Raw genomic sequence first — 102730 nt, 5'->3', positions numbered from 1 at the left:
GTTTAACCCTCTATACAGTGGTCTGAACTTTGTCTAATATGGGGAAATAGCTATTGTATACTACACGTTATGACATTTTTAAGGGTAGAACAAAACTATGGTGCAGGCTGAGGACAAATAATGTTATGATAGTCTGTACTGAAATATTAGTGGCCCAAAATGATTAACCCTTCCTACAGTGCTATGAACATTTATCCCTTGGGCACTGTAAAACATATTATGACACTTTTAAGGTGCCCATTTTACAAAATCCTTATTTATTTATTTATTTATTTTACAGTGTGGTGGGTTTTTGGTGGCCCAAGAGGTTTTAACGTTTGTTCATACTGGAAAATTAGGCATTTTATTTAGCATTTTAGTATTTTTGTATTTAACCCTTTAAACAGTGATCAGAACCCTGATGCTATAGGAAAATAAAGGCATTTTATACAGCATAAAAAAATAAAAAGAGTGAAAATAGTTCAGACAGGAAATGTTTCCCACAATTTGTACTAACAACAAAAACAGCTTAAAATAAGTATCTTGTCCAATACTGCATATGGATTAATAATTAAAAAAAATAAATTAATTAATTTAAAAAAAATACTCATGACTGCCCTCTATAGGAGGAATGGCATCTGTGCAATCATTTAAGGTGGAACGGTGAGTAAGACTGCAAAACAAACAAACAAAAAAAAACCCTATTTTATAGTGAGTTATTAAATATGTACAAGAATAAACAGATTGATGTGTACCTTAGTTTTTAAAATTATTTTCATGCCAAAAGAGAGAAAGACTAGATACAAACCCGCATACTACCATACTAAACAGTATTTCAACACGGTAATTAGGGAAACCTGTGGTCTACCTTAAAGCAATAAGCCACTCGAGGGCGTGTGTTACAGTGATTTTATCACTTACCGCTTTTATAAAACTCGACAAAAACAATATGATAAAATCCTGCGTTTCAGTAAATAAATAAATTCATTTATTATTAATAATATTCGCAAAACACAATTCTTCCAGCACGTAATGTAGTTCGTTAACTAAAGTAAGCTTCAGTTGCTAAGAAACACGACCAGCACGCGCGAACACAACAAACTCTTAACTGTGACGCCTTCATTGGTTTAAAAACCTGGCGCATTAATACAGAATGTGATTACTGTGATGCGGTTACAGGTGCGCTCGAGCGCGGCTCAGCCAATCAGATTTCAGAACGGAAACTTTTTTTTTTTTTTTTTTTTTAAATAAATGGTATTTTTACATTTTAAGCACGTGTCTTATTATTATTATTATTATTATTATTATTATTATTATTATTATTATCTGTTTTAGATATGGAAACCCCGCCCCCGCTTTAAGCCCCGCCCTCTCCGCTGTCAACGTGTGGGTGCGCGGGGCGTTTGCGCCATGTTAGCGCCGCTGCAGCGCAGCTGCTAAAATACAGCTATGTGTAGATACGCTGGCTAGAGGGGTATGGGTGAAAAAGATTCAGATTAGCATAATGTGGCCAGGACTGACGGCGTGATCATGTCGGCGTGAATTTCTGAAAAAGAGAGACTAGACGCAGGAGGGATTATTTCTGTCTTTTCGCGGTGGAGCGCGCGCGTGCGCGAGCGCGTGCGTGCGTGCGCGCGTGTGAGTGAGTGAAGCCTGCTGGCCCTCTTTTAGGAGAGCAAATGAGGCTTTTTCGGCTTTGCAGCGGATGAACGGCGCTTCGTCCTTCTCTCTGCCTCCGGCTTTCCTTATTCCTTTCATCACAGCTACATCATCATCCTCCTCATCCTCCTCATCCTCCTCATTTTTCATCATCTGGACTCTCTCGGACCTGTATATGACGGTGAGCATTGCTTTCACTGTTTTTTTTTTTTGCATGAATCAGATTCTCTGATCGTTTTTTGCATGAATCAGTATATCTGATTGTTTTTGCACGAATCAGTATATCTGATCATTTTTGCATGAATCAGGATCTCTGATCATTTTTGCATGAACCAGGTTCTCTGATCCTTTTTTTTTTTTTTTTTTGCATGAACCAGGTTCTCTGATCCTTTTGAATGAACGGTTTTTTTCCAATCATGGTGCATGAATCAGGTTCTCGGATTGCACTGCACAGCCTCCAGTTTGGCCGGTGCAGCTTCATTTCTTCCAAAATTGCTCGGTTGCAAGGTGCACCTGCAGCCTCTCTCTCTCTCTCTCTCTCTCTCTCTCTCTCTCAGCCTGCTTTCTTGTCTTTCTGCATGCATGCACGTATGCCACATTACATCATCTGAAATGATTCTTACCCCAGTCCTCTGGCCAACAGCATATTTACCCAGTCTGTACATTATGTAACACTGTGCTTTCTTGCATGCCAACACATACAACACAACATATGTAAAGATTCCCAAGGTGGAAATATCCTTATATGGATATCTTACTGAGTTAATTAGTGTCGAGTTAGACTTATATATATATATTTTTATATATACAGCCACTGTAGGTGTATAATTACAGCACTGGATTATTGGACATGCACGCCTCTTTCAGCTGAATGGATGACATCACCTCGCTCAGCTCCTCTGTCTAGGTGCGCACTCTTCTGCAGCACCTGCCCTGTTCATCTCATCATTTGGGAAGACTAGAGTCCAAAGCGGAGGTGTAAATATATTAACATATTTGCCTGCATTTGATCAAACTGATGATTCGGCCAAGAGATTGTTCCGTTATTCGGTCCTCCGTTGCTGTAGGGCAGGCAGGAAGTAACCAATGTTGCTGTGAGCTACCTATTGTTAAGAAGGTAGGTGTGTGTGCACAGAGACCTGCTTCGATGGAAAAGTCCACTATGATATATTGCGTATAAAGGGATAGTCGATGACAGAGATGGTCCAGATGTAATGAGTGTGTCCATCCTAATATCGGTTTTTATTTTTTTTAGATTTTGGGTGTGCCCTTTCTCTGTTTCATTCAGAGAAAGGCTAGTAAAGGGAGTAAGGAGGGGTTAGAGGACACATGGTACAGTCATTTGGAGTGTGTACCCATCCTGGGTCCCTGAGGATTGCAAGATCTGTGTGTGGCTTCTTATGGCACCTGGGGGATTTTTATGCACACACACACACGCACACTCACACACACAGTGAGATTATAATCTAACAGTGGCGTGATTACTACCTGTCACAAATTAGCATTAGACACACAGGGTCATATTAGGACAGATTAAAATAATCATCAGTTATTGCTGTGCTACTGTTACATCATGTTATTTATTAATCATATTAGTATGCTGGCTCAGGAGAGGCATGTTTCCCTTTTTAAAATGTCACACTCTCCAATTCTTTCATGCAACTTGATTTGGAATCTTACACTTGAAATCGGAAGAAAGTTCACTGCTGGTCTGAATTTGTGAGTGCAGCTTACGTAATAAGTATTTGAAATCCATTTTATATTCCAACACTTATGAGTTGAGAGAAAACGACATCTTGTCCATGTTGCAAAGGTCCAATATGGCAGAAATCCAAGATGGCAGCATGTCAGAAGTGAGAGATTTGACAGCATTAGCGTTTAAATTGTTTCGTTTTTTTAAAGCAAATTAAAAGCAGAAAGCCTCACACAAAAAATATATATGTTAGTGTACTCATAAGAGTTTATAGACACTACGTTATTGTAACTGGAAAATACAATATGTCTGTCCATTGAGATACCAGTCCGTGGAAAAGCTTATGAGTAGCACTGCTTGATTGGCAGGAATTTGGATAGGAGGCCACTGCATGGCTCCTAAAAGGTCAACCAGTGTGACCCCCTGTTGTTTGGACAGCTATCCACTGAGCGTTCAAATGCTCGCCCTGTACACAATAGCTGCCTCTGAAAAGAAAGGATGGATGGTAAACTAAAGGAACAGAATGTGGTATTAACAAGCTTTCATTAGGCACGCCACAGTATTTGCAATAATTGCCTAACCTTTTTAATCACGGTTTGCAGCATTTCAGTACAGAAACCACACTTTTATTTGTATCTGTCATTGCAGTCATTCCATTTGGGATTGGCTTTGGGATGATACATTATTCCTGCTAATGCTCTGTTCACACGATGTGCTTAGCTAACTTCTCAACCTTTTTTAAATTAGCTTGTATCTTGGATGGAAGAGCAAGCTAGCTATTATGACTAGCTAGCTTTTTATCCAATGTTAGATGATGTTTATTTTATATAATGAAGTATCCATCCAAAGTAGCAACTATACAGCTTTTTGTGCCTCTGGAAATTAGAAAGATGTTAAACTTATCACACTAGGTTCGTACTAGCAAGCAACAAATCCCTTTTGTAGTTAGTCTCTTGTGGGAGTTTAGCGAACGCTGCTGTTGTCGTAGTTTATGTCACAGTAGTAGACTAAATGTTTGGCCTACATGTTAAACTTGTTAAACACAAATAAAAATAATGCACGAACTAGCATGAAAATTTGTTGTTTGCTTTACATGTTACAGGCTAGACTTGATACTAGCTTCACTGACAGATTCTCAAAGCTAGCAAACTGTACTAGCGACGTACACTCACCAGAGGCACCAACCGTCTCTGCTACTTCTTTCCAAGCTTCATATTTCTTCGTAATACCTCTATACACCTTTAATGACTGGTTATATATGACAGGATAAGAGGAAACCACAGCTAGCTATACGTTTTCCTTCCATTTTAGTGTATCAACCAGTAACAGGAATCTAATTGCGGTTAGGAACTGAAGTTGTCAGTGGGGGATTACGGAAACAACGGACCACGCGAACCATAGGAGTGGTCCAAGGAATCATTCAAGCCAATTGTTTGAATTTATCGCTTTTCTCGGAATTTAATTTGCATAGAACTGAAGAAAATGTCAGTTCAAATGTCGTGCTGTTCCTTTGTCTCTTGCTGCTGTCATGGAAAACACATCTCCGTGATGCTCACATATATAGATCCAAAAAAAAACAATTCCGTGCAACTCTTTAATGTCATTTATTAAATTAGTTAAGTTAGTTAGTTAATAGCTAAATTCAACCATAAGAATAAAATCTGTCAATACACAAGCCCAGTATAACCGTTAATAAAACTAATAAAAATATGTGAGGGTACTCTCCATCGGGTCTAATACCTAATTATGGTATAGCCTTTTCAGCTGTCCTTAAGCTATTTTACAAATCAGAGACCTTTATCTTGGAAGTGTGCAAATCCAACTCAGATCTGCATCAGCTTCCCAAAAGTAATTACGGGATAGTGTGGGTAATGCGGGGGTAATGAGGGTATTGCAGGAGTAGTGTGGGTATTGCAGGCGGTAGTGAGGGTACTGTAGCAGTAGGGAAGATATTGAAGAGGTAGTGAGGGTACTGCAGGTGTAGTGGCAGTATTGCAGGGGTAGGAATGATATTGCAGGCATAGGAAGGGTACTACGGGGTAGTGAGTGTATTGCAGGTGTAGAGAGGTTTTGCAGGGGTAGGGAGGATATTGCAGGTATAGGGAGGGTGTTGCAGGGTTAGTGAGGGTGTTATGGGGTAGGGAGAGTAATGCAGGGGTAGTAAGGCTATTGCAGGGATGGTGTGGGTATTGCAGGGGTAGAGAGGGTAGTGCAGGGGTAGGGAGAGTTTTGCAGGGGTAGTGGAGGTATTGCAGGGATAGTGAGGGTATTGCAAGTGTTCTGAGGATATTGCAGGTGTAGTGGGGGTATTGCATGGGTAGAGAGGGTAGTGCAGGGGTAGAGAGGGTAGTGCAGGGGTAGGGAGAGTTTTGCAGGGGTAAGGGGTATTGCAGGGGTAGTGAGGCTATTGCAGGGGTAGAGAGGGTATTGTGTGGGTAGAGAGGGTAGTGCAGGGGTAGGGAGAGTTTTGCAGGGGTAGTGGAGGTATTGCAGGGGTAGGGGGTATTGCAGGGGTAGAGAGGCTATTGCAGGGGTATTAAATTGAAGTGTCGACGGTAACAATATTGTGGATGATTTCTTTGGTACATGCCTAGTTCTGATTTTAACCATTGCTTGTATGGCATAGTGTGGGAAATGGGACAACCTCCAGTGTCACTCCAATATTTAAAAACATTGCCGTTTCAGTGCTGGGATTTATGATGTTAATCAAAATGTCATACCAATTAGCTTTGCATATATCTTTTTTTCTAATTGCAAGGGTGCAATAGCATGAGATAAACTTGTCTTGCTAGAGCCATTTATAGCATACGTGACCCTAGATACCTGACCTTTCTCCTGTCCTGAAAACATGCTCAGAGTACATTAAAGAAAAACTAATGCTGGCTTGTTGGCACTGTGCTCACAGCTTTGAAAGAGCCTCTGGTAAGTTATTTGTGAACAGGTTAAGAACACGCTGCTGACCCTGGCTGACCTTTGCTCACTGTATGCGTGCTGAGAATGTATCAAGTCCACATTCTCAGAAGGAGACTCAAGCACAGAAGTGGCTGGCAGAACTAACTTCTTTCTTTTTCTTGATGATTCTTGGAAAGAGGGGTTTTTTTTTTTAGTGTTTTTAATGCACAGTTGATGGTTTTCTCTTCTTTAAAGGATTATACTTGGAATCCTCTTTAAACTTGAAACTCTGAGGTTCTGTAGAAAACCTGTAACCTTTAAACTTTTTTCCCAAAAGAACAAGCAGAAGGATCCATTTAGGGTTCTAGATTCAAGCATAACATAAGTTATCCTCACCACATAACCTTCACCAGGCTATAAAGAATTGTTTCCTCACTTGTCATGTTACTAAGAAATTCCAAAAATGTCATGTTCCTAAGAAATTGCAAAATGCAAAGTCCTGAAGAAGTTCCCGTTGAGGAAAATGTACGTGATTTTCCCAGTGTTCTTGGGATGTTCTTACCCAATGTTTTCTCTAGTTTCTCTCATCTTTGGTAATGAAATGGACACTGACTGTTGAATGTCTGCCATCAAACTGACTGATGTAGAGCTTCTTTTCTGGGTTAGAACTTGGTCCTGAGAATTGATGTGCATACAAATGAGGGCTTCTGAGATTGTAGAACGCTTAGGGATGGAGTAACTGCGCTCCAGTGTCTCAATTAATCTTTTAAGCGCCTCACGTTTCATTACGATAATGTGCATCACTATGGGTTGTGTAATTTTATCTGTAATGTCTTGCTTTCTTTTGTCTGTGATTGGCTTTGTTATACGCTGTACGTTGTACTCTGTTTCTGAGGCTGTACCCATAATATAATGATTATTAAGCTGTTAAACCTAAATGGCTTTTTGTTTTGATGCAAAAATGCTGATAGCTTTTGTAAGCTCTTCACTTGCCCTAGATGAGATGATTGTTTAAAGTGATCATGCCTCCATTGGAGACCAGCTCAACATATTTTTCAGCTAACTTTATTTTCATCGTATAAAACACTTCCACACTGCTGGTTAACACTGAGTTCTGTAAGCTAGTTAGGTAAAAGTTAGGTACAAAATCTACGATGAGAAATGCCTCAGAATGCGGACACCTTACTTAGCCGTTTTATGATTAGTAATATGTTCACCACCAAGGCAAAAAAGTAACATTTCTTATACAAACTAGAACTGAATCCACCGTTAAGAGAGTCATGCAAGGACGGAGCTCTTTACTCTAAGACCGGCATAAAAAAAGCTAAAAAAGTTTTGCAGGTGATCACCTCTAGAGTTGTCTGGTCAGATAAAAAACAGAATTGAACTGTTTGGCCATAATGGTCAGTGCTGTGTATGGAGGGAAAAGGGTGAAGCTTTAATCCAAAGAACACCATCCCACCTGTGAAACATGGGGGTGGCAGCATCATGTTCTGGGGTCGTTTTGCTGGAAAAGGGCCTGGTGCTCTTCAGAAAATAGATAGCATTATGAAGAGGGAGGATTAGCTGGAAATACTGAAGCAACACCTCAAGACATCAGCCGAAAATTTAAAACTTAGAAAATTTAAAACTCAAGTTAGTGCCACCGAATAGTAGCAAAGTGTATGGAAACTTTTGACCTCCTGAAAATCTGATATAGTGAATAAAAGCTAAAATAAAGCCGTCTCTCTAAAATATAAGAGATACTCTAATTAACATAACACAGGAACTATACGGCAATAGCTGTGGAAAACCCGAAAACTGAGTTTGAATGTATAGGTTATGTAAATTTTGGCCTCCACTGTAGGTGGCTAAATAGCGATACTCTAATACTCTAGTCTACCCGCCTAGCTGATTACGAATTGCGAATGTCAGCTATGAATGTCAGCTAACACACACTGAGTCATCACATATACTGTAACATAACAACATGGGTATTAATGTGAAAAGGTGATTCAAGCAATTATCATGTAATTATATATGGTCAGGGCCACAGATGTATCTTATCTGATTCCTAGTGATACACACAATGAAAATGAGGTGCTAGATTTTTTTTTTTGACATTATTATCATTAATTAGTTATCATTAATTCCTTTTTGTTCTGTTGTACAGATTGTATAATTTATAAATATATGGTTCTTCATTACTTAGGGAATTTCTTTAAGCTAATCGAGTTGGCAGTCAATAAAACGGTTTTCTTTGTGTTGTGTGCTCTGCTTTTATAATTAGATTATAATTAGATTCCATTAAATCCAGTTGATCATTTTACTTTCATGCTATGACAGGGAAATATCAATATCATGATAAACTGGGTCACAATACTCTGTTCTGAGACATTGTAGGTATTTATTTCTGGCATTTTTTTTTTTTTTAATTACAAACTCTGATTGGAAGAAGCTGATTCGATATTAAACATTTTGTATTGAACCTTTAAAATTGGAAAATGGAAAATTTTAGCTGGTCATAAATCTATTATAATTATTATAATTAATAAAAGTCAAAAAATAATACACCTTCTTCGAATTGGCTCTAGATCCCCAGCGACCCTGGTCAGGATAAAGAGATTACTACATATATGAATGAATGAAACGAATACATTACGTTTGGAACGGGTGCCTGGTTGCAAAATGGTGCCCTAAATATTTTAATAAGCTGTACAGATAATAATACCTTTCTGATACCTTTCTACATCGGTAATGTCAATATTAAACAAATAGTCCAGTAGATAGCCTTACCACTGCACGAATGGCTCACCGTTTTAGGGAAATGTGCATACCCACATATGATTCCGTGTTGAAAATACAAAAAAAGAGAACGTTTTCAGAGAAATCGAGCATTCCAGTGCACTGTGAGAATGTGTAGGATTGCACTCTAACGTGATGTCACGGCAAAAGCTCATCTCGGTTTCGCCCCACAGTGATAGTTTCAGCTTTGTCATAACGAATAGCAGAAATACAGTATGTAGCCTGTATACATGTCTAACCCTGAATTACACTCGAATGAGAACGACGGAACGCTGTATGCTATAAAGAGGCAACGTAGTGCGCTCACCTAAAGTGAGGACGTGTGTAATATTACAGCATAGTGAGGCTACTGTTATTTTTTAACATGCTGTTACAGTCAAATACTCAACAACGAGGTTGTATGATGTGGCCAGACACAGAGCAGAGTTACTGTTAGCACCCTGACATTGATTATTTTCCAATAACACCAAGTCCCCAAGTGTTTTATACTGTGTCTTTTACTGATACGTATTTTTTTAACCATTTATAGGTACATGTAATGTTACGGAACATCCATTAAACGAGTCAGTTCATGTCGTCACTTACACTATAGTGGCTATAAACAGTCATTCCCTTCTTAGCCTCTCTTTTTGTTCTCTTGACGTTAAACCTGAAAGCACTATATCCTCTGTCTTAAAGATTTTCCTGTGGTGGAAAACTGACTGTTACAAAGGGCCGAGACTGGAGACTCCTTACACAAATGTTAAATAAATGTCTTCTCGCTAAATACCTCACCATATCAATGATTAGACAGTTTTCTTTGTTGTTTTTTTTTTTTTAATTTGTTCCTTATTAAGCTTAGGTTACGTAAACATCTGCCTGTGAATGAGCTGTTACTATGGAAACAATAACGTATTAAAACGAACACATTAATGTAAACCTGAGATATGTGGCTGCACTATTGTCGGAGTTGCTGTTCTAGTGAATCAGCACCTTCTGACCAATCAGATTTGAGAATTCAACATCACTGTGGTATATACACTGTTATTAACTATTTTCCTTCTTCCGTGTGTATTCAGGATGTATGTTGTCTCGTATGCACTCATGAAGGTTTATGTCTTTCGCAGACGGTGTGGGGACAGTAATGACAGCACGCTTCCGGTTGCCTGCTGGCCGAAGCTCCGATGTGGGAGAGTCCGAAGTGGCACGAGACAGATCGAGCTCACAGGTGGTGTGTAACGTTTTGCTGCTGGACAACACGGTGCAAGAATTCAGAGCTAATGTAAGTACACACACACACACAAAATGAGATTTTCTAATATGCAGTCCCCTCGGAAAGTATTGGAACGGCAGGGCCAGTTCTTTTGTTTTTGCTATACATTGAAGACATTTGGGTTTGAGCTCAAAAGATGACTGAGACGATAGATCAGAATTTCAGCTTTCATTTCCTGATTTGCATCTAGATGTGTTAAACAGCTTAGAACATGCCACCTTTGGTGACAGACCACCCAATTCTTAGGTGAGCGAAAGTATTGGAACAAACAGTTTTAACATAAATAACACTTAATATTTGGTCGCGCATCCCTTGCTTGCAATAACTGCATCAAGCTAGCGACCCACTGACTGTTGCACTCTTCTTTTGTGATGATTTTCCAGCCTTTCAGGCCACAGGTGCTTCCATTTGTTGTTTGTTTTGGGGGGTTTCTACCTTCAGTCTCCTCTTCAGGAGGTGAAATGCATACTCAATTGGGTTAAGTTCTGGTGATTGACTTGGTCTTAGTCTAAAACCTTCCACTTTTTTCCCCCCTGATGAAGTCCTTTGTTGTGTTGGCAGTGTGTTTTGGGTCATTGTCTTGCCACATGATGAAGTTCCTCCCAATTAGATTGGACACATTTCTCTGTAAATTGGCAGGCAGAATGTTTGTGTAGACTTCTGAATTCATTCTGCTTCTACCATCATGAGTAACATCATCAATAAAGATTAGTGAGCCCATTCCAGAAGCAGCCATGCAAGCCCAAGCCATAACACTACCTCCACCGTGCTTGAACGATGAGCTTGTGTGTTTTGGATCATGAGTGGATCCTTTCTTTCTCCGTAGTTTGGCCTTTCCATCACTTTGGTAGAGGTTAATCTTGGTTCAAGACCTTTTGTGGCTCATTTCTGTATTTCTTTGCGAATTCCAATCTGGCTCTTCCAATTCTTACTGCTGATTAGTGGTTTGTATCTTGTGGTTTGGCCTCTATATTTCTGTACTCAAAGTCTTCTTCGATTGGTTGCTTGTGATACCTTCACCCTGCCCTGTGGAGGTTGTTGGTGATGTCACTGACTGTTGTTTTTGGGTTTTTCTTCACAGCTTTCACAATGTTTCTGCTGTTGTTTTCCTTGGCTAACCTGTTCCCTATGTGGTTGTTAGTACACAAGTTGTTTCTTTCTTCTTCAGGACATTCCAAATTGTTGTAATGGCTATGCCCAATGCTTGTGCATTGGCTCTGATCGACTTTCCTTCTTTTCTCGGCTTCACAGTCGCTTGCTTTTCTCCCATAGTCAGCTCTCTGGACTACACGTTGGTCTATTCTTTTTAACAACAAATGCAGTCTTCACAGGTGAAATCCAGGGTTCATGTACATTCAGAGCTAGTTAATTGTTTAAACAGTCAATCTAACAGGGCACACCTGGGCAAACATCTGTCAGGTACATGTTCGAATATATTTGATCACCTGAAAAATGGGTGAGTTCAAACAAAAAGTGCTATTTTCCAAGTTGTTTTTCATCTTTTCATCATTTTATATTCATCTTTTGATCTCAAACCCAAATGTCTTTAGTATACAGCAAAAACAAAAGAACTGGCCTTGCTTGCTGTTCCAATATTTTTGAATATAAGGGGACTGTACAGGGGCACACAAATACAACTTCACTAGCCAGCCTACAGTCCAAGTGGAGCTCAAACGTGCTGCCCAGTCTCATGTTTTGGTTGCCTGGAAATTGAATAGGCTGAAAGAAGTAGCAGCTAACATAAACGTAATAACGTATGGTGAGAGAGTTAGCTAGATAAGTGCGTTATTACAGACTAAAGGTAAAAAACGAGTGTGTATGTGATCATTATCTTCCTCTAACAAACTTTCTAATGTATCACATTGTGCGATATACAACTTTTAGTTGTTTATTTTTTCCCCCCAAAAACCACACACCAGACTTGTATACTACTCAGCATAGTGCTGGCACTGGAGACTCCTTCCAACCATGTTAAATAATTGGCTCTTACAGAAAACATGACAGTTTACTGAGAAACATAGTTTTGACAGAGAGTAATTATTAAAATATGATGGGGCACGGATGTGATTGTATTGAGTAAATAACTTTGAATGAATGGCATGCTTACTAATTACAGATTAGGGCTGGCCTGGCTTAACGATAAAACACTGATCGTGATGCATTTGGTCACAAACTTTTATGAGATTTATCTGATATTTTTTTTTTTATTTGTTTTAATTAGCAATTACAAGCTCTGATTGATGTCAAAATTCCATCCTGAATTTTTTTAAAATTTATTATTAGAATAATTGAGATTAGGATTTTACGTGTTGTATTTCTGTAGATATTAACATTATCATCAAACCCATTGTTTTTCATATTTGCAGTTTGTTAGCAAACCTGGACATTGCAATACATGTCCTGTGTCGTCGAAATGTTTTCGAGTCTTGTGATATGATATATTTTTGCCATCCTGCCCACTTCTGCTACAAATGGAATTATATAGAAACGTGTGGTCATACCAGATAATCCTGATCAGGTCAGATAAATGAAGTGAGACGATTACATAGTGATTATGAGAGGCATTTCAGTGAACTCACCACTGATACCTCACATGCTAAAGTAGAAATGATTCCTTTTGAGTCGTGTTATTCAATATGACTCATTCTATCACCATTACGGCCACACACACTGAGCAAATTTTTTTGCACCCTGATCATTGTGTCCTAGTAGCAAATGGAGAAGGATCCCTAACCCCCAACGCCCCCATCCCCCAAATGTGGTCAACAAGCCAAAGTGCACACATTAACATACATTTGCATAAATTAGTGTAGATTAGTATGCATTGTAGTGTTTTGTGTCTCACCACTCGGATCTCGGAGTTTTGCGTCATTACAGCTTAAATTCTCAGCAGCTACAAGTGACTAATAATGACCCTTTTTCTCGCCGTAGAAGCAGGATCAGGGTCAGGTCTTACTGGATGCAGTCTTTAAACATCTGGAACTGACCGAGCAAGACTATTTTGGACTTCAGATCACTGATGACTCCGCGGACAGCCAGGCAAGCTGTATAACACACACACACACACACACACACACACACACACACACACAGGCATGGTGTTCTCAGTGAAGCTTGCCCTGGTAGTACAAAGGTTGTTCTCTGTAAATAAACACACATGGATAGATTAATGAATTGGTGAAAGGACAAACAGATGGATATACATGTATATGTATAAAGACACACATGAATCACGTGGATGGATGTTCAGATACACACACACACCCACACACACACACACATATACCGGACAATTGCTCTGGTGGACACATTGCCCTAAATTGAAAGAGAAAAATCTATGTAACATAAATAACAAATCTATATAGTAGTTATTTAGTGTGTCCTGTTTGATTGTGGTGTTGCGCCATTCCCGAGTGCCATTTTTGTAAAAATATACATATTAACCAAAAGCTAACATAGTGAAGTAACACTTGGACCCTGTCCCACATGGCACACATGCAGTCTCATAGTCCTGGTTTATGCGTGCCATAGTTTCGAGCTTTGAGTGAGTGGGTTCATCTTCTCATGATAAATTAAAAGCTGTGTTCTCACTCGCTACGCACACATTGACGGGTGGATTAATGGCACAAGAATGGACGGACGAATGAATAGGAAGGATAGATTGGTTGATGGTTGGAGTGATACACTAGCCCAAAGAGTTCATTTGTTATCAGGAATTCCTTCCCAGCATAAAATGCACAACACACACCATATTTTGAAAATAGTTAAGCAGTTTCATATTTACTCATTCAAAGGCAAAAATTCACACTTGGGACGCCCGTGTGGTGCAACAAAAAAGCGCAGTTTTCCAGCGGTTATGAGTTTGATCAGCAATGATGGAACAGACATCCATGGACGGGAGTCCAAGAGAGCAAAATGGGCCGTGCTTTGCAGGTGGGAGGGATGGTGTACTCTCTCTCCCCTGTCAATCACAGCAACACTAGCCAATCGCGGGCATTTGTGAACTCATGTATGCGGAAGAGGGTCAATATCACTTTCCTCAGAGCTACACTGCCATGTGATGTAGCATGAGAAGCGGTTTGAAAAGATCTGGAGGTTGGCTGTCTCCGAGGAAGCACATGTTAGCCTTCACTCTTCCCAATTGGTAGCTGTTATATGAAAGGGGAGTGATGGCTGATGGGTGGGAATTGGCAGAAAATTTTGGAAAAAAAAATACACAAAATCCACATAAAACACAATATATTTTTTAATTTGACAGTTTCTTAATATTTATGTATTCAAGCATGACAAAATTCATATTTAAATGTGTCCTCACTACTGGTTCCTACATTTAGTCACCTAAAATTCCATCTATTGAAACACATTTTCTTTGGCCAAGTGCCCCTTGAGGCTGAGGCTACGTTTACACGACAATGATGTAGTCAAAAACGGAAAAGTTTTTCTCTTGCGTTTTCAGAAAGTTTCACGTGTACACGACAAACGTTTTCAAAACGATTCGCGTTTACACATATCCGCGATAACGGCCAAAACCGCTGTATTACGTGTGCCAGGCCAGTAGTTGGCGCTGTCACCTTGTTAGTTGGTTGTAATATTGGTGAAGTAAATCCACACTTTGCTGAAGAAGCGTTAGCAAACTCTTGAGCTGCAACAACACTACCACGTACTCCGCCATTGTTGTGTATGTTTGTTCGCGCTTGCCTTTACAATAGACACGTACCGCGCATGTCTGCGCATACCTAACACGTACTACGCACGTGCATGACATCACCGTTTTGGGTGTTTACATGGAGATGATATGAGACAATGGCGTTTTCAAAAACTTGCACTTTGAAACCCGTTTTCAAAAATATACGTTTTCAGTCCCCAAAACGCCGTTGTCGTGTAAACAAACAGGCAAAACGCATAAAAAGTTTCCCGTTTTTGGCTGAAAATGTTGTCGTGTAAGCGGCCCCCGAGTGTAGGACAAAATGGCCTCTGAATAAACGTTTGCCAATAATGGTATTTTTAAAAATCTATCACTAATGAAATATGAAATATAAAAAGAATTTATGTGACCTACAAGTGATACTAATAAATTTCAACAGGCCCACATTATGATAAATTAGGTAAATTTATTAGATAAGATATTAGATAAGATATGCTTATGATAAAATTATAATTTTATGCTATGAAGATATTTATGTGTTTAGTTATTTTTAGTCAAAAAATCCTAGATCTAAATCCTTCAATTAATCAAAGTTTATTGTGATTTTTTTAAGTAACTATATAATCCCAAATAGGACACACATGTAAATGCAGACATGTTCTTATACATCTTCTAATGCATCATCTTATGGTAAAATAAGTGTTAGAGACAAGGATGGAAGAAAGGACGGATATAACTATAGCTACAGACAGACACACACACACACACACACACACACACACACACACACACACACACACCTGACAAGTCGGAGTTGAGTCTCAGGTCATGTCATACTCCAGTGGTTTGTAACTGATACAACAGCGTTAACAGCGCAGCAGAAGCGAAAAAACACCTGATGCATAATTCATAGATTCTGATGAATGTTATTTCGAAGTGATAAATGTTTTACTTTGTATTTCACACACTGCTTGACCGAAGAAAACATTCATTTAAGCGGCTGTTATGTGATCCCAAAATAAAAGTGTGCTCTGAAATCGACAACACAATCTTTCCTTTGTTGTGTTATTTATAGAGGTGGCTGGATCCAAGCAAACCAATAAGGAAACAGTTGAAAAGTAGGTGAAAGAACAAGCTATTTTCATTCTTAAAATCCTTTGTCGTGGATATAAAAAGGTCACACACACACACCCATGTTAAAACTGCAGGTTTTTGTGATGTAAAAAAAGATGAAAACAAGATAAATCACGTCAGATCTTCTGCCACCTTTAATGTGATCTAGCAACCAACAGCATTTCCGTGAAAAACAAAAAAACATTTTAGGGGAAAAAAAAAAACAAAAAAAAAAAAACACCCTTTTATAATGGAGAATTAGACTGTGCTCAGAATTAACCCATCACATTCAAACTCATTCCAAAGTATCCTTCATATGTCTGGGCTATAGGGTAGGGTGGCTAGACAGGACGCCCTTTCGCAAAAAAAATACTCATGGTGAAGCACGGTGGTGGCAGCATCGTGCTTTGTGGCTGCTTCTCTTCAGCTGGAACTGGGGCTCTAGTCAAGATAGAGGGATATCTCTGAATACAGAATAATTCATTTTGGCATAGATAGTCCAGGCCCTCTGTTAGACAGCTGATGAAGACGAACAGTTTCACCTTCTAGCATGATGATAACCCAAAGCACAAGTTCAAGTCCACAGAGGAATTGCTTCAGAAAAAGACGATCAACATTCTGGAATGGCTCAGTCCGAGACCGGATCTAAATCCCATCGAAAACCTGTGGAATGACAAAAAGTTTGATAGATTTGGAGCATTTTTACAGGGAAGAGTGGAATAAAATTGCCAAATCAATTGGAAGAGTCGGTAGACCCTTACCCAATAAGACTATGTGCTGTATTACAAGCAAAAACTGCTTTATCAAAGTAGTAGTTATTCAACCAGGTTATTGTAAGTTATTTCTTTTTATTATTTTTCCCACTAAAACATTTCTATTTGTTTTACACTTGAATTTCGTTGGTTGCTATAATCACATTAAAGGTGGAAAAAGATCTGACATGACTGATCACAAAAACCTGCAGTTTTAACAGCAACATATAAACTTTTATATCCACTGTACGTTTTTAAATTGTATGTACTCTATGTTTGCCTAGAGTAAATGACTGATCACTGTTTTTTTTTTTTTTCTTCCTCCAGGAGTCACTCCAAATAATCTGAGTTTTAGGGTGAAGTTTTTTGTAAGTGATCCAAGCAAACTTCAAGAGGAGTACACAAGGTGCCACCTTTATATAATGATTAAATGAAAAACCTGTCAAGTAAAAGCGAAGTGTTAAACAGCGCACTTATGTTTTAAAATGTACATGTCTTACTCACTTATTTTCAGGTACCTGTACTTTTTGCAGTTGAAGCAGGACATCCAGAGTGGAAAGTGAGTAGAATTGTGCACTCCAGTTAATGGCATACAGACGCAGACAGACGGACAGACCAACGCAAGTATAGAATAGTATAATATCATAGTTTTAGATTTTTATACAGCCACTCCCTGTCCACTGTAGTAGGAACGTGTGTACACCTGCACATTCATGCAGTTATCCAATCAGCCAGTTATGTGGCAGCAGTGCAGTGCATGAAATCATGCAGATACAGATCAAGAGCTTCGGATAAGGTTCACATCAGAATGCGATCTCATCTCAGTGACATTGACTATGGCATGGTTGTTGGTGCCAGACAAGCTGGTTGGAGTATTTCAGAAACTTCTGATATACTGGGATTTTCACGCACATCAGTCTCTGATGCATAAAACAAAAAACAACATCCAGTGAACCACTCTTTACAACCGTGGTGAACAGAAAAGCATCTCGGAATGCCATTTGGTTTTTGTACACTTCTTCTTTCAGTGATTCGTTGATTCATTTATTCCTTTTGCTACAACCTGGAATAAAAGTTTGCACACTTACATCTCTATTCACTGAGTTTCATAAGAATGAAGGCTGAGACCTTATTTGATCAGAAACCAATAAAATCCCCAAATCATTTTTGACCTAAAACATCTCATATAATGACTTTAGTATAGCAGTGATTTAGTACAGAATATAGAAACCCATGAATAATCTCATATAGCACTGACTGACTGACAAAGGAAAAACCCTTAACAGACAACTCTACTTTGTATTTGTTGTAAATTGTGAATATGATATGACATGTGTCCTCTTGGTCTGTTAGGTTACCGTGTCCCCAGAATGCAGCAGCAGTTTTGGCCTCTTATGCTGTTCAGGGTGAGTATTTCTTTTATCACAGGAGTCTTAACACTGTTATTTAGAAGGAATTAATTAATTAAAATGCCCAAAATTCATCAGTACCCCCTTTTTTTTTTTTTTTTTTTGCCTCAGCCGTAAACTGTACTGCAAGAAAACTATCAAAACTCTACCCTTAGGAAAAGGTGTAATATGTATATTTGCCCTTCTGTTTATGAACTCAGGGGCACTATGGATGTGTTTTTAAGCCTTTAATGGTTTAAACAAGTGAAATAATGAATGAATGATTAGGATTGTTGAGAATAAATGTAAATTTGCTAAATAGATTTTAGGTTTTGTGAAGTATGCAAATTTATGCACAGTTCATAAGATGAAAGTTTATTTGCATAAATGCATGCAATTAAACTCTTCAACAATAAGAATATCCGTAATCAACTGCCAAAGATTAATGGTGATGATGATGGTAATGGTTACCTTCATGTTTTATGGGTGGCAGCTCAGATGTTGGTTGGAGCTATGAGTCTTAACATCTGGCTTTGGCTTTTGGCCCAGCATTACACTTTTACATGACCACGAGCAAATTGGAAGACTTGCTGTTTGAGACTTTAAGTGGGCAAAGGAGCCATTGTGCACTCCGGCTTTTTCTCACACGCACACACTCGGTCACAATGTGCGCTCTGTGTTGCAGCCGAGTTGGGGGACTACAGCCAGTCAGAGCAGTCACCAGACTACCTTTCCGAGTACAGCTTCATCCCAAATCCGCCGGAGGATTTTGAGAAGGAGGTCGCCAAACTGCACCAGCAGCACACGTAAGCTGGGAGAAACAGTCTGTAAGGACTACAGCTAACTGGAAATCCTCTATATAAAATTATGTAAAAGACAACGTGATTGGACTAAGTGGGGGGAAAGAAAGGAAGCAGCTGAGTACACACACACACACACACACACACACACACACACACACACACACACACACTCAGGCTAGAACAAGGCAGCTCATTGTTCCAAACTCTGAGATCGAGTCTCCTTACAGACTGCACAAATGACGTCTCTCTCTCTCTCTCTTTTTTTTTTTTTTTTTTCTCTCTCCAGTGGACTCACTCCTGCTCAGTCAGAGTTTAACTACTTGAATTCTGCCAGTTCTTTAGAGCTGTATGGAGTGGAACTGCACTATGCTCGAGTGAGTAACTCTCCCTTCCTGCCTGCTTTCCCCGCTACGTTTTATTTTCACCCTTTGACTGAGGTCTGTTTGTGTTCTTGGACTGTCTGTCTGTTTTCACATCTCATCCAAAAAATGAAGAAAGTCATCAGCACTGTACAGTACAGTATATAAATAAGGTGCAAAATTCCAAGAAGTGCACTGGTTTAAAATTGACACCATATACAGCAGTTTGTGTATTCTCATAAAGCTTTTATTATTATTGCTTGTAACTTCTTACGAGTCACACTTAATATGAACTCAATCACTTAATAATCTTCAATTTGTTATTATCTAAGGAAGAATGAGACAAAATGTAGCATACTAGTGATTTAGATCTAATGAAATCAACACAGTCCTTAATAGTGTCACTGGTCCTCTTAAAAATGGTGGTCTGGGGTTCACAATACAGCGAACAGCTGAATCTAGTGCTTACCACTTTGCGAACCTGTGTGCACACAAGTGACATATTGCATTGTGCAACCAATCCACGGTTAGGAAGGGAATTCTTCTGTGTGAATGCAAACCTGCGATTATGAGCCCCGCCCCCAAACACACCCAGAACTGGTCCTGAGCGTGGACTCGGACCAACGTGTGTACATCGCAAAAAATAGCGGGCTGATTGAATGAAGTGTACTGGGATGAATCCCAAGTGGCTTCTTATTCCCTATATTTGCTCACTACATAGGGTATAACAGAAAATAAACTGTAGAGTATCATCGAAATCAAATCAGTTTGCCAATTTTGAGTAGTATTTTCTTGGGAACTTGAGCAAACTTCCCGAATTAAACAAATGCATTTTTTTGTGAAATATTTACTAATATTACAAATAGCTACGATACAACCAGGCTCTTTCCCTTGATCCTAACCAAACTGTACATGACAGGACCAGAGCAACACTGAGGTCTACATTGGAGTGATGGCTGCTGGGATCTGCGTTTATAAAAACAGGGTACGGGTCAACCACTTCCCATGGTGAGTACCTCTACAGTTTAACACAACAGTGGCAAATAATGCATATCCCTCATACATTATAAATCTAGGCATGTGCACATGCACATATACTGACTAATGGTTGACGGTGCTAATGTATATTTAATTATATTGTTTTACTCCTCCATACCGTAATGTCTACTGATAGTGAAGTGTGTGTAAGATTAAAACTGAGTGTAGATTCAAATCAGTCATTATACATAACAATTTCTATATATCTTGTGACGTGTGTGGCAGCTTCAGAAAACCCTTCATTGTGCAATTGTGAAATTTCCTACTATATATAGTTCTGAAATATAAACTGACTTTAAAAACAGACTGAAATACATCTCTCTTTTGCATGTATCTAAACCACAAATTGTTGCTTTAAAGGTTTTCACTGCAATTCCACTGAAAGATGCTGACACTAATTGTCTAAACTGCTATTTATTGATTTCATTTGCATTTAGTTTAATATAAAATGTAATCAAATATAAAAATAATAAATGTGTCTATCTTTTAGAGTCTGTGGTCTGTAGCATAGAGGTAAATATTTTTGTTCTCTTTCCCATGTCCTCTGACATTTTCATTTCTCAGGGTGAAAATTGTCAAAATATCTTTCAAATCAAGACAGTTTTTTATCCAACTCCGAAAAGAATCGGTAAGCAGTTTTCCCACATGGAATGGAATTTGTCGCATGTTTTCTGAAATATTGTTTGCTGTGAAAATTTTATACGGGTTGCACACATCCTACTTAATAATGCCAGACCTTTACATTTATGACACGATCATTTATAATTCATAGTGACCTTTGCATATATGAATATTTGTTTCTTCCTCAAGCATCTTTAATTTCTCTGTTTAATTTGTAGACATTTAATATCCCAAAGGGAAGGGGTTCTACCTGTACATCTTTTGTACCTTTACTCTATATCTTTTCTCTGGGAAGGTGCATGTAGTGCACCTTTTATTAAGCCTTATTCCGAAAGCTAACTAAATGGTGCAATACTGGTCCTCATCAATTTGGGGACGCACCTTCCCATAGCCCAAGTGGAAGCCCAGATACCGTACTTCCACCCATCGAAGTGCACACTTCTTTGGTATTGTTGTGAGTCCTGCCTGTCTCAACAATGTCAGGACAGCCCTTAGATTCTGCCAATCGTTGCTATAAATAATGTCATCTAGATAGGCAGCGGCGTAGGCAGTGTGTGGATGGACGATTCTGTCCATGTAACGTCGCTGGGGCTCTGAACAACCCAAAAGGAAGGGTCACGAATTGGTGTAAACCACATGGAGTGGAAAAGGCTGTTTTCTCATGAGATACGGGAGTCAGAGGGATCTGCTAATATCCCTTTGTCAAATCCAGTGTCAAATGAAAGTGAGCCACACCTAACCGATCGAGGAGTACATCAATGTGCAGCATTGGGTATGCATCAAATTTAGACACCGCTTTGATTTTTCTAAGGTCCACACAAAACCAGACCGAACCATCTGCCTTGGGAACCAGGACCACTGGGCTGGACCAGTTACTCCTCAATTACCCCGGTCCTAGCTCCTCCCTCTCCAGAACAACCGTTGCCAAAGCCACGGGGACAACTTCTCTCCATGGTTTAAGGAGATTGAGGTGGTCTATCTGCCGCACCCCACCCCCTTTGCTTCACCTCGTACTCAATGTCCCCGACTCAACGTATGACCTTGAAGGGCCCTTGCCACATGCAATGTGGAGCTCAATGTGGGTAATAATACGAGCACTTCATCTCCCTGTGAAAACTCAAGTCTCCGAGCGCCCCTATTATACTGCTTGGATTGACGTTCTTGTGCCTGTAGCAAATTCTCCTGTCTTGATTGCCCTAATGTGTGGATTTGCACATAACACTGCCTACTGAGATGTTGTGAAGATGCACAGATTCAGGGTATCGTGTTGTGTAATCCACCAGGACCAACACAAAGCAATGCCCTCGTGCAGTCTGTTCTAATGGCCCAATGACCAATTCTTTTGAAGGGGACCTCAATTAATGGAAGGGGTTGCAATGGCGCTTTTGCAGTGGCTGGTGGATTCACATTTGCGATGTGCCGCACACGACCTGCGAACATCACTGCCTGGACAATAGAAGCAGGCCATGAGATGGTTTAGTGTTTTGCCCTGACCTAAATGCCCCACCATCGGATTATGATGAGCCGCCTGGAATAACATTTCCCGACGGCTCTTTGGGACCAATAACTGGGTCGTTTCTTCTTTTGTTTGAGTGTTCTGCAGAACTTGGTATAACCTTCCGTGTCTTCTTGACGCGATGCTGACGTCGATGGCCCGGGCAAAGCCTCCCCAGCCAGCGCTGCGCACATCCCACAGCATGCTATACTGTTGCAGGGCCCATCCACACACATTTGCCTCAACACCACCTTAAATGTCAGCCAATTTGTCCCAAAAAAATCAATGGATGGGCGAGGTGGGAACTAACCTCCGCCTCTATTATATGCTTTTGTCACCCGGAATTGGATCGTGACAGCCAATAAGGGATATTTGTGCACAGCCCCATGCACATACCTCACCTTCAGCTGATGTGCTGTACCCACTGCTTGACCTTGAACCAGACCTTGGTGACTTGAGGTCTGGTTACAGCCTGAATCCACCAATGTGTTGTATGTATGCCTTCAATACTCACTCACCGGTATATGGTGCATCCCAGCTCGATCAGGGGTGGCCTGCAGTGCATCAATGCCTGGGTTTCCTGCAATGCCAGCACACTGGCCCAGGCCTTACTCTGACAGCTGTGGCCCAACCTGAGGGGGAGAAGAGACACAGGGGGAGAGGGAGGGAAGGGAAAGCCCAGGTTCGGGGTTGGGGGGGTGTTAGAGGCAGCAAGTGGGCTGCCCACTGTGAGTCCAGCCAACCCCATGCTTCCACAGCACTCTTAATGGTCGTCTTGCGATCCCATCTTGGAGAGCGGCCACTGGGGCTGCTGTTGGAGTACCCACCGGCTGGACCACGCTCCGTATCACCTGCCGGTCCTCTGCCTGGGCTTGGAGAATGGCCTGGATGCGCTGCTCATGCTCTGTGGGTAGCTTAAGGAGGGCCTGATGTTGCGTCTGGTGGATACCGGTGAGGGTCTTAACGATATCCACAAGTGGCCGGGAATGCGGATCTTCCTCAATTTCCTGGGTTTCGGCACCAGTGTGACACTTTCTGGGGTGGACTGGAAATGAGGAGATGGGAGGCAGGCTTGGGACAGCTCAGAAAGGGGCTCTTTATTTTTCTTCATTAATCCTTTCGCATTTTAATTTCCATACGTACATATATGCACACGCGCGGCTCTGTGCTGCTCAGCGCGCTCTCTTGCTCTCTCTCTCCCATGGCTCTCATCTCTCCACTTTTTATCCTTGCCGCCACTCGATGAAACACAGAACACTCATTAGAAAAATCCGGCACTTGTAGATCCTTACCACTCACTCGGCTCTGCCCTCCATTCACAAACTGGTGCACAACCACGCCTCCGCCTCCACAAAGGTACTCTATATTCAAGTAGAAGATAGAAACTAAATATGCAAAAGATGTACCATTGAAGGTAATACCCCACTTACTTTTCATTTCTGAGAGTGTTCACAAGGCTTGTGTGCTGCTTAATGTTTGTTAATTAAGTGTGAACCATAGCTGTATAGGACAGTAGGTTAAATTGTAGCTATTAGTGCTTTATGTGATATAAGGTTTTTTGGTTATGCTACCAGCACATCATAGGAGAAGTCATGTAAGGTCATGACAATTTGACAATTCATGTTTTATTTATATTGAATATGTCTCAGGCGGCATTTTTACAGCGATGATCAATGTCTTATTAATGAGAAGTTCAACATAGAAGTAGTGGAGATGTTGGTACAAGCACTGGATTCGCTGCTATACAATGCAGTTGTGCTGAGTCCTGAGAGCGACTCAGCTTGGCAATCTATAAGATGACGAGCGATAAAGGCATTATTAACGTGGGTGTTAAAGTTTTGTAAGTTGATTGTTTTGAGCAGGGTGTACAGATTGAGGAGGTGAGAAAGTTGGACAGACTAAAGGACTAAAGTGCCGCTGCATTGCACTCTTTAGGTAGAGATGAAGAATGGGTTAAATCCAACTGGCTAAACCCTGCTGTCTACATATAGTCAAATGGAATTGCAAATAGAACCACATGTCAATGAAAAAGTATATAAAAAAAAAAATCAGCTCTGAATTTAAAAACAAAATAAATATTTTGCATTGTTGATTTTCACATATCAATTAAAAAAATTGATATGCAAGTCGTTCAGGGTGTATTTTTTCCTTTTTGGCTCCTCAGCGTCAGTGCACCCAAGATTATCAATTTATCCATGTTTGATTATTAATCCAACTCAGTTTGGACTCTATTAATCCCTGCTTTTCTTTATTTTTCACTCCGTCAGAGTAAGAGCAGGGAGTCACTGTTGGCCTTTAGCATGGCCAACTACAGAGCGTGCAAGAACGTGTGGAAGGCCTGCGTGGAGCACCACACGTTTTTCCGACTGGAGCGGCCCTTACCTCCCCAAAAGAACTTCTTCACACACTACTTCACTCTGGGCTCTAAGTTCCGTTACTGGTGAGATATAACATTTTCTAATTTCCTGATCACAGTATTCAGAAGATTAGCGAATACACAAAGACAAAATGAGACAAAATCAGGTCAACCTTCATAAATACAACCATATCTGAAAATGCCCCGGTCACCATTGTTTAAAACAACCAGGGCTTTAATAAACCTGTCTTTAAGAGGACACAAGAGAATTTTGCCCCATGCACAGATGGTTAGAAAGGCAAAAAGTTCTCCAAGATCTCCACAGTTGGAGATTTTCAGAAGATGGTTGAATTTTGGGATCAACAAATCACTGAATCTATAATTAGACGCCATTTTGCTGTCGACAAAGTATTTGGAGGGCATGCCAGAAGAAATTCTTTTCTTTCATCTAACCACAAACATGGATAGATGGAAGGATGGATGAATGGATGGAAACTGCAGAATAAGCACATGGTGTTTGCAAGACACTACTTGAATTTTGGCTCTCTGGATAGATCTATCTATCTGACATAGATAGATCTAACCTTGCAAGGATACACAGCATCATGAACTCCATGAAGTACCAGGAAAATGCAAAATAACATCTGTCTGCCTCTGCAACTCCAGGAAGTTACAACTGAGTCATGATTGGATCTTCCAGCAGGATAATGAGCCACGTAAAATGGTTTATTGACAACAGAATCAAGCTTCTGACATGTCCATCTCCGTTCCCTGACCTCAAACCCCATTGATAACCACAAGAAAGAGAGTCCACAAGCATAGGACCCGGAAGATATCCTGTATTGAGATTCATCACTCTTTATTCTCAAATGTCAAGCATTATAGGATAAGACTCAGTGCTGTATTTTAGCAAAAAGGAGGTTATATGAAGTACTAAATAAGGCTTTTTATATCCTCTATAATGGTTAGATTAAGCTAATTACCCACACAAACATTTTCTAATAACCTCTTTTACCCACCAAGGGTGCCAGTAATTCTGGAGCTGACTGTCATTTGTTCCTATAGCCTTGGAAAAATCCTGAGTTCTTTGAGTCAGTGGTGAATCAGCACGCTTAAGATTGTAGTGAAGTTTATTGCATACTAGTAATGTTCTGTAATATTTCCCCAGTGCCTGGTACATATTGTCTCACGCGACATCAGATTATCTAATTTTACTGAAAGCTCAAGGTGAACACCGAAAAGGAATTTTTTTTACAGCGGCAAAAGACAGACATATGGGGGGAAATGGTGTATTACCGGTTCATTCCAAACAGTCAGACCTGTAGAGTACATGGACTATCTGCATAGTTTGGGGGTTTCCCTCGTCTATCACACCTGATTCAGCCTTTTAAAAAAAAAATGCCTTTCATTAGTTAAACCAGGTGTACTACACTTTTACCACAAACGGTGACTTCATCAGACATTCCAAACTTCACTACAAATTCATTTCGATTATAACTAAAGCTCCTGTATTTTTAGCAGTGTTACTGCTTTTTATGGCATACAACAAAAGTTGTTAATACAACAAATGATAATGGAAAGGCATAAATAATGGTTATGATGTAACCTTGCCTATAACCATTACCCACACACATCTCCTGATTGGCTATCGGTTATTGCTCTCTGTATAACAACCACTTTATTAATTATAATCAGTCTCTATAATCACCCAGTGTTTAATCACCCACTATATAATCACCCAGTCACTTGTATGCTAATAAAATGGGCTTTTTTTTTTTTTTTTTTTTTTTTTGGGCGCTGCTTGGAATTCCTTTGGTTGCCCCATGAATCAGATCCAAAACATACATCCAGAACCACACAAATATTTCAACAGCAACAGAATCAAGCTATTGACATGTCCATCCCAGTCCTCTGACCTAACCCCCGAGTGTTCACATATTGTGCGAATTGTGCGAATGTGACCCTGCAATAGGACAATCAAGCTTCTAATGGATTTCAGCAATGTTTTTTTTTTTTTTTTTTCCATCAGCGGAAGAACGGAAGCTCAGTCTGTCCAATACGGAAAAGAGCAAGGAGTCAAGGACAGAGTGTTTGCCAGGTAATACACTAAATATGGGTTAGACAGATGCAAATAAGAGGTTATGCAATATTTTGTAATTCAATAGACATGACATGACTTCTGACATGATGTTGCACTATTTTTTTTTAAAAACTGTGATTGGCTGGGACTATTATTGAGTAGTATAGTATACATAGTATATAGTACAGTGTCGAAGTTGACATACATGACAGAAGTAAGCTTATAAATTGAGGTTTATCCTAAATCCTAAATCCTAAATCAGAATGTGTTCCTCACCAGATATAATGCACTTTGGAAATTTAACAATAGCACAGTAACTGTAGTCTGAGTTATTACAGATGTGGCAGGAAGTAGGGGGAGGGTGAAATATTAAGTAAAAGGGTCCAAAAGCTGCTTATGTGATACAAATGGTATTAGCGAATATTCATATGTACATCAATAATAAATGCTTGTTTCACACCTGTATGAAGTGTTCACGGATGAAAAGTCTGACTTGGAATTCTTTAATAAATGAAAAATTGTGATCATTGGCAAGTTGCTGTGGTGTAAGAGGAATAAAACACTATTGTTATACGAAAGTGATCATTTTTGGTATGCTAATAGTAATTTCACTTCACACACACTTTCCGCATCACATTACCCATTACCCTGTGATTGATTATTTTTCTATAACAGCATGTCTCAAAGTGTCTTAATCCTTACCTGTATTACATAGCACTTTAAATTGTACCACTGAGTGCTTCACGTAAAGAAAAAAAAATACTTGTTTTGCCACGCCTGAGTTTGTCCTTGTCTGAAAATCTCAAAATTTATCTCAAAATTTCAACTCTATTAATAGCAATAACTAATCAAGCATCTTACTGGAGTTTTATAAGGCCGTATTATAGCATTGTTTCCAAATTAGTAAGACTTAGGTGACTTTATGATTATGTTTGTTGCTACAGACATGAATGTTATTATCTAATCTTGTCTGACTATAAATGAAACTACATTGTCTAGCATCTTTATAAATGCTGATTCAACACTGAAACATACTGAAACATAAATGAGAAGCAGTTGTGCTTTTCTGAATCCCGAATAAGTATAGCACTTTTACAGTGAGTGCGAGTGGGATTTGGAAAGTGTATGTATTTTACAGTCAATCAGTTACTCAACAGGCACAAAAAAAATGGATAAAATGTCCTTGCAAGTGGGTGAGACGTGTCTTCAGTCCTCTACTTGTTTTCCGTGTGAGCGTGTGTGGTTAAATATTCTGAGAAAGATACATCTAAGTAACACAGGAAGCTTCCACAGGGTGGGTGCATATGTGTATGTGTGTGTGTGTGTGTGTGTGTGTGTGTGTGTGCGTGCATGCGTTTGTGTGTTTAGCAAGAAGACACTCCCTCTTGGTTTTAAAGTTACAGTTATTGTTTAGTGCATCATAGTAAATGATGTGGGGACTCAAGATGAGGCTAAGGCTTTCACACTGTGCTTCTAGCAGGTACATTTTCAGTTGGTTTGTTGATTAAGACTTTATATATTCATTCATGTCTTCTAGTTATTACTCTTGTCTGGTTTCCTTTTAACGCTTTGGAGTTGTATTATTACGCAGCCTAGTGAACGTTTCATCAGGCTTTTATTTATGTCTCGGAGAGGTTTCAGAGCATCTTCTGAAAAATTAAAAGTGAAACCAGGCCGCTTGAACAACAATGAAATATTAAATACAGTAACGTTGTCTGAGAGAAACGTCTGGTGCTAATGATGTCAAAACCATCAACGTAAGTTGAGTGCAAAAGTTTGCATCCCTCGTGGTCTCTGGATTCAGAGACGTTCATGTGGCTGTTTATCGTACAGTTCCAAGGCAAAATCGAAAAATTAACTACCATAACACAAGAAGTCAGTTTCCAGCTCTGAATTGAAGAAAGTATATATATTACAGCCGATTATGGCAAAATATGACAAATCCATATGGGAAAACCACAGGTTATAGACGATTGTATACTCAGTGGTAGGTTTACATGATATTAGAGAATATTTCTCACATTCAGTAGGGGAGATGCAAACTTTTGACCTGACATCATTTTAATGTTTTAACTGTTAATATCTTAACACGCACTATATAACTATATACGTGATCGTATTAAGAAACTTTTATGGTAGCACTTTCCGCAAAGCCCATATCTATAAATTAACCCAATGTAGCTCAATAATGTTATAATCTATAATTAATTCCTTAATAAGTGATACTATTCAGTATAATGTCATCTGCTGGTCTGTGCAACCTTTATAACTAATAATGACCTGTGTATAATTATAAAGCAACTATAATACATTATAAACATTTAAAATGTCATTAAGTAAAGTGAAAGATAGGTGAAATTGGTACACATTATAATAGTAAGACTGTTAGAAGTTTTGAAAAATTTAATATGAAAATAATAATAATAGAAAAAAAAAAATTTCTAAAATATCCAAAAAATGACAATGACACACACATATAATCATCTTGTCATTTTTGGAAGCACTCAGTGATGACAATTCAATTCAGTTTATAATTGTTAATAAATATTACAGTTTTTAATTATTTTCAATTATTTCCAGGCCATTATTAGTTATAAAGGTTGTGCAGTACAGCACATGGCATATTAAGCACTAGGGACACTTGTGTTACATGTGTTATAAGTGATCAAGGAATTATTTATAACATGTTATTAGAGCTTTATGAGGTATTATTAGAGTGTGTAAAAATGCTTACAAAGAATCATGTATGAAGAATTATAAGCATGATTTACGAATATGAGCTTTTTTTTTTTGTATTGTATGAACGTATAATTAACATGGCAAACAGCCTAGATTATTATGTCTAAAAATCGGAATGTTTATCTGAGGAGTAATTTAAACATGTTGGACAAGACATAAGTACGCGTAACTCTAGATTTTGTTTCAGATCATTTCGGCCTTGCAGTACTCTAACTTAGCAGTCCGCCTCCTGCCTGATATTATGAATATTGGGGTATCCATGATGACATAGTTAAGCAATATCGCATGAGAGAGTGCGGTTAGACTGAATACCGACACGGTCATGATTCAGCCATGGGTAATCACAGCCGTGCCGATATTCAGTATAACCTCTTGACTCCGAGTGCGATATTGCTTTTATACAACGGTTCTATAAGCAAGAAATTATCGAATAACTGACATGGCCAAATGTTCTGTTTATTTTTGAATCCGCTAGAGGAAATAGATCCCCGCAGAACCCACACTCACTTCATAGCACATCAGCTAGCTAGCTCAGGTTGATTTGTACATTCCCGTTAAAGGTGCTTCCAGTAAAATCGGTGTCCCCTATTCCTTTCATTTTCATCTGACCAGCTTTCATATTTTAAGCCAAGAGTCGTATTCCTGAAAAGTATCGTTTGCCACGTCTGCCGATGATGTCGCTAACTTAACATTCGTCTGTGGTGACCGTTTTGAACTAGGTAGTGGAATTTTACGTCGCGAGCAGAGCGATACACACAGTAAAACGTCCCAGTGTGGGTATAGGAAATATAAACACTCTTGGAACGCCGAACATATTTTTATCCACTTATATGTTTAATGTTGTGGAACTGTAAACGTACTGTTAACAAAGCGCTCTCACTGGAGACTCCTTCTAAAAAGATAAATAAATGTCTTCAAATAGAAAACTTCACCATGTAAATGATTACACATTGTTGGTTGTATATTGTATGGAGCGTCCACCGTACAAGTCTATGTATGTTTTCTTTTCTATTAACTAACACCAATAAGAATTGAGCATTCAGTAGCACTGTATGTAGCACTGTATTATAATTCAAATTAAAAATGCAGCTATAGACCCTGGATCTTAACCTCCGAGCTGGCCCTGACCTCCAAACAACTAAACTCAGGTCACCAGAGTTCCAGAGTTGTTGACTGTGTTCTTTTGGCAACCTTTGACCCCCAGGTCACCCAGCAAGCCAATGGTCAGGAGGCTGGTGAGTGGGACAGACTGGGAGACGGTGAGCAGGAACTCTCTCTCAGACGAACGGCTGGAGACACAGAGCCTGCCCAACCGCTCACGCCCGGGTTCGCCCAATCAGTGAGTTCGCGTATACGTACATATTTTATACACACCTTATTTATTTAGCTCAGTGATTGAAGTAAAACCTGCTTGCTTATATACAAAAAAAAAAAAAACAGACCACTGGTTAGAAATGGAACAGTTTTCTAGCCTGCATCTGAGTTCGAATGCGTCTTACACACTCAATCAAATGAATAAACTCTTGGTGCGAATAAGCTCAAGTGCAAATAGTAATAATAATAGAGTAATAATAATAATAATAATAATAATAATAATTTACCGTTTATCTTCGGTAACCCCTTTGTTCTGGTCAGGAGCCTGTCCTGGGAGCGCTAGGTGCAAGCCGGGAGAAATGTTCAATCTCAGAGCACCATGCACACACAGTTCACACCAAGGGGCAATTTGCAGTAGCAATGACAAGGACAGTGACACTCACTGTACCACCAACCTGCCAAATAATAAAAATAATAATAATAATAATAATATGTATGTATGTAAAATGTTTCTCAAAAAATCTGTTTTACATAAAAAAAAAAAAATAAAATTACACAAACAATAAAGCAATCCACAATCATAAACAGAAGAACTTACAAATAACAGAGGAAAAAAAAGCAAAACAGTTAAGTGATAAATGGTTAATAATTAATATATAACAACATTAATAAAACATAAAATCTCCAGGTGTTAACTAAAAACTCAACAGGTTTTTCACAGTAACAAGTTTAATGACAGGAACTGTAAATAATCCAGCCTGAAAGAATTAATAGTAAACCTGCCTCAGCTGAACGAAGTGCTTGAGATGGGTTATACTGTTTCAGAAGATCAGTAATATATGCCTGAGCGAAACCATTTATAACTTTATATATCATTAGCAAAACTTTGGAGTCAATACGACATGGCTGCATGTACAGGCATTCAGCCATTGCTGGGCTTTTCATCTGTTCTTATGCAAATGAGAAATTTGCATATAAGAAAACATCAAGGGAAATCCAAGGATTTGCATTTCCTTTTCCAAGAATTTTAGAAATAAATAACCTGCCCACACACACACACACACACATACCTGAGCACTGTGATTGTCGCCTGTCACCTGCAGTTCCATATTCGCTGCGGATGGCACCCGGGTACGGCCCTCCTCCATCGGGCATCTGGTGGACCATGTGATCGACGACTCGGTGTGCCAAGCTTTCACCAATCATAAGTCAGCATCGTCAACACAGGCGAATAGCATCAGCCTGGACTCGACCCCGTAAGTGCGTTTGTTGATTTATGACGTGCTCCTGATTTTACGCATAGCTCCTTCTCAGTTATTAGCAATATAACGAACATTTACGAAAACAGACCATCTATACAATACAGTAGTATATGCTGTATTGAAACAGACGGCTTCTCATTCTTGAGGATTCTTTTTATTAAGTTTTTCTTTCATATTAAATTACAAACAAAACCTTTGTTTCTCCTTGTTACCACAAAGACAGATCCTACCATTATATCTTACAGTAATCTTTGTCATACAATTTTACAGTGCTTCTGTGATTGTTTTTTTTTTTCCTCATCCTTCTGCAAAGGTTTTACGTGTAATCTTATCACCTCCTATTTTTTTTGTTTTGTTGTTTGTGGGGCTTCCAATGTAGAAAAAGTTGTGAAAAAGAGTGATATCAGTGTCGGTGAAAAAATATGAACGAATGACATACAAAATTTGAGTGTATTTCAGTGCCAATATTCAAGCTTTAAAATGTAACTAAAAATAACAACTTGTCTATTTTTTTGGACTTTGACCAGTTTGAAAAACAACCTCCTCATCACCAACGTTAACAGTTAGTTAGCCGATACTAGGTAGAAGTGGTAAGACCTTTGTTTTCCGCATCAGCAAAAATGTTAGCACTTGTTCTGAAGAAAAAAAAAAAGATGCAGTCGTTTGTTGATATAAACTGTCAATACATACATGTGTGTCATGAATTATGATCCATCATCTCATATTCATCTTGTAATCTCAAACTCAAATGTCTTCAGTGTATGGCAAAAATAGGATTAGCCTTGCTGTTTCAGTACTTTCCGAGGGACTGTGTGTATACATATATATATATATATATATACACACACATACACACACATATACACTGGGTCAGTGTTTAGGTAGGTGGTACGTGTCAAAGTAACATCGACTTGAATGCTAGGACCCAAAGTTTCCTAGCAGAACATTGCCCAAAGCATTACACTGCCTCCACCGGCTTGCCTTGTCCCCATAGTGCATCCTGGTGCCATTTCTTCCCCAGGTAAGCGATGCCCACGCACCCGGCTGTCCACATGATGTAAAACAAAACGTGATTCATCAGACCAGGCCACTTCTTCCATTGCCCCGTGGTCCAGTTCTGATGCTCACATGCCCATCGTAGAGGCTGGTGGACAGGGGTTAGCTGCGATGCACTGTGTGTTCTGACACCTTTCTATCATAGCCAACAGTTTGTGCTACAGAAATTGCTGTGGGATCGGTCCAGACGGACTAACCTGACCCAGTCGTCTAGCCATCACAATTTGGCCCTCGTCAGAGTTGCTCAGATCCTTACGCTTGCCCATTTTTCCTGCTTCCAACACATCAACGTCGAACACTGACTGTTCATTTGCTGCCTAATATAGCCCACCTCTTGACACGTGCCACTGTAACGAGATAATCAATGTTATTCACATAACATAGTAATCTTAGATATGAACATTAAACTAATCTGAGAAGTAATTGCGACAGCAATGCAAACAAAACTGAGAAATAAATGTAACAGTAGTGCAAATAAAAGTAATATAAAAAGTTTGTCTGGACAGGCATATAAACTATATGGCCAAAAGTATGTCTACACCTGACCATCACACCTATATGAACTTGTTGAACATCCCATTCCAAAACCATGAGGAAGTTGTCCTCATTCAGACAAAAGACCATTAGTGAGGTCAGGCACTGATTATGGATGAGAAGGCCTGGCTCGCAATCGACGTTCCAGTTCATCCCAAAGGTTTTCATTGGGGTTTAAGTCAGGGCTCTGTTCAGGGCACTGGAGTTCCTCCATGCCAAACTCATCAAAGCATGTCTTTGTAGACCTCGCTTTGTATACAAGGGTATTGTCGTGCTGGAACAGGAAAGGGCCTCAAACTGTTGTCGCAAAGTCAGAAATATACAACTGCCTAAAATATCTATGCTGTAGCATTAACATTACCCTTCACTGGAACTAAGGTGCCTAGTCCAAACACTGAAAAACAGCCCCAGACCATTATCCCTTCTCTACCAAACTTTACTGTTGGCACTATGCATTCCGGTAGGTAGTGTTCTCCTGGCAGCCGCCAAACCCAAACTCGTCCATCAGACTGCTAGTGAAGCGCTATTCATCACTCCAGAGACCATTTCCACTGCTCAAGAGTCCAGTGGTGGTGTGCTTTACACCACCCGAGGCGTGCTGATGTTGCTTCAAGAGGCAGTTTGGAACTCTGTAGTGTGTGGTGCAACAGAGGAACGGTGATTTTTACACGCCATGTGCTTCAGCACTCGGCACCCCTGCTGTAAGTTCGCATGGTCTACCGCATTGTGGCTGAACTGTTGTTGCTCCTAGATGCTTCCATTTCACAATACTAGCACATACATTTGACTGGGGCAGATTTAGCAGGGCAGAAATTTCACAGATGGTCTTGTGGCAAAGGTGGCATCCTATGACAGTGCCACATTTCAAGTCACTGAGCTCTTCACCTCTTTACAACCCATTCTGCTCCCAGTGTTTGTCTATGGAGATTCCATGGCTGTGTGCTTGATTTTATGCACCTGTTAGCAATGGGTGCAGCTGAAACATCTGAACTTAATAATTGGGAGGGGTGTTTACATTTTTCTGGCAATATAGTATATTAAATAAATGTTTATTCAAGCATATATATATATACACACACACCCCGATCAGCCATAATATGCGTAATAATATGCCTAATATTGTGTAGGTCCCCCTTGTGCCATCAAAACAGCTCTGACCCATCGAGGCATGGACTCCACAAGACTTATGAAGGGTGTGCTGTGGTATCTGGCACCAAGACGTTAGCAGCAGACGCTTTAAGTCCTGTAAGCTACGATGTGGGGCCTCCGTGGATCAGCCTTGTCTGGAGGCCAAGTCAACACCTTGAACTCTTTGTCATGTTCCTCAAACCATTCCTGCTTATCCTGCTGAAAGAGGCCACTGCCATTAGGGAATTCTATTGCCATGAAGTATGTACTTGGTCTGCAACAATGTTTAAGTAGGTGGTACGTGTCAAAGTAACATCCACATGAAGCCGTCGCTCCCCACACGCATCAGTGAGCCTTGGGCGCCCATGACCCTGTGGCCGGTTCACCAGTTGTCCTTCCTTGGACCACTTTTGGTAGGTACCAACCACTGCATATCAAGAACACTCCACAAGACCTGCTGTTTTGGAGATGCTCTGATCCAGTCCTCTAGCCATCACAATTTGGCCCTTGTCAAAGTCGCTCAGATCCTTACACTTGCCCATTTTTCCTGTTTCCAACACATCAACTTTGAACACTGACTTTTCACTTGCTGCCTAATATATCTCACCTCTTGACATGTGCCATTGTAACGAGATAATCAATGTTATTCACTTCACCTCTCAGTGGTTTTAATGTTATGGCTGTTGTATATATGTGTGTGTGTGTGTGTGTGTGTGTATACATATATAGATATAGATCTATATATATATATTTTTTTCTTCACTGTGTGTATGTGTGTAGAGAGAGAGAGATGGGTGACAAATCAAAGGAAAAACCACCATAATGTGTCATAGTAAGGTGTTGGGTCACCATGAGTCTAGAAGAGCTTTACTACACAGGTCTCTAGAGCTGTACTGGAGGGATGAGTACCATGTTCCTTTGGTCTGTGTTTTGATGAAGGTGGTGGAGAGTGCTGTTTAACACGTCACTCCAAAATCCCCCATCAGTGTTAAACTGGGTTGAGATCTGGTGACTGAAGGCCACGGCATAAGATTTACATCATTTTCATCCTCATATCGCACCATTCTGTGACTGCTTTCGTCTTGCAGATGGTGGCGGGGGTCATCCTTGCAGAAACCGCGTTAGAATCGTTTCATCGTAGGATGAAGTTATCAGTCAGAAGAACGTAATATTTATTTGCAGTTACGCTTCCCTCTAAGATTGCAAAATGCCACCCACGTCATAAGAGACACCCGAGTTTTCTTTGATTTAATCGTTGTTAATGTATTAAAAGTATGATAGGAGCTAGGTGATGACCACATGCTGAAATATATTAGTGACTAGAACTGTGTGTGTATGTTTGTGTGAGCGCGTGTGTAGGGTAGAGAAACGCTAATCAAGTTCATATCTGAGTCATCACAGTTTCCACAGTGCTCAGAGATGCAGTTGGCATTTGGTTCATGTGCTTATTTTAGCATTACACACTGGGTGGAAACTTTCTCTGGTTGGAGCTGTGGTTTGCTTTTGCTCTGCTAGATGTCGCACAGGTGGTTAGGTCAGGACTTTCGAACTTTTTTTTTTTATATATACATACTGACTGTAATACAACATGCATTTTATTTATATGTATATAACTATATAATATTACTAGTTTAAAGTATATTGAAGAAATATAGAAAGAATTGAAAAAAAAATATTTTATGTTTGTGGGCAGAAATACTCACAGACAAACACTGGGTTTTTACTTTGTGTTCTTAGATTAAAAGGCCTGATTTAGTCAGATTTATCAGGTGTATTGGTTGTATAATCAGTACAGTATGATGCTGGCTGGAATGCAGAATCAGAACAAAAAAATTGAATGTCTAGTAAATAATTCTAAAGTTACGACAGTGACACTATTACGGCTGAGACTTCTGTGGTAGTAGGGCTTCATCGTAAATATGAGAGTGATGTGGGCAGTCTGTCACACACACACACACACGCACACGCACACACACTCGCTGAAAGACTGATAAGCATCTGCATTTGTGCTTCCTAACGTTTTAAAGTGTTTTAAGTCAGTAATGCCCTACTAATGGCATGTCTGCTCTAGAAAAGCAAGCACAGTAAACAGAGTAGTTATTTTAGCCTACATTTGCTGTTAAGCAGGCTTTTCATTTAAAACAAAGAACCACAGAATGTATGGTTGGTTTTGTGGTTTGTACTTTATTTGAACAATGTCTGCTTAGTCTATTTGCTTAATATTTCTTCTCGAAAGGCATTCTGAAAATGCCTTAAATGGAGATCAAACCTAGGATATTTTACACAGTGTGTAATAACTTAACATGAGTGGCTATAACAGTTATGATAGTTGAAGATTCTTCTGTTGTTGATGTTGTAGCCCATCTACAGCAAGGTTTGAACTATTGTGTATTCTGAGATGCTTTTCTGCTCAGCATGGCTGTAAAGAGTGGTTATTTGAGTTACGGTAGCCTTTTCCCTTCAGCTTAAATCATTTTGGCCATTCTCCTCTGACCTCTATCAACAACAAGGTCCACAGATCTGCTGGTCACTGGATGGATTTTTGTTGTTGTTGTTGTTGTTGTTGATGATATAAATGTCCCAAAGGCTGAAATGCTTAGCAGTGTCAGTAACTACTGAGCGGGACTGCTTTCGTGCTTGTGATCAGAGCATTCATAGTCAGGTTGTGTGTGTGTCAGAAGACCAAGGCCAGGCCTGGTTACATTTCTTGCTACAGGCATGGGAGCTAATTCTCCATTCTTGTTATGCTAATATTCCGATTCACCCTTTCCTTCCACTGAAGCGTTGTTGGAACAACCTGATTATGAGAGAGCAGACTTCTTTTCTGATGCTTTGTGGAGATTAAAGTGAATGCAGCAGAGAGCAGATGTCATGCTGTGGGCTCTGTGCTGTGTATGCTGTGTATTATAGAATTGAATATAGAATATATCCCCAATTTTGTCTCTAGCTGAAGGATGGGCTATATCAGCAACCTTCTGAGGCGATCATAAATAAATAAAAAACTGATAGCCTTGCACATATAAACTGGTTGTTGTGTGATTGTTGGAAAATTGTGAGTGGCGATTGTGATTATTGCTTCCAGTAGATTGTTGTGCTCTCTTTACATTACCAGCTGCATTCATTTCCATTGTGTTACCTTGCAGATCTCCAGACAGTGCGATAGACAGCCAACCTCCTGCTCTTCCACCAAAGCAGTCCAGGAAGAACCTGATTAGTCATATCAGCCAATCCCGATCTGAGCTGGAGCTTGATGACCCCGCCTCTGAAATCTACGACGTTCCTGTAGCTTCAGATAAGAGCATGGTGGGTTTTTTTTGCTTGTAGTGTAGCAGTTAAAAAATTCTTTACATAGAAAAGCTGATATTAATACAGGATAACAAAGACTAAAGCTAGTAGCCATTGTTCCCCATTGTTGTTAGTGACAAGAGCATTTTTGGTGCCATATTGTAGATGTACTTGATTGTGTATGTCTGGGGTTTTATTCTCCTACCTGTACAGAATGGTGCAGTTCCACATGACAACCTTGTGCTGATCAAAATGAAACCAGATGAAAATGGACGTTTCGGATTCAATGTCAAGGTACATTTGCATTTAAAAAAAAAAAAATGGTTGATTTGGGAAAATACTACCTTAAAGGATCAGTTATCGTCAGAATATCATGATTCCTGTCCTCCATCCGCAGGGTGGCGCTGATCAGAGAATGCCAATCATCGTGTCTCGTGTCGCTCCTGGAACTGCGGTAGGCTCAAATTGTCGCCCAAAGTTTATACGTAGCCTTTCATTTCAATTCTAATTACGGTATCATGAGATCCCGTGTGCTGCATTTCACTTGTGTCATGTGACTTCTACCTCACGTCAGGCTGACCTGTGTGTGCCGCGTCTTAACGAGGGCGACCAGGTGGTGCTGATAAATGGGCGGGACATCTCGGACTACACGCACGACGACGTGGTCATGCTAATCAAGGCCAGCTGTGAAAACCAATCAGGAGAGCTTATTCTGCTAGTAAGACCCAATGGTGAGGAACTAATAGTCATTGCTTCAAGCCTTTTATACTGTGGATTGTACACTGTTCAACTATACAACAGCGCTGTTGAATTCTCGATTCTGATTGGTCAGAAGGTGTTGATTAGTTTTATATAACAGGAGTGTTGACAGTAGTTCCAGCTGCAAGGCAGAGAGAGAGAAAAAAAGAGAGACTGGTGAGGGAACAAGTGTTTATAGCTGCTATAATGTAAGTGATGACATGAACTAACTTGTTCATTAAATGTGACTATAAATGAAAAAAATATGACATTGTATGACCTGTTGTTCTTTATTTAATAAGAAAATATATTCATTGCCAAACTTCTGTGGTATAAGAGGAAGTAAACACTTTTTAATGCATGCTGTTATAGGAAAATACTTGTATGGAGTAGAAGTGTATATACATTTTACTTTTACATTGTTGGTCTTCTGGAAGTTCTGGTTATTCCTGACGTTTACTAAAAAAAAGTTTGCTAAAATCTTAAACTCGTGTCTCTGGCCTTATTGCACACTTGCAGCAATCTACGATGTGGATGAGGAGGAGGAGAAGCTCGATTTGGAGCCGGAGTTCCAGTACATTCCAGAAAGCTGCGGGTTGGATCGGTCGCACTCGGAACCAGACGGATGGAAATCGTCCTTCCAGATGCTGAGGGAAGGACTGAGCACCGGCTCTGTTCTCGCTCAGTTTGATGTGAGTCACCCAATACATAAACCGCACTCATTTAGTTTTCAGTTTCTAACTAGTTTATCGTTGTAAGTTTTCTATCACTGATGCCATTTCACTAATAGTAAAGCAATGCATTCATATTATGTATAAATAACAGTGTATAACACTTGCAAATATGAAATGTCACTGAAATTTTCAACATCCTTTATGTTAGCATTTTTGTTTAAATTAACACACTATAAAATATTTCGTATCATATATCACTATAAATTCAAGTTTTATACATTTAGTCATGGCATTGCTTTTGCTATCTTTACCTACTTTTTGACCTCTGCCTTACAGTAATATGCTTCTAAATAACACTTCCTGTTATCGTCATTCACACTGTGCTATTTCCTCTCTCATGACTATGCTGTTTCTCTAGTAGAGCTTTCTCACACGCCAGACTCTGACATCCAAAACTGATAACAAAAGTTCGAGTATCAGATTAAGAGCTTGGTAAATGTGTGTTGGGAAAACCCAAATCTGTCCTTACTTGTATACCTAGGCTGGGTTGCATTAGTATGACATGACAGTGACATTAGTATGACATGACACTTTGTTTTTCGCAATAAACAGCTTAATTTAGCTCAGATATAGTTTGTAAGATAGACTTATGAGGGCACAAGCTTCTAAAGGAATGGTCTGTCATGATCATGAAATTTTGGTTGTTGATTATTTATCCTATTATAATTACAATAATTCCTTTTTTTTTTTTCATACTTTAGTTAAATTTAAATTTGTTCTTTTCTGTTTGGGTGAAGAGTTTGAAGCACTTTTGCCACCTCAGATGTGGAAAAAAAAAAAAACCCTATATCTTTAAACTTAAAAGCCTCACGTATCTTATTTTGATTATCTCCTGTCTCATTTCCTGTCTGATCATTTCGAATACGTCCTATCTCCTCCAGCAACTGTATCGAAAACGACCTGGAATGTCCATGTCCTGTGCCAGGTTACCACAGAACCTCTCGAAAAATCGCTATCGGGACATTTCACCATGTAAGTAATTACAACAGCGTACGTATTCCGTTTCCTGTACTTCTCCAGTTTAAATTACCCGAGCCATTCTGACGCGTGAGCACTGTGTTTCAATGCAGATGACGCAACTCGAGTCGTCCTGAAGGGACCTGAGGACTACATCAATGCAAACTACATTAATGTGAGAACCTACAAATACAAATGAACGTGCTTTTATGTGCATTAAAGACCTGCATTAAAAAAAAAAATAAAAAATTGCCTACAAAATAGACTAGGATTTTATTTCCTGGATAAATATGTTTAAGTGTCTGATATTTGTAAATTTGACACCAAAATTTTAACGCTGCTACATTCGTTACTTTTCTTATTTGCATTTTCACACACACACACACACACACACACACACACACACACACACACACACACACACACACACACACACCTGTCATCAGGATCTCCGAGCTTTAGAAGTTTTGTGTTTCTTCTCATATATATTATTTACATTATATATATATATATATATATATATATATATATATATATATATATATATATATATATATATATACACATTATGTACAGTTTACAATGTTTGTGTATAGTATATGATGTATCGTTTACAATGTTTGTGTGTTTTTTTTTTGTGTCCTAAGATGGAGATACCAGGGGGAGGTGGCGTAAGGCGATACATTGCATGCCAGGGCCCACTTCCTGGCACTTGCTGCGATTTCTGGCAGATGGTGTGGGAGCAGAGCGCCACCCTGGTGGTCATGCTCACCACGCAGGTGGAACGGGGCAGGGTATGAATAACGCTTACTTTACACACTCAGACGTGCACGCACACAAAACATGTGCGAGTAACTGATCAAACGATACATCACAATATAACCCAGGCTATATAATTTCTAAGATTCCTAATTATGCCAAATAAAGGAGCTTTTACATCTGTTAGTCCATTTGCAAATTCGGAATCGAAACGAGAAAAGACGGTGGAAAGCATCAGCATAAAACATTTATTCAGTGGTCAGAAATATGATGATGGAAAACCAAACAAATCTTTACAAGTTCAATTCAGTTGAATTTCATTTGTACAGCACTTTTAACAATAGACACTTTCACAAGGCAGCTTTACAGAAATCTGTATGTAGATATAAATATATTTAGAAATACAGATTTCTTAAAGAGCAAGCCAGAGGTGAAAGTGGCAAGGAAAAACTCCCTGAAACAACATGGCGAAAAAAAAAAACCTTGAGATGTAAGGTTGATTAATCTTAAATAAATGTTTAGATAATTATATAAAATATTTTGTGCATCACATCCTGAGTTTCTTTTCTATTTTTTAAGAGAGTCAGTTTAGCAACTCGCTTCTTTTAAAAAAGGCAACCCACGTCCTGTAAATATGTTTAGTTCACATCCTGCTGTCTTTATGTAATTTCGACCCGGATCACTTTCTCACTGCAGTCGAACAGCACTAGAGTTCACGTGGGAGCGGACTGAACGAATCGCTCGCACACTCCAGTCGTTTTGTTCAGCAGTCGAGTGCGATTGCTGTGACTAAACAATAGTAGATAATTAATAAAACTATATAACGGAAGTTAACCACCTAGAGTGGTTTGTGTATGTCCTCACCAACCCTCAAACTTTTCCACGTTCGGTAGGAACTGAAATGGACTTTACTGGGAAAAATCTACACAAAATAGCCCATAATATTCCAGTAGGATTGAACTTATTACAGTTTGCAAAATTATTACTTAGAATCATAAGTATTCACCCCCGTTGCTTTGAAACCCCTAAATTACAACCAGTTGCCATCAGAAATTACATTATTATTTGAATGGAGTCGACCTGTGTGCAATGAAAGTGTCATATGATCTCAATTGCACAACACCACAGTATTAAGGTTTTAAAAAAAAAAAAAAAAAAAAAAAAAAAAAACTTATTGCTTGTTTAGCGATTTGAATATTGCTTTTATATCAACACATTTATATAAAAGCAACTCCAAAATGCTAGATTTTATTGATTCATGAGGCGTCTTTTGCAGGTGAAGTGTCACCAGTACTGGCCTAATGTCTCTGCCATGGGCACTTACGGCAACTTCCAGGTGTCCTGCGTGTCTGAGGATGGGAAATCGGCATATCTGCTCCGGGCGCTGACGCTCACACACCTGGAGGTAAGGCACACAGCATGACAGCATGACAGTATGACAATAAATGGACATTTGAAATAGTTATATTGTTTGTTAATACATTGCAATAGTTAGTATTTCACACTTAATGATTTAAAACAAAAAAATGTTTTAGGGGTGTATGGTTGTCATACTATACATTGTTTCATGCCAGTCCACCCGTAATTCACACACATCAAACTCTAAACCCATTTTTCCATACATGGATTTAGATAGTGTTATGACATGTGACTAATTCTGTATATGACTATTGTGTGTGTGTGTGTTTGTAGACTAAAGAAGAGAGGCACATTTGTCAGATGCAGTACATGGCTTGGCCCGATCACGGCGTTCCAGATGACTCTACCGATTTCCTGAACTTTGTTAACTTGGTGCGCAGTAAGCGAGGAGACTCACAGGACCCTGTGGTTGTGCACTGCAGGTCAGGCCTACAAAACACCCATCATTTACACACCATGTTTATCTGACATGTGTTACAATGAGTTTGGTTCTTATATTACACCCGCACCCTGATATTGCAACATTAGCAAACAATAGTCATGTTGAATATCTGGACTTACCACTAGACTGTGCTAGTGTTCCAGCATTGTTCATAGACCGTCTATATGGTCTGTGGCTTCAGAGAGATAGTTTATTCTTTCATTACCTCTCGCACCGTATTGTAAATTTTCGTCGTGCTAAATGACAGCAAATCGTGTAAAACGCTTTCTAGAAAACAAAGGAAGATGGAAGTTAATAAGAGAGTATAAAGAGGCGGGAAGTAATATTTTTTTTTCCTGTCAACAAGCAGAAAAAGTTCCAGTTTATGTAAATTCACTATGGACAGTTTTCTAAATTATCTGGATATCTGGGTTTGAGTTTATGTATATCCAGAATAGTATCCAGAACAACTGGATATCTGGGTCTGAGTGTAACCCAGATAGACTGACATTCAGATTCAGGATACTAAACTATATCTATAGTGTGTATATACACAATGTAATAAGGCCTAGTGAGAGAAGAGAGAAATAATTGAGCTATAACTGCAATAATTAAAGTCATAAAGGCTATAAACTTTGTGCATATAATCAAGCACATGACCTTATTTCAGTAAACTGATTTAAAGTTTGTGTTACTTTGAAATCCCGGGTTGCAGTTTTTTTTAATCATTGCGCTTTAATGGCTTTTTTTTAAGAAGAAGAAGAAGAAATCTAGTTCTATGATGTTAGTACATGGTAGTCAGTACTCATCGTGAGCTCAGCCTATCCTTCACTGATCCACTGCTTCCCCCCCCCGGCAGCGCTGGGATTGGTCGCACAGGGGTTCTGATCACCATGGAGACAGCGATGTGTCTGATCGAGCGGAGTCAAGACGTATATCCGTTAGACATTGTCCGAACCATGAGAGACCAGCGAGCCATGATGATTCAGACTGCAGTGAGTAGTGAAGCTTTTTTTTTTTCTTTTTTTTTTCCAAATCTGTTCAAGGAGATCCAGGAGGCGGAGTTCAGTTTTTCAAACCAGCAGGCACTATGGGTCTATGTTCACAACCATTTTTCTTCTCATTAAGCTCACGTGACCTAATTAATGTATATATTAGTTTATGCCACAGCGCTGTTCTCGATTCTCGACTCTGATTGTCAGAAGGTGTTGATTTATTTTCTATAACAGCAGCTCTGACAGCAATTCCAGCTGCAGGACAAATCACAGGTTTATATTAATAAGCTCATTCTAATCTCAGTTGTTTCTGTAGTGACCGCTGATTCACAGAGAGGTGTATGATGGCGGTGTTATTTAACAAAGAAAACATGCTAATAATTGTTGATATGGTGAAGCTTTAGCAGGTGCTTTGGTAAAGAGGATCTTGGTAATATAACAAGCTACATTTTTTTAATCACCATCAAGAAAAAAGAGAGGCTGGTGAGAGAACGTCTGTTTATAGCTACACTTACGTAACATTTTTTAATATACATTCCACAACATGAACTGCAAATGTGACCAGATAAAAAGTATAACACGTCGTACCTTAATAAATTAAACATTGTAATCATCGGCAGATTGTCGCGGTATAAGAGAAATAAACCACTTCGGGACTGCTTTTATAGGAAATAAGTGGTGGTAACAGTAACTCCAGTAACTTCACGTCAGGCCACATCACGCCACCCCATTGCTGATTATTTTTCTATATTCCTTATTAATATAGTATATTATTTTTTTCCACTATATACAAGTTCCACTTGTAACATAATACTAGTACATTCATATTAAGAACTACTACAGTCTCAAAGATCTAGTAGTGAAAAGCAAAGAACAAACAATCATTTTAATAATTTTCAATAAAGCAATAAAATTAGGCGAAAATATACATCAAATTGAATACAATCAAATAATAATTCAAATGGCCACACAATCAGCGTGTCTGAGATTTGGCCTATAATTTTTTCCTTCCATCTCCTGAATCTCCCCCCATTTTTACTACCTTTACAGAGTCAGTATCGGTTTGTATGCGAAGCCATTCTGAGAGTGTATAACGAGGAGATAGTGAAGCCGCTGGACGTACCGGAGCCAACTGCGTGTGCAACAGAAGAATAAAGAGCTGCCCTGTCCTGGATTCCTTTGTGACTGCAACTGTCCCTCTGTCGCCTCCTGGTGGATGGCTGCATACACGACCCCTGCAAATTGGAACACAGGCGACAAAGCACTATTTGCACTTTAGAACAAATGACCACTTGAGGGGATTTACTAGAAAGACAAATGCATCAGGGTGTTGTGTAATCATTAACTTTTTAACAGTGATAAACATTCAGGGTGGAGGCAAAACTGAATGGAACTAAAGACAATAGAAAGTGACTTTTTGTAGTGCCATACACTGAAATGAGCCAATGTCCAACCTGGAACAAACTCTTGGATCACTTTCCTCTGTTAAATGCTATTTATTTTTATTTTAATGGGTTAAAGAGGCCCATGTCCTCCCCACAGTTCACCATTTCATTTCACGGTACAAAACATTTATGTCTTTCTAAATCCCTGGTATTCTGCGCTGTGAAATTCGAGTTTTCTGCTTCTGTTCATTGCTCTGATGCTTTGAAAATAACACTCGGACATGCACTCTTTCCATTTAGGTCTTGAGTTAAATTCATATAAAGGTTTAGGCCAGCAGCTAAGGGTTTAACTACTGTACACAGTGTGCGAAACAATGTGGAAAAACAATGTGAAAATGTTCCTTGCTAGCAAAACATTGCTGTAACATTTACCTATATGACACACCAGATCAGGATGACTGCTTTGGCATGAAATTTTAATTTTCAAAGGATATGGGTCAAACAATGATGTCATTTAAATCTATAATATATTTTACCCCATGTGAATTTTGTTACCTACTGCATGTCAACAGAAATCTTTTGAGGCTCTTGTGTGCTTATACCACATTTAAACATGCGATTTGTTTTTTTTAGCAGACTACTGATGTCTCACCTTAAAATGTCTCACTGGAGAACTAAGGTAAATGCTGTAGGCCCTGTGCCTGCACCTGGCTAACTGACGTAAAGGTGCTATAGGACCAGCCTCTGTACCTTGTTAGAGTGAGGTAAAGATGCTGTGGGCCCCAACCCTCTATCTAGCAAACTAAAGGTTCTATAGCAGCCCCATATCAGCATCAGGTAACTAGCACAGTCTGAGCCTCTATACCAGACTAACCAAGGTACTAAAGGCCCACAGCCTGTACATGGCTAAGGAAACAATACTATAAACCCTGCCCCTGTACTGGAGTACCTAAGGTAAAGGTGCTATAGACCAGACCCCTGCAACTGGTTAAGGGAATGATGCTATAGGCCCTGTCCCTGTCCCAAACTACCTAAGGTAAAGGTGCTATAGGCCAGCCTCTGCAACTGGATAAAGAAATGATGCTATAGACCCTGTCCTTGTACTGGGGTACACAATACCTGACTAACAAAGCTAAAGATCCTACAGGTCTGACCTCTGCTCCGTCCTGAGATAAAGGTGATATAGGCTCCATCTCTGTAGCTGGCTATTGTTGAGAAGAATCATCATGAAAGTCATTATTTGTCACATACACAATTAAATTCTTCTCTTCGCATATCCCAACTTGTTAGGAAGCTGGGGTCAGCCATGATATGGAACCCCTGGAGCAGATAGTGCTAAGGGCCGTCCTCAAGAGTCCGGTAGTGGCAGCTTGGTTCTCCTGAGGCTTGAGCCCCTGACTTTCAACAGCATCTTCACCTCTATTGGCAAGGGACAGTACTAATAGTACCTTTAACTGAAGCACATACGGGGCTTACAGTACCTTTCCCTTTCTTAACCTTGTGCAAAGAAGGAAGCTTTAATATCATTGCCTTTGTAGTTATTACCTTCATGAAAGTAAAGGTCCTAAAGGGTTATATCCCTTTGCTTTGCAATTGACGCAAAGGTCTCAACCCTGTATCTGACAGACTAAAGGTTTTGTAGGTACTCTTCCAGGGCTAGCATCAGTTAAAGCTGTAATAACTATTAAGGTAATGATATTAAATGACTCGCAACTGGTTAAGAAAGCTAAAGGTACTGTAAGCCCAGTACCTGACTCAGTTGAAGGTACTATTGGCACTGGCCCTTTCAAATGAAGATGAAGATGCTGTTGATCTCTGACTGCACTTGTATAATTAAGCTAAAGAAGCTACAAGCCTTGCCCCTTTAACTGGAAAATTTGACGTAAAATTGCTATAGACCTGATTCCGTAGGTGAGGGTGGCCAAATCCCTGCCGCTTCACATGGCCACGGTAAAAGCTATACAGGCACAGCCCCTGTTGACATGAGTAACTAAAGTAAATGTCATATATTTACCATTGCCCCTCCTTCACTGATCATGACTCACTCCATTGTGAATATACTCAAATCTGCTAAACCCCAAATTGTGGAATACACACTGAATTCCCTTTTGTTGTTGATCTCCCTTGCCCCTAAAGAAACTGGAAAAATGATGTGACCAACTACTGTTTTTATGTCTTGCTCTTACTCCATCCGTCCTGTTTTAACAATCGCATTCCACAATGTATAAGGGATTTGGCTTCCAGGACCAACAAATTTTCGTCCTAATGAATGTCCATCATGCAGACATGCGAGCTTCCGTGCGTGTTGTGATGAATCTTAAGCTATAGATTTGCTATTAATATTGTGTTGGGACAATGGTATTTTTGTATTTTAAAGTTGAGAAAAAACAGAGACAACACTTTGCAGCTGACTTTGTAGCCTGTCGAGCTACTTTATTCTTACTGTAGTTATGGGCAAGGGGAGTTATGTTGAAATTATATTTATGTCAAAAATTTGTTAAATAGAGACACCTGTAGGAACATCTCTTAACTACATAGTGTCAAATGTTAAATATTTGTAAATATGTTGTTATATATTAAAAGTGTTCTGAAAAGATTTTTTTTGTTTTTTGGTCTTTTTTTAGATTCTGACCTGCCAAAAAATAACAGGTGGTCAGAAGATACCACCTCTTATATAATGATCAACAACAATATTATAATCATTGTAGCAGGTAGAGACATATTTAATTGCAGGTTTGCACCATGAGCCAGGATTTCGGGCCCTGAGCCTCATTTACCCAAAATTTATTTACATTCCTTCCCTTTGCAGTGAGGTGCAATGCCGAAAGTTAATGTTCTTCAAAGTTGTCATCAGAAAAGTGTTGTTCTCGAGGCAGACGCTACCAATGTCACACTTGTGCAAAAATATGGGAATTTGCTCAAATATACACAGTAGACATGGAACAGTCACTCTTCAGTCTGAAAACAAGAGTAGATGTTTGGCAAAGCAACACTTGAAGGTATGCCTTCAACCAAACAAGTCAAAAAGCTAGAGTCAGTATGTCCTGTCGAGTGTGTCACACTTTTTAAGCTTTTTTTTAAGCTACATTATACAGAATGACTTGGAGACACTAAAACTGGAGAAACTGTTACCATCAACTGGGGCAAATAAAACACTACAACCCGTTAACTGTTGATATTTGTCAGTGATGTGCATCATTCCGTGACTGTTACACTGGAAAATCCATTAGCCATCCCAAAGGAGATGTTGTGGCTGCTCCCTCTTATCAATATCCAATTTGAAAGAATTGGCTTGGCTGTTGTGGAGCCACTAGCCTGTTCAGCACCAGGGTACCATATCCTATTGTGGCTAGTGGATTATGCGATGCAGTATCCATAAGTGGGATCTATGTGGACAGTCTCTGCAAAGAGCCAGTTGAAGCACTGGTCCTTATAGCCTCTTAAGCTTGGATCCCAACAGACAACGTAATGTCAAGCTGGTAGAACATTTTAACAAAATGTTTAAAACATGGTTTGTTTGATAATGTGTAACGGATGGCAATAAATAGTTGGAGTCAGTATCATTGTAGATCAGGAAGTATCCCAGGCAGAAGCCACAGGGTGTGTTGGACATGAGTAAGGAACACCTGGAAACAGTCAAACCCCCAGTAAAAACAAAATTCAGTACATCCTACACCTGAGAGCCCAACACTAGGTATTTTTCTGCAGGTTCAGGGACGGCAAACAACTGCTCAACAACTATTGAGACAATTTTTACAAGGAGATAAGGTCCTTGTATTGCTCTTGACCTACAGCTCAATTTACTTGCCAAGTGGCAAGGGCCCTTCAAGCTTGGACACATGGAAAACACACCAAATAACCTGTTACACTATCACGGCACTTCAATAAAGCAAATAATATCCGCGATGCAAGAGACGGGTAATCTCCCAAAGGAGAACCAATCAGTTTGCAGCAGTACAGATGGTGGTACATCATGCAGTAATTCATTTTGGTTCTTGGGCATCCTCAAATTTTTTTTTAAAGATAGCAGCAATTGCTTCACTCACCTAATTTGTCTTTCCCCTTGTATTGCAGACCTAGGTGTTGGACAGAGGGTTCAGGGCTGTTTTGTCCTAGGTGATGGAAGGTAAAGACTGTACATTAGCAGGAAACTCCCTGCTCATAAGTCACTGACAAAAGAATGTTTTCTGATCAAGTTGGTTGTCCTCGCTTTCCAGTATTACCTGATAGGATGCCTTTACTCTCTCTGTTTGGACCATGTCCCCATGCAGCTGCTCTACTGATAGAAGGATGCCATTGCGCAGATCACTTGTTATGGTCTGTTTATTTTATATTTACAGCGGTCGATAGGCCTAGGGCATATCTCAGATATACAGTTCTCTCTGAAAGTATTGGAACAGCAAGGCCAATTCTTTTGTTTTTGCTATACACTGAAGACATTTGGGTTTGAGATCAAAAGATGAATATGAGGTGATAGCTGAGAATTTCATTCCCTAATATTTACATCTAGATGCGTTAAACGACTTAGAACATGGCACCTTTGGTGGCAGACCAACCAGTTTTTTGTGAGCAAAAGTATAGGAACAAGAGAGTTAATAGTTGATTTTTTTGGGGCGTTTCTCCCTTCAGTCTATAAGGTAAGGTGAAATGCATGCTTAATTTAGTTAATTTCTGGTGATTGACATGGCCAGTCATGGTATGGCCTCTGTATTTCTGTTCTCGAAGTCTTCTTTGAACGGTGGATCGTAATACCTTCATCCCTGCGCTGTGGAGGTTGTTAATGTCACTGAAACCTTTTTGTTTGTTTTTCTCATTTTTCTTCACAGCTCTCACAATGCTTCTGTCATCAACTGCTGTTGTTTTCGTTGGCCGACCTGTTCGATGTCTGGTTGTTAATACCCCAGTGGTTTCTTTCCTTTTCAGGACATTCCAACTTCTTGTATTGGCTATGCCCAATACTTGCGCAATGGCTCTGATTGATTTTTCCTTCTTTTCTCAGATTCAAACTGGCTTGCTTATCTCCCATAGACAACTCTCTGGGGTTTCATGTTGGTTTATCCTTTTTAACAACAAATGCAGCCTTCACGGGCAAAATCCAGGGCTCAAACCAAGAGTAGACATTCAGAGCTTTTAATCGTTTAAACAGTTAATCTAACAGGACACACCTGGGCAACAAGAAACACCTGTCACCCACATGTTCCAGCATTTTTCACTTGAAAAATGGATGGGTTCAAACAAAAGGTGCCATGTTTTAAGCTGTTCACCACATCTAGATGTAAATATCAGGAACAGCTGAAATTCTGATCTATTGTCTCATTCATCTTTTGATCTCAAACCCAAATGTCTTCAGTGTGTACCCTCAGAACATTCCCCCGAGTCTGCTGTGTGCTTGGGTGTCACACTGCAAACCTGTCACAATCATATACAAACTTGTATCTACACTCAAATATTATGCATACCTTCATACTATGCAGCTAAATGCCCCACATCCACAAATATCCTCCCGCAAGCTACATACTGCCATTGTTGAATTCCCCCATAACTACAAATACCCCCCATATCTAAATGCCCTCACAACCAAATAACCCCCACAGCCTAGTGGCTCAGAGCCACAAATACCCCTCACAGCTGAAATCCCTCACAACTACAAATACTCACCCGTACTTATAAATTACTGACTGCTAAAAATGCACAACAACCTGAAATAGATGCAAATACAAATACTTTACAGGAATTCATTTCCTGACAATTTGTAAAAAAAAAAATTAGAGGACACGATGGAGTTGGCTTTAGTAGAATAAAATATTTAACTTTCTATTTTTAACTTTATATACAAAAATCAGAGATCGAAAAAATCAAACTTTAAATACAAACTTTAAATCTTAGCCTTATATGACAAGGTGGATGAGTAGGTAAAGAGTGGAACAGTACGTTATGCTAAGAGACTATCCTTGGTGAATTTTAAACTGGCTGGCACGTCTTCCTGCTGTAAGGAGAGATACGGTAATTTTCGGGACAAGCGCATTTGTAGCCGCCTCTGTAGTTCATGCATACGTGAGAACAGCCCCCATTCCTCAGTGCACATTCATTGATATCTGAAAAAAAAGGTGAAGGACATACAGAATAATCAGATATTCATTCAGCTTCTTTGGCCATTCTGGAAATTCAGCTATTTGTTCGTGTATTTAACTCCATTCAGTTATATGAACTAACCCTTGCATTGGTATCCATTTGGATGCCGTGTATATCCACGTGGACAGATGCAGCGGTGTGTGCCTGGCAAGTTAACACACTTCCATTCACACTTGTGCGCCAGGTGATGTTGCATTTGCTCCATCTCCTCACACTCATTAATATCTGAAATGGATGTACACAATTCATTATTAGAACACACTATACCACAGTCCAGTCTAATATGCATTTAAAAACTGTATACATACATACATTTATAACACTTTCGATGAATTTTTGAACAGCCCAATTGCTACAATGATATTTGTGCCACTGGAATTTGAATTTTGTAAATTCAAATTCACATTTTTACCCTACGTTTCTCCTCAATTTGGTCACCTGCCAATGCTCGCCCACCAGACAGCTCTCCCCTTCATCATACGACAGCTACAAACTGGGAAGGGTGAAGGCTAACGTCCTTCTGCCAAGTCCTCAACCACATAGTTTCGAACTGTTACTGATGCTGTGTCACAGGGTAGCATAACACACTCGAAAGAAAGCCCTTTTTTTGACAAGGGAGAAATAGTATGTCATCCCTCCCACCCATAAAGCATGCCCACTTTTGCTCTCTTAGCTCCTGGCCATGGATGGCTTTGGCATCTTTGGGATTCAAGATCCCAAAGATCCCTTGTGATCTCTCCACAATGGAACAATGGAACAAATACTTTTTGTTGCGATAGAACAAATCTCGTTTGTTTTAAACAGAGTTCAGCCCTCAGTGAGTACTGAAGCTGTAAATTCATATTATCAATGGCGCGTGAGACCATTTCCTGCTGATTGTGTAAAATTGTGACTGATTTTAAATCCAGTCCACTCCCACAGAAAGTTTGACCAACCCCACTGACCCATAGTTGTTATTTTTGTTTGCACCTGCCTGATGGTTCTGTTTCCCAAACTGTAAGCAAATTAGTAATTTAAAAACACTGTGACCCTGAACATCATGAAGCAGTTACTGAAGATGAAAGAACCCAGTGACTAGGCCATACTACGCAAGCACTCAGCATGCTAATGTTAATGAACGTGGCCTTTATTTGGGTCATGAGCTTCACATTTGACCTCCTGTCCCACGTGCGTTAAAGAAAAACTGCCCACTCCTGAGAGATCCCAGTCCCTATGCACACCTTTAATGGCACTGAATCTGTGCTCCATTGTTATAGAATTTTGAAACTCAATTTCATGATAAGAATTTAAAATTGAATTTCAGTTTTGTACATCTTATTACTTTAAAATTGAATTCATTCTTTATTTCAGTTTAATTAACTTAATCTAACTACAAAACTCGTTATAAAATTTCAAAATAAACACATAGGATTTAAATTCAAATTGCACAAATATTGTGCAATAACAGTTTTATCTACCTACATTTGCTACATTAATTACTTTAGGACTAGCATTTGTTACAGTTGCTCTACATATCAATTCATTGATCTATAAAACTTGTTCTGGTATATTCTGACCCAGATGAATAGAATTGAAGAGAGTTTTATTGTTGTATTGCTTTTTACAATACAATTTGCTTTAAAGCAGCTTTCATAGACATTATTGCAATAAATCCTTTCTCCTGTAAACTACTTACCGACACAAGTGAGTGCAGTTGAATTTCCCACTAGCGGATCAGAACGTTTTCTGCGGTATCCTGGAGGACACTCTGAGATGCAGGTCGTCCCGTCCCCGGCTAGCCGATATCCATTTGAACAGACACAGTGGAAAGAACCCGGAGTATTCACACATGCGTACACACATGGTCCAAGACCCGTATTCTCGATACATTCATCTATATCTGCGCAATCAGGGCACAAACATGCATCGCTCAGGAAAATATTGAAACTCAACCTGTTATATTGCATATCTAAATTAGAGAAATAATTCAATTATAAAGATGTGATGGGGGAAAAAAAAAACCAAGGTTTTTCCACACTTGCAAAACAATTTCAAAAACACTAATCACCACTGACCTTCACAATGTCCATCTGTGGTGTTCATGCTATACCCCGCAGGACAGAGACAATGAAAGCTACCTGGTGTGTTGACGCAGCCAAACACACAGCGTGCCATGCCAGCAGGCAGCACACACTCATTCACATCTGGAATAGAGAGATGTGTCACGGGATCCACCTGATGAAAGCATAGCTTGTCTGTTTAGCCACACTACTAAACTATCACACTGTGTAATGTGCATTATACACCCATTGTCTACTTTATTAGGAACATCTAATCAGCCAATCAGGTGGCAGCACAAAAAAAAAAATCCTGCAGATAGAGGTCAAGAGCTTCAGGTTATGTTCACATCAAACATCAGAATGAAGAAAAAGTTTGATGGGCTGGTTTGAGTATTTCAGAAACTGCTGATCTCCTGGGATTTTCACACACAACAGTCTCTAGAGTTTACACAGAATAGTGCGAAAAGCAAAAACACTGACTGAGTGACAGTTCTGCGGGTGGAAACGCCTTGTTGATAAGAGAGGTCAGAGGAAAATAGCCAGATTGGTACAAGCTGCCAGGAAGGATATAGTAACTCGTATAATCATTTTTTACAACCATGGTGAGCAGAAAAGCATCTGAAGCTATCATGGGCACAGAAAACAAAAATCACCTGGTCTTTTTCCAGTCTTCAACTGTCCAGTTTGGGTGAGTCTGTGCCCATGATAGCCTCAGATTCTTGTTCTTGGCTGACAGGAGTGGAACCTGATGTGGTCTTCTGCTCTTGTAGCCCATCCACCTCAAGATTTGATGTGTTGTGCATTCTGAGATGCTTTTCTGCTCACCACGGTTGTAAAGAGTGCTTATTTTGAGTTGCTATAGACTTCCTGTCAGCTTAGACCAGTCTGGTCATTCTCCTCTGATCTCTCTCATCAACAAGGTGCTTCAGCCTGCAGACCTTCTGCACACAGTGTGTAAACTCTAGAGACTGTTGTGTGTGAAAAATCCTGGGTGTGAAAGTCCTAGGAGATCAGCAGTTTATGAAATACTCAAACAGCCCATCTGGTACTAACAACCATGCCACGGTTAAAGTGTCTGATGTTTGATGTGAACATTAACTGAAGCCCTTGACCTGTATCTTCATGATTTTATGCATTGTGCTACTGCCACATGATTGGCTAATTGGATAACTGCATAGAGGTGCAGGCGTACAGGTGTTCCTATTAAATTGACTGGTGAGTGTAATGGTGAATGCATTTCTTAGAATTATGTACATAATTTCCATTAAAAACATCAATCACGTGAATATGAGAGCTGATATCCTCGGGTCTTTGAGCCACTACGTTTTCCAGGAAGGAAACCATTGTTCAAGAATCTCTTGTGTTTTGTCAAATATGTTCAATACTTGTACTGGTTAGACTGTTGCAACACCTAAAACAGTAAACCATCTTGAAATGTTATGCTAGCTAACCAGCTTAGCACTGTTAATTATAGTCAACTAGACAGTGATCAAAACCAGCCTATTCTGGTTTCCATTTAAATGCAAACTGAAGATAGAATTCAACCTGTTCTCCAGATGAGGAAAATTACTTTCATACATCAGAATCTGACTCTCGACAATAAATTCTTCAGAGCTGTGATGAAGTTGCTGTTCTCTTAAAAGGCAGACAGAGGAGGCTACTGAGCACGTGCAGTGTCAGTGTCAGTGTCACTACTGTAGCACGTTGCTGATTGGAGCATTTGATAAGGTTACAACTGACCCCATTCTCCCCTACAGTTGCTCCTTTGCTGAATGTAAGCAGAGTGGTCTACATATACCAATATAATGCTACACTTTGCTACACTTCTTGTTTGACAATTAAGATTAATTCTGTATTATTTGATTTTGTCTCACCCTAAACATAAACAGTGTTTATGTACATGGCACACATAAATGTTTAGTTCCAGTAATTTAAGAAAATGCCACTAGGAGGGAGCATCTTGAAATCTTTCTAAATCTTTAAATATCCATAAACATCTTGTCTGGATTGTGTGTGGGGGAAAAAATACACACTCCAGACAGGATGAAGAGTTTAGTCCTGGAATGAAGAACGCACCGGTGCAGGACATCCTGTCGGATGAAAGTTGGAAACCAGGGCTGCAGCTGCACCTGTATGAGCCAAAGGTGTTTTCACAGACCTGCTGGCACTCATGCGGTCCCTCCACACACTCGTCCAGATCTACAAAGCACACACACACACACATATGTATGAAGTTCTATAAATGAAAAAACACAGACATGCACGGTATATCTGGAGCAGAATAAAGAGGGGATGGTGACATGGCCAAACACAGTATAAAAAAAAATTATATCATATGGCAGACATTCCATTGGTGGAAGAACAATAACCGGTTAAAATCAAAATGTGCTCGTCCTCACTTTCTCACTGCACATTAAACATTCGTGCTTAAAGGATTTTAGAAAGGTAATAAACAATAAATAATTCAGTCCTCGAAATAACCAATGTCTCTGAGTAAGATTAAGCAAAAAAATAAATAAATAAATTTAAAAAAAACTGTACTATGGTACTATTAATTAATTAATTATGTCATATTTATGTATTTACTATTGGCCACAAATGGCATTCTATAGTTTTTTTTAGTGTATTTGCAGCCTAAAACCACAAATTTCAGTGTGACAGCAAACTGTCAGTGACACTGAACTTAATACTGCAAGTTCAATACTGCAAGACTTGTGTAAGCTCTGAATATTGATGTGCACAATTTCACAATTAAATATTAATAATGCATGCATAATAACTGAACACTGCCCTAAATGAATAAATATTTTTCATCGTGATGGTATTTCAAATATTCATTTGGCGAATCTGCACTAACCGCACATCCTCTTCTCACCCAAACTCTTGGGTGTTGTTCGTGTCACACGTTTCCTTCCAGTCTTACTCGATCATTTACAAGCATACTGTATGTAAACATGAGCCTCTTAGTAAGTGAAAAACAAGCTGCTGTAATGTACTGCTCTGCACTGTTACATGCCAGACCAAATGGAGAACCAGAGAGGATGGTTTCTGCATCAAACCCAGGAAACGTTATATTCGTCTTCTTTGTTCCTCCCTAATGACAGAGTTGGGTTCTGGTATGGATGTACTGCTTGCTATAAATGACCAATATTACCGTATATATGTGTACTTTAGTAGAAGGATAACAGAATAACAGAAAATCATTGTCATTAGATTCTTAGAAATTATCAGTAAAGATTTCAGATCTGTGCCATCCTAGACAGGAAGTTGGTACGGATTTGGCCGGTTTAAGAGCAATGGCTGATTAACACAGTTTTTAACTCTCATGTTCTCTTTAGTAATCCAGCAAAGGATTACTAAATTGTATGATTTTATGGTAATACAATTGTACATCCTTGAGAGGAACAAGACACAGGACCTTTCCTCTTCTGACTGACACCTGATTATAAATCATGACAATATACAGGTGAGGAAGAGTAAAGGCAAACATCTGCATGCATGTGCGTAGTATAAGTATTAATAAGAGACCAAGGTAACATGACAGGGACCAAGATCACCTTTTTTTTATTTCATATTTATGAAGATTTACTATTTAACCATTTTTTCAACCTATTGCTTTTAAATTATAACAAACGGAACATATTATATATAATATTAAGGTGTTTTTTTTTTTAAAAAAGAATTATTGTATTGTTTCATAAGTGACATATGAAACTGAGATCCAATGAAAAAAGTTAAACATGAGGGTTAAGTGTATAGTAAAAAACAGCTAAGAAAACGACTGCACTAAAAGAATGTCCCATACCTGCTGTGGCTCGCCCTCATTACAATACCACACTTCTGTGGGACAAGAATTCACAGCCTTGGGGAAACTCTCACAGGCGACAGAACATGAATTTAAAAGGCATTTAGCACTAAATCCAGATGTCCCAACTGGTTTGCTAACAGATACATATACATAAAGGTATACTACAGACAAATGTTAAGTTAGTGCCAGAACCCTGGCGCCTGAGAAACTAAAACAGATGAAGACTGCAAATAAAAATGAAGCAAAGCCTTTAGGAGTTTACCTTTAGCTGTTGCGGATGGTCCCGCATATATAACCTAAAAATCTGCAATTCCCAAAAACAGTTCTTGCTCAAGTCTCGCTCTTGCTTCAGTAGATAATCTCAGATACTGTAGATTTGTAGAATTTTTGTTGTAATCATAAAGACTGTCCTATGCTCATCCAAGGACTCTTATTCAAAATATACTCATATTGAACATCCTTTGTTGTTTTGTATAAATCATGAATTTCTAGGGTTTTTTTCCCATAATCATATCATAGTCCTGGACTTTCCCACCACCTATCTGGTAAGTTATTATTTTGCATCTATAGGATAAAGTGTGCTCTGGAATAAAATGTTTTCAAGCATGTATCCCTCACCACGACATGTCCTTTGGTCCCCCAGCAGCAGGAAGCCGGGCTCGCAGTGACACTCGGCGTGATTGTGCGCATTCACCTGGCACGCTTGAGAGCATCCACCGTTGTTCAGAGAGCACGGAGTTAACCCTGTAGGCAAGGATATACATGGTTAATCCCGGTAACATCTAGAATACACCTGCTCCAAATTATAGGCTTTTGGATTATGTTTCATTTTTATCTAAACACTCATCAGTCATCTCTGTGTCCTCATATTTAAGCTCAAATGGAAAGACAGAGAGGATGTCCTCTGCTTCTTGAAATGATTTATTTCCACAAAATAGGCAGATCCGGTCATGCTTTGCTCAATGTCCAGGCTAATTTATGTACCCTATGAGGGTATAGGCACTCCAAAAACAGAACCAGTTCATGTTCCCCTTGCTACAAATTCTCTAACATCATACTGAGAGCCAACTGTGGAAGGGCTATGTATATATGTATACATAGCTGTAGCTCAGACATCACATTTGATAGTCTATAGTCCTCTTAGATCAAATAGCACAAAGCAATAAGCAGATGTACACAAGACAAGAAAAGATAATGAGCTAAACAGAGCACTAATAGCCCAGGGTATTCACAGCCTAATCCCAGGTTGGTCTGATGTACAGTCTGGAAGTCACAGTGAATTTAGCAGGTTGGAGAGATTCTGAATAGCTTTCGCACATGTTCACTGGAACCATCAGCACAGCGGTGCAACTGAATAAAACCAAGGTTAAAGAGAGAGGCAGGAATTTATGTATCTGTGTGCATTAAGGGTTGCACAGTCTAGCAATTTATAGTAATAGAATACAACACGGCACATTGCGTAAGACTGTGCTATTTTCTTTTGCTCACTTTGATATCATTTTGTAGTGATAGAGGTGTGCGTGGCGGTGTGTGCAGGACCTTTTTTTTTTTAAAAAGTCCTGCTCCTGAATGAATTCCTCCTGCAGTTTTTTTGTCCTTTGATGAATAAAATTTATATAAAAGCCATTCGCTATGGCATAGTAAATTCCGTCTGTGCAAAAGAGTGTGTTCAGTGCCGCAGGTTGCACACTCACTTAGCTTAGAGCAGTGTGTGCCAGCTGACAGAGACCAATCCAGACTTGGATTCGGATGCTACTTAGGCTGGAGTTAAACGTGGCGTGGTCATTATTATCCTGGAAAAACCTTCCAGACGCTGCTGTAGATACAGCATTCTCCATCCAAGGAAGACCACTTTCTGAGCTACAAGGAGGATTTTTTTTGATGGACTGAGCCATGAGTGCATTTTAAGGACTGGTAAATTCTTAAATTATGTAATATTATACACTGATTGATTATTCTGCACATTTATTGCACTGATTTTTTATTTTTTTTGACTAGTAAAAATTAAGTCATACAAGTCATGTGCATGAGAAAAGTGAGTGTGAAGAGAGAGAAAATGACAGTTACTGAGTTTGCTATAAAACTTTAGAAAAAGTCGTTATTTTATAAGCTACACCAAGATATATTGGGGCACTCTGTAGCCCTCTATTGATTTATCAATAAGAAAGAAGTCATGACTGGTTTGAGAACAGCCTGACACTGGAAAAATAAATAAATAAACCCAGTTGGCAACTTTGCTGTGGTCAGAAACTCGAGATTAATTCCAATTGTGCATGGAAAAAGCTAAAACATTGTATTGTAAACTGACAAGGTAGGTGTCCAGTGGCTAATAAGTGAACACTCTTCATAAACCCCATCAATGCTGCTATGGTGGTCCCTTTTTATAAAGGGGAGCTGACATACTGTAACAGTAACAGAAAGCCTACAGTAAGTATCTGTATACCTACAATGTGACTTGTATGTTGGTGTAACTAATAAACCTTGCAGAAAGATTTTGACTGTAATGATGCTTAAAGAATGTTAAATAGCATATGCATCACTCAAACTTACTGTGGCTCAAGGGTGACTCAAAGACCTTAACAAGGTTGAAAAAAATGTAAGTAATGTAATACACAACTGTAACAAGGATATGCTTTCTCGTCAAGTCTGTCAGAGACTTTTTAGATTGTGTCTTTACCAAAATAAGTTCTGTAAAAGCAGCGGCTTACCGATACACATGGGTGTGACCCCACTCCACTGCCCATCCTGTAGACAGTAGCTGTACACATCCCCATTGGCCAGCGTGTAACCAGCATAGCAGGCGTATTGTATGTAATGCTTATACTGGAATGGAGCAGGGTTGGGTATTGTATGGAAATAGAAAGTACCATGAGCAGGTAAAGGAGGGTAAGGACACACAGGCCTTCGTTTAATGGAGTGGAATACTGGGAAACCTGAAATTGCTGAAGTGGTGACAGTGATATTGTGTTTTGCTGTAGAGTCCATGGTTTGGTTCACCACACTCTGCTTAGGTGTTGCATTTTCCTGATCATGATTACTGATCATTGGTGTTCTGTTTTCAAGAGTGAAAAGACTAGAGCTGGCAGGCTCATTTTTGCCTGATCTTGAAGTAGCCTGTAAATCTCCATCTATCTGACCAATCGAGAGTCTACTAGGCTCAAGACTTTCCTTATCTACCACGTTGCTACCCTTTGCCAGACGCTTTGTTAGAAGATCACCGGTAGTAACAACTGGAGTCGAGTGTATGGCAGGGACATGTGCTGTTGATACTTCCGTCCTGGGCGGAAAATCTTCCTCAGCCCCGGCTGCTGAAGTACTCCAGACGAAAAATTCTCCATCATGAATCCCAGAAGGACTTATTGGTGGGGAACTAGCCATAAAAGATGTTGGGAAAGATTTTGAGGTAAGTGGCGCAATTTTAGATACTGTGAGGTCAAGAGAGCTGGTTGTAGAGACAGCAGTACTCACTTCCTCTGTTACCTGTAAAGACTGTGAAAGATCATCAGTAGAAGCTTTGATTAGGATCCTAATGTCACTAGATAATTCACTATTCTTAAGGATTTCTGGAGACACTGTAGGTGCATCTCGAGAGGGACCATTCTGAAGAGTGTTTGTGTGTGGTTTGGCTGCACTTGAATCAACTGTTGCTGGAATCATGTCCAAATTAGTTCCCCTTGATACATCAAGGACTTGCAAAGTTGTGACTGGAATTTCATGATGCATCTGTGCTGTTGCAGTCAGGTAGTCTTCTTTCTTGTCTTCTCCTTTGGGTGTAGAAGAAAGCATCTGATCTAGGAATTTGGATGACACTTCTTGTTGTTCTTGCTGATCATTTATAGTTGAAGTGACCAAGATAGTTGACTGTGTGGGTTTTGATAAAGTAGCAGGAAGCTGAGTGGTGGTTGAGACTTTTGGAGAGTTCACTAATGTACTAGCTGGCACTAGTGGTTGGTTGAGTGGATCTGAAAATGTAGTTGGTTCCCCCATGTTATGCAGTTTAATAATTGTGTCTTCGAGTCCCACAGTCTCTTCTCTAGCTTGTGTAGTGATCTGATCATACCACAGTCTTGTTGGAGGGTTTAGATGTTTCTGTGATTCTTCAGACAAATCTCCCATCAACTGGGATTTGGGCTGAGGAGCCCCAAGCAGAGAGGATTTAAGAAAGGTCTCTTTGGCAGCTGTGATAGCAATAGCACTGAAATGGTTTTTCAGATTGGTCATGTCTTGGTTTAACTCCATACCAGGTTTGTACAATGATGTTTGCTTCTGCTGGAAAAGGTTCATGATGTCTAACTCTGAAAAGAGAAATGATGGTGTTAATTGAAAAAAATGACTTGAAACTTGTTGTGACTCTTTATGGGGAGATATACTGTGTTTTGGCTTGTTGTATTTCCTAGAAGTACTATTAACATCAAGAATAATGACCCAGAGTAAATGCAGCCATCTAACAATGCTTGGGAAGAATCTATTAGACAATGGATCGTTCAGTGGGTAGGTGGTGTATTAGAAATACGGACAGGTAATAGACATGTCATGTACCTCATTTAATTGCTTGCTGTAGTCTCATCAAGTATCATCACTCACCTTTACACACAGGAGTGCTGCCATTCCAGCTCTTGCCTTTGCAGTAGAGCAATGGCGAGCCAAAGAGCCTGAACCCAGTGTTGCAGGTGAACTGGACCAGCGAACCATCAGGAGACATCAATGTGGTGCCATGCAGGAGCTTGCCAGGACTAGGACATCCCGGAGCTAGGGTGTGCAGGCACCAGACAAAACACATGCACATCAACGGCATGGATAGAGCATCAAGCAGTGAAGCCAACAACAAAACACACCACATCACAACAGCCATCCCGTAGAGAACTCCTCAGACAAAACATAAGCCATCCCGTAGAGAACCCCTCAGACAAAACATACTATATCCCTGACAAACTAACACCTTAGCAATAAATACTTTATACCACTTTACAAACAAACTTACACAAAAACCCTTATGTATAGCTGGGGCAGAGGTGGCTGGTATAAGTGGGCTAGCATTTCAGAGATAAATATAAAATCATCAATATAAAATTCATTTATGTCATTTATATTAGGTTGTTAAGACATAGACTTGAAACAATTATTAATTAAGTATTACTTATTATTAAATATATAATTACTTATTAACAATAAATTATTATATCGACCTTGTGTGTGTAATGTGCCCCACATCATTATTATGCCATGAGTGAAAACCTGTGATATAATGCTTTGCTCAGCCGTAATATTTTCACTGTCAAGCTATTGATGGAGATTAGATTTTAGCCTCTCATTTAATATCATGACCAGCCATCACTGGGCTGAGTCATCCTTGAACTGGACAAAAAGATAAAGTGCAGTAGATACACACTCTACAGTTACAGTTCTGTACACACAACACTGCGCCCAAAGTTCATACCTTACTACATTTTCCACTGGAACTCGTACAGTATGTTCACATTTGCGTATGCTTAAAACATTTTCTGCATAAATAATCCCGTTTATATTCATTCACGGGCTGGAATGACTGACCGATGCACAATGGTGGATGTCTAGCCCACTGGCCAGACACACAGCTGCTGGTGCGGTGGCCATACATCCTGAAGCCTGGGTTACAGCTGAAAGTGACGTACAGTCCACCATAACGGAAAAATGTCCGGCCATTCTCAAGATGCCTGAAGCTACTGCAATCGCTGGCAGCAACACCTGAATAGATCCAAATCAGTGACCAAGTAATTAGAAAAGAAACCCATTTCCAAAGCATTTTCAATGCATTTGATTTCAAAATGGAGTGACCATGCAAACCAAGAAAGGTGCCTATGAGTGGTATTCAACCCTCCAAGCCATGTAAAAGATGTCCAATCTCACTGATTTACTACATGTTCAAATAATACCATGCATAGTTTATTCTAATACAACAAACCAGGCAGATAATATCTGACTATAGTGTCTTTTGGCCCATATCCCATCAAACCCCTCATACCTTGAACCAAGGCCCAATACAGAGTAAGCAGTGCAGGCAACAGTGTAGCTCCAAGAGCCTCCATAGATATCCAGTGTGGCTTTCCGACAAACAGGAGGAATGTTGTGTAGCTAGCAGGGATGAAATGGCAGCATAGGGGAGGGCACAAGACAGATTAACACAACAGCTTCAGACTTCATAGACACACCTCTTGCTACAGAAAGAAAACAGAGCAGGATGTATGTTCATAGAATTACTGTCCTTCAAAAATAGTACAATGGTCACAGGTTGTTTTTTTGCAAAAAGAAAAAAAAAATTGCACCACTATTCACTTTGGTGTTCTTAGCGTTACTCTTGCTTTGAACTTTTCTTTTAACATCTTATTTAATATTTAAATGCACCTAATATCTCACAGCCAAATTGCTTTCCATTGACTAAACAATACATAAAGGTTAAATGTTGCTACAGAAGACTAAAAAAACTTGTACCAGGTGAACCTGGCCTCTAGTTATGATCTAGGGTTTTATTTTAGTAATGGAGGGGTTTGATGGAAAACAGCATGGATTCTCAAAGGACATTTGATGGTCAAACCAGAACATGCTGGGGAAAAAAAAACAAAAAACTATAAATCCCTTTACTACTCACAAAAGTTTGTAAGTAGGTGTAAGCGGGAGCTATTAGCACTGTGTTACGCAGGGATAAACATGACTTAGGGGGAAGAAACAGCCTTTGACACTTCTTAAATGGTGTCCATTTTCTGTGTTGTGGAATGTAAATTGCTCTTCATTCAAAAGCTGTCTCCTGGACGCACAAGCAGTTAAACAGGTCAAAATGTGGCTCCACACGCTTCACACCTCATGACACCTTCATGAAAAAAAGTGCAGAAAAACCTTGTCATACATGTAATACTTAGTTAATCAATGCAATTTATAACCCACTAAGTAAGTGCAGTGCACGTCAGTAATACTTTAGGATGTCAAAGCAATTTACTTGCACAGCTGATGAAAAACTTTTGTCCAAATACCTTGTTTTTCTGGAAACTTTGCATACTACTCTATACTTTATACTACTACTATATACACTACCAGTTACAATTTTGCACACACTAGATCAAATAAATATTTTTTCATTTTCTTAGAGAAATTTTGTTAAAAGCTTATGGTTAAAGTTTGTTTCTAAGACAAAGCTAATTAGTGAAGTTAATAACCATGTATACATTTATATATATTTTTAATTTACTTAAAACTATTTTACTTTAAACTAAATCAACTTCCCAAGTAGGAGCAGTCAACAAGTGCCGGCCTATTTGGGAACTTTAAGAAGCTTCCTGTGTGAATTCCTGTTCATCAGGACTACTGTTAACTTGAAACCTAAATTTTAGAATTTGTATCAGCACCACCATCACATCGTAATAATTTTTCATGTCAACCACTGCGCACCCTTTTATAAAGGGGAATGTGACTGTGCTCAGAATTAACCAATCACGTTCAAACTCATGTTCAAGGGTAATTACCACAGACCTGTCATCACTGAAATGATTCTGATTACCACCAAATAAAGATCAGCTGTTTCTGTAGGATTTTCTTGACATCATCTTGGTTTCATCCGACTGCTAAAGTGTTGGTCCACAAAGAGCTGTCAAAGCATGTACAGGATCTCATCGTTGAAAGGTCAAGAGGACAAGAAGAAAATTTATCAGGGAGGCTGCCAAGACACCTCCGGCAACATTAAAGGAGCTTCTGGAATATCCGGCAAGTCCTAGTCACTCCCTGCATGTGATAATCTCTCGTATTCTTCAAATGTCGGGGCTATGGGGTAGAGTGGCTAGACAGAATCCCTTCCTCAGTGATGACGCCAAGGTAGAGCATTTTGAGCATAATCCTAAAAGATATGTTTGGTGCAGAAACAAGACAGCATATTACCCAAAGTACACCAGACCATGGTGGCAGCCTCATGCTGCATGATAATGACCCAAAGAAAAAAAAGTCAGCAAAAGAATGGCTTCAGAAGATGATGTTCAATATTTTGGAATGAGCCAGTCAGAGACCAGATGTAAATTGTATCAAAAACATGTGGAATGATGAAGAGGGCTGTGCATAGGAGATTCCCCTCACAATTTTATAGATCTAGGAAGGAAGAGTGAAATAAAATTGCCAAATCAAGATGTGCATATCAAATCAAAAAAGACTGTATTACAAGCAAAAAGGGCTTTAACAAAGTATCAGTTACGGGGTGTGCACACTTGAGCAAACAGGTTATTTGTTTTCACTTGAGTTCTGTTGGTTGCTATATCACATTTAAGGTGGAAAAAGATCCGACATGATTTATATTGGTTTCATTTTTTTACCCAACAAAACCCGCAATTTTAACAGGGATTGTGTAGACTTTTTAAATCATTAAAAAGTCTTATGGTTGAAATATGCCAAAAGTCACACCACTAGTGGGCTCTTCGTACTACTTTTGCTTTTCTGAACAATTCATTTGACAAAATGCACTTAATATAGTGCTATTCTCTCACAGCCAAGTTGCTTCTGAATGAGTACAACAGTGCAGGTTAAAAACCCTAATGACTATTTTAAAAATTGAATAAAAACGTTTTTATTAAGTAGTTTTTACCTATACACCAAAATGTCATGACCTCTAAAAGGACATCCGGGTACAGCCAGTGCCAGCACACTCTGAAAGGAAACTATCCAGTCTGTAGGCTGTTCTTTCATCGATACTGACCACAAGTCCAGCAAAGTGTAACTGAACACTACTCATCGAACAACAACACTGAATCACATCATATCAAATGAAAACAGCTCTTGTATAATTGTACCGATTTATCGGCTGCATTAAATCTTGCATACATCAAATTATTGTTCAGGTATCGAGAATGAATTGTCTCGGAAGGAAAAATATGCAGCCGTAATGCAGCCATGCACGAGTCTGTTTCATGCCTTGTTTACGTTTTATATGTACCGTGTTTAGCGTTAGTTTAAAATCAAGTTTGAATGCAATGAACAGTTTACATCAGACACAATGACCCTAATGTGTTGTTGGCAGTTAACAGTCTGTTTTTTCCATAGTACAACATATTATATAAGTATAATTCCATCAATATCCACTAATTATCCATCAATTCATCACTGTATCAAATACAGTAGCAGCACAGTGTGTGCTACAGACAAGTTTCACATATGTATTCTCAACTAGATTATACTGTAAATATAAAGAGAATAAACTCAAACCTAAATAAGCAGGCTTAAATCTAATAAGCATATTAATGCTGACCAACTATATATGACCATTTTTTCAGCATTTGTTTTGAATTTTAAATGAAGTGCAATTATGATCCACTGCCATTAAATTAAAATGAATTGGAATGCAGATGTACAGATACATTCATTTCATATCAATCAATATCTGCGCTATTGATCAACAGTGCGTTATATTGTCTTGTCATATGTGATCGTGTGTGTCAGCCTTGCTGTTGGTCCTTCACATCCAGCTTATGTACGACCCGGAAGGCCTCCAGGAACTCATTGAAGTCGATGCTGCCATCCTTGTTGAAATCGATGCTGCGTGCCATGTCATCAATGGCTCGGTCATCCACATCCACACCCAAGTGAGAACTGAACAGGTTCCATGTCTGGCGGAACTCCTCGATGGAAATCTGACCTGCAAAAGGTGAGGTTCAAAACCTATGAAAAATTCCACCCCTAAATGTGATCAATAATATATACAGTCATATCATGTACAAGGATTGTGGGACGGTGAGGGGAGTGAGCCAGACCAAAAAAAAAGTTGAGTTCAAATTAATGGAAATGATGACACCCAACAAAAAATAAAAGGAAATGTGTAAATCTGAGTTGTAGGTTGTGGATGAAGTACAACGGCAGGCCACATAAGATAAACAGATGGCAGTCAGGAACAAAGGCAACAAACATGACCTGTTAGGAAATCAACGCTACCAATAGACCAGTATTCAATACTGAGACCTTTGAACTTTTTGAAAAATTCATTATTGTGCTTTTATCAATTTCCCAGTTCATCATCATCATTATAAAGGTAACACTTGCCTGAATGGTCCTTGTCGATGATGTTGAAGATGATCTCAAGGTCAGTTCGGTACCTGTACAGTGTTTCTGCTAAGTTTGGTGCCACCTGTAAGTTGGAAAAAAAAAAAAAACCCAATAAAGATAAGTTCTGTTCATGACTCAACAATGAAAGTTCAACTAGGCCACACATAAGAAGCTTATTCACAATCTAAAGTCTGACATGTTGCATGAGTTCATTACTTGCAACAGGTGGTCACCATTACAGAGAGAAAGCATCTGTGCTCAGGTATCAACGTAAAGACTATTGAAACAGGAAAAGTTCTCGCCCTTTTATTTAGTGAGGCCTTTCTGGTAGCGTTAAGCTCCTGGTGATATCGCCCTGAGGTTCACCAGAGTACACAGGCTCCTTTACCGCAACAAGATCTCAAGGTGAGGTAAGACAAGTCATACTAGTGACTGAAGTGGTTTGGGCACCAAGGATGCCCCCTGGTTGGCTCCCGGTAGATTCTCACCAGACATATCCCACTGGATGAAGACCCAATCTAATATAGTCTAAACCAGTTCAGAATATGTCTGCCTAAACTGAAAAAATATCATGATCAACACTGGGATTGGGGCTAATGTCATAAATTACCTAGTGCTTGCATTAACATAAAACAGTAGGTAATTTACGACTTTAGCCAACGCTGATTCTGTATCATGATGCTTCCAGAAACAAGTCTGAAGAACATCCGGCTTATTGTTACACCAAGAATAATTTTTAAAACACTTTTAAACATTGTTCTTATTTGTCTTACCTGACCATAACATATATTATATTCATATCATTTGAAAATATATTTATGAAGCAACTAATTTTTTGGTTTGAACAAAAATAGATATGACAGGATGTGAAACCTGTGGCATAGGTTGCCCTGGACCAATGTTTTCAAAGCATGACTCGTATTCTACATTTCCATCAGAGGCCAGGCGCACAAGACGTGGTCTCAAAGTACGCCATGGAAGATCCAACCTCAGCACTGATTCCACTACTTGAGCCCATTCATTGGTGGAGATCTTGCCTGTGAAAGAGCAAGAAAGAAATGAAGACGATAGAGATAGAAAGTGCAGTCGTATTTAAAAGTAGCATTAATCTGAGTTACCTTACCTGTGTTGTAGATATCATATTGCTGAAAGGCAGCCATGAGATCAGAGCGATGGGCAAACAGCTTTTCCTGCAGAGCCTTTAGAGCTGAGCTTTCAGCCACACTGACTCTAAAATGAACACACATTCAAATTAGAAATATCCACAGTTGGAACTGGCACTGTTGGGTGTACACCAAACACGAAACGGTAAAGTACACTAGTGTAAAAAAACCTTTTTTGAGCCATTCAGAATGCATTCAGACCCCTTCACTTTAACATTTTGCTACTCTAAAATGAATCCAATTATTATCCAAAATAATTAAAAAGCATGAATGAGTTTTTACAAAGTTTTGTAAATTTATTAAAAACCAAAAGTTGAAATATGTTAGTTACAAGTGTTCAGACCATTTTCTATGACCAAGGCCATTTTTGGCTATAATCAATATAAGAAGTTGTTTAGGGCCTCCCCCCAACCCACCAGAATCTTAAAAACTGCAGACTCTTTTTAAAAAAAAAATAAAAAAAATTGGTGAGTAGGTAGGTGGGGGCAATTAGGATGTCACTTTGGGCCCCTAAAGTTTCAGGGACCTCCCCAGCTGTGACAATAGATGTTATGTTCGGGTGCATACAGTTTCCATGGCTACCTGTGTTAAAAAACTGAAATATCACATTTAAACAAGTATTCAGACCTTTTACCCAGTGTGCTGCTTGAAGCACCTTGGTGGAAATTATTGCCTTAATTCATCACGTGTATGATGCTAAGAACTTGGATCTTATCCCATTCTTCTCTGCAAAATCTCTCCAGCTCTATCAGGTTAGATGGGGAGCATCACTGTAAACAGGTCTTTCCAGAGATTTATAACCAACTTCAACTAGATGCTGTGGCTGAGTGACTCCCGAATTTCAAGCCCTCCTGAGTGGGTTTTCCTGAAATTCCCCAAATTCCCCTTAGTGATCAATAAAGTCCATCCATCCATCTGTACTTTGAGCCATTCACCTTTCCTTAGATCCTGACAAGACTCCAGTTTCTGCTGCTGAAGACCATCACCACAGTGCGATGCTGCCACCATCGTGCTTCACTGTAGGAATAAAATTGACTAGATGACTTGACATTCAGTCTAAAGAGTTGGTCTATCAGACCATAGAATCTTGTTTGTCTGGCCTCCAGCTTGAGCTGAATGATGGCAGCTACTGTATTCTTCAGGACTTTCCCCAGGTCTGGACCAGAGGTTTATGGACAATTCTTGTAATTAGGCTTGTTTCTTTCTCTGTATGGCTTTATACAGTCTATGTGTGCCTTTCCAAATCATATACATTTTGTAGGACATTATTTAAAATTATTGTTCCATCATTTTTTTCTATTAATGTATAATCTAACAATAATCGTCTGTAAGATATGACTGAGATGCTGTGAATGCTTTTTCAACAGGAAACGACACAAATATTCACATAAAACATTCTCGGAGGTAAGACACCTGTCCTTTTCCCTGCGATGGAACACTTCGAAGCCCTCAGGCCAAATCAAAGCAATAAGTGAAACAGTAAATTCAAGAAAAGATTGCAAACAAGGTTTGGGTGGATGTTATGCTGCGTGCATGAGAAATCTTATGTGATGTTTGCTGAAGGATGATTCCAGGATGATTCCCAATCTTGCCATAGCATATAAAAATCCCACTGAAGTGACCAGCAATGTTGTTATGGGATCTTCATGTTGGGGTCTAGAGCTGAATTAGCAAAGGCTGAGACAGAACTTCTTCAGAAGTTCAAAGAAAACTCTGCGTCTTGTAAAGGAGATCAGAAAAGCCTATCGGAAAATTAAGACCACAAAACAAGAAATGTCAGAGTGTACTAGTGGTCCTATTGTATATTCAGTGATGTAGAGAGATGAGAGAGCTCTCTATACAGAAACAAGGAGAAAAAAAGACTAGGGTTAAATGGCTTACAGCTCAGCTGGAAAAGAAAAAGCCGAAAAAAGTCAAGAAGATGCCTCAGCATAATGCATATGCAAAAGAGAACTTTGCATTGGTGAGCACACCAAGTAGGCACCTCTCATCAGAAAGCAGATTTCAGAGCTGAACAATACTGCCTTCCAAAGCCTCATGCAAACTGCAAAAACGGAACAACGTGGCCACCTGCTGTCTGGAATGGAACTTTACACTGGGTCAGAGCTGGATCAGAGAGAAAGTCACAGTTCCAGTGATTCTGATGATGAAATTCAAGCCAAACCTCTCAAAATTAGACACAGAAGAGGAACACTGATTGATCAATGAAATGCCTTCTGCAGCTGACACTGACATCCTACAGAAGATGGTATGAAGACATGATATGATCTTCTTTGGCTCAAATCTATTTACAACCTACATTCATATGAATGGTGCGATGATTCTAAGTCCTTTCATGACACCAGAAATAAAAACTGAACTCACTAGATGCCTGGATGTAGCCATCAGTGAAGATAAGCAAAACCTTGCACCAGCATGGACTGTTGTTGGGAACTGGCTTCGGAACCAGTCGAATGAAGCTCAATTCAGAATAAAGCTCAGTTCAGAGAAACTCACTCATCCCAACTGGGTTATAGTAGGCAGTTACAGTGATATGGTCAATGGACTAATATGCATTGAGCGAGATATGGTGTCATTAAAGAGCAAGGTGAGGGAAGTAGAAGCAACCGGTCACCAAAAATGGGCTCTCCAGACCATGATGCAGTCCCTGGGGGAACAGACTCCCCGTCCCTCAGGTGCCGGTTGGTGCTAATTCAACATTGAGCAGATGGTCTATCTGCGCTGATGTAAATGGACTAAACAAAATTGACTTTGTATTGGACTCTGGAGTAGAACTTAAATCCATTATAAAGGTCAAAGCACACACAAAAAGCATGGAAGAAGCAAGAATAAATGTGCTAGCAGATGAGGCTGCTAAGACAGCTGTGAGAGAAGGGGCTAACAAAGTGGCTAACAAACAAGTGACCAAGATAAAGCTAAATCTGAAAGTTCTATATGTACGAGATGCTAATCTGAAGAAATCTGAGATGGTAACTGTAAGAGAAATTAAACATCTGTTAGGGGTTAACATATATATGCACAACATAGTGAGACTTCTAATCTTACAATCGTTCATATACTGTACTGCAGCAGAGTCAACTCTGAGGGATATCAATGTTCAATTGATCAATGTTAGATTGGTGGACTTATGCCCGGGAGTGCAGAAGTCTATCCACGAACCCACACAGTGGTTCATAGGCCCTTGTTTGCACCAGCTTTATAAAGGATCTTTGCCAGTTAAAATCACTAAGGCCACTCATACCCTTTGTCCACATCTTTCTGGCAAACATGCATATCATCTGCCAGTGGTCTGCCACTGGCTTATTAGTCTGGCTCATGTTATTTAGCATATGACCTGCCTGCTCATAGGCACTTTTGAGATCCTAAAAATTCTTGAGCGAAGGATGATTTGTTCCATAGCAATGAATTGGTAGCCAGTTAACTAAAATATTTTTTCGCAGCTTTAGTACAACAGTATGGCATGACTGTAGCCTTGGATGAAATTTGAAAGGTTATTCACACTATGGAGCAAATTGGCATCGTTCGACAGAAGACTCTGCAAAAACAGATGGCTTTACATCTACTATTAGCAGAGAAGGGGAGAATGTGCACTGCGATTGGTAAGGAGTTTTGTACTTTCATTCCAGACACGTCTGAAAATGCCTCTTGCTGACTTACATTAGTCCCTTTTAGTATCTCCTTTCCTTGAAGGAAGGGAACTAAAGTTTGGCTCATGGCTAATGTCTCAGGAAGGTTCACAGTTTCCCATGGTTCAAATGACCATGCCCATCATTCTTCTCTTTTTTGTATTTGTGGGTACAAACAAAGTACTTATGGGGTGTCTTTCAGTGACCTGGATTTGAGCTGTTCACAAAAGACCTCAAGTCAACATTCATGAATGTAATGTTATATGTATGTTAAACATACAAGTGGTTAGAGGTCTAGAGTTTAGATTGGCTTAGTTTCAGTTCAACAGCCACGCTCAACAATCAGCAATAAACATTTATTATTTTTCATTATTATTTCTATCCTTAATCACTACTTAATCATCTCCTACTGTAAACATCCCTTCATATTAATGCTGTAACAATGCAACTGCATCCTAATATTTAGGACAAGCAAGCTTAGCCATACAATATTTACAGTTTTTTCGTATATTGTGATATTCTGTTTGCTTTTCTTATATTTGTTTAAATTATTAATCATTTAATTAATCAAAAATGTCATCATTGTGAAGCTTTTTTATGTCCTTATGTATCTCTGGGTGTTAAAACATGATACTTTGAGAAGGTCTCAGTATTCTCATATATTCTGTCTACAAGAGAGGTAACGGAACGTGGTTGCTATGGGCTGCTAGACAGTTTTATGTACAAGGTCTGTTATATACTCTATGCCTGCATTTTTTTCCCAAGAAAATAATAAGATAAAGGGGAGAAATCAAACACATTTATAGCACTTGGTAGATGCCATGTCACTACTTTGTAGCCTCCATCAAAAAACATTTCCCCCAGTACAAACAGGCCAGAGTCTAAGATTCTGTTAAGCTAAAGCCCAGTTATAGAAGAGTTGGCAATTTTTAAATTCATTGTAGGTTTAATTTTGCATAACATTGGAGCAGTTTTCCACATTTACATTACATTGCAGTGCTGAGCCATGTTACTTTGCTTATTCACTTCTGTTCATGTGTATAGATTATAAGGTTGGCACAATGGTGCAGTAGGTAGTGTTACTGCCTCACAGCTCTAGGGTACTGATTCAATCCTGAGCTTGGCTTCCAAGTTCTTTGGTTTCCTCCCACTGCCCAAAGACATGCTGGTAGGTGGACTGACTATTTAAAATTAGCCCTAGGTGTGAATGAAAGTGTGAAGGGACTGGCGACCCACATCATACCGACTGTTCCTGGGGTCTACTGGGACCCTGACCAGGTTGTTCCTAAAGTGGTTCCTGAAGATAAACGAATGATACGTATGCAGTGTACCTCAGTGATTAGTTGTACACACCCATCCAGACTAGGGACTATACCTCTGTTGCAAAGTAAGCTTCCTGGTGCTGCGGCTCACTTGGTACTGGAAGAAACGTGGGATCAGATCTGGACCCAGCTTGATGTACGCACCACGATTACTGCCCTCCTCGTAGTAGTTAGATGCCGAGAAAATAGTGATTACCTTTCAAAAGAAAAGCATTCTAGTAAACAGACAGTCCTGCAAATGTCAATGACTATTTGTTCATTTCAGTACCAACCAATGAAAACAAACCCGAGAGGTCTACTTAAAATATATTTTGTTTCATATTTCAGCATGAATTTTAGACACATAGGATCATGCATGCTATTAATATGGTGTTTCCAACATGGCTGCCACAGGTCGTACTAGATACATGCCACAATACACCCAAAACCAGTTTGTACTCTGCATTTGTCGTATCGTTCCACCCCCTTAAGTGTCTGACCTGTCCATCATGGCAGAGCTCATAGCCCTCCTGCTTGCACTCATGTGATCGAATAAGTAGGCGCATGCCGTGCTTTTCCAGAAGCCGACGTGTAACATCGGGCCCGAAGTAGCATCCTCCGCCACGGAACGTGTTCGGACTGCATCCGTTCTGGCTCTTTGGGTCGCTCCACAACACATCCACAATCTACAGCACACAGACATAAGTGCCAGATAATAGTGATTAATAAAAACAAATCAAGTATTTTCTGTCTTGTACTTTTAAATTGCGTTCATCTATCAACACAAATGTAAAATTACAAATACAGGAAGTCTTGATCACTATGGGCATACTGTACAGGAACAGTCGATGGCACTGTAAATGACATGCCTGTGAAATCCATATGAAATGTCCCTCATTAAACAAATGGCAGACCTACACAACTGCTTCAGTAGCAGTACAAGGTGAAACCAGTTAATATTCAAATTTCAATTGCATAATGTTTATTTCAAGCGGCTCCAAGTTTCAAGCATGTAGACAAGTCTTTTTCTCTTTAGGTTTTCTTACTTCCTTGCTAATATTGCAAAGCTAACAGTGATGTCATCAGTCTCACTTTTTAGATTGTTGGCTATGTGCTCATGACACACAAGCAGACAGACAAATAGTCACATGCAGAAATTATTGCTGTTGTAGAGCAATTTCTTTTCTTAAAAGCTAACCAAAAGTGATAAGTATTTATAGTTTTTACTCTCTGACAACATCTAGTGTTCTCTTACCTGCTTCCACTCCAGCTCTTCTCTGGGTGCCTCAGGCATAGCAAGTGACACTATGGAGTCGAGGAAGGGAACTTGCAGTATGTCAGCAGGGCTAGGGAGTCTGGGGGATGGGGGAGCACACCGTGATCCCTGGGGTGAGCACAACGAGGAGGAGGAGGAGGAAGAGGAGCTGCTGCTCTGCCAGGTGAGGCGACTCTTATCCTTCCGCTTCGACTTGCCATTGCTGTCATTGCAGACACGCATGTGATCCAGACTGCACTTGGGTAGCCTCAAAGCTGACTTTACCTTGAGCATTGGGAGAGAACAGCGTGTAGTCTATGGGTCTAAAAAAAAATGTTTAACCAAAGTAAAACAATACTCAATATAAAGATGAAATATTATGTTTGGATCAAATTTCACTTAAATCTGAGGTTTTTTTTTATTATTTCTTAATAATATTTCTTAAATACAAGATTAAAAGGCTAAAATAAAATAAAAAGTGGAGTCTCAGTCATCGTTTTTTTTGTGTGTCCATTTCGATAATGTTCTATTTCACCGCTCCTAACCACCAGGGGGCAGTGTTTAACACCTGGCTATCATTTAGTGTGTACGAATGCACCATAAAATGTCATGAAGACACAGTACTTACTGTAAGTACACAACGTACTGTCACTTCGGTTCATTTTACTCTATCTGCCCTGTACCGTGCTGGACCTTCTGTGTATCTTGGAGCTATCTGCAGAACAGCTTGTGAATTCCGTCATAGCTACAGGTACAACCGGTCCTCCAAAGCTGGCAATAGACTATCATCTCCTAGTCTGCAATCATGTCTTCAGGCTTTTTGGAGTGGCTAGTACCTTAGTTGGCTTCCACTGTTACCTTGCTTGCCGCACTATGAGTTGGCTACAAACTTTTCTGTTGCTCAGTGTAACACAGTCATTCGCAGGTTTTTGCACATCGCCCTCAACAAACCCTCTCTTACAAACCACAGACCTGTCCAAACAAGTCACTAACGTGGTCGAGTGGTTTACCCTCACCATACCGTGCTCTACACCACTGAGATTGCAAAGTCATCTGGATTCTGCCAACACGCTTACGTGGGCCAGTGTGGGTCTTCCTTGATTCCCCATATCTGCATCATGTGGGCCTCCCATGGCCCTTCAGATCAGTTCCATGGTCCCCCCAGTCTCCTGACTGGCAGATTGTGAATATAATATGGCCTCTACTACATGGAACCTGCTGAAGTCAGCTGGATTTTGCAAATATGCACACATGGACTGGAGTGGATTTCCATTGCTCATATCGGTGCCAGGAGGGTCTCCGCAGCACTCTGGCTCAGTTCTGGAGCCCTGCAGTCCCCTGACTAGTGGGTCTGTGGCTAAGCTGCTTCTTTTTTGGTTGTGGCGTCCATTACCACAACCAACTGGTACAGAGTGTGGACCAGGATGCTTCCTAAAAACAACAAACTGGGACTAAAGCAGGGCCTTTTCTCCTCTACCCCCTTGTTCATGCCAGATTGCTAAAGCAAACTGGAATTTGAAGTACTCTAAGCTAATCCCTCATTTCATCAACGAGCCATTTTTTTACTTTCTCGGCAATTCATCCATTTATCACCTGCTGTCTGATGACTAGCGGGGATGACACTCCTTCTACCGATGCAGAGGTTTTTTTTTCACAGCATTATGCATTCTCTTCGTGGTTAACAACTGAGTTAGCTGGTTTCCACAATATGCACAGCCTCAGTTTTGATGGGTTATGGGCCATAGGAATCGTGTTGCACAAGGTCTAAACTCTATGCAAACTGTGAACAAACAGCAACTCTGGCTTCAGCAGGGTCCGGAAGCGTATCTGAAGTAAAATTAGTTTTTACCAACTTGCATGCACTGATGGTGTTACAGGAGGCTTTTAAACTATTTACTGCACTGCCCCTGAGCTCTGTGGCACACGCTTTAGCTAACATGCATGCCTCCCGTTGACACTTGGAGCATGTCACTAGTGGTTCACTGGACAAAGCATTATATTCAGACGCACGATTCCCAAGCACTGAATGCAAATGCACAGGTGACATCTGTTGCTGTCAAACCTTCTGTGTCAGAATTGTAACTAGATCAGCCGAATGGATCGGCCAGGTGGCATCCTCCAATTGCCACAACCTGGCCTGTCGTCTAGGAGGTGCCTTCATAAATTCCGTTGGCCTCTGACGAGTCCTAAATGGACGGCGTCACAGAACTGACGACCAAAAGAAACTCCCCACCACTAGAGAGCCCTGTTTCCATGAAGAACAGGGATAAATAAAGTCCGCCATCGACCCAGGACAATTTCAAATCCCATCAAGTGGCTGCTCTGTTCCAAGTTCATTTTCTCTTGGATAGAAGTACAATCTATTCATTTTCTCTTGGACAGAGGCAGACCACATGGTCAGAACAAGGGGTTCTTCTACACATAAGTCTATCAAGTGTTATTTACTGTATGTTGTGCAGCCACAAACTGGGATACACTGGTGAATCTGTGCAATGTACTTTTGATGTCAAAATGTACCCATCAGACTGGAACACAGGTATTTTTTTATTTATTTATTTATTTTTTTGAGCGTTTGCTTTTCAAGGACAGGCATTCCAGATCAAATATCCTACCCTCCAGCCTCTCTCTAGAGCTGAGGGATGCATGCAGGCAGCCCTGAGACTTAAAGATATTGCCTTGAAATATCACACTTAAAGGCAGTAAGCTGCATTAGTGATTTATAATTTTTTTAATGCTTCAAGACCGCAAGACTCTACTGGCTTCATGCCACCATTTCTCCTAGTACCAGATAAATAGAAAAACTGCAATCCTTTAATTCCAACGAACAAAGCACTAAATTCACAGTTCTCTCCTCTGTTCTTTTGTGTACTTGGTGTTTTGATCGGACAGTGTGTGCTCAGACTACCGACTCTTAGTTTCTCCTCCATTTTTGAGAAAAAAAAAAAAAGAATGATACGGCAAATAATCCACTTTGTTCATGCTTATTAAACCTGTGACCGAGTTTGTAACATGACTGCTGATGATCTATTATGGACTCATCACTAAAACTGGCTGAAAAATACCTATAATACCTACTTACCTGAACACATTCACACCTATTAAATATTTAGATTTTTCATAAGCCATTTGTTCAACATGCCATATCATATCAGCTGAATTTCCTGAAGATCATGGGAAGAAGAAATTTAAGTTCTGTCATTCTTTTTTCTCTATTTTAAATGATATTGTGCCAATATTGAGCCAAATGCAGGCTATCAGCAAAGATGAGATTGATGCTTATAGATTCAGTGCTCAAAAATAATAATACTAATAAGCAAAGAAAGGCTAAATGGCACTGCAATCACGAAATAAAAAAAGATTTTTTAAATCAATAATTTACTTTCAATCTATAATTTGCGGAACGGTGTTGAGCTTTCAATCTACACTCACCATCCACTTTATTCGGAACACCTATACACATGCACATTCATGCAGTTGTCTAATCGGCCAATCACGTGGCAACAGTGAAGTGCAAAAAAATCAGGCAGATACAGGTCAAGAGCTTCAGTTAATTTTCACATCAAACATCAGAATGAAGAAAAAGCGTGATCTCTGTGACTTTGACCATAGCAGGGATGTTAGTACCAGAAGGTTTGGTTTGAGTATTTCAGAAATTGTTGATCTCCTGGGAATTTCACACACAACAGTTTCTAGGATGATGACTTGGCTGATTAGATAACTGCATGAATGTGCAGGTGTACACGTATTTCTATTAAAGTGGACAGTGAGTGTACATCACAATATCATTGAAAATAAAGAAAAAACAAGAACTTTTTTTTTTTTTTTTTTATCCCCATGCTTGTTTTCTTAAACACACCTGACTTGTCTCACTAAGGTCTTGATAGCTGAGGAGGTGAATCTGGCGTTACAGGAGGATAAAACACTCACATAGGAGGATTTAAACTCACCTTGTGTCTTTCAACAGAGCTTAGAAAGTCCAAGTCAGTTTCATCCGAGATGCCGCCATGAACAATGAGGACTTTGTTATCGATAATGGTAGCAATTGGGAGCAGGCTGAACACGTCCTGAAGGAGCTGGAGGATTTCTCTCCCGTGGGTCTGCAGAAAATCAAAATAAAAAAAAACACCACTGGATGAAACTCAAATAACAACCACCGAGTAGCAAAATTCTATATACGTGAAAAGATAATACCTTGTACTTCTGCATCACTTCTTTTGTAAAGCCATATCTGAAAGAGGACCAATAGTAATTCCTTTAGGTGGTTTTTTTTTTTTAGGTATTCCTTGGGAATCATTCCACGAAATTTTTAAACAGCACGTAATTGTGAATATGAATATGAACTAGGCAGTGAGATCGTTATGCTACCTCAGGTTCATGATGTGATCCTCATGGTTGCCTCGATTGAGGTGCATGTGATCTGGGTAGAGGAGCAGAAAGGCAAATAGGATGATGATAATTTCCATGGACTTCTTACCACGATCCACAAAGTCCCCGTTGAATATGTAGGGGTTCTCAGCAGATGGCAGACCGTTCTAGAAAAAAGCAGAACATTATAATGTTTTGAGGAACAATACAGGCATACAGTCCAATGCCAAGAGTGTTCCAATTTTAATATAAAAACACTCTACTGAAAAAAAAAAGTGTATTGAAATTTAAAACAGCCATCAATAATCTTCTTTATCTCTTCGAATGGCCTCTCGATTCTTATCTTTTATGAAAACTAGGTATCATGTCAGCCTGGTTGTTCAGTTTCACTACCCCACACATTTCTCTCCGCACAATTACAATCATTTATTCCTCACCGACCTCTAGTCCAGTCCAAAGCTACATTTTTTTGTACAGCTTGGAATGAGTCCTTAAGCTTTGTCAGTAAATGATCATGATCAAACAAAATACTTGTTGGATATTCTTGAAATGGTGGATTATAGAGATTGATACTGGGAGCTATGGCAGGAAGTGAACAAAGACCATTCTAGGAATCTAGCAACCCTGAAATAACCAAATCAACGTTATCGTCAAAAGCCTTCTACATCCCTTATTTCACATAGCTGCTTCAAAAAATGGATTGCCACATGCTTCTCTATTTACACTCATTTTCACTTGAATATTTTTCATCACTAGTGGAAAACAACATTGCTAAACTAGTACATTAAATCTCTAGCCTTAAAGAGCTTCTCAAACTCTGCTAGCTTTCAGGTAGCATGTGATGCTAGCTATAAAATATATCTGTCATGAGCTGGTGTATACTATAACGCTCCTATGTAATAAATAACCTTGTGTGACGTTGTGCATTTGTATTAGAGGCTATTTTATTTTGTGTGCCATTCATTTTTATTTGTACCACAGCGCCGTCGAATTGATTCTCATTCTCGTGATCGGTCAGAAGGTGTTAATAAAAGAGAACCTGGTGAAAAAAAAAAAGAGCTACATAAGTGATAACAGGAACTAACTTGCTTTATCAACATTTCACAACCTTAAACATAACTACAGTCAGGTCCATAGATATTTGGACAGTGACACAATTTTGGTAATTTTGCCTCTCTACACCACCACAATGGATTTGAAATGAAGCAATCAAGATGTGATTGAAGTGTAGACTTTTCAGCTTTAACTCAAGGGGTTTAACAAAAACATTGCACCATTTAGTAATTACAGCCATTTTTACAGAGTCACTCCATTTCACAGGCTCAAACCTAATTGGACAATTGACTGATGAGCAGTTTCATGGCCAGGTGATGTTTTTTTTTTTTCCTGAACTACACAGGATTTATATGCATGCTGATATTTATATGCAGATCAGTAGAGGGTGCTAATAGTAATTGCAGGTGTCATTATGGTGAGTGGAACCCACTGATTGTCATAAGTAGTAGGGTATATGAATGTATATGATGACACATATACACATATATACACATATATACATATATATATATATATATACACATACATACACACCTTTCTTTTGTTGAATTTAAACAAGCTTGAAATTATAACCAACTAAAAACTATAGCATTTATGATGAGAGCTTGACTTATTACCTTATAGAATATAAGGAGCAAATCATCTAGTCTTCCATGTAGGTCACCTGCAGTGAAAATAAAGATGATGTTGCATGCTTCTGGAGAGAGGTAAAATATTAAGGGCTGACTGGTTTGCCAAAAATATTAAGATTCCCCAATCAGGGGAGTCATGGAGTTCAAGCACAATGTGATTCTTTAATTTTAAACAAAGGTAAAATCAGGCAAATGTAAAAATGAATTAACACGGAAAAAAAACAAAAAAAAACAACCCACTTTCATCGTTCAACTGTTTGATTTAACATATCGCTCTTCATTTCACCGTTTCAGATGTTATCAGTGTTCTTGACAAATTTTTCAGATTTGATTAGGCCATAAACACTATTTATGAATACTATAGCAAGTGTGTGAAACTAAAGCAGCAGAGCCATTACTGCTCATAATAAAACACTTATTAGCATCTGAATACAATTCATTCATATCTGAAGAGCCATTTCGTTCTGGGCTTTAATGTGAATGGGGGAGAAAAAAAAAAAAAAAAAAAAAAAGGTTCATGTTTATAGAAATCAGATGCAACATTTTCATGTTGGAATGCTGCCATTAGCTGCGCCTCGTGTCTTCATTTGATCTGAAGCGCCATTCAGGCGTCTGCTCCTATCAGAAGAAGGCCATTGAGGTGCAAAGAAGTGCTTCGTAAAGTGCTGCATAAATACACACTTCATTTGGGAGACACTTTGCTCGTGCATGCATTCGAAATGGGAAACACGACTCAGAGAATGGCGGGAGCTCTGCTTGAAATCATTAGTGCTAAATAGAAAGCACAGGGAACACAATCGAATGTGTGCAAGGTTTAAATCTTACCGCAGATTGTGATTTCCTTGGCATAGGACGATGACAGGTAGATGACATTTGGCATCTGTTTTAGAAACTTCTGCGTCTCATGAAGTAGCTGCAGCACGTATTTGGCATGGAGAATCTAGGGAGAAGAAATACAACTAGTTAAGACATTCAGTGGAAAAAAATGGTTAGGAGTTTAAAATCGCAGAACTGTACCACTGTTGAATTGGTGATTTTGCCTGCCAAATAAATAAGTGTAATACGTACAGCTTCACTTTTTTGGGTATGCTTCTTAAAAATCTACACGTCAGGCAATCACTGGTTACATTTGAAATTTGTGTCATTATCGGCAGATATCGGTCATGATCAGTGTCAATTCATTATCGGTCATAACAGTAGTGCGGTCCATCGCATGCCATCACAATGATAAGCAGCAACATGTTTATAAGACAGTGAAGAATTAACCAGAATACTTTGTTTGAGTGTCCACCATACAAGTCCCTGTGCAAATTATTACACTGAAATACACTATGAGCACATTAATAAACCTGTGCTTTGTCTACTACTACCATAGCTGCTGTTATAGAACATCAAGAATTCATCAATAAACATGACTCTATAGGAAGCCTTACTGAAAATTCTGTTTTTCTCTCTTTTTGTGGAATTGGCTCAATAAATATACATATAAAATACCACAAAGGACTACACTATGCATCAGACTGTTTGCTCTAGCTAACATGACACCCAAAATGTGTTTGGCTATCTCACTCTAAACTCAGGACAGCATCGTTCACAGGTGGTCACTTGGTTAAAGTTGCAGTGTGTTGTACCTGCTGCTCCTTGAAGGCGCTGAGCAGGGTGTTGGTATCAGTGACGCTCAGGGGGAAGGAGAGGCGAGGGCCGATGTATGACTCGGGAACTGTGATCTGCTCGTACTTGTACTGTCTGAGTTCCTCTGTTACAGGGTCTACGGCCGGGTCCAGCAGGTGAGAGATCAGATCTGGACAATATAAAAAAAAATAAAAAATAAAAATAAAAATAAAAAGCAAAAGCAGGGAAAAAAAAACCCATAAAGCAAAAGAAAAAAAAAAGGGACATGGTTAATTCATTTGACTTAAAAGCAATACTCTACCTATTGCTATGTTTTAAGCTGCCTATGGATAAGATATATATCTTTATTAATGAATTTATCAACTCACATGCCTACATAAAGAGCTAAAACTGGAATATATTTTCTGTACTGCTCACTGTTATGAGCTACATCTCAAACCATGATAACTGACAAGCACATGGTGTAGAAGTAGCAGTCACTTGGTTTGAGTATTTCAGTAACTGGGATTTTCATGGACAACAACCCCACAGAATTTACACAGATTGGTGAGAAAAACAAAAAACATCCAGTTAGCAGCAGGTCTGTGGGCAGAAATGCTTTTTTGATGAGAGAGGTCAGAGGAGAAGGGCCAGGCTAGTTCAATCCGACAAGAAGGCTGTGGTAACTCAAATAATCACTCTTTACAAACATGGTGAGCAGAAAAGCATCTCGGAATGCACATGGTGTTGAACTGTGAGGCGGATTGGCTACAACAGCAGAAAACCACATCAGTTTTCACTCCTGTCAGCCAAGAACAGGAATCTGAGGCTACAGTGGGCACAGGTTCACCGAAACTCGACAAATAAAGACTAGAAAAAACATCACCTGGTCATCACCTTCAATGTCCAGTTTTAGTGAGAAAATAGACGTTACACAACAGAGCAGTCTTCTGATCTGAGGTGTTGGCCCAGGTAGGAGAGTAAATTAGAGATGGAGGTCTTTTACAAAAGCATTTCAAGTCCATTTTACCTCACATGACCTAACCACTGTAATACTCAGTGATGGCTGGTCACGATACTGAATGGGAGGGCTGAAAAATTCTACTATCTATGAATAACTCAGTGTTACAATTATGAAACCATTAACATTGAGTCTTATAGCATGGGGTATCATTATACGCAAAAAATTATTACACATACACACAGGAACAGATAGGCAGTTAGGAAGCTAGGCAGCACCATTTGTGAAGTCAAGTGATTCTATGTATATAACAGTGTGTAAAAATTAAGTGTAGTATACAAAGTTTCCAGAGAAACGGGGTGTTATGGACAAAAGACCTTCGTCAGCTGTATATGCAAAGTGCTTCTAAATTTAAAAAGTAATCACGCTGTGTAGAAAGCAGAAAAGCCGGCCTTGCTGTTAGCTAGCTCCTTCACTCAAACCACACAAATCTGACATTTTGGATGATTTGTACTTTGAATGGAAAATTTGTGCGTAGTATATTTACTTCTAGTTTCTCCTGCAAAGGCATTTTGAAAAATCAACGACCAAGAGAGTAATTTATGTGTTTTTTATCACTTGAGGTGACTGTCAACATTAGTCTGTGTGAATCTATAGTCTGGGTTAGAATGAAATCAGCTCCAGCCTCTGCTTTATTCCATTTTATATATTTTCTATGTGTTGGTGTTCTTGATTAATAAGACGATACGGCTGGCTTAATTTTTATGTATTTTTTTCTTTGAAAGAGAAGGAGGCCTGCTAGTCCCTGCTAGTCCATTTATACCAGTCAGCCCTGCTAATATAAATAACAATGCTATCTATTGTTGTGTTTGAATGATCTAAAATCCTGGATATTGTTTTCCCAAAGCAACAGCCAGTATGGACTGGGATGCAACGTGGCCATCACACACACACACTTCAGTCTGAATGGCTGCTAATTATGTACTGAGATTTGTAGACATTGTCTCTATTGTGCCTTTTGTGAACATGTAAATGTTTGATTGTTTGCCGTGAATCTATTCAAAGGGACGCCAGACATCATGAACAGCTGTTTGCACTGGACAGGAGGAAGTGCTCACAACCTTGCTCAAGTGTTTACTGGGGTTGCTGATTATGTAAGCAAAACCGTGTTCAACAGCTATGGATGGTTATTGCCATTAGTCTGAGCTTAATTATATACTGATCATATTATCCCACTCTTAATTAGTCTCAGAGAGTGATTCTTCACCAAATGAGTGAATAACCAAAACTCTGACTATACGACAATGCACAAAGACAAACTACAGAATTGGACAAAGGAGTCTATGTGAAGTTTCGCATGTTCGCTCAGTGTCTACGCGGGTTTCCTCCCAAAAACATGTCAGTAGATGGACTGGCTATGCTAAATTGCCCCTAGGTATGAATGTGTGTGTGCATGAAGCGCCATCCAAGGTGTTTTTTTTTTTTTTTTGTAATTGATGTACTCAATTACATTTGGAATGAGGATACGTCCATTTGTTTCTAAAGTGAAGATATGTCAATTTTTTAAATGAGGCTCATAACCTGCTATGGAAATACACTATATTGTGCACTTCTGCCAGAAATTTATTTTATTTTATTATTATTATGTTTTGGCAAAGACCACCAACCATGATAGCTGGCTTGCTTTTGTATCTTTCTATGGAAACATCCACACAAACATTTTCATTGTTCAGGTTGTTTAGGTCATCTATGATGCACGAACATCACCTAATTCAGTTAGCATCCCAGGTTTCTGGTAGTCTTGGAAAGGCTTTCCAAGGCTTTGTTTTGGATTAGCTTGGGTTAATTGTCCGCTTGATGCATTTCTGGCACAACAGCACAGCTCAAAGTGGTATCTCCTTGTGTTGCTAAGCAACTGTGTCCCTCCATAGTAAATGTTTTAAACCATTAGGATAGGTGCATGATGGTTAAAAGGGGGTCTGCTCGTTTGATATGAAAGGATAGAAAGCTAGGCACTGAAATGTGAGAAAGAGGAGTTGCTGGATGAAAGAACATCAAAAGCTCTGTTAGGATGTAAACAGAATGTGAAAAAAAGTTTGACGTGTATGGGAATGATTACATGCCATTATTGATTTTACGTATATAACTGCAGATGTGGTAAAAGTTAAGTGTAGTATACAAAGTTTCCAGAGAAACGGGGTGTTTTGGACAAAAGTCCTTCACCAGCTGTTTAAGCAAAGTGCTTCTGAAGCTGTAAAGCTTCCTTAAAGATTCCAGTCCATGTTGTTTATTTGCTGCAGATTTGTTGGCTGTAATCTCTTCTTCCCTGAAATGTGACTGAAATCTGGTGTCTGTGGAGGCATTAGCTCATTAACATGTTAGCTGAACAAGCTTGAGCTGACATGTGGATTGTATCATGACACGTTGTCCTGCTTAAGGTGGATTCTTTTTTACTACTGTAGAGCCAAGAACAGCACCACCGCCAATGGAAAATACACAGAATGATCTGAAGAAGCAAGACTAGAGTGGATTTCTTCCTAGCACAACCTCAGCTTCAGTATATCAGTGACGGTCGTGTTAATTGATTACACTTCTCCCTAGATTTCATGTGCCTTGGGGCTAATTTATTTAAGCTAACTTAACACACACACATCATCAGTGAAAAAAACGTCATCAGCAGTGACTGAGAAGGCACGTGTGAAAGACAATAGCAGGGGTAATGTGGATTACTTTCTCGATGACTGATTTTTTTTTCCAAAATGGCTTTGGAGGAGCCAAGAACAGGAATCTGAGACAGTGGGCACAGACTCACTGTAGTGAAAAACTGGACAGTTGAATATTATAGAATACTGCTATTGACTTATAAAGCACTGAATGGTCTCACACTGCAGTACCCGAGTGAAATTTTGGTCTTTTATGATCCGCCCTGTCTACTTCGATCAAAAGGTGCAGGCTACTTGTTGGTACCTTGAATAGTGAACGCTACAGCAGGGGGTAGAGCTTTCTCTTACAAAGCCCCACAGTTATGGAACAGCCTTCCAGTTAGTGTTCAGGACTCGGACACAGTCTCAGTGTTTAAGTCTCGGCTGAAAACATATTTGTTTAGTCAAGCCTTTTGTAAATAGTTTTTTTTCTTAGGTAAAGGAGCAGGTCTGGAGGGTTCACAGGCATAGAGTGTTGTGGTGAACTGGGATATTTGGATGCTGTCACCCCCACTACTCTCATGCTTTCACTCAGGTTGGTTGACAGGGGAGTGGCTGGCCGCTTTATGTCCCGGGGTGCCCTCATGTCCGTCACCTTCTGGCTCTCCCTTTTAGTTATGCTGTCATAGCTAGTTTTGCCAGAGTCCCACTTGCACTCTGCACACAATGTACTATCCTTTAACCTTTACGTGACAATTAGCATACTTAATCTCCCTCTCTCTCTCTCTCTCTAGCTACACATCCTTCTCCTGAGATGCCAGTGATCCTGATCCTGCTCTCCGGTCCTGTCTGATGTCCTACTTCTAGGGCACTATTCATTGTCACCCAGATGAGGATGGGTTCCCTTTTGAGTCTGGTTCCTCTCAAGGTTTCTTCCTCATATCGTCTCAGGGAGTTTTTCCTTGCCACCGTCACCTCTGGCTTGCTCATTAGGAATAAATTCATAAATTTAAAATTTATATCCCGATTTTATATATTTCTGTAAAGCTGCTTTGTGACAATGTCCATTGTCAAAAGTGCTATACAAATAAAACTTAATTGAATTGAATATTGGAACAGAACATGAACATAAATGTGTTAGACCTGTTTATTTGTACAGGATGTTTCTCAGGGATAAAACTGGACAGCTGAAGTTTGTTAAAACTTCCCACTGCAGCCTCAGATTCTTGGCTGACAGGAGTGGAACACGATGTGGTTTTCAGCTGTTGCAGCCCATCCGCCTGAAGGTTTGTTGTGTTGTGCATTCTGAGATGCTTTTCTGCTCACCACAGTTGTAAAGAGTGCTTATTTGAGTTACTGTAGCCTTCCTGTCTGGCCATTCTCCTCTGACCTCTCTCATCAACAAGGCTTTTCTGCCTGCAGAACATCTGATCACTGGATGTTTTTTGAACCCTTCTTCGTAAACTCTCTAGGCTCTTTTTGATGTGAACAATAACTGAAGCTCTTTGACCTGTATCTGTATCTTTTTATGCATATGAATGAGCAGGGGTACAGGTGTTCCTATGAACATGGCCACTGAGTGTATAACCATCTCAGAAAGCGATTTGAGTGACTGGTTCGCAATTCACATTTGCCCCGTACTTAGAATTGAGTTGCTGCTACATGACTGGTTTAATGAGCAGACGTATTTTACTGTATAGGTGACAATCTCAGTACCTGGTCCATTCCCATTGAGATGTGTGAAGTTATCCAACATGAAGCTGAAGAAACTGGAAAGCTTTAGGAAAACAAAATAGAGCTTCTGTGAAATGACCAGTTATGACCATCATATATCAGAAACATCGTAAAGATAAGCTGTATTATCATTAGTTTGGTATTATATGCATTTCAGTAACACCACTCAGTGTTATATACCACAATTTAATCTCTTTTCCTCTTGTAGTTGTTAATAGATACTCTGAAAACTGGGATACTGGGTTGTACACTTAACATATCATTTTTTTTTTTTTTTTTTACTATTTAACCCCAACCATAGACTGTAAGCTTGGGAAACAAATTGAGATGCATTTTGAGAAATTTAGAGTGACTGTGTGTGTTACAGGATTGAAGTATCAGAGATGTGAGACTGTTTTAGAAACAATGTGCCAAAGTTAAAATTCCACTCTCCAAAATCAGTTTTTGCTTGAAGTAACTTGTCAACTAATTTTTTGAGTTACTGCTTGACTAGTAAAAAAATGAATAGTTGTGTAAACTCCATTTTGATTATTTGTTTCGACGTTACCTGTAACTGGTCCTGTTCTCCCGCGTACTCTATGGACTGGAAGATGTTCCAAGTGTATCGTCTCCTGATCTCGAGCCGGGCGATGTAACGCCGGTACCAGCGCTGGATCAGTACTGCAGCTTTCATCGCTACGTATATGTGGACAGGAAATAATACACGTGATTCCATAATATAGGATTTCTCGTCTCACTCCACCCACTATTCACATCAAATCTAATTAAAAACTTTGCTGTGGTGTACAATGGATCAGCTATTAAACACCACGAGCCATAAATCCTTACAAACCTAAAATACTAGGAATTCTGCAGGAAACCACATTAAAAGCACAATGATGAGACACCAAGCGTAAACCACTCACAGCGCACTTCCTACCACAACATTAACACAGCATTATGTCAGAACTACTATAAATAGACTGCGTTCCTATTTTCAGAAGATCAATCTAACTCTTTCTACACACACACACTCATGTCAGTTGACATAAGGACACTTAAATCTTTCAAAACATGCTGGAGTGCAGTAGTGCCACTAAAAATAAGCAAAGCCTCTGGAGATTGGCATCATGGCTGCTAATTAAAGATGTGCTGAAAGAGTTGCTGAGAGTGCAGGAAGGGGTAAAGAACATGGGGGAAAAGAGGTGGAGCAGCCTTCATTAACAACATGGGCAAACAGAGCTAGTCAAGGTGGGCTCGTTGTTTTTCTCCACCAGTCAATGAACTGATTCTTCATGATATTTGCCGTATATATTTCATTTGTTAATGAAGGTTCTGCTGTTTATCTAAAGCCACTGGACTTTGCAAATAGCTTCCTGGATATTAAAGGTCATAGCAAAGGCCCACTCCAACGAGTGTTTATAGCTTATTTCATTAAATCAACTCAAAGAATGAACCCAGAGACCCAACATGAGAGTGGCCGCTTGGGAAAAATCCTTCACGTGGTATTTTCTCCTATATGCACTGCATTTCTGAAAACTGCAGATCTTCCTGAACTGAAGATTTTAAGATTTTGGACATCTTTCGTCAGACTGACTGCAGTTCCCCAACCCCCATTTTCTCCCTAATTTGGTCTTGGTCCACTGGGGAGAGTGAGGGTTGAAACGTGCTTCCTCTGAGACACATGAAGCCAGCCAATCACATCTTTAACTGCTGCTCATGCTGCATCACGCCCAATTGGAGGCAAGCGCTATCCGCCTTCTTCCACATACATGAGCTTTCAGATGCAGGAAGATCTAGTCATGTCATTTCGATTATGTATACTTTTAGTTTCTTGTAGAAGATGGGGTCAACTTTTATAGACTGTTATAGACAGAAAAATGCAATATTTGTTAATAAAATAAAAGATTTTTAACATTTTTGGCTGTTTTCCAGAACACAGCCACTGCGACATTCAATAAGTTTTCCATGGGTTTCATCTTCATCTCTTATCAATTTCCAGTTAAAATATGCTTACCATAAATACATAAATATACAGGGTGTCCCGAGAGTCTCCATAAACTAACATTTTTTAAGCAAAATGTCTTCCGAAATGTTTAATTTTCTTAGTTTATTTGATTTTTTTTTTTCAGATAACCTTTAAGAACGCCTTTGACAAAAGAATAACGTATTGAAATCATTCAATGGTTCAGGAAGCTGTCGCAAGGTTGCGACTGACTTTAACAGGAAACACTGCAAGCACATCACACGCGACATTGCTGTCAAACTTATTAACAAATTCAAAAAGACCGGAAGTGTTGCAGACCAACCGAGAAGCGGACATCCACGAACATCTTCTGACGAAGGCACAACTGACGTGGTGCTGGCGAACATAATCCCCTGTGTATGGAGACTCTTGGGACACTCTGTATAAATAAATGTTTTTTGTTGACAAAGCCACCCAAAAAAAAAAAAAAAAAAAAAATCAGTAATCCAAGTAGAGTGAGCCTTTAAGACACTTGTAAAACTGAACGGACCATAAAGAAAAGCTTTTTTAATATTGAAGAGACAGAAAGATGATGTAAAGGCCAGGCGCTTGCTTACTCAGTACTGGGCTGGGCGGCTTGACCATCAAATCTGTGTGAGGAGAAAGAGGAGGAATTGAACTCAAAAGTTTTAAAGTTGTTTGATTACAGTGCACTTGATCTACTTTCAGTCAGTGGCACAAAGTGAGATTCAAGAGTGCACTAGAGAGAAAAACGATGAATACATATACTATACATATATTATACTATACTATACATATACATATGCAAAGATACAGATTGTTACTTGATGTGTGGTGTAAAAGAACTAATCTTGGAACTGGTATTGTGCAAAACTAGTTGATTGTTACTCCCTAAAATACAATACCATATCCACTTACCGATTTCTGACGGCCTTCCTTGGTTCTCAGTGGCTACTGAGGCGCCACAACCCATAATGTCGACATGAATGTTTTCTGCCTGATCATGTGTCTTTGTGATCGCAAACCTAGGAAGACGCAGTCAAGAACACAGTTATGAATAGATAAGCAGGTGAATATATCAATACTTACACCACAGCACTGCTGAATTCTTAATAACAGCAGCAGCTCTGACTGTAGTTCCAGTTGCAAGGCAAATCACATATTTATAATAACGTGTGTAATTGTTGAAATGTTGACGTTTTCTGGAAGGAGTCTCCAGTGTCAGCACTTTGTATCAGCCCATCACTGATTACTTTCCTAGAACAGCACACCCATCATGTTTTAGCCCTTTCTTAATGAATTTAAAAGGTCAACACAGTCGAACAAGATGAATGCAAATGAAAGCACGTGTGCCGTTGTCACTGTCCAGAGTAAAAAGGATACGTGATTGATAATGGTCTTTAATCTGTATCTTTAGTGCTTTTCAAAGGATCCTTGACAGGATTTATTTTTATAAGAGTGGCTTACATTTATAAGTGCGAGTCAGCCACAAGATCCATGTGCATAAAGACAGAAAAGGCAAAAACGTAGACCAGTTCCTAGGCAGCTTCCTAAATCAATATTTCATGCTATCGATTCATAATCAAGCAATCATTTCTCATGTTTGGCTAATCAACTTAGAACCCATGCCACGTACCGCTAGAATTATGAGACTGAATGCTAGGTGTTTGCATGCTTCAGGTACTTCTGGGCACTTTTCATCCACTACTTAATTAATAGTGTGGGTTCAGACATGCAAATGTTTCTGAAGTACCACTTTTGCAGGCTAGTTAGCATGGAGAAGCAGGGGCTTATAAACAATATTGCTGTACAAGTGTGTATATGGTGTGAAGGCTATGCAACATTCAAAGCAATTGTTCCAAAACTGGACAGTCGAAGGTTGGAAAAAGACCAGATGACTTTTTCCCCCCCCACTTTGTAGCCTCAGATTCCTGTTCTTGCCGTTGTAGCCCATCCGCCTCAATGTTATCATCGGTTGTAGCACGTTGATTTGTTTGGATAAAGTAAAAGCAACAGGAATAGACACAAAAAAAGTGAGTATGCTGTACAGAACCATTTCTGATGCAAGATATAATGGAAAAATTTTAAGAGGAGGAAAAGGGGATTATGGAGTATGTAACGTCTGTACAATAGAAATACATGAGCACCACAGTGACTCTTTTCCCCAAAGGAAAAAAAAAAAAAAGAAAGAAAAATGTGACTTGCTTACCCAATGCCCCAATTTTTGGGCTAGTTTCAGGTCTTTGGAAATGCAGTTGGGCTGGAAATGTTACTGAAACCTGGCAACCCTGGTTAAAGAAATTAGCTCTTCTATATTAGCACTCCCTATATTAGGTAACATTGCCTAATTAAGTTGAACAAAAAAAAAAAATTATTTTGTAATTGCAAAATTATGCCACAGTCTGAGGAATAGTGCTTGAAGTGTTGCTAAGGGTGTCTGCTAAATGCCATAAATGTAAATATGTAATAATAATAATAATAATAATAAATAAAATGCAAATGATCCAGAACATTCTGCCAAGCTGGAATACCAGGTCACTGAGGGGGCGTGGCTTAAGGCCATATAAGCATTTGGTGTATTCCATGAAAAAGACCACAATGGCAAATTTGTTAAATAGAACCAAAACACAAGTACTAAAATAAAGGATATCAAGTTGATATACTATAAATAATACAAATATCAAGTTTGTATAGTTCAATCTACTTATAGGTAGTTTGTTCATGTAATTGAAGTTAACCCTTTCATGCACAGATTGTTGTAACATTTTGCTTAAAACAAACACATTAAAAATTACCATGAGGTTAAAAAAAACAAAAAGGATTAAAAAAAAAAAAAGTTATACCTGAAATTTTAAACAAACAAAGAAAATAAATAAACAAACAAACCAGTGTGTATATAAACAAAAAATTATAACCTTCAGGTATATAGGCTAAAAAAAAAAAAAAAAAAAAAAAAAGGAAACTACATTCAATTAAAAAGAAAAAACTTTTTAAAAGCTAAAAGGTGTTCACTGGAGTGTGGTACAAAAAAAAAAAAAAAACCTTACCCAAGAAGTTGAAGCATAAACACACTTTACATTTCCAGTCTGCTTTGGAGATGCTGTGGAGCACTCCTGGCTGAATTTCAAATTACTCCATGTTCCCTATACAAGTGCACTACACCCTATATTAACTCAATGTACCTCCACACCACACTAGCACACTAGACGCAATGTCAAAATATCACGCCACCTGTGAAGCACTGAGGTTTTTTTTTTTTTTTTAAATAAATAAATAAAAAAAGACAGAACCAATAGTTTGTAGACCCTTTCAAGTGCACTATATATCCTATAAGATTCCGTTTGGGATTCAGCCCCAGCTAACAGGACCTGTCCATTGCTAGCGCGCTTCAGTTCCTCTCAGCACGACCTGCTGTGGAAACATTAGCACGACATTCCATTCTGAATACGACAGAGTGAGTCGGTAGTAGGGTGAAAAAATCAGTACATACCGTCTCTCTGGTGTGTGACGTACACGCTATAGGTGCGCGCGAGAATGAAAACGGAAGCGCGGCGACTCGCGCGCGCGTGCGGCTTCACACAGAAGCGCGCGCGCGCGCGCTCGCTCGCGCGTCCTTGCCGTCCCTCGCGCGCGCCTGTGCAAGCCCAGAGGATGAAACCTGTGTGAAGATACTAACGTCCAGATGCAGCTCGCGCACTACCACACACTGCGAGTGTGCAGAGCTACAGGTACAGGTTTTACTCGAGTCTTCAGAACCTACTTAAACGGTGCGATTCTGTTTTTTTTTTCTCCTTAATTAATAATATGAATAAGCTGGAAAATACACCAATCATTAAGCCATAACATTAAAACCACTGACAGGTGAAGTGAATAACAATGATTATCTCCTTACACTGGCACCTGTCAAGGGGTGGGATATATTAGGCACCACGTGAACAGTCAGTTCTCAAAGTTGATGTGATGGAAGCAGGAAAAATGGGCAAGTGTAAGGAATCCGAGAGTCTTTGACAAGGACCAAATTGTGATGGCTAGACAACTGGGTCAGAGCATCTCCAAAACAGCAGGTCTTGAGGGGTGTTCCCGGTATGCAGTGGTTAGTACCTACCAAAAGTGGTCCAAGGAAGGACAACCGGTGAACCGGCGACAGGGTCGTGGGCGCCTAAGGCTCACTGATGAACGTGGGGGGTAGAAGGCTAGCCATCTGGTCCGATCCCACAGAAGAGCTACTGCAGCACAAACTGCTGAAAAAGTTAAAGCTGGCTGTGACAGAAATGTGTCAGAACACACAGTGCATCGCAGCTTGCTACATATGAGGCTGCGTAGCCACAGACCGGTCAGAGTGCCCATGCTGACCCCTGTCCACTGCCGAAAGCTCCTACAATGGTGCATCAGAACTGAACCATGGAGCAGTGGAAGAAGGTGGCCTGGTCTGATGAACCAATGCTTACCTGGGGAAGAGATAGCACCAGGATGCACTATGGGAAGATGGAAAGCAGGTGGAGGCAGTGTGATACTCTGGGCAATGTTCTGCTGGGAAACCTTGGGTCCTGGCATTCATGTGGATGCTATTTTGACACATACCACCTACCTAAACATTGCTGCAGACCAAGGACCCCCCTTCAGGGCGATGGAATTCCCTAATGGCGGTGGCCTCTTTCAGCAAAATAATGCACCCAGCCACACTGCAAAAATTGTTCAAGAATGGTTTGAGGAACATGACAAAGAGTTCATGATGTTGACTTGGCCTCCAAATTCCCCAGATCTCAATCTGATCGAGCATCTGTGGAAAGTGCTGGACAAACAAGTCCTATCCATGGAGGTCCCACCTCACAACTTACAGGACTTAAAAGGATCTGCTGCTAACGTCTTGGTTTCAGATACCACAGCACACCTTCAGACGTCTTGTGGAGTCTTTGCCTTGAAGGGACAGAGCTGTTTCAGGAGCACAAAGGGGAACTACACAATATTAGGCAGGTGGTTTTAATGTTATGACTTAACTCTATAGGACACCTCGTATTTTCCACCAGAAGGGCACCCTAGAGGATACCCAGTTTCTTGCACATAGCAGCAGCCATTTTTTATTTTATTTATTTATTTTTTTTGAAGGGCAGGTGTTAGGGTCCTTTTTCACATTTTATCTACCATAGGCATCCTATAGGGTACTTCTGCAGTGTATTTTCAAGCACAAACCTCAGCTCATTCACCAATCTGCAGTCTAAATGTGCAACCCGAGCAAAGCAAAAAGTCAGTTATATCAACATCTATATTGCAACATATTAAAGCCTCACATTTCTGATTTGCCATCAACACTTCAGTTTGATTCAAGCAACAAGTGATCATTTTTGAGGACCACCTGCTTGTTTTTTCCCCCCTGTAGATATAATCTACAGCATTTGGAAATTTTCATTTCTCATACAACAGCAACACCAGCTACAAAGCATCATCAGCAGCTAAAGATTAAAAAAAACATTTATTATTATATACACATAAAATACACATATATGTACAGATATTATCAGAATGAAGCAGGTCATGCCCCGTCCATAGGGATGGCATTGCGGCGGTGTGAGAGCTGCTGCATGGCTGCAGTGATCTCCCAGCACGTGATGATCCCGCGCCGGTTAAACGCAGACAGGCGCGCGGCCTCCAGGCCTACTCTTCTTAAAACAAACGACGGCGCGAGCCTCGACTCGTGCACCAATCTGCAGTGAGCAGGCTCGAGCTATCCGAAAGAAAAATCAATCTCGTGAACACCTTTATTGCAATTTACTAAAGCATCACATTTATGTTTTCTTGCACCACACAGAAGGTGTAAAACTCTGCTTCCGGTTGAGTAGGCTCACCTCTCTGCGCAGTTTATACATGTAGACTGCATGCGCGCGCAGCTGGGCCTTTACTCTCGGATGAGAGGCGCGTGGCTTCCCTGTAGGGCGGATTGCTTTCATGGTGGTAGCGCGTGCGTGAGTGTCAGACTTGTGCTGAAGTCATTTAAAGCGTCAGTAATGAAGGAAACAGACACGCGCCCTAATCACGTTACCTTAATTAATTACGCGTCACCTGACCTAATGGCCAATCAGTGGCTTTGTTTCTCCCAAAGCGTCACTAAACTTCCGGGTTTCCTAGTAAACGTTTTTTTTTTTTTTTCGCCTTATTAAATTAGGATGAATTCGGGTAAATTAGGACAGTATAACTTAGCAGAATTTTGTTTCTGACCTTATAAATAAAAGTCAAAACTTATATTACTAAACTTACTCTTACTTAAAAAAAAAAAATAAATAAAAATTAAAACATTTAAAAATCTTGATATATTAAAGGGGGCGTGGTCAGTATCAAACAGGAAGTAGGTAAAACGACATGTTTTGCTACTTTCTTTTTTTCTTTCTTTCTTTTTTTTTTTTTTTTAAAAAAAATAAGGTTATAAGATAGTCATGCCTTATATATTCTACATATTATGAATGTAATATATATTCATAAGGTGTACTATTGTAACAATAAAGGTAGCTTAAATCATGTATATATGTTTATAATTTAATACATTTCAAGATGTTCCTAATTACCAAACATAGCAGCATGGTTTCAGACTAATTGGACCATCCATCCATCTATCTATCCATCCATCCAGTCATCCAGTCTCTGTTCCACTTATCCTACACAAGGATGCAGGGAGCCTGGAGCCTGTCCCAGGGGACTCGGGGCACAAGGCAGGAGACACCCTGGACGGGGGACCAACCCATCACAGGGCACAATCACACACGCATTCACACACTACGGACAATTTGGAAGTGCCAGTCAGCCTGCAACGCATGTCTTTGGACTGGGGGAGGAAACCGGAGTACCCGGAGGAAACCCCCGAAGCACGGGGAGAACATGCAAACTCTGTGCACACAGTGCAGAGGCGGGATTCGAACCCCCAGCCACGGAGGTGCGAGGCAACTAACCACTACCCCACCGTGCCCTAATAGGACGAACATTAATCTAATCTTCTCTTGTCCTCTTAGAACCCAACGCTAACTATAAAACATTCACTGCAAAGCAAAATGGCACAAACACACAAAAATGAATAAATAAATACGTAGTATGAACAGATTTTTTTTTATTGTGTATTGGGTTTATATTTCAGACATCAAGGCAAATGTTTCTTTTTTTCATAACACATTTCCTGTGGTATGCGGTTAGCTCAAGACATAACTCATAAAATGTTATTTTTTAGTTTTTCTAATGTACTTTTCTTATGTAATGTTCATACTGACTTTTAGAAAATACTGTTTTTAAATTGGTAGAATGCAGATTTTTTTTTAAACCCTGTTATTTTTGTTATTGCTGTAAATTATATGACAATGGATGACAATGAAATTAAATGAAACCGATTAAAAATATAAGTCGCAAATTATTGAACATATCATATGAAAATGGTTTTCAGTCAGGGTAAGCCATTCTTCTGCAGAATATGATGGACACATACTGTATTTTCTTCCATGTAAATAGGCAGCACTTTAAGGATTTTAGAAATGTATCATGTATTTTGTTGTATTAATTCCAAGAAAGCTCAGACAAGGTGGAAATTTATATTTAAAAAAAAAAACTCTCAATATATATGAATGCACACTGATTATTTTATTATTTCAGTGAATGCTTGATAAGTGGGAAATAAAGGACTAACCCCATCCATGTATTCCAATAGAAGGCTTTTTGCTTTATTCAAGGGTTTTGTTCGTCACGTGACCACAATTAAACATGTCTAAATAATCTATAAAAAAAGACAGCCATTGCACAGTGGAACACAAAAGAACATCTTTACAACAATATTTTCCCCCTTAATCCTGTAGTTGTGAAGCAGGGGAGGAGTCATGGAGAAGAAGAAGGTTACCTCTGGTGCTTGGTGTGTTGCAGTGAGAGAGAACCTCATTTCTTGGAGCTGGAAGTAGAGCTACAAAAGCGTCCTGCTGTTTGTGTTGACTTTATATGAAGTTATATAAAGACATTTTTCATTCATGTGGAATCAAGCTAAAAAGCTGAAAGCTTTTATATAATAATATAATAAAGCATTGCTCTCTAAGACAGAGTCTTCCTCTGTCGTTATTCCCACTCCCTGTTACCAGGGTGTCATGGAGACAACCTCAGGGGTGGAAAAAGTACTGAGAAGATGCATTCACCGGTCAATTTAATAGGAACACCTGCTCATTTATGCAGTTATCCAATCAGCCAATCATGTGGCAGAAGAACAATGCATAAGATCATGCAGATACAGGTCAAGAGCTTCAGGTAATGTTTACATCAAACACCAGAATGAAGAAAAAGTGTGATCTCTGTGGCGTTAACACCTTGTGGATGAGAGAGATCAGAGCAGAATGACCAGACTGGTTCGAGCTGACAGGAAGTCTATAGTAACTCAAATAAGCACTCGTTACTTTTCTGCTCACCATGGTTGTAAAGAGTGATTATATGAGTTACTATATCCTTCCTGGCAGCTTGAACCAATCTGGCCATTTTCCTCTGACCTCTCTTAACAACAAGGCATTTCCATTCACAGAACTGTCACACACTTAATGATTTTGTTTTTCACACCATTCTGGGTAAACTCTAGAGACTGTTGTGTGTGTGAAATTCCCAGGAGATCAGCAGTTTCTGAAATACCCAAACCAGCCCATCTGGTACCAACAACCATGCCATGCCCATGCCACTGTATGATTTTATGCATTGTGCTGCTGCCACGTGATTGGCTGATTGGAATAGTTAAATATAGGCAAGTACTTGCCTCCATGCTTTTTGAAATGAGATGGAGGGTTTCTCTATTCTAATACTTCATGCCTTCCACACAGGCAGAGCGGCACACCACTGCTAACATCTCACGGGAATCATACGACTACATCACCAACCATCCAATTAGCACCAGAATCACTAAGCACATCACAAATATTTCAATATACACTAAGCGTATTTAATGTGTTTCAAGGTGAAGTCTTCCTTTAAGGGACAGAGGTCTGGATAAAACGATCATATTAAACATTACATTAGGAAACATCTTGCATTTTGGCCACATCTTTTAACAATAGTGAGCAAGAAATAAGCTGCTTGGCTGGTTTAGTCATTTAAATAACCTAATTGAGTTGTTGGTTTGGTGGTTTCTTTAGTGCTATCTAATATATACATGAGTATAATTAATGTAATCATTTTTTTACAGGTTATAGAGGTTCCTTCAAAGGTATTCGACCCCCTGTGGGTTGACAGTCTTGCTCTAGATCACGAACAAGAGGATAAATCACACACAAACACATACACATATACAGATGTAATGAAAATACCACAAGTGTTTCCTTATCTCCCTCCACTGTTTCTCATTAGATTACATCCAGCTTGCTGTAGCTTGAGATTATTTCTAATGCCCTCTTACTATACGCCTTGCCAAAGGTAAACAGTTTTTTTTTTAATGAATAATAAGCAGAATGCAAAGTACTAGGCTATGTCTCTAAGAAAGATGAGGATGCTGTAGGTTTAACACACATCTAAAGACATGAAATAGACTAAAGAGCCAGAGTGCCACTTGTGGTGGTGCAAGTGGAAAAAAAAAAAGGCGTAGTGTGTCACACTAGGTGCATTTCTTCATGCAGAGCAGAAGCTCCATGCGGATAGCGATACGCGTGTGCCAGCCCAGAGGGATGAGGCGGATGTAGCGCGCCACAATGGGAGGACGCAGCAGGTTCTGGACCGAGGAGGAGCGATCAGAATTACCGTAAAACACCTGTGAATGGAATAGTGGTTAGCAATGGATGTCAAATCCTTACGATTGTTCCTCAGGCCAGGGTTTCATAAGCATTGCTTGATGGAATATCATCCAAATTTCTGTCAGTTCAATATCCACATTATCATTTCTATTATTAACAACTCATTCATAGGGACTTGCATGGCATGTATGTATTCGTTCACGTAATCTAAGAGTAATTTTAAACAGATAAAAAACATTATTATTTAACAAAGAAAAAATGAATACTTGTTGATTTGGTCTCTCTGTAAAGATTATTTAACATTGTTGGAAGGAGTCTCCAGTTTTCTGCCACTGGAAAGTCCACAGTTCAGACGATTTTCCAGATTCCATTCTTTCCATTCTTGATTTTTTTGTTTTGTCCAATTAAATTCAATTGAGAGAACAGAAGAGACACTGCTAATTGGCCAATGTAGTATAAGAGGATTAATACACATCGGGATGTGCTGCTATAGGAAAATAATCAACCTCAGCGTGGGAATGTCATTACACCACTCTGTTGTTGATTATGTTCCTAAATCAGCGTCTCATCGTGTTTTATTCTTTTACAAAATCTTACATTTTGATTTTCCATGCAATATTTCTGGATCTAGTGCTCGGAAAACCACCCACCCTGTTGTTTCCTGTCTGATCTTTGTAGTAGATCCAGTTGAGGTTCTCATTGGTGCGGTACTGCACGCTGTACTTGGTGATCCACTCATCTGCATCACAGCGTCCTTGGGTAAGAATGCCAGACACCACTTTCACCTCCTTCAGGTCGATCTGCAGCCACTGGTTGATGTCCTGGTACTTAGACAACCAAGCACACCTACAGAAAGAAAGACAGAGAGATAAGAATAGAAAGATAGTCAGTTTTATGTAAGGAATAAAACATAACAGGGCATGCCGTTATAGGAAAACAATCACTGACTGGGCAGTGAAGCAGAGTTTCCGTTAATACCCTGAAGTTGACAATTGTCCTACAACAGAACGTCCTGAAAATGTTTAACTCCTCATATACGACAGCAATTTTCCAGCAACTACATTTTTTTAAATTAATTAAAGAATGGCATGTAATTTTTGAACAGTTTAAATCATTTAATGTTTTGGAACATCTGCAAAACAGGTTAGTTCCATATATTATTAATGTTATAGCAACTATGAGCAGTCATTCTTGCACCAGCCTGAACACAGCTTGTCAAGACTTTCCAAAAATGGAAAACTTACCGACTATTACAAAGTGTTGACACTGGAGACTCCTTCCGTAAATGTTATATAACCATCTCCATACAGAAATCTTTGCTTCACATTATCAATAAATAGCAGCATGATTTTAATCTGTTTATTATTAGTATCAGATTATGTGGTGTCCACCATTCAAGTCCACTTTATGAATGTTACTATAGAAATGATAACATTAGAATAAGAGCATTAATAATAAATCTGTCATTTGAATCACAGCCAGAACTACTGTCTGAGCTCCTGTTAAAGAAATATAATCAGATTTTAGAATTTAACCATTTAAACTTTGTGGTATAGCAAAATCTGCTACAACCTTGCAGTCATTGTGGATGTGAAACAAGGTGAGTCATTGTTAATCTGGCATAATCTGGTTTAATCTGGCGTAATTCCTAAAATACTATGTGATCACTGGTAACTTTTTCCAAAATAGAAATGATGACTCAGCTTTTCCAAGAGCATTGGATATTAGTATCAGAACATGAGTGTGCGTATATGTCAGGTTTGTTTTTGCTGTGTATGGGAATTGGCTTCCTATAATGAGAGTCTTCCTCACTAGTTATTAAAAGTTTTATTCCTCTTATAACACAGCAATTTCCCAACTATTTTTTAATTTGTTAATAAATGACATCATACTTTTTAATGGTTTATATATTTGTTGCAGTGTTGTAGATCGTCTGGTTGACAAGAGAGTTCTTGTGGCGCATCCGCCATACACGTCCCTGTGAATGAGCTGTTACTATAGAAACCATAACGTATTAGAATGAACGCATTAATATAAACCCGAGATGCCAGCACGTCTGTCAGAGCTGCTGTTATAGAAGGTTATTCAACACCTTTTGACTGATCGGATTCAAGAATTCAACAGTGTCGTGGTATAAAAGGTTTCATAAAAAAAGACATGAACACCATAGCTTTATAACATCGGGATACAAAAAGAAAAATGATAAAATCTGTATAAAGTGTTCATTTTAAAAGTAAATAATATTACACTCACCCAAAACCCTGGTTGTTAAGTCTGGCCTTGTTGGGGATCCATGAGGAGAACCAACCCGTGTATTGATCTTGATTAGAGCAGCTGATTTGGTCAGGAGTGACTGATCCAGCCTCAAAGCCCAGGGGTCTGTGATATGGGCATTCTGGGAAATAAATCTCCATTAGTCCAGAATCAGTACATTTAACATCAATATCCATCCATCCATCCATCCTCTATACCGCCTATCCTACACAGGGAGCCTGGAGCCTGTCCCAGGGTACTCGGGGCACAAGGCAGGGGATACCCTGGATGGGGTGCCAACCCATTGCATGGCACAATCGCACACACACACACACACACACACACACACGCACCCATTCACACACTACGGACAATTTGGAAACACCAATCAGCCTGCAACGCATGTCTTTGGACCAGGAGAGGAAACCAGAGTACCCAGAGGAAACCCCTGAAGCATAGGGAGAACATACAAGCTCCGTGCGCACAGGGCAGAGGCAGGACTCGAACCCCCAACTCCAGAGGTGCGACGTAACAGTGCCAACCACTAAGCCACAGTGCCCCCTAACATCAAGTTGATGAATTACTTTAGCTAGTTATCTATAACCATGTCCCCTCAGATATGCTAAATAACTAGCTAGCTATGAAGCATTTATTTCAAAAGCACAACGCAATGGAAAGGAAGAATGCTTTTTAGCATGTCAGAACTAAACGAATAATCTGTTCTGCGGGTTAGAAGATATTTATATATATAAATACTATATATGCAGTATGCGTAGCTATCT

General features: G+C 39.5%; 4 protein-coding genes across 9 annotated transcripts in view; 1 reads left to right on the top strand and 3 right to left on the bottom strand.

Moving 5' to 3' along the window:
- Nucleotides 1–1370: 1370 nt before the first annotated feature.
- ptpn4b (protein tyrosine phosphatase non-receptor type 4b) lies at nt 1371–48231 on the top strand. 3 transcript variants are annotated; one of them, XM_053229409.1, is made up of 28 exons: nt 1371–1819; nt 2459–2545; nt 10114–10268; nt 13191–13298; nt 15980–16022; nt 17097–17175; nt 17284–17328; nt 18123–18175; nt 18843–18963; nt 19247–19334; nt 20239–20327; nt 20922–20985; nt 24741–24913; nt 26859–26927; nt 30853–30987; nt 32066–32218; nt 38086–38245; nt 38441–38521; nt 38625–38681; nt 38802–38958; nt 39485–39657; nt 40581–40671; nt 40770–40831; nt 41304–41450; nt 42692–42820; nt 43108–43256; nt 44115–44250; nt 45301–48231. In XM_053229409.1, the coding sequence occupies exons 3-28, from the start codon at nt 10131–10133 to the stop codon at nt 45403–45405; spliced, it is 2805 nt and encodes a 934-aa protein (XP_053085384.1). In that variant the 5' UTR covers nt 1371–1819; nt 2459–2545; nt 10114–10130; the 3' UTR covers nt 45406–48231. The 3 variants fall into 3 exon arrangements, with proteins under 3 accessions (XP_053085384.1, XP_026803559.2, XP_026803560.2); XM_026947758.3 differs by lacking the exon at nt 2459–2545; XM_026947759.3 differs by lacking the exons at nt 2459–2545; nt 32066–32218.
- A 418-nt stretch (nt 48232–48649) lies between these two features.
- Nucleotides 48650–66064, bottom strand: si:dkey-163f14.6 (uncharacterized). Of its 2 annotated transcripts, XR_008300975.1 has the most exons (11): nt 63616–66064; nt 63165–63338; nt 62199–62363; nt 60323–61909; nt 58233–58358; nt 55883–56005; nt 53822–53950; nt 53443–53646; nt 51849–51992; nt 49859–51730; nt 48650–49747 (listed from the first exon to the last, which is right to left on the bottom strand). XR_008300975.1 is itself a non-coding variant. In XM_026947753.3 (10 exons), exons 1-10 carry the CDS (start codon nt 63677–63679, stop codon nt 51597–51599), a joined length of 2850 nt encoding a protein of 949 aa, XP_026803554.3. In that variant the 5' UTR covers nt 63680–66064; the 3' UTR covers nt 48650–51596. The 2 variants fall into 2 exon arrangements, 1 of the variants encoding a protein (XP_026803554.3); XM_026947753.3 differs by having other exon boundaries at nt 48650–51730.
- A 112-nt stretch (nt 66065–66176) lies between these two features.
- On the bottom strand, nt 66177–93740 carry ppef1 (protein phosphatase, EF-hand calcium binding domain 1). Of its 3 annotated transcripts, XM_053229411.1 has the most exons (19): nt 93021–93444; nt 92183–92261; nt 90892–90998; nt 90570–90602; nt 88555–88682; nt 87990–88050; nt 82691–82860; nt 81885–81999; nt 81045–81091; nt 79372–79538; nt 79198–79234; nt 78954–79103; nt 75007–75291; nt 74252–74437; nt 73826–73968; nt 68785–68891; nt 68535–68698; nt 67659–67743; nt 66177–67257 (listed from the first exon to the last, which is right to left on the bottom strand). In XM_053229411.1, exons 3-19 carry the CDS (start codon nt 90944–90946, stop codon nt 67058–67060), a joined length of 2133 nt encoding a protein of 710 aa, XP_053085386.1. In that variant the 5' UTR covers nt 90947–90998; nt 92183–92261; nt 93021–93444; the 3' UTR covers nt 66177–67057. The 3 variants fall into 3 exon arrangements, with proteins under 3 accessions (XP_053085386.1, XP_053085387.1, XP_053085385.1); XM_053229412.1 differs by lacking the exons at nt 92183–92261; nt 93021–93444 and adding an exon at nt 93464–93740; XM_053229410.1 differs by lacking the exon at nt 92183–92261.
- Nucleotides 93741–97641: 3901 nt separating this feature from the next.
- rs1a (retinoschisin 1a) overlaps nt 97642–102730 on the bottom strand; it is an 8050-nt gene continuing 2961 nt past the window's right edge. The window contains exons 4-6 of the mRNA XM_026947801.3: nt 101949–102090; nt 100346–100541; nt 97642–99712 (exon numbers count right to left, since the gene is read on the bottom strand). Coding sequence (XP_026803602.1) covers nt 99560–99712; nt 100346–100541; nt 101949–102090 — 491 coding nt within the window. The 3' untranslated portion in view covers nt 97642–99559. The remainder of the gene's footprint in view (nt 99713–100345; nt 100542–101948; nt 102091–102730) is intronic.

Source organism: Pangasianodon hypophthalmus, chromosome 25 (assembly GCF_027358585.1).
Source record: "Pangasianodon hypophthalmus isolate fPanHyp1 chromosome 25, fPanHyp1.pri, whole genome shotgun sequence".
NCBI lineage: Eukaryota > Metazoa > Chordata > Actinopteri > Siluriformes > Pangasiidae > Pangasianodon > Pangasianodon hypophthalmus.
The sequence above is the reverse complement of the archived record's forward strand: the minus strand, read 5'-3'. Positions and strand labels throughout refer to the sequence as shown.

Bases quoted from the DNA above. Each gene is read 5' to 3' on its own strand.
- ptpn4b (XM_026947758.3), top strand. From the start codon at position 10,131: ATGACAGCACGCTTCCGGTTGCCTGCTGGCCGAAGCTCCGATGTGGGA. The intron at 10,269-13,190 runs GTAAGTACACAC...TTCTCGCCGTAG, and splicing joins TGCAAGAATTCAGAGCTAAT to AAGCAGGATCAGGGTCAGGT. The intron at 13,299-15,979 runs GCAAGCTGTATA...TGTTATTTATAG, and splicing joins ATGACTCCGCGGACAGCCAG to AGGTGGCTGGATCCAAGCAA.
- si:dkey-163f14.6 (XM_026947753.3), bottom strand. From the start codon at position 63,679: ATGGAGGCTCTTGGAGCTACACTGTTGCCTGCACTGCTTACTCTGTAT. The intron at 62,364-63,164 runs GTCAGTCATTCC...TGCACACCCTAG, and splicing joins ACATCCACCATTGTGCATCG to CTCCGGGATGTCCTAGTCCT. The intron at 51,993-53,442 runs GTAAGTAGTTTA...CATCCATTTCAG, and splicing joins AACTGCACTCACTTGTGTCG to ATATTAATGAGTGTGAGGAG.
- ppef1 (XM_053229410.1), bottom strand. The intron at 90,603-90,891 runs GTAAGTGGATAT...CTCCTCACACAG, and splicing joins AGGAAGGCCGTCAGAAATCG to ATTTGATGGTCAAGCCGCCC. The intron at 79,539-81,044 runs GTAATAAGTCAA...GCTTTTTTCTAG, and splicing joins TGCTCCTTATATTCTATAAG to AACGGTCTGCCATCTGCTGA.